This window comes from Balaenoptera physalus (assembly GCF_965194825.1).
Source record: "Balaenoptera physalus genome assembly, chromosome: 21".
Classification (NCBI taxonomy): Eukaryota; Metazoa; Chordata; class Mammalia; order Artiodactyla; family Balaenopteridae; genus Balaenoptera; species Balaenoptera physalus.
Genome location: NC_138902.1, coordinates 12,432,045 through 12,553,940, shown reverse-complemented (window position 1 = coordinate 12,553,940; position 121,896 = coordinate 12,432,045). Strand labels below are relative to the sequence as shown.

Genomic DNA, 121,896 nt, shown 5'->3' with positions numbered 1-121,896 from the left:
ACTGGACCCCCAGGGAAGTGCCCCCTGTTCACCTTCTTGAGAGTCGGGTTTCACAGGATAAGAGGGGGTGGTCAAATTGGCTGGAGGGAACGAACAACGGGGGAGGGTGGAGATAGAAACCTGTCTCTCCTCCAAGGCTGGCTCCCCTTCCTCAGAGTGCCTTACTGTTCCGACACTGTCGCCACATGGACCCCAACCTGAAAGGGAAGCAAAGTGCCACACACACTCGAAGACAAGTTTTATTTGGGAAGAGTTTCTAATTGTTAAAGCTGCAAGCAAGTTCCCTTCACAAGTATAGTTCTACAGACCTAGTAGTTTCAGAGATGCCAGTGTTCAAAGGTACACCTCAAAATTAATAACAAAAACACACCCACGGCGAAAGGAAAGAGCTGTTAAACTGGTTTGGAATGTACAGCCATGGATTTCAGCTGTTCTCAGAAACAGGCCCACCACTTCCTTGGGAACCAGGCGGGATGGAAGCAATGCCCGCAGAAGGACATGTCTTTAAACATGTTAGCTACTTGGGCAAGGTTACCCACTCCTTAGAAAACACAGTAAGCAGCAAGTCTCAGCTGGTGGGGTACATGGCACAGGCCCAGTTCATGGGGCACTTATGGGATCCCAGGGTCGGCAGCTGTTGGGAATGGCACACGAAGTAAAAGCCATGATAGAAGGGGGAGTGCTGAAGGGCAGGGAGTCTCTCTCAGACCCACCCGGCCTCTAATTTGCTACAGCAGAGGCCGTGTTCTGCAGTATCTTCGGGAAAACATTTGCCACAGTTAAAAAACAAAAACAAAACCCGCTCATATTATTCCCCAGGAAGTCCGTGTCTGCAAAGAAAAGGGGACTTGGTCAGGGTTCCCACGGGGGACTCCGCCTCCCATCCACTTCTGTTTCCACGTGATACAAGACGTCAGCCAGAGTGTGTTCCACCACAGCGCCCCAGCCCATGTCACTCATCTGCGGGAGGAACAAGGAACAGAGAGGGGAGGTGAGACTGGAGGAAGTGCAGCAAGAAGACTGAGGATGCACGCAGACACGTTCAACGTTACTCACAGGGCGGTACATGAGGTCCTTTGGAGGATACTTGAAGCATGGTCCAAAGTTAATGGAGACCTGGGATAAATTCAATCCAAGCAGACATGAAGAAACAAAAGAAGAAAGTAGTGAACACCTTCACGTGACATGGGAAATTTCTCGCTTTAAATGTAGCTGTGATATTCACGGTATAACTGAAACAAATGATACACATTAATACTGCTAAAAGTGGTCAATACCCTATAATAGCCATCAAGAATTAGGTAAATAAAATAAACTTGTGCTGATTCCTGTTTATAACCTAAAGATTTCCTTATATTACTTCAATGGGGGCTACTGACAGAGTAAGAGGACATGGAAACTTCCAGGCATTGCCTTTTCAAATAGTTTGGTTTTTTTAGCTGGTAGGCTCTAATGATAGTCCCTTCATGCAGGATCATATTTTTTAAAAAATCACTATAAGCAACAGTTACTAATGATGGTAGGTTATCATGACACATAACACCGAATTGATTTATGCGTGTAAATACTTTAGATCCTTTACACTGAACAACAGTGGCCACACAGCACATCCAAAGGAAAGGTATGGGGCTTTACAATAACTGCATGATCTTTATCTGTCCAAGCAGATACTTCTTGGAGGACCCACATGTTTTTGGAACAAGCAGTAACAGGAGGAATACGCTCCCATCCCACTCCTAGGCCTTTCAGATTTCCTTCTAGAATCCCATCTATGGCTCTTTCACCACAGCCGTCCACCTATCTCCCTCAAGTTGTGTTCACAGGATGAACAGGCGATACGTACCGTGCAGCTCTTGTACAGCGAGATGGCCGGAAAGTAAACCCCCTCAAAAATATCTTTGTAAGCCACACCTTGATTGACACCATTTTTATAAAAAATTATCTGAAACAAAAACCACGGTTTTACTTCAGAATTTTAAAAAAGAACAAACTAAAAAAGAACTCCGTTGGAGAACCCTTTATTAGCAGTATGGTGGCAGCACTTGAAGAAATCCTAAGAATAGCATGTAGCTTGTGTAATAGCAATAGCTGACATTTATATAATACCTTAGATTTTTCAGAGCCTATCTACATGCACTATTCCAGCTGGTCCTCAGGGTTTTTTTTTTGTTTTTTTTTTGAGGTGCAATGGTGCTTTTTTTTTTTTTTTTTTTCTTGGTCCTCAGGTTTATTTGCTTTCTGAATTCCTATGCTACTTATATCAAACAGTTCCACCTTCTGTTTTTCATTACATTATATTTATAAAAGGTAACGATCCCCTGGAACCATACCCTTTTGAGCTCATTTATCTGTCCCCTTCCCTTGCCTCAGGTCCTCACTTCCGCATTTCTACTTTGAAAATCTCACAGGATCTTCTGTCAAAGTCTCCAAATCCTCATTTCTTTGTCCTTTCTCTCTCGAAACTATCCTGAATATTCTCTTAACCACTATGGATGGACTTCAGAAAAGGCTCCTTTTTCTGAAGTAACTTTCTCTACCTCTTCTTCCCAGCAAGAGCTATCTTCTGCCTGGCTGTATTTTCTGGCTGTATTATCTCCTTAGCTCAATTAACTGTTTCCCTTTACTACTTTTTCCCTAAAGACAATCGGAATCCTAGTTTATTTCTCCTACATTTGCTTCTATTACTGATGCAGGTGGCTTCACAGCATTTTTATGGAAAAACGTTTCCAGCTCAGAACTTTCTTCCATCCCTTCCCCTTCTATTTTGGGCCCTTGTGGTTGGTCCAGATGCACCAGCCCTTCTTTGATTGTGCTATGACCTTGGGCAAACATGTTCCCAACAACCCTGGAGAAGGGAGGCAGGGAAAGTTCTAGAAGGCACTGAACGAGCCATCACAGCTCCTGTTGCCCCCCGGGTCACGCAGCGAGGCCCTGAATCTCCTATTCCAGTTTCCTCCTTCCGCACTTGCTACCTCCTCTGACAAAGGATTAAGTATCTCTGACTTGCTTCCTCAATTGCCCTCAGACTTTATTTGGCCACTGTTTTATACCCCCTTTTCTCTAAGAATCCAGGTCATCCCTCTCACAGCAGCAGCAGGTAGCCCAAAAGAACAAAACACGGCAGGCAGGAGAGTGCGCTAGCCCTGCTGCTGCTCTGTTAGCAGAAATCCCTTCATCCACCCTGTGGGCCTCAATTCCCTCACTTTCATAATAAGGGGGTTGGACCCAATGTTCAAATTCTTCTAATTCTGACATTTTGATGACCATGACTCACCTCGCTATGGGGAGTCTGCTTTAGGCTCTTCTCTGCTTTATCCACAAAGTCTTTTTCTTCAAAATACAAATAACTCTTGAACTTTATCAAAGCCTTGAAAACCAAGAGAGAAGGAAAGAAAAAAAAAAAAAAAAAGGAAAAATGAAGCATCAGCTACATGATCATGGGGGGGAAAAAAAAAGCCAGATTCACACAAATAGCACTGAGTCCTTGTGTTCTAAACAGAAATTTAAAATCTTTGCAGAGTCAGCTTTGTTAGATTTTGAACAACTATGTGTGTCTTAAGAATTACCAGATGGCACATGCTTGTTAAATATTTTCACAAAAGGCCCTTACTAAGATTTGGGGGGGGCGGTCACTTCGTTCCCTCTTAGTTCCCTACCTGTTTCTCCCACAGGTGGTCTCTGGGTCACTCCTTTCTTACTGGTTCCCAAGACTCTGTTTAACTATTCACTCCCAGGTAAACATATGACATTAATTTTCTTTTTTTAGCTTTTTTTTGTGGCCGCACCACGTGGCTCGTGGGATCTTAGTTCCCTGATCAGGGATTGAACCTGCACCCTCAGTAGTGAAAGCGTGGAGTCCTAGCCACTGGACCGCCAGGGAATTCTCCGACATTCGTTTTCTTAAATTTGAATTTTTTCACACATACATACACTGAGCGTGGTGAAAAAAATTCAAGAGGTATACAAGAACACAAAATGAAGACTCTCTCTCCCACCATGTCCCTCCACACTCAGTTTTCTGTTGCCAAAAGCAATCACTGTTCCAGTGTCCAGGTATCCTTCTAGAAAGTCTTGGCATATATTAATATGTTCAAAATTAAAAGGCATACAAATGGCAGCATACTATCCATTCTGATTTGCATCCTGACTTTTTCATTCAACAATATACACCTGAGGTCATTTTATATCTGTATATATGTAGCTTCTGAACAGATCCACAGTATTCCATTTTATGGACATATTAGTAATTGCTTATTCAAATTAAAAACAAATTTTTATAATGGAAATGAAACAGTAAATAATTTTAAGGATTCCAACAGTATCCTCACGGTAACTGTAGACCTCTGTGCACTGTAGAACCAAGCACTTATGTGGTTGAAGGTTCTAGGTGGTGGCAGGAGTGACGAAAGTCAGCAGTGTGATGCCACCAATACAATGTGCTCTGACTGCTTATTATCAGAACAACCTTGGAGGAGACACCACCCGATTTAAGCACTTACTCTAAAGCTACCATAATCAGGACAGTGTGGCACTGGCAGAAATAAAGGTCAACAAATAGATGAGCGGAACAGAGAGCCCAGGAATAGATCCCCACAGTCATTGGACTGTCACAAAAGGAACCAAAGAAATGAGGAAAGGAGTTTTCAAAAAATGGGGCTAGAATAAGTGGGTATCAACACAGAAAAAAACCCTAAACTTGGGGGCTTCCCTGGTGGCGCAGTGGTTAAGAATCCACCTGCCAATGCAGGGGACACGGGTTCGAGCCCTGGTCCGGGAAGATCCCACATGCCGCGGAGCAACTAAGCCCGTGTGCCACAACTACTGAGCCTGCGGTCTAGAGCCTGCGTGCCACACCTACTGAAGCCCGCACACCTACGGCCCGTGCTCTGCAACAAGAGAAGCCACCACAATAAGAAGCCTGCACACCGCAACGAAGAGTAGCTCCCGCTCACCGCAACTAGAGAAAGCCCACGTGCAGCAACGAAGACCCAACACAGCCAAAAATAAATAAATAAATTTATATTAAAAAAAAAAAAACCTAACCTTGACCTCTACTCCATGTCATTCACAAAAATGAATTCAAGGTGGATCAGAAACCTAGATGTAAGAGCTAAAACCATGTTTTCAAAGAAAACATGGAAGAATACCTTCATGACTTCCCGAGAGCAGGCAAAGATTTATTCACTCATAGAAAGCAATATAATTCTAAAGAAAAATCTGAGATGGACTTCATAAAAATTAAGAACTTCAGTTCATCAGAAGACACCATTAAGAAAATGAATAGAAAAGTCAGAGTAGGAGAAAAATACTTTTTAAAAAGCCATTTCCAACAGAAGACTGTAATCCAGAATATACGAAGAACTCCTACAACTCATTAAGACGAACAACCCAATTTTTTTAAAAAGTCAAAGTATTTGAACAGAAACTTCACAAAAGCAGATGAATGGCCAGTAAGCACATGAAAAAATGTCCAATATCATTAGTCACCAAAGAAATACTAATTTAAACCAAACGAGATACTACTACACACCCACCAAAGTGGCTAGGATTGTTTGATAACAACAAATGCTAGCAAGGATGTAGTGCAACTAAAATACTCATACACTGTTAGTGGGAATGGAGAGTCTGACAATCTCTTATAAAACTAAATGTATAATGATCCAGTAATTCTATTTCTACGCAATGACTAAAAAGAAATAAAAACATGTTGACAAAAAAGGTCTGTACAAGAATATGCATAGCAACTTTATGTATAATAAACCTGAACTTGAAATGGCCCCAGTGTCCGTTAATAGGAATATAGGCAAGCACTGTGGTATTGCACAATGGAAACTACCCTGCAGTAAAAAGGAACAAACCACAGATTCCTGTAACAGCATGGAAGAATCTCAAAAGCATTATGACAAACAATAAAAGCCAGACACAAAAGATCACACACTGCATGGTTCCATTTACATGAGTTCAAGAACAAGCAAAACTAATGGAACAGAATTGTGATGTGGGGAAAAATTCACAACAGTGGTCGCCTCACTGGGGGTAGGAGCTGGCACTGACTAGGATGGAGTCTGAGGGAACTTCCTGAGGTGTAAGATTCAGCGTCTCCACAGGGGTTTGGCTCAACCTCAAAACTCAGTGAACATACACTTAAAATTTGTACATTTCATTTTATATTGTAAATTTTATATCAAAAGAAAAAACTAAACAGAAGTTAATCTCTAGCTAATGATATGCGCCCTTAAGTACTTGGCGGGGGGTTAAAAAAACATGGATGAATGGGTGGGTGGGTGGGTGTGTGGGTTGAGGAATGAATGGATAACATGTTAATGGCAGAATCTAGGTGATGGGTATCTGGACACTGACTTTTAAATTCTTTCAATTTTGTTATGTCTTAAAATTTTCAAAATGAGATGTTGGGAAAGATGTAAATGGATAAGCATCACTAAGAGAACACACAGTTGAAGGCATCAGCTGCCACGGGTCTTCAAACCCAGGAATCTCTCAGGAGGACAGACTCACCTTATCTTTATAGGTATCGGGCAGTGACTTGGCTGTCTCCGTGTCTTCAGGAAGACTGATATAAAACCCCAGGACATCTCCCTGTCCATAGCCAGAAGAGTAGTGCTTGCCAATGGACTGGTGGAATTTGGTCCCCTTTTTGCTCCGCCAAGAATAGCTAAATTTATCATAACCTAAGGGAGCTTGAAGGTTACCTGTCCCAATAAAAAGATACACAGGAAGTCAGAACTGCAAGTCAACTCTGGTTTGCTAAAGGAAAATATTCTACTCCTTTTTTATTTTTACTTTTTTGCCAGTTTTGTAAAATGGCTAACAAACTATTTCTCACAAGCCATGAATTATAAAAATATTCCTAGGAACTGCAAACCACCTAAACCCTCAGGAACTGAATTTTATGACCACAATCCAATAAGCCTACAAGTCGTGAAGCTCAGCCAGATGGTCTATACCTCTCCACCTGTTGCCACGTCCGTATCATAGCCCCAGCTTACCTAACGGCTGGGACCAGCCCAGCCTGGCAGCGGTGTCTGGCGGCATCTCATCCACCGTGATTTCAAAGTACCAGGCACCTTTCCGAACCCCATGAGAAGCCCGAACCATAGAGTAGCCCTTCTCTCCGACCACAGTCAGCCGGTCATCGGAGATCTTTAACTGGGGAGCTGCAGTGATGGAGATTAAAACAAAGGCCTGCAACTTATCTGAAATACTTGGAGACAACTGCCACAAACTCTTACCCTCCAGTAAAACGAAATAAAAAATCAGAAATATCAAGTCAGGAATTTGAAATATTAGTTCAGGAGTTTAAAAGTCTCCAGATATAGATGAAGGAGGAGAAAGAAAGAAAAAGGAAGAAAGCTGTCAAGTAAGCAGTTTGTATTAAATGGATTATTTAAGATGGCAGGTTAAAACTAATTATACTTGTCTAGTCCCTAAAATATAACAAACCAGTTGTAATGTGTTTGGATCCTGATGTGAATAAACCACCCTTTAGAAGACTTCTTATTTGAAACGATTTCAAACTTTCAAAAATAGTGGAGTCCTCACATGTCCTTCACTCGGCTTGCCAAGTGTTAACACCATCTGTGACCATCACACAAGGATCAAAACCAGAAAATTGACATTGACACAATACTGTTACATTCATCTATAGGTCACCTTCGAGTTAAACCAATTATCCAAATTAACATCCTTTTTTTGTTCCAGGATCTAATCCAAGATCCCCCATTTCATCTAGTTGTCGTGCCTCCTCAGGTCTTTCATGACCCTGACGTTCTGAAGGGTACTGGTCACTCGGTTTGTAGAACTGTCCCTCACACAGGTCTGTCCGATGCTCCCTCCTGTCTGGGTCCGGGTCATGCCTCTGCCGGGACACCACTGCAGTACTGCCAGGCCTCTCAGTACGTCAGGTCAGGAAGCACACGCTGTCCAAATGGTGATGTTCAACTCTGATCACTTGGTTAAGGTGGTGCCTTCCAGGTTTCTCCACTATAAAATTACTATTTCCCCTTTGTAATTAATAAGTATTTTGTGGGAAGATAAAAAGATATTTGAGACAATCAAGGAAATCTGATTTGGACTGAATTCAGATGATAGCAAGGAATTATATGTTTTGCTAAGTGTGATAAGAGCTTGTGGCTATAAAAGCAAACTCCATACTTTTTAGAGATACATATTTTTAAGAGTACATAGGGTGAGACTTCTTAAAAATTAAAAAAAAAAGAGACAGTGAAACAAAGGAGCAGATAAAACAAATACGGCAAAACCTTGATAACTGTTAAATCTGGATGAAAACTATATGGAGCTTCACTGTATTCACCTCTCGACCTTTGCGTATAGTTTGAATCTTACTTTACTAAGAAACCATTATGTAACATAAGGGGACAATCTAAACCAACTGGAAGGGACACTGTGACTTGGATGTAGTATGTGAGATTATTTCTGTGATATTCCTGTTGAAGATGCAGAACTTGGATCATGAGGAACGAGAGGAAACCAAACTGAGGGATATTCTGTAAAATAACCGCCTTCTAACTTTCAAAAGCGTCAAGGTCAAAGTCTAGGAAAGATGGAGAAGCTGTTCCAGACTGAAGACTTAAGAGTCACGACAACTAAATGCAGCAAATGATTCTCAACTGGACCCTTCTGCTATAATGGACATTCTGGATCAATTGGGGAAACCTGGATAGAACATGAGCATTGGATGGTAGTAATCAGATGCTAATTTCCTGATTTTGATTGTTGTGTCAGTTCTGTAAGATGTGAAAGTTTAAAAAAATATCCACTAGTTCTTTCATATTCTTCCCTTCAAGAGGTGGAGCCTAATTTCCCTCCACTTGAGTGTGGGCTGAATTTAGTGACTAATTTCTTGTAACAAATATAATGAAGTTGAAGTGACTGTCCCACTTCAAGATAGGTCCAACTCTTTACAGCTCTCTTGGAGAACTTGCTCTAGGAGAAGTTAGCTTCCATGGATGAGGACAAATTAGCAGTCTATGGAGAGGCCTACATAGTGAGGACCTGAGGGTGTTCCGTCAAAGCCACGTGACTGAGCCATCTTGGAAACAGACCGCCATCCCCAGCTAAGAGCTTGACTGCAACTTCCTGAGTTTTCCTGAGCCAGACCACACAGCTAAGTTGCTCCCAGATTCCCAACGCTCAGAAACTATGGGATGATAAACACTGGTAGTTTTAGAATGCTAAGCTTTATGGTAATTCATTATGCAGCACTAGGTAACACAAAGAGAATGTCCTTGTTTGTAAGAAATACACAACAAAGTTCTCAAAGGTGAGACAGCATCATGGCAACTGACTCTCAAGTAGTTCAGGAAAAAAAAAAAGTTTAGTACTGTTCTTACAACTTTTTTTTTTTAAATAAATCTGAGACTATTTCAAAATAAAAAGTTTAAAAGATACAATATAGATTTATTGTTAACTTTTAAAAGGCTCAGCATAAACAGCAGGCAGCCACTGCTATCCTACGTATTAAGTTCTAACATGTTACTGCTAAATAAGGGCCAGTGTTCTCCCATTTTTTCCCCTCCAGAATTATAGTTATTATGTAGAGCGAAACACGACAAGGCTCACTTCTTAAACCCTGAAGTCACTTATTTGGCCCTTCCCTACTATCAAAGTATGCCTGTCACTCACAGGAGTCAAACCGATCCACGTACCATGGTCATGAAACTGAGGGATTACGTCCAAGTGACTTCACTCGACTCCTTCACTTCTGAATGACTAGCATCAGTACAAGTGTTACAGCTTTTAGCATCAATTCAAGAAATAATGAATGGGCTTCCCAATGGAATAACTATATGGACATGTTTAGATTCAACTCAAAGAAACAACTGAAAGAGGCATATTTTTAACAACTGTGGAAATGTGAATATGGACTGAGTATGGAATAATTAAGAAATTATTATTCACCTCTATCGGGTAAGATAACGGCTCAGTGGTTATGTTTCTTAAAATCCTCGTTGGAGATAAATACTGAGATATCTATGGGTGAAATAATAGGCTATCTGGATTTGCATTAATACTTCAGAAAAACAGCAAAGAAATCCATGAGGTACACTTGTCTAAAAGTAGTTTATTTAAATTCACTTTCACATTCTAATGGATAATGAATGCTATTCTCTGAATAACTGAATAAATTATGCCATTAAAAGAACTATTATACATTAAAAAGAGTTTTGCATGACAAAAAAGTCATAAACAAAGTTAAAAGACAACTGAAAAACTGGGAGAAAATGTTTACAACATATTCCACAAACAAAGGGCTAACTAACATCCCTAGCACATAAAGGGACAAAAGACCAAAATACCAACAGAAAAATGGGAACTAAAAAAACACAAACATAATTCACAAGGTAATGACTTTTAAACATGAAAGAAAATGTTCAAACTCAAAGAAACACAAATTAAAACACTGAGATTCCATTTCTCACCTCCCAGGCTGGCCAAAATTAAAATCTAGGACAACACCTTCTGTTTGTGAGGTTATGGGGAAACAAACATTCTCTACATTGCTGATGGGAATGCAAACCGGCACAGCCATGTGAAGGGGAATTTGGCAATATTTAACAAAACTAGGTATATACTTACTTACCGTTTGGTCCAGCAATTCCGCTTCTAGAATTCAACCATGAACGTATACCACCAAAAATATAAAAACACACAAGCCCATGGTTATTCACTGCCTCTTGATGAATCCAAAATCCTGGAAACAATCTAAGTGCCCATATTCAGAGTGGTTGAATAAACCATGTACATCCACATAATGCCATATCATAAAGTTAAAAAAAGAAAAAAATGAGGACGAGCTCTTTGAACTGGCATGGAGTAACGGCATGAAGCAAAATGCAAGACTATCTACAGTATGCTGCCCTTCATGTATGAAAAAAGGAGATAAAAGGAAATACACACGTGTGTGCTCACCTGTGCAGAAGAAATAAAGGATGAACTAGAAACTAGAGAGACTGGTCATGTAGAGGGTGGGTGGGAAAGTGGGAGAAAAAGAGGAAATGAGAGTGGGGCAGCAGGGGTGAGGAGGGATGACTCTGGGCAAACCTTTGTGAACAACGGTAGCTCTAGAACTACAGTAATGTTGCACATACCCTTCACACTCCCCTGACACAGACGCACATGCCCCCAAGATGTGGGAGAACCCCAAATGGCATACCAACACTAACAACTGAGCCTACCGTACCACAAATGAAAACCATAAGCACACTGAAGGAGGTGGGGAAGGAAAGAACTAATCTAAGTTAGCAGTATCCTGATGGGATATGCAAGGCTAAGACAGAAAGAGCTGTACGTAAATGCTGTAATCTAGTTAGGGAATGTTTCCTACAGTGGTTTGCAATTCTCAAACCACCTTATGTGCATATTAGACATGAACGAGTAAGAAAATGTATTGGAGGCAATTAGAGTCAGGTCTCCTACTGTTCAAGAAAGAAGTTACAAATATGGAAAGGTGGAAGGCTGGAACAACCTTGTGGTGTTTGATTAAAATCCAAGGTAGCACAGTAAACTCAGTATAGGCATGTATATATGTGTCGGTCAGGATACGGACATACATTTCCCACCTCGGTCCACTGCGGAAGCCTAGAAGCAACACCCTGTAACAGTAAGCACACCAAACGCTCACATCTTCATTTCTAAACACCATTCTCCAATCAAAGGAACCCGGGTTCCTTGGAGAAGGAGCCGATACTTGGCCTGGAGCACGGAAAATATGAGATGAACCAAAAACATCTTGTGACGCCAGCAAGTAAGGAAAAAAAAATGATGGCGCTTATCGAAAGGACACAAGATTCCATTCGCAACAATGTAGGTGGACCTGGAGGGTATTATGCTCAGCGAACTAAATCAGACAGAGAAGGACAAATACTCTGTTATCATTTATATGTGGAATCTAAAAAACCAAATGAATGTACATGACAAAACAGAAAGAGACTGACGTATATAGAGAACAGACTAGTGGTTACCAGGAGGAGAGGGAAGGGAGGAGGGGCGAGATAGGGTTAGGGGATCAAGAGGTACAAACCACTATGCATAAAACAAATACCCTATAAAAAATAAATAAAGCAACTATACCCCAATTAAAAAAAAATGATGCTTTAAGGATATATTGTACAGCATCAGGAAATATAGCCATTATTTTATAATAACTTTAAATGGAGTATAATCTACAAAAATATTGAATCACTATGTTGTACACCTGAAAGTAATACAATATTGTAAGTCAATTATACTTCAATTAAAAAAAAAAAAAAAAAGGAAAACACAGGAACCAACCTAAAGAAGCTCCTAATGGCCAAAGCTGGAGTAATTTGAGCAACAAAATAAAATAAATATCTGTTAAATGCACACTGATAAAAATAATCAATTAAATAATAAAGAAAGGAAGGAATAAATAGCAAATGATCAGGCAAATACCACATTAACAACTGTTGCCAACAAGATCCACTGATGGATGTTAAAATTAGTGGGCAAAACTTTACAGAGAAACGGGATACTTGCATAGCCTCGCAGTATCTTTCCCTAAGATATTTATGAACTATAAAGGGAAAGACAGTAGAGACAGACAGCAGAAACCACCTTAACGCAACCAATAATAAGACAACACAACCAATAATAAGACACATCGACATCACCAGCTCATGAGGTGATGCAGTGGGAAGGATTCATGTCTGCGGTGTTCTTCCAAAAGTGCAACACCTCAGTCTCATCATGAAAAAAAGTCAGACAGACCCTCACTGAGGAACAGTCAACAAAGTAACTGATTAATACTGCAACAGACTAAGGAGAAATAACTAAATGCAATGTGAGATCCTAGAAAAGAGGCACTAGAGGAAAAATTGGTGAAATTTAAATAAAGTCTTTAGTTTCATTCATAGCATTTACCGATGTTAATCTCCTGGTTTTGATAACTGTACTATGGTTATGTAAGATCTTATTATTAGGGGAGGCTTGATGAGGGATATATAGAAATTCTATTATTTTTGCAACTGTACTGTAAGTTTAAAATTAGTTCAAAATAGAAAGTTAAAAAAAACCCCACACACCATATATAATTGGCTAGAGCTTATAAGAAGAGAAAAGGAAGAAATTATTTCTTGCACATCCTGGCTGGGTCTAGCCAGAGATGGGGGTGAGGGAGCGGTAGCAGACTGACGTGTCCGTCGAATTCTAGACGGGACACAGCTGACGACAGAAGTTCAAAGTAACACTGGGTCCAACACGATCATTAATAGCTTACCTACCTCGATCATGTAGGGCTAACAAAACCCGTTCATACAAGCAGGCTCTGTAGAGGTCTCCAGGAATCGGTTTTCCTGCCCAGCAGTCGAGTTCAAGCTTCTCAGGGTCAGGGGCGTGGGGATCGGGCTCAGCTAGAATATACCGATAGCCATCTTTGTTAAATGGGTGTTCCAAGGGGTAGCCGTGAGGGGGAAGGCGCTGAGCAGAAAACAAAGGGTCACTGCAGAAAGGAAAAAATAAAATCAAGAAACTAAAACCCCCTCTAGCTCCAGTGCCTTCACTTCCGTAAAAAAGGCCTCTGATTTATTAGAGTTCAGCTGGAACACATGCAACTTCAAATGCTTTTCATTATTCAAATAGACCATCCTGCCCTCTGCTGGCAAAACGGGGAAATGAAAATTACTTTAATCTGTATGGGTATCTATGAAACTGAGCCAGTAGATCACAGGGGAGAAAGGGTACAGAGGAACAAGGGCAGTTGCCTTTAGTATATTTATTACTATAACTAATGAACAGAAACTCAAGAGATATGAGCACTTACTACCTGTTTCCAGGCTGAATAAGAACTGACCCGGATTTCGCCACCTCAGTATTGAACAAAGTGAAGGGAACAGCCATGAGAGGGGAGAGGCAGAAAGTTTACGTAAAAGGGCTAACATTCAATATCGGTTTCACTCTCTCTGGTTCATCTACTCTTCCTCAAGAAGCCTTAATGGAACTTTGCTCCCAGGTAAATCACCACAGGCGTGCTGCCCCAGGGCTGTTGCCCCAGGGCTGTTTCACTTAGTAACAAGTTCCTAAAACAGGTCACCTAGTCTGGGGCTCATTTACCCCTCCAAGTGCTAAGGATCTGAGAAAAAGGGACAGGCTTGCGTCCTCAGACACCTGAGCTCTTCCCTGCTGACGGACTCTGCCAGCCGCAGAGGGCGCTCTAACAGAGGTGAGTGGGGCGGGTGTTCTGCCCACCTCCGGGCCTTCTTGGTGGTCCCTGTGGCCCCGCCATCCTGCTGTTTGCGCTTAGCTCCTCTTCCTTTTCCACTGCTTCCCGCTGCAATTCCCCCTTTAAAGAAAAGGCAGATCACTTTCAATGAGCTGTGACAGACGCCCCGTGGGGATGCTGACACTCCACGGGGACTGACACTCCCAGCGTGCATTTGTGTAACACCACAGGAGGATTTCCTGCCTGAAAGCAGACTGCGCTTCCCCCTGGTTCAGAACGAGTCTGCTGAGCGGCTCCCACCCCAGGACTCTGGGTTCTGGCAGTAAGCCCAGTGAACCTAGCACTAACGCCACCTGTGTTATAGTTTCGACCTTTGCTTCTTAAATGAACTGCAACTACTAGTACACTTTCCGAGGATGTGACACAAATGCATTTCCACTCGTTCAGATTCCAAACACCCACAGCTAGAAACAAGTGCATGGATAAAACCCTTCTCCACCCAAGTGAATACAAACACCCATAAGGAGAGAACGTCCTCACTATAAGGGGGGTGCGCGCGTGCTTGAACGCCACATGGCGCACACTCCATAAGCATAAGAGAGGCACAGCATCTGCTAAAGCGCTGGACTTGAACTTCCAACAAGACAAAAGTACACCAAACGTGGGAAACAAAAACAGAGGTACTAAAAAGGTGTTTCTGTCCAGTGCTGCTAGGCATCCAATATGGTTGTCTGTGACACAAGCAGGAAAGGCGGCTTTAAATTTAGCAGGCCATCTTTACAATTATTAAAATTGTGCCAATGCCCCAAATTTAGGTTAGACTAACCTGGCTTGTGGAATTAAGAGAAAATACCCATAGAGAATTTATAAATTTTCTTTTTTAAAAAAATGAGCTACATACAAGGGCCACAAGGAATACTACCTTGTATATTTCTAAAATAGGTACTCTGAAGTATTTGTCCAGTTCTGTCATCCCTCTCAGTTTGTTTTTCCAACTTCCAGAAAACATCCCTGGACTGTAGGAAAACACCTTTATGTAAACAACTGCATGAAGTACTGTATCTTAATTTGGGGCAAGCTTGGAAATTATCAGCAGTTCTGCTGCAATAAAAAGAGGATCAAGACACAGAAGGCAGGTCATATTCTGCATAGACAGGACCAGATTCATACTGAACTTCCTTTTACGAACATACCAGCTTGTCATTCCTAGTCCTCATAAAAGGCTTAATGTTAAACGGCTGCAACATTAACATCTCTAGTTCGAGTTACCTTCATCAAAAAACTATTAAGTTTTTATTGGCATCTGCATTTCACTTATTTTGAGAGAAGTTTTAGATCCATCTTGAACAAAACAAGCAACACAAAGGGGACTGCTGGCCATGTTAGGCAGAATATGACAACGTACAAGCTTCCAATTACTAACATTAAACCGGAACTACTGTTTCATATCGAGTGCTACTGCCACCATCTCCACAACGCTTTAAAAATTTAACTTAGGTTTAGCTTCTACCACAACTCAGCGAAAAGCATTTTCCAAAACACAAAATACTTAAGTCTGAGAGGCTGAAAGAAGACAGAGGAGGAATTCACCTCCAAAAGAGGCTCCACCTGTAAGAACAGAAGTGGCACCATGTATTTGTCAAATTTTAACAATTAAAAGGAGATTAAAATTACAATTATGTAATTTAACAATTACATAATTTTAACAAATAATGTAAAAAGATGAACAATACACTTAGCTATTTCCCACCCATCTTAGAATATTAGTAACAGTGGAAATGATTACATATTTAAGATGCTACCACTCCAAAAGACAAGGTAATGACACCATGTGTCAGATGAATAGCTAGCTACCTCCCCATTATACCCACTCTCATTAGATTACCATTAGCAGCAAAGGGCTTTCCTGCTCTTAGATGGGTTAGAGAGAAAAATATGCTACAGTGGGTGATCAACACAGAAATGCTGTCATGTGAATAAGCTGAAGATTAAGGGCAAGAAAAATGAGAAGATGGGCAGGAAGTGTATTATATAACAGCTGAATTAAGGAAAAAGAGTGCAGAGCAAGTGAATCTAAATTAAGTGTTAGTTATGAAGATACAGATGGAGAGTCTAATATAAACACAGCGAATCTGACCTTAAAATTGTACCTTGTTTTATGCTAAATCTGTTTCACTTCAGACCAAACTGTAGTGTAAAGTGACAAAAAGTTCTCCCCTACTACCATCTGTCAAACCCTTGGCTAGCTCCTAAAAATTGAGATTTGGACTTTAAAGCATCTTAGTAAATATCCAGTTAAGAGTCAACCCAAAGACTGCCCAATTCTAGGCACATCTGGATTCAACAGCTTACAGGTATTTCATCGATGAGACACTGAAACACTTACCATTTAGATTCCCACTGGTAGACACAGCACTGCTTTGTTTTTGGTTGTCATAAGCAGGACCAATGTTACTAAGATCCTAGAGGGAAAAATATTCAATTATAAAGGGAGGCTATCTAATCAAACCAACATGGCAATGCTCAAAAGAACAGGAGCAATTCTAATTGAATGACAACCTAGATCTGAAACCTGCAGAGGTCCCAAACTTAGATGCTTCAGGGATCAGCCAGTAACACGTGTGAGGCAGCCAAGTGTAAGGATCCAAGTGGTTTAAGAATGAGGATGAGTGGCAACCAACCCGTGCTGGGGGGTACGGCCAGGCCAAGGGCGCACCTCCCTGTGGGAACCAGACCCAGTGTAGTCAGAGCTTCGAATTTTTTTCTCTTAGACCTTCGCATTTTACAAGAAAAGGCAGAAATCTGAATTTCTATATGAAATCTTAAATTTTCAATATGGTCAAATCAAACATTTTAAGGCACAGCTGAAAGATCTGATCTCCTGAGGTGCTGGATGTGACCCCTGCCATTTAAACAAAGAGGGGAAGTTTTCTTTTTCCTCATATTATGCTAGATACACAAGTTCTTCTTCACAGCACATTTTTCTTCACACTAACAAATGTTTTTAGAGCAAAATTTGAGATGGAAAGAAAAGGAGGAATAACTTGGAATGGCATATTTGTGTTACAAGTGAGGAAATGGAAGTTAAAAAAGATAAAAGTGACACGCATCGAGTCATAACATTTTAGGGAAGAGCCAGAACTGAAACACCAGTCTCCTGGTTTAAGGTGAGTGTTCTTTATTTCCATGGGTAGTAAGAACCATTTATTTGGAACCCACCGTGCTATGGGCATTTGTAAGTGGCAAATATACAGGTGTAAACAAAGGCTGATTCTCTCTGTCCCCATGGCTTAAAAATCAAACGGGAATTATGAAGCATATTAATGTACCTGATCCAGAAGGCCAAATTTGGGGTAATCTTCTTCTGGGTCCTTACTCCCAGGATCCGGGTGTTCCTTTACTAAGAATACATCTCTTTCTTTACTCTAAAAGGAAACAGTATTTTAGTATTACTGGGAATTCTATACTTAAAATGAATGGATGAATGAACTGCTAACTCCAATCCCTAGGTGTAATCTCCAAATCCCAAAGCCCGCCCCTCACCAGGAAAAACCCAACACACAACAGTACTGTTTTTCCCTGATTAGAAAATTAATGCATGACCATCAAAAAATTCAAACAATAGAGAAACTTAAAAAAATGAGAGCCACTGTCCTTGATAACCCTCACCCATCCCTGCATCTCACAGAGATACATACTGTTAACAGCTTGCGCTGACTTCTCCCCAGGTGCTCTCTCTAATTCTAAGGACAGTAATGTTCAGAGTTTTGTTTTTTTTTTTTAATCAATGAAAACAATTGTCTCCAATTTCAATATAAAAAATTATACTTGCCAAAGTGCACTGGACAAAGGTTTCAGCGTCATACATAAAACTACCATGTCTTCATTTAAGACACAATGTGCAATTTACTGATTTTGTGTGAAAACTATTAAAATTTACAATTGCGCTCCAAGATTTAATACTAAGTTGTTCTCATTTTCTCAGTCATCGTCACATTATTTCAGTGAGACCAAAAAAAAATATATATACACATATATATACATAAATTCTTACAAGGAACACTGGTTTTCTAAATGTTGAGTCTAATCAATTTTAGCCTACTTACCATCGTTTTAACAATGTTATTTGGCCAGGTCATTTTCCCAGGTCTCTGTCTGGTCGTCATGCACTCCCAATATTTATCAATAAATGGTATGATATCCTAATTTTTAAAACAAAATATACTAAAGCTTTTATAGTTGCTTTCAAAATTATACTCACAAAAAAAAAAGCATTTTCAAAGACCTTGTCAGAATCAAAAGACAAATTCATGTCTTGCCTTTTAATAACTGAACAGATACATAATTGCATGCGAACAACATATAGGTTGTGGGGAATTTCAAACAAGTATACATATACAAGGACTTCCCTGGTGGTCCAGTGGTTAAGACTCCGTGCTTCCACTGCAGGGGGCACGGCTTCGATCCCTGGTCGGGGAACTAAGAGCCGGCATGCAGCAAGGCGCAGCCAAAAAAAAAAAAAAAAAAAGATTCTGATTCAAACAAGTATATACAACTCTTAGTCACATAGGGCTTATAATCCAGTTAAAGGGAAAAGATCTGCCCTAACTCTGTAAGATGACTCCCAAGTACTCTCTCTCCTGAGCTCCTGTTCCTCCCCACCAGACACATCTCCACCTGGAAACCCTGCAGGCACCTCAGACTTCTCGTGACCAAGACTGAGCTCTGTACCTCACCTCATAAATCTGCTCTTAACACTCAGAATCGCCCGTCACCCAGAGTCACAGGCTTGACACACAGAGTCACTCTTGTTCTTCTCGTACAACCTGCGCATCTAAACGGTCACCAAGTGAATTTTTTAAAAAATATTTATTTATTTATTTGGCTGTGTTGGGTCTTAGTTGTGGCGTGCGGGCTTCTCTCTAGTTTTGGCGCGGGCTCTAGAGTGTGAGGACTCAGTGGTCTAGCGGCATGTGGGATCTTAGTTCCCCAACCAGGGATCAAACCGTGTTCCCTGAACTGGAACAGCAGATTCTTAACCACTGGACCACCAGGGAAGTCCCACTAAATGAATTTTTAAATTTCAGAAACTTTTCACCAATCAGGGCTCCTTTCCACCCCCACTGCTTTGACTGTGGTCCTCGCCAGTTCCTGCTTGCATGACTGAAATAATCTCTGAGCTTGATCCTCTGGCACCAACTTCCCCCCATCCTAGGCCACCTCCCCCAGCCAGAGTTTGTCCGCCGCTAACACCTTCCACCAGAATCAGTTCCAAATCTTTTCTAAAAGGAACCAGGTTGAATCAGGCAAAGCACAAGGGAAGACTGGGATGTTTTGTTGTTCCAGAAAGTAAGGAAGAGTTCAAAGACTGAAGAGGGACATATCAAAAAGTGTCAGGAGTCAGCCGGGATGGGTCTACACTGGTCAAATCTGAGCATCAGAAATCCAGAAATCCCATAATGGACTATAAAAATCAGTGATTCTTAAAATTAAAAGCAACAACAACAACGGTGGGGGGGAGGACTCTTCTTCACAGAATTGTAAACCAGTAAATGTATTCTGTTTACAACGACCACTCTATTAACTGCTTCAGGCTAGGACAGTCAATGGCTGCTACAACCACTGCTTGAAAGGGTTCACGCAAACTCCACGTATTACCCCATAAATTACTTAATAATTACAATGGAAACATCAAGTAGTTAAATTCAGGACGACTAATAAATAACCTCTTTACCCCAGTAGTCAAATTTAGGATCACTAATAATAAAACAAAGCAATATCTTATGCCTCCTGATGTGATACGCAGAAAAACACACACTATCTACATAATATTCTTGCCAAAAATGTTTAACCCGAACCTAATCATAAGGAAATAATCAGATAAATGCAAATTGAGGAGCATCATGGCAAACAACGGTCTAGGCTCTTCAAAATTTCAAATGTTATAGCAGACTAAAAAAACAAAGTAAAATAAAGGAACTATTCTAGAGATAAAAGAGACATTACAACTAAATTTAATGTGTGATCCTTGATCAGGTGCTGGATAGAAGAAAAAGCTATGACAGATACTATTTAGACAGTAAAAATACTGAGAAAAATACACTCAATACACAAAAATATAAATTGTATATATAAGATAGTTGTATTGCATCGACATTAAGTTTTTTCAGTATGATCACTGTACTGTGGTTATGAGAGAATATTGGGTAAAGTGTAATAACTACAATTTAGTCTCACATAAGCTTAGGGGTAATATACAGACATGGGGAGATAAAGCAAACACAGCAAAATGGTAACAGCTGGCAAATCTAGATAAATAATAAACATGTTCATTGTACTATTTGAATTTTTCTATATATTTGAAAAATTCAGAATAACAATTTAGAGAAAAAAAAAACTAAGAGGCAAACCTAATCACAGCACACCTCTATTTAAATGCATTCTTTTTAATGCAGGAAAAAAGGTTGGGGGGTTGAGGCAGGGGGAGGGGGACCCTCTGCTGACTCCTCCGGCTTAGGATTAAGTCCTAACCTCTCTGTTTAGTAGAAAAGGCCCTGGTCAGTCTGATCCTGAATATATTTGTCTCACTAAATACCCTACACCAACCAGTGTCTTTCTTTCTTTTTTTTTTGGCCTGGCCGCACGGCTTGCAGGATCTTAATTCCTCAACCAGGGATCGAACCCGTGCTCCCTGCAGTGGAAGCGTGGCCCCTGCAATGGAAGCTCCAAGTCCTAACCACTGGACCGCCCGGGAATTCCCCAACCAGTGTCTTTCAAACTGTAGGCTGCAATCAATTAGTAGGGTATAAAATCAATTTTGTAGGTCAATACTAGCATTGACTAGAATAGAAAATATCAGCATGCAGAGGGAAAAGATCAGAGGGTGCCTCAGTTTTAAATGAGAGTGGGTACATATGCATGTATACCAGGTCACAGTGTAAACTCCAAAGTTGTAAAATTTACTTAACTCATATTTTTTTTACCGTCACAGTAGGAAAGACTCACGGATGGGCTGATCATCTAATTCTGAGTCCTGACTTTAGTCATGTGGTTTTCCAGTTTAACAATAAAGGATGAATCTTTTTAATAAACTGGCCTTTTCCCCTGACAAAAATCTGTGATTGGCATCCATAAAAACAGCTCAAACTAAGCTGAGAAGGTTCACCTCAAGGTCTGATTATTAACTGTGGGACAGACAGTTGTTTGTTTCTATAAAGCCAATCAAAACTATTTAAGGATTTATCTTTCTTTCTTTTTTAAATACACTCTTTTTTAAAATAAGGATTCATCCTTCTAATAGCCAAGCCAATGACACAATGAGCACACACTAGGAAGTTAGTAAATCACATGAAATGAGAACAAAGTAACCACTGAATTAGTCATATATTCATAAAACTTGGGGGGAAAGAACTTATTGTTAGACTGTACAGTTGACCCCTGAACAACTCTGGGGTTAGGGGCACCGACTGTCTACACAGTCAAAAATCCTCATGTAGGTTTACAGTCAGCCCTCTGTATTCGTGGTTCTACATCCAAGGATTCAACCAACCTTGAAATGTGTAGTACCGTAGGATGTACTTAGTGAAAAAAACCTGCATATAAATGGACCAGTGAAGTTCAAACCCATGCTGTTTAAGGGTCCACTGTATTTAGAAGTTCCTCCTGATTCTTTGGCATAATTGCAATTACAATAATTCTATCTCTACCTTATCTTTGGAGAACATGGTTTTCGGATGTTCATCCTGTGTTCGGGACTGCCAGGTTAGGTTGGCCAAAGCACTAAGGCACATTTCTTTCAAGTCTATAAAAACAAAAAGGAAGAAAAAGTTACCTGTAGTAATATATCCCTGTTACCAAAAGAATATTCAACTAGGTGGTCCACAGATTAACAACTACAGCAGCAAAGAATAGAGTCATCATTTGATCTGAAATGGACAACAGCAATTATTCAGCTAAGCCCCAAGGTAACTTCTACCAGTTACCAAGCAAAGGTTCCCTGATTCGGCTGAGCCCAAATCCCTTTCCTCTGCCAGCTAACCAGAGGACAGTCACTTTGCAGTACTCTGGAGTTTGTCCTTACTTGCTTGCTTCCGGAGGAAGTAGGTATTCCCACTATGATGGCATACATTGCAGTGGAAACTGTAGTTGGTCATGAAAGGTAGACAGGATCTGGAGAACAGCCAAATTGTGCAAATTAGTGAAGTTCTGAACACACACTTATGAGAAGTAAATCAACAGGGATCCTTTCCCTCAGTGAAAGTTATATAATAACGCTAATGTATTAATATACTCTTAAAACTTAAAAAGGTCACCAAGGGAATTCCCTGGCGGTCCAGTGGTTAGGGTTCCACGCTCCCATTGCAGGGGGCATGGGTTCAGTCCCTGGTCAGGGAACTAAAATCCCACATGCTGCGCAGCAGGGTCAAAAAAAACGAAAGGTCACCAAAACAGGGCTCATATTTTTACAAATACCTGGATTTTTCTGTCACAAAAATTTAGTAAGACATCATCCACTATAGTTGATAATTCGGCATCTGCAAGGTTCTGACCTGAGCCCTATCGAAGCCAGTTTACTATAGTTTTTAAGCACCTAAAAGAGTATACCAGGCGACTTGTGGAAGAAGACAAAGTAGTCTCTTTAAATATCTTTACATTTAAATATCTGTATTTATATTATATTCAAGTATCTTTGTAAAGTGCCAATACCATTGTTGGAAAGGGCAGACAGGTATAAAAAGATTAATTTTAAAATGTAAATAATTATTCAAGAACAACACAGAAGTCACAAAACATTACTTGCCTCATTACCAAATGAATCCTACAGATGATAGTCTTATTTAAGAGTTCAAAGGACCCAAGTAGTAACTTCAGATTTAAGAGTTAGGGAAGATTTTTTGAGGACACAAATTAGGATTTGGAAAGATGAGTTGGTCTTCTTTTCTACAGGCAAACTATTTTGTGTAGAGATGAGAAAGTGCAAACTAGGAGGCAAAGGGGCAAACTGGTGTACACAAGTTTGGCCAGGGGAGGGGAGTTGTTGGGGGTATGGTAAAAGATAAGGCTTGAAAGGTAAGAAGTACAAGAGGCCTTACATGCCCGTGGAAGTGGATCTTCTCTGTGGGTAACAGGAACATCTTGAAGGGGAAGCCACCTTGTGAAAGCAGTAAGTTTGGTGACAGGATGGGTCTGAAGGGAGGAAGAGATTAGAAACGGGAATACGGAAGAAGCTTTCTGTAGCAGTTCCAGCAGAAGGTTAAAAAAAAAAAAAAGCCCTCACCTCGAGTGAAACAATAAAAATGGAAAGGACAGGGCTTCCCTGGTGGCGCAGTGGTTGAGAATCTGCCTGCTAATGCAGGGGACACGGGTTCGGGCCCTGGTCTGGGAGGATCCCACGTGCTGCGGAGCGACTAAGCCCGTGAGCCACGACTGCTGAGCCTGCGCGTCTGGAGCCTGTGCTCCGCAACAAGGGAGGCCGCGATGGTGGGAGGCCCGCGCATCGCGATGAAGAGTGGCTCCCGCTTGCCACAATTAGAGAAAGCCCTCGCACAGAAACGAAGACCCAACACAGCCATAAAAATAAAGAAATAAATAAATATTTAAAAAAAAAAAAAAGAAATAACAGTGCAGATTTAAAAAAAAAAAAAAATGGAAAGGACAAGCAAGTGTACAAGAAGAAAAAAAATTGGTCAAGCTTGGTAGCTGATTTGATGGGGGCGGGCATGAAATAAAAGGAGTCCTAACCACTAACACTGCTTGTACCATAGAGGAAATCTCCTAAGAGGTGAGCTGGGGGCAAGAGAAGGCCTGTTTGAAGGCAGAGGGGAAGAAACTGGTGGAGGGAGAGACTGAGGGCTAACAGGAACCATGCATTAGAGAAGTGTGGTGGCTCTACTGGGTGACTGGAAAAGTATAGGGAGAGCCTGGTCCTGAAAAGGAGAAAGTAAAAGAAAAACAAAAGACTGGTTTAAGTTGGAAGAGAAGAAATCAAAATAAAGGCAGGCTTATCTTGGACTTTGCTGAAACTGGTTTAAGGTATCCTTAAAGAGATGTTCCCAAGTGTGTGTCTACTGCCACCACTCAAGGAATTAAGAAATATCCTTATGACTGTTAAGATCGAGTTCCCTTACCTTTGCCTCTCTCTAGAGCCCCTTCCATTAAACAGTCCATTGTGATAAGCTCATTTACAGAAGAGATAGGCAGGTATATAGTTACCTAATTCAACTACAATCAGGTGTTTAGAGCAGCCTTTTTCATACCCTGCTAGCTCACTCACTTCCTCCATCTCAGCCATAAACGATAATCTGTCCCACCTGCTGGGTTTTAGGTATAACTTCTCAAAATCAGGTACAAACTGGTCTCTATCAAACCTCTGAACTGTGGTTTGATTCACTGCTGGATTGTTCCACATTATCACTCTGATAAATCTCCTTTCCTAGGCCCTGTTTATCCAAACAAATTCTCCTTGGCCAAAGTGGCCCAATTTTAGGTCTTTTCTAACTGACCAGCTTATATATTTTCCCTATAGGTCTTTCTACCAAGATCACTTATTCCTGATCCTTCAATAATTTTCTTTCTTTTTTAAACATTCTATCCTTGCTCACCAGTCACATATTAATCAGAACATTAGTATTTCTTTAACTTTTTAACTAGAAAGCAGTCATCAAATTATAAAGGAAGGTTGTTTCTTCACAAACCCATCCAAGGGGGATTAATTTCAGAATCAACAACGCAGCCCTATTCTGAGACAGTCTTATCTAAATTTATTTGTATAATACGGACCATAAAGAACACCCCAGAGAGGCAGCAGTATAGTTATTTCCATAGACAGTGAGTCAGTAATGCTGCCTTGCTAGCTGTTGACCAAATCCCCAGAATAAGTAAAGGAGCCTTTCATTCTCAATCGTTCATAAAATGATTTTAATTCACTAGAAGAGGTGTAAAGACTGGAAATTGGTTTTGCTGAGGAGAGAATTCAGGACACCTAAAGGGAGTGGATTAGAAATCAAAAGGAAAAAGAGGATGGCTCAAGCATGAAGAGGACTGGCCATCTCAAATTTTTGACATCAGGCTTTTTCCACCATATACACCAACCCTTTCCCCCAAATCCACAATACCCAATACAAGGTTTAAATGATATTGTCTCAAATTTGTTTATTTAATGCTTTGTAATTACATGGTTTGTCTCCTATCCAGGTCCTAAGTGCAAAAACAGCGATAATAACTATCATTATACCTGTTAAGGGCTTGCCCTTAGTAGACAGAAGACATGCTCAGGCTATTAAGACAATTCCTGATTCAAATCCTACTACTCACTGAACAGGGATCAGGAGACACAGGAAATACTACGCATTTACATTTGCCTACACGCTGACTATTCAACTGTTGGACGTGTTGAGATCTAGTATTTACAAAGTGATTCTTAGAAAGTCTATGAAAAATACTCACGAGGTATCTATGCCAAAGGTGTCTGCTGTGAACCATTTGGTACATATTCCACACTGCAGCTCCACCTCTCCCAACTGGCGACCATTCTCTTCATCCACGGAGCCCGCCTGAGTATCCATCACCTCTGAAGTATCCCCAGCACCTTCCTGTGTCCACAGAGCCATGAGAGAATCAAGTTAGTTGACCTGATTTTATTTTTGATTCGCTTAAAAACTTTAAAAACCAACCTATTTTGCTTTGCAAACATCCAAAAGAAATACTTACTAGTGTATCCTTTCCATTAGAGGATTCTGTCTCCAAGCCACCACTTACATCAACTGAGTTTGCATCCCTGTAAAATAAGGAAAGCACTCAGAAAGAAGAATTTTCAAGAGAAACACACCTGAAAATGCCTATTCCCAAAGATGATGATCAAAGTACAGCTGAACGTCACACTCCTACTTTTTTCAGCAAAGACTGTTCTCAGACTGGATGCCCAGCATTAGGAAGAATGCGGCCAAGATAAACGCAAGCCCATGGGGCATCAAGGAAACCTAATCGGCCCTTACAGACAAGTCTACAGGGGATGGAACTGGTCCTGGGGGAGGTTCGCAGAGATGCAGCTTTTCCTTTCTGTTTTCAGAGGGACCATTACTTCCGCCAGTCTGGGAGCGCAAAGTGGTTTCCTCTCTGGAATTTTTGAAGGGTTCCTGCTAGAAAGTGACCTATCAGCACCCTGCTGGGGTGCAAGGGCCGGGAGGTAGGAGGAGAAACTTGGCCTAAAAGGTGCGAAAGAGGCGTAGCCCGAGATACAGTTCAGAGGGGACAGGCCGAGCGGTGGGCGGGACTAAGGTCCGGGAGGGAGCAGGGCAAGCCGTTGGCCACAGGACCTGGGTTCGGAAGGGGCGGGCAGGAGGGCTCCCGGGAGCCGCGGGATTCTGAGAGGGGCGGGCCTCCCTCCCCCCCCTCCCCCCTCCCTCCCTCCCTCTGTCCTCCTCGGGCTGCAGGACGTCTCACCCGCTTTCGGCCTCTCCAGAGCCAGGCTCCGCGGCTGGAGCAGCAGACGTCCCCTCCCCGGCCGGAGCGGCTGCTACCGCTACTACCGGTTTCGTTTCCCCTTCTTCTGCCGGTGTTGCATTTGCAGCCACTGCCGGGCCGGGTCCTGCATTCACTCCCGGGCCAGGTACGGTTCCCGCCGCCGCCATCACTGCCGCCTCCTAGACTTCTCGCGAGAATACTATCTGCGTCTCGCGCGAGTTGCTCACTGGCCCTCTAACCTTCAAATAGTAAAGACTCTCATTGAGTACACCGCCTGCCAAGGGAAGGCGCTCTCTAAGCCCGCTTTAAGGTCGGGAGGGCAGACAGAGGTGGGCGGGGCCTCGGGGCTGGGTAGCTACAGACCAAGCCACGTGAAGGCGGGGGAGGTGTGATTACTGGTTGGATTTCCTCTAGGACTCACTTCATTTCAGGGTGGACGCTGCGCATTTTCGTGACCGGGACGAAATCACCGCGCAGATGAGGCGCCTTGAGAGCGCTGGCAGCCTAGTCTTTGAACGCTGTGATGTGCATTGCAGGCGTTCCTCACCGTTAGACGTGGGAAACGTCTTCCCGCCCCAGAAGTAGTTTGTTGTACTGCCCTCGTGATCTGCCACTTTGATCAGGTTTCCTAGTGGCGTCTAGAGATGGGCGGCTTAGTTTTGTGACTTTAAAGTTAATTGAAAATTTAAATCAAAAAAGTAATTGGGGAATTCCGTGGTGGTCTAGTGGTTAGGATTCAGCGCTTTCACTGTGGAGGCCCAGGTTCAGTCCCTGGTCAGGGAACTGAGATCCCCGCAAGCCGCAAAACACGGCCAAAACAAAACAACAACAACAAAAGTAATTGGTAATAGATCGCCATGTGATTTGGCATAGAACTTTGAAGTCGTTGAAAGAATTGAGTTGAACTGATTTCTAAATGGGAATCTGCTTGTTTATGTAAACAAAGATTGTCAGCTCTTACATCTATAAGCACGGAAAATAGGAATAGAATTGATGCTGAACCTGTCTCATTCTAGAAATAGTGATATTCATGGATATATGGATTAATTGAAAATCTAATCCTCAGTCTCATTAAGAATTGCATCTCTAATACAATTTTAATTTTTATGTTTAGTAATCAAAATGTATACTATGTTTATTCGATCAGTTGTATACTGATAATTGACTGAAGAAATTTTTTTTTTATATAAGCAGATATTCATTTTAAATTATTATTTATTTATTTATTTTTGACTATGTTGGGTCTTCGTTTCTGTGCGAGGGCTTTCTCCAGTTGCGGCAAGTGGGGCCACTCTTCATCACGGTGTGCGGGCCTCTCACTATTGTGGCCTCTCTTGTTGCGGAGCACAGGCTCCAGACGCGCAGGCTCAGTAGTTGTGGCTCACGGGCCCAGTTGCTCCGTGGCATGTGGGATCTTCCCAGACCAGGGCTCGAAACTGTGTCCCCTGCATTGGCAGGCAGATTCTCAACCACTGCGCCACCAGGGAAGCCCTGAAGAAATATTTTAACACTAGAGATTTATGGTCACAGAAAGTATACAAAAATTTAATTTCAACTTTTATACATATTTTTATTGCAGAGAAGTATTTAGACTTTCTAGTTAAAAAATAGATATATATACATATGTATTACCTGTATATTTTTATATGTGGGTGCATATATATATGTTACATTTTATCTTATGAAGGAAGAAGAATGGAAATAAGATGATGTAAAATTTCCAGCTATTAAAGAAATCTTGTTCATGTATTTTTTGTTTTTTGTTTTTTTTAAGTGTACTCTTCAGTGGTTTTTATTTATTTATTTTGTTTTTTAAGATTTTATTTTTTATGTGGACCATTTTTTTTTAAGTCTTTATTGAATTTGTTACGCTATTGCTTCCGTTTATGTTTTGGTTTTTTGGCCGCAAGGCATGTGGGATCTTAGGTCCCAGACCAGGGATTGAACCCACACCCTCTGCATTGGAAGGCAAAGTCTTAACCACTGGACCTCTAAGGAAGTCCCTGTTTTGGGGGGATTTTTTGGCGGTACCACATGGTTTGTGGGATCTTAGTTCCCCGACCAGGGATTGAACTCAGGCCCTGGCAATGGAAGTGCCAAGTCTTAACCACTGGACTGCCAGGGAGTTCCCTATATCTTTTTTTTTTTTTTCTAATGCCAGTAGTGACACGCTAAATCGATTTGATGACCCAAATTTGAAAAACACTGGTATAGCATTGTTTTCAAAGGGCAGTGGTCTGGGGATTGAACCCTGGACAGCACCTGCATTTTAAATGAAAGTCATGAATGATCTGAAACCAAGTCCCCCTAAAACCGAGTTCCCTTACTGAATTTATGATTAATCTCTCTATCCAAAACTTCATTCCCTTTCTTGTCCCCTCTGACCTCAATTCCTTGTTTACTGAACAGTAATCAACCAGAGTCAGATGATTAAAATTGCTGTGGTCAATAACATCGTTAATGTACTAAAATTGCTATTATAGACATCACCATTAACGTACAAACTCAGATTGTTTCTCCAGGGCAAGATGAGCTAATAGACCCTGGCCACAGGATGTAAACCAGAGACATTCTGACTCTCGAAACTATGATTAAAAACCAGTGTTCTTAATCACAATGCGAAATGTCACAAGACAGTGTTTAATCCCAGCCTCTTTGGTCTTCCCCTTTAAAACACCCCAGACTCAAAGACCAAGTTGGAGAGTGGATCTGCAGCTTGTCTCCCACTCCCTCATTTGGTGCCCTGCAATAAACACTGTACTTTCCTTCACCACATCCTGGTGTTGGTAGATTGAATTTGCTGCACGTTTGGCCAGCAGACCTAAGTTCAGTTTGGTAACATTCATTTTAAAAGTCCTAAATGATTTCAATGGAGTAGTAGAGTGGTGGGGGCAGAATTCACATTGCAATGGATTGAGAAGTGAATAGAGGGCTGGAAGTAGAAACAGCTGTGTAGACAAATCTTCCCACCTTTTTCCTGAGGCATTTTACCTCTATAAAGAGAAAACCTGAGTCAATAGGGCAAAATGTCAGCATCTGCTAAATTTGCTAGTCTGTTGCATGATGTCTTGATGTCTCATCGCAGAAAGAATTCAGTGAGAAACAAAGTGATAGGTAAGAAGTGGATTTATTTAGAGAGAAACACACTCCACAGACAGAATGTGGGCCATCTAGAAGGTGAGAGCGGCCCCAGGGTATGAGGTTGTCAGTTTTTATAGGGGTGGGTAATTTCATAGGCTAATGAGGGGGAGGACTATTCCAAGTATTTTGGGGAAGGGGTGGGGATTTCCAGGAATTGGGCCACCGCCCACTTTTTGACCTTTATGGTCGGCCTTGGAACTGTCATGGCACCTGTGGGTGTGTTACAATGAGTCTATTCAGAAGCTCAAGGTCTAGTGGAAGTCAACTTGTCCACCATCTTAGACCTGTTTGGTTCTAATTAGTTTATGTCGTGTCCCTGGGCTATGTCATTCTTTTAAAGATTGTGCCCTGCCCCCTTCCCTCCTGTTTCAGTTCTGGCAAGGAACCAGAACCTGTGCCATCAACATCAGGTGTGAGTGAAATTGCAGCTTGCCCTCTGTCTCCTATTGCTGATGATTCTTCAGCTCTACCATCTCTCACCTCCACTCCCTCCTCCAGTCAGTAACTCTTCTTTTTTTTAAAAATAAATTTATTTATTTTATTTATTTATTTTTGGCTGTGTTGGGTCTTCGTTGCTGCACGCAGGCTTTCTCTAGTTGCGTTGAGCAGGCGCTGCTCTTTGTTCCGGTGTGCGGGCTTCTCACTGCAGCGGCTTCTCTTGTTGCCGAGCGTGGGCTCTAGGCCCGCGGGCTTCAGTAGTTGTGGCTCACGGGCTTAGCTGCTCCGTGGCATGTGAGATCTTCCTGGACCAGGGCTTGAACCCATGTCCCCTGCATTGGCAGGCGGATTCTTAACCACTGTGCCACCAGGGAAGCCCCTCAGTAACTCTTCTTGTCTGTTCATTCAATGCCAGCTCCTGTGTGCCAGCTGTTGTACTGTACTACTGTACTTTTCAAGGTACTGTACTGTAAGATTAAAAATGTTTTATTTTTTGTTTGTTTTTTATGTATTATTTGTGTGAAAAGTATTATAAACCTATTACAGTACAGCACTATATAGACGATTGTGTTAGTTGGGTACCTAGGCTAACTTTGTTGGACTTACGAACAAATTGGACTTACGAATGCACTCTCGAATGGAACTTGTTCATATGTAGGGGACTTACTGTAATAATGATCTTAAGGGAACAAAAGGACAAACTTATCAGGCAAGAGAATTAACAATGGCAAAGGTAACAAATCAGTTGTAAAGACTCCCAGTTCTACTTCAATGGTAAAGACTAGCGTAAAGCACTGTCTTGAGCTGTTTTGCAGTATTTAAATCCCTCCTCAAGTGCTCAATCAGCAGATCAACTGGAACCTAAGGGGTGATGATGTTGACCTTTTCTGACCCTCCTGACTTCAATCAACTAAAGCTTGGACTGTCCACTGCTCAAGCCCCTTCATGAACATGCACGTACCCTTAGGTTAAAACTTTCCCAATTTTGCTGTTTGGAAACACTACTTTGAGAAAAATCCCTGGTGTTCTCTTTACTTGCTACAAGTAACAAATCCTTCCTTCTCCTTATCTTTGGCTTGGTTGTATCTTACGGCTCGACATCCACCAAGAAGAGACCCAGTTTTCGGGTAACACCAGGAGAGGTTTTTTTGTTTTGTTTTATTTTTGTTTTTGTTTTGGCCGTGTGGCTTGTGGGATCTCAGTTCCGCAACCAGGGATTGAACCCAGGCCCCAGCAGTGAAAGCCTGGAATCCTAACCACTAGGCCACCAGGGAACTCCCAGGATAGGTATTAAAGTGAACTAACCTACTGAAACCTAGTCCCCCAAAACCGAGTTCCCCTGCTGAGTTTACGGTTAACCTCTGTATCCAAAACTTTACTCCCTCCCTTTCTTGTCCTGTACCTGTTCCCCTAAAGACTGAGGAGCATCAGAGAAAAGGGGGATTGAAACTGCCAGGGTACAAAAGCCTTTCCCTTCCCCCACCCCCGCTTCTTTTTTTTTTTTTTTTTGGCTGTGCTGCGTGGCTTAGCAAGATTTTAGTTCCCCGACCAGGGATCAAACCCGTGCCCCCTGGGCTTCCCTGGTGGCGCAGTGGTTGAGAATCTGCCTGCCGATGCAGGGGACACGGGTTCAAGCCCTGGTCTGGGAAGATCCCACATGCCGCGGAGCAACTAGGCCCGTGAGCCACAATTACTGAGCCTGCGCGTCTGGAGCTTGTGCTCCGCAACAAGAGAGGCCGCGAGAGTGAGAGGCCCGCGCACCGCGATGAGGAGTGGCCCCCACTTGCCGTAACTAGAGAAAGCCCTCGCACAGAAACAAAGACCCAACACAGCCATAAATAAAATAAATAATAAATGGATTGTTACGTTAAAAAAAAAAACAAAAAAACCCCGTGCCCCGTGCAGGGGAAGCGCAAGGTCCTAACCACTGGACTACCAGGGAATTCCCCCCCCACACTTCTTTTTTCAGGAAAAGGCTTTAGTCTCCTCGACCTTCCCTGAGTTCCAAAGACCAGTTTCAAGCAGTTATTAATTAGAGAAGTGAAGGAATGCCGAAGCAAAGAAGCAAAGGAAAAGCGGTCAAAAACAACAGTTCAGCCATGAAACACAGTCCTAGTTCCTCCTCAAGGGATATACATAACAATTTGACACAGATCTTTGGGTTGTTTTATAGGAACTAAGACCTCCCCCCACCCCACCACCCAGGTGGAGGATGGTGACTACTTGCTGAGACCCCAGACTGGGTGGAACCAGAAAGTTGATGATTGACATTCCTGGAACACCATTGTTACCTCACCCCTGCCCAATCAGGAGAAAGTGACACACCCCGCAGCCATCACCCCAGATGTTGCCTTTAAAAACTCTTCCCTGAACACCATCTGGGAGTTTGGGTCTTTTGAACACAAGCTGCCCATTCTCCTTGCTGGGCCCTGCAATAAACCTTTCTCTGCTCCAAACGCTGATATTTTGGTTTGTATGGCCTCACTGTGTGTTGGGTACGTGAACTTGGGTTCAACAACATTACTTCTGTCACCTTTTGAGCAGAGAAAAAATGGTCCAGACCCTTAAGGAACTGAGGATTTTCTTCTCATTTAAAAAGAAAACAGAGATACATGTGAACTGAACTGGATTCTAATTCTGCAGAAACTGACCCAAATCTGTGTCCATTTTACATCTCTCTGTCAGCACCCCCACTCACCTCTTGCATGAATACTTTCTTGCTGTTCCCTCAGAAATGAATGAAGCTTTCCAGAAATTCCTACCACTTAACAACCCACTATTAGACCTTCTTCCTCCTCCCAGGAGCCTGCCCTTAGCAAAATAGAGTCGTCCCTTGGAATCAGGGGGATTGGCTCCAGGGCCCCTGAGAAAACCAAAATCTTCAGATGCTTAAGTCCCTTATTAAAATGCATACAACCTACACAAATCCTCCTGTACACTTTAAATCATCTCTATGTTACCCATAATACCTAATACAATGTAAGAGCTATGTAAATAGTTGCTGCTGTATGAGATATTCAAGTTTTGCTCTTTAGAATTATCTGGAATTTTAAAAAAGTACATGTTTTTGATTTGCGATTGGTTGAATCCACAGATGCAGACCCTGTTGATATGGAGGGCCAGCTGGAGTGGCTCAAGCAGTACTTCACAGAAGCCAGACATCTGGGGGTGGGACCTGAGATTTCTGCATTTCTAACAAGCTCCCAGGTGATGGCAAGAATGCTAGTCTGAGGATCACGCTTGGAGTGGCAGGGAGCAGAGTGTTTCTAGCTCTACTTCACCTCCCCACAAGCTTCTCTAATGTGCTCCTTTTCAACAGTGTTACTGAGCCAAACTTGGGTCCGAAGTAAAGCCAATCTACTGACACGATGTTGTGGTGAAGGGAAGAGTAGCATTTATTGCAGGGCACCAAGAACGGAGTCCAAGGCAGCTAGTGCTCAAAAGAGCGAACTCCCAGATGGGTTTAAGGAAAGCATTTTTATTTTTTAAAAAATACTTATTTATTTGGTTGTACCAGGTCTTAGTTGCAGCATATGGGATCTAGTTCCCTGACCAGGGATCAAACCCAGGCCCCCTGCATGGGGAGCACAGAGTCTTAGTCACTGGACCACCAGAGAAGCCCCAGGAAAGCATTTTTAAAGGCAAGATGAGGAAGGGGAAGTCCCAGGATACTCATGCACAATTCTCTGATTGGTCAGAGCGGTGTCACAGGGGTTAACAATCCTTAGGCTCCAGTAGGTCTGGGGGCTATGTGCTCATGGTCATCAAGTAGTTAATTTCTTCCATTTGGTGGTGGTTTTCGACTCTGGAAAACATCTCAGGAAATGTACGTCAGATACTATTATCTAGGTGCTTCAGAGAGGAGCTAAAGCAGAGGATATGGGGGAGGGGTTCTGTCCTGGGAAGGCCCCATAACATCCTGCTTGGTTACAACAGGGCTTTGTTTAAAATTCACAGTAACTAACCCTGCTTAGCTATTACTTGATGTAGGAGAAGAGTTCTGAAATCGTAAATTTCCCCTCTTTTCCCTCTTTAGTCTTATTGCCACACTCCTTCCCTCTCTCCCTTTCCACAGAGTGCTTAACCCTGGCTTTGCATTAGAATCACCTGGGGTGCTTAAAAAAAGACAATACCCTTTGGACAGTATAACTGAACCCTGTAAAAGAGGGATCCAGAAACTGAGAGCGTTAAAAAAGCTTCCCAACGTGGTTCTAATGTGCCTCCGGGAGAGAGCGCAGCATGAAAAAGAAATAGCCTTTACAGGGACTTACGTGGTGGCCAAGTGGTTAGGACTCTGCACTTCCATTGCAGGTGGCGCCGGTTCGATCCCTGGTTGGGGAACTAAGATCTCGCAAGCCGTGCGGCCAAAAAAAAAAAAAGCTATAGGGCTTCCCTGGTGGCGCAGTGGTTGGGAGTCCGCCTGCCAGTGCAGGGGACACGGGTTCGAGTCCTGGTCTGGGAAGATCCCACATGCCGCAGAGCAACTAGGCCCGTGCGCCACAACTACTGAGCCTGCGTGTCTGGAGCCTGTGCTCCGCAACGGGAGAGGACGTGACAGTGAGAGGCCCGCGCACCGCGATGAAGAGTGGCCCCCGCTCGCCAGAGCTGGAGAAAGCCCTCACACAGAAACGAAGACCCAACACAGCCAAAAATTAAATAAATAAAAATTTAAAAAGCCTATAATACACAATCTTAGAAGAACAGAAAGGACGCTGCACATAACTAAGATGTTTGGGGTAAATGCTTTTCCTCCCACACGAAGAGGTTACCCAGGAGATGAGAAAGGGACGGGCCATGACCATGTAGTAAGTCCAGATAGACTGGGACTCAGCCTTGCGGAGATGTGGGTACCCTGGTGGGGCCCAGATGAGGCAGGAAGACTCCCATGTCCTCTAACCTGGTCCATACGTAGCGGAGGAAGCAGCAGGAGCTGAAGGGCCAAGGCTTCAATGACACACGTGGGCCCATAACTGGATACCAGGTGGGACGAGGGAAGGCTCGGTGGATGCTTAAGTGGATAGGTAGCATCAAGCACCAGCTGCCCCCACCCTGACACCTGAACCCCTGTCCCCAGGAAGAGAGAGGAGCCTCAAATGAAGCCTGGATGTGCCGCCCCCAGTGGAACACAGTTCACGAGAAGTTCTGTGTTGGATTATACAAAGAAATGTAAAGAGAATGCAAAGAGAAATTAGGTCGGATTATGTGGATGAAAAATGTCACTTGCCACATTAGTAAACAAAGGAAGTTGCAGCCATCAAGCCATCAGTTCCTACAGCCACCCCAGCTGTGCACCCTGAGGGGATTTAGGATGGAGAAAGCAGGATGCTGGCCCTAGATAGCTAAGCTAAGGTGCATATCAAAGGAATGATTTCAGTGGGCCCAGACTCTTGCATCATCCATGCACAGAAAAGCACACTAAATTCATTAACTTGAGATGTCTGGTTTTCTTTAATTAACAAGAATCTTTCATTGTTTCATTTTTGGCTGCGTTGGGTCTTCGTTGCTGCGCACAGGCTTTTTTCTCTAGTTGTGGTGAGTGGGGGCTACTCTTCGTTGCGGTGCGCGGGCTTCTCATTGCGGTGGCTTCTCTTGTTGCAGAGCACAGGCTCTAGGCACTCGGGCTTCAGTAGTTGTGGCATGTGGGCTCAGCAGTTGTGGCTCAGGGGCTCTAGAGCGCAGGCTCAGTAGTTGTGGCGTATGGGCTTACTTGCTCCGCGGCATGTGGGATCTTCCCGGACCAGGGCTCGAACCAGTGTCCCCTGCATTGGCAGGCGGATTCTTAACCACTGTGCCACCAGGGAAGTCCCAACAGTAATCTTTTGATGTTCCAACTACCGGGTCTTTGTTGCAAAACTCCTACATACCCTGGCTCTTCCCTTACCTCTTCAGAGCAGTCCCTCAGAACTATCTGAGAGGCTGGCTTCTGAGCTTAAGTCCTCAGTTTCGTCTGCAAAATAAAACATAATTCTCAGCTTTTAGGTTGTGCATTTTTTTTAGTCAACAGTTATAAAAAGATAGTTATATTCCTCGCCATCTTGAGCTGGGGACCAAGAATTACATCCATAAAAAAAAAAAAGAATTACATCCATGACACTGGCAAAGATGAAAGTGTTTGCCCTCCAGAAGAGTTGTATTTGTACTTTATAGAGAGGATTCTGGACTCCCAAAGGCTTCAGTGTCTGAGGGAGAGAACTTGTACAGAAACAAGCATGCCCCATCCCTGTACCAGCCTTTGCCAAAAGTCTCTGGATACTTTCCTAAAGTGCAGTTGGTTAGATGCCCAGAACCCTAGATTCCTAGGGTTCCCCCTGCTCTCCCCACCTCACCCCATGCCCCAGTGGTTTTTTTAATCCTCTATAAAGCAAAACAAAGCACTTTGTGTTCTTTGTAATTGTCCAAAAGATGAAGATAATTATTGTGGTGTTTCATCTCACTGGAGCATTCCTTTAGTCTCTGCTGGAGCTCTTGGTCCTTAATCTCTAGTGTTTATAAACTGAGTTGACTAAAGACTCCTGATTACTTCCAGTAACCAGGTATCTGGGTCCTACTCAACACATTTAAAAAGAGTTCTATTCTTCCTTTTATTAGAAAGAGGTAAATCTCCAAGTGGGTAGGGATTTTTGTCTATTTTGTTCACTGATGTATCCCAGACACCTAGCCCAGTGGCTGGCACATAGAAAGCACTCAGAAATGTTTGTTGATGAATGGTACTGCATTTCTCTCCTATGAATGAGGCTTGTCTCACTGTGAGGCCAAAGTTGCCACCAATCCCTGGGGAAAGCAGCCCAGAGGGTTCAGTAACAGGCTCCTCTGGCATCTGAGAAGTTTGGAAACAAGCTGTCTTTGTCTATCCAAGGACACAGGGGCACCGACTGGCTGGTTCTCCACTCTGGCCCTTGTCGTGGATGTAGGTTTGCTGTGATAGGCTTGGATGAGCAGAGCTGATGTCGTCAAATTATGTAGCTCAGCAGTTCTTAAAGTGCATTCCCAGGACTGGCAGCATCAGGCTCATCTGGGGACTTATTAGAAATGAAAATTCTGGGGCTTCCCTGGTGGCGCAGTGGTTGAGAATCTGCCTGCCAACGCAGGGGACACGGGTTCGAGCCCTGGTCTGGGAAGATCCCACATGCCGTGGAGCAGCTAGGCCCGTGAGCCACAATTACTGAGCCTGCGCGTCTGGAGCCTGTGCTCTGCAACAAGAGAGGCCACGATTGTGAGAGGCCCGCGCACCGTGATGAAGAGTGGCCCCCACTTGCCGCAACAAGAGAAAGCCCTCGCACAGAAACGAAGACCCAATGCAGCCATAAATAAATAAATAAATAAAAATTAAAAAAAAAAGAAAGAAAAATATCCCCCAGGAATCTGAAAACAAAGACTAGATTCCAAAATAATTACTGTGAATGTACAGGGAGCATATCTCTTAAAAAAAAAAAAAAAAAAGAAGGAGGTAGGGTGTTAGGTTAGAAAGAGGGATAAAGGGTCTAGGCAAACAGCAAAAAGCGCTGAAAAGAAAATGATCAGCACTTGTACAACAGTCCTGATGCAGGAAGGAAAATGCAGGAATAGTGAAGGAATACCAACAGCCACTTTTTATTTCTGCAATGCCTTTGCAATTCCCAAAGTGCTTCATTTATAACTGTGATTCTCAAATCTAGCTGTACATTAGAATCATCTGGAGAGATTTTAAAAACTACCAATGGCCAGGCCTCACCCCAAGCCAATTAAATCAGAATATACAGTTCACTAGGGCAGGAATTTTGTCTGTTTTGTCCACTGTCCATATGAGAAGTACCTGGCACAGACATGGTGCTCAGAAAATATTTACTGAATGAATAAATGAATGAAGGAATGTACCACTATCACCTGAGATCCAAGGAAGAATTCTTTTCAAAACTTAGGGAGTAGCCAGGCAACGTCAGTTACCATGGCAGCCCTGGGAAAAACATTACCAAGTGACACTAACACTCCCAGGAGCCTACATTTGTTTCCACAATAAGTAAACCTTTCTCATTTCTAAAGTACTATACTGTGAAATACGCATCTCAGTAATAATTAGAGGTTACTCAATGTCTGCTGTGAGCAGGAGGAAAAGAGAAGGGCCTTGCACAGTATCTAAAGCAATGACAAGAAGAAACTAGGGGCCATGGGCAGAGACAGACAGGCTCAGACAGGCTCCAATCCCTATGATATTCTGAGGTGATCACATTGTAAGGGCTCGAGCATGAGAAAGCAGCCACTAACCAGCTACCCTGTCTCAAATATTTGGAGAAAGTCAATGCAAATACATACCTATGTATTATTCTTTTCTGATAATTCTTTCAATGTATCCCTTCTGGCTTTGTGCAAAGCGATTCTTTGTTTTGTACCTGAAAAATGAGTGGCACATGTAAATGTATGAAACATGTCAGAGCAGACATCCAAGGAGCTCTTCAGCTAACGAACGAGGAGCTCCGAGTTCTGGGAAAGAATCGTAAAAGTAGTGTAGAATCACAATATCTTAGAGCAGCCTTTACATCAACTACCCTCTATCATATCACCAATCAGTGGTCATCAGCCTATACATGAACTTCGCAGTGACAGAAAACCCAGCACTCTCTAGACAGATCTAGGCATTTCTAGTTGCTACAGCAGTCTATATCAAATTCAGAATCTGACTCCCTGTCACGCATCAGTCCCAGTCTGCCTTCTGGAATGGTACACTCCATGGCACACCTTATCTCTTTTCCATCTGGCACATTTCCCAAACACATGAGGACAGTTTTGTTCTTCCTAAAGTTCTCTTCATCCACGTCATCCTCCTAAATCACTCCTTCCTGTGTTTATGACTTTCAGGAGCCCCCGAGGTTTTCTCATCCCAAGGACATGACAAGCAATGGCATCAGTGTGGCTGCTACAGATTCTGGGAAAGGGGCAGGGCCACACAAGAGTCTGGCAAATGTGACTGACTACCTGAAGTGAGAGTACATGTGACAACCTCAGCCCCTCTTCAGTCCTCAGCCTCTATCCAAGGTTTCTCCATAGCACACTATTTTTTTTTTTTCAGCAGGTGAAACAATTTTATTTCACAGTTGTCTTTAAAACCGCAAAGACACTATGTTCTTCATATAAAAACGTTAGTTCAGATAACTATACTTTCTAGAAAATGATTATAGAGACGCTCTTAAAGAAAATGCACCCCATTATATGGTTTTGGTGAAGTTGCTAGGAAAAAACTCACATCTGGACTGATTCCTAAAACACACCATTCCACCATTCTGCATCTTTTGGTTCAAAGTATAGGTTATTGTCATCAGTACGTGTTCCTGCATTCTTACATGTATGATAATACATATATAGACTGGTTTATCATTTAATGTTCCATTGGTTCATCAGCCTTTTCTGCAGGTTCATCAGCAGGTTGAGTAGGCTGTGTCTTTCTCTGTGGTCTTTCTTCAAGACCTTCCAGGAAAGGAGACACATCATCATCATCATAAATCGTAAACTCCAAGTCTTTACCAACAATTCCAATGGAAACATTCTTTGTAGTTAGGTCCTGTTCTGCAGGAAGTGTCTCCCGTAAGGCACGCAGACCATGCTTAACCAGTTCATTCAAATTGCACTCCATAAACTCTGACACATGTCTCTCCAAGTAAGTACGAGCTGACTGAGAACGGGCTCCAATGGACATAGCTCTGCAGTCAAAATAGTTAGCAGACGGACAAGTTTGGAAAATGTGAGGGCCCATATCATCATAACCAGCAATAAGCAGCCCAACACCATATGGTCTCCGGCCATATCGTTGCGTTGGTATCTGAGTTTTGCTTCCAATTAGAGATACAAGACGAGACACAGGAAGAGGTCTGTCAAATACAAATCTGGAATCCAAACACTGCTGGCGCATAAAATTACATAACAATCTAGCATCAGCAGTAAGTCCCGCAACTGAGATACCAATATGGTTATCAACACGGAGAATTTTTTTCTGATGAGCTGCAAGTTCTGACTGTGCTCTCTTCAACGCAACCAACACTGCATGGGTTTTCGATTTCAGACCAACTGTGGCTGAACCTTGTTTGACAGCTTCCATTGCATATTCAATTTGATGAATCCTGCCCTGAGGGCTCCAAACAGTGACATCATTGTCATACTGGTTGCGAAACATGGTTCCGGCGAGAGGCTGGCTTCGGCCTCCTGAAAACCCGCGGACCGAGCAGCGCTGCCCCATAGCACACTATTGACATTATGGGCCAGATAATTCTTTTGGGGTGGTGGGGAGGGCTGTCCTGTGCCTTGTATGATATGTAGTAGCATCCTGGCCTCTACCCCCTAGATGCCTGCAGCATCCCCCCCCCCCATGTGACAAAGAAAAATGTCTCCAGCCATTGTCAAACGTCCTGGGGGAAGGGTGAGGGCAAAATCACCCTCACTCAAGAGCCACTGCTCTATCTAATGACTCTGTTCACCCATGAGTACTCAAAACTCTCTCCTCTGCTGGCTTAACAAGTAACTCTCCAGAAAGTCTATCCTGTATCAAAATGCTATTTGAAATTTAATAGTATTTATCTTTATAACGGTATCTGATGAAAGTAAAACTCTTTCTCCAGATGTTAAGAACCTCCTAGGTGGTTAATCCACGTTTACCTTATCTCCTACCCCAGGCACTGGAAATTACAGAAATGATCTGACACCCATTTTCGGAATCCGTTCAAGAAGTACCAGCAGTGTAAGGCTTTTTGGCAACCTGAACAACTGAATTCAAGTAAAATATCCTGCCTGACCATGGCTTTGTGAGACAAGCCACAAACCTGTAGCAGGACCCTCCTCGCTGCTGTTTACGGAATTGAGGTATCTGACTGGAAAGCCGGTGGAGGTGAACTAGCCAAGAAAGCAGTGGGTTCAGGATGAGAAGTTGGAAAGGGTGACAAGGGAGGGGAGAATGAACCTCAGCTGAAAAGAAAGGGGAAAAGTACCAAGAGATGAGTTCTCTTGACTTAAGAGAAGATACGCTGAAGGCCATCAGCTTGCCCTCAGGGCCCTCAGCTCTCTGGGGAGCTCTAAGGGAAGGGTGAGCCTGGATCTACGACTCCGGACTCCTGGTCTCGGCCCCCAGGCCTGACCATTCACTCAGACTCTCAATAAATACTTGTATTAAAAGACCTTACACGGGGACCACATCTGGGAAAACATCGCCGCACCCTCATAAGTTACAGGGGGAGACCCAACCTGGCCAAGCCATGACAGCAGCTGTGAGGGCGACAAAAGAGCATTGCAGGGATCGGACATCGGATCGCCAGAAGCCCTCCGCCCTCCTGTTTCATAATGCCAGGGCCCCATCGCCGCGTATCGCCGGTCCCCAGTCCTGCCTCCACCGCGCACCCTTCCCCAAGGTTGGCGGGGGCCTGGAGTCACCATCCCCTGTTTGGACCTACAGACCTCGCCGCTGCTGAGCTCTACAGATCCCGCTCCTTCCACACAGTTCGCCAATTCCGCGGGCCTTACTGAGCCGCGCCAGCCACCGTCCGCGAGGCCTTGGCGCGCCCGTGATGTCACTGTCGTGCGCCTCTCCCACAGCAAGGGGAATATGGCTCTAGCACGGCGGCTGCGGCTGTTGTTGCTCGCGGCTCGGTTGCTTCTGGCGCCTCGCCGGGACCTGACGGTCCGCGGTCCCAACGAGCCCCTGCCAGTGGTGCGCATCCCGCGGGCTCTACAGCGGCGGCAGGAAGAGCGGCAGAGCGGGCAGCGGAGCCCCCCGCGGCCGGTGCTGGTGCGACCTGGGCCGCTGCTGATCTCAGCGCGGCGACCGGAGTTGAACCAGCCGGCACGCCTCACGCTGGGCCCTTGGGAGCCCGCGCCACTCGCTTCGCGCGGCTGGAGGAATCGGCGCGCCCACGGGGACCATTTCTCCATCGAGCGCGCGCAACATGAGGCTCCGGCGCTGCGGAACCTCTCGCCCAAGGGCAGCTTCACCAATCTGGGTCTGGAGCTCCGCGTTCTGAGCGCACTACAAGAGGCTGCTCCCGAAGTTGTTCGGCCCACAACCGTGCAGTCGAGTACCATTCCCCCACTCCTTCGCGGCCGCCACATCCTCTGCGCCGCAGAAACCGGCAGTAGCAAAACTCTCGGCTACATGCTACCTCTCCTTCAACGGCTCTTGGGCCAGCCAAGCCTGGACCGCTGTCGTATCCCTGCTCCTCGAGGCCTGGTTCTTGTGCCTTCTCGAGAATTAGCCGAACAGGTGCGGGCCGTGGCCCAGCCCTTGGGCAGCTCCTTGGGCCTCCAGGTGCAGGAGTTAGGGGGAGGCCATGGCATAAGTAGGATTAGGCTGCAACTGTCCAAACAACCTCCAGCAGATGTACTAGTGGCCACTCCGGGGGCTCTGTGGAAGGCCCTGAAAACTCAACTCATCAGCCTGGAGCAGCTGTCCTTCTTGGTGTTGGATGAGGCAGACACGCTGTTGGATGAAAGCTTCCTGGAACTGGTGGATTACATCTTGGAGGGGAGCCATATAGCAGAAGGCCCAGCTGACTTAAAAGACCCCTTCAATCCCAAAGCTCAGTTAGTGCTGGTGGGGGCCACATTTCCCGAAGGTGTAGGCCAGCTGCTGAGTAAAGTTGCCAGCTTAGACTCTCTAACTACCGTTACCAGTGACAAGTTCCACTGCATCATGCCTCATGTCAGACAGACATTCATGAGGCTGAAGGGAACAGAGAAGGTGACTGGGTTGGTGCAGATCCTCAAGCAGCATGACAGAGCATATAGGACTGGCCCCGCAGGAACTGTTCTGGTGTTCTGTAATTGCTCCAGCACTGTGAACTGGCTGGGGTATATTCTGGATGACCACAAAATCCAACACTTAAGACTGCAGGGACAGATGCCAGCCTCAATGAGAGCAGGCATCTTCCAGTCCTTCCAGAAGGGCTCCCGAGACATACTTCTCTGCACAGACATCGCCTCTCGGGGCCTGGACAGCACCCAGGTGGAGCTAGTCATCAATTATGATTTCCCTCTCACCCTGCAAGACTACATCCACAGAGCAGGGAGGGTGGGCCGGGTGTGGAGCGAGGTGCCAGGCACCGTCGTCAGCTTTGTGACCCATCCCTGGGACGTGAGCCTGGTTCAGAAGATTGAGCTGGCAGCTCGCCGGAGGAGAAACCTTCCAGGACTAGGGTCCTCCTCAGTGAGAGAGCCTTTGCACCAGCAAACCTTATTGCAGCGGGCTTATATATGATGCCACAACAGGGACCTTTCCCTCTGTGCCGGATGGGTGACCACACTTGTCAGTAGGGTGCTGTGGGCTGCCTAGTCACCTTCTGAAGGCCCGGGCTGCTGTCTGGCTTCAAAAGGTAAGCTGCTGGCCAACACTGGAGGGTAAACTACTGAGCATGGCTCTTTGTAGTCTTTCACATGAAGAATAAAGTCGATCTTGGCTCTGTATTATGTCATGGTTTCTACCAATAAGCGATGTTTCTATGGGTGTCCCTTAATAACAGTTTGCACTGGGGCAGAATTCACTACACTGAGAAGATTCACACTCCAAACTACCACACCTAGGACGAAGGCTCTTTCATTTCATGTTTTAGTTTAAATTTTATTTCCTGCCCCCAAACATCCATTAAGCACCCAGGAGAAGGAAAAGGGGATGTGACTAGCAATAGAGAGAAATGTTCTTCACAACAATGGCCATGGCAAGCTTAGGCACTTTTGGTGAAATCTCTCTGGGAAGTACTGGCAGAGGAATAAAAGGCAAACTGACACAGAAGTATTGCTTGGTGTGCATTTCCAGGCTCTGCCTTCTTTCTCATCTCTTGGTGGCAGGCGGAGGAAGAGGAGAAAAGGTTAAATTTTTGATAAACCGGCAGAATAAGCTTATCACATCCTCTCACTATCTCTGCATAGGTTCTAGTCTCTGCAGCATTATATAAGCTTTGCCCAAAGTAATGAAGAGTTGAAAGTCAAATGTAACACTTCACCAAACAACTTAAAAATGCTTGCGCACCGGAAAGGATTAAGTTGCAGAGAACACAAATGGACCCAGAGCAACCTTTGCCAAAAGAGAATATTGTGCTAAATGTACAGCCATAGCTCTTTTCCATATGAAGAAACAGTCAGAAGGATAAAAGAACTTGGTCAAAATCACACAAGTAAGTAGGACAGAGTCTGGTCTGTCTGTCCCAAGGGTTGTGTTCTTTAACCACCAGGCTAGCTTTCCTCAAATCTGATTCATGCATAGAACAACTCTACCCCTCTGTTTGCCTTGACTATTCCCTGTTTATACGTATGCCTGCTGCAGTTTTGCACATTGCCCACTTTGACTCCCAAAAGCAACCGAGAATACACAATAATTTGGTCACTCTCTCCATGGACCACTGTGGTGGGACTGCCCAGGAAGCTTATTAAAAGTGCAGCTTCCAGAGCCCTACTCCAGATCTAGATAAGTTTTCTGAGGGTTGGCTCAAGAATCCAGGTACAAGTCTTTTGAAGTGGTTTTGTGCAACCCCCCAGGTGAGTCTCTCGCTCTCTTAAGTTAATAAACCATTGATTCTGCCTCCCGCAGATGCCCAGCCAGGTCCTGTTAAGGTAGGAGTCCCCGCACCACATCAGAGGGATGCTCCCAGCCAAGTCATCTCTGGAGCCTTGGAGAATCTGGATGGTCTCGTGCTGGCCCACCTGCCATGACAAACCTCCTCCAGAGCATTCCCCTTCCCATTTTACCTTCTACCACTCCCAAAGGCAGTCGGCTCCAATGAGGCCTGACTTCGTCTGTCCTAACGTGCACCCGCTCATTCAAGCAGTTTAGGAATACAAGGTGCTGTGGTTCTCAAACAGGGTGGCCCAACCTCTAAAATAGTAGTCCAAGCAGTCTCTACCTCCTGGGCACATCCCCTCTGCAACAGCCCCAGTAAACGAATGTCCCATCCTTGCTTTTTCAAGGTCGGCAACAGGGAGTCACCTCCTCAAGAAGGTTCTCTCGCATTGCCACACTCTCAAAGGCTGCCCCCAGTGTGCTTCCTTCCTGTGGGCCTGATCAGGCTAAGGGCAGAGTTGTCTCTTTCCTTCTCTGAGTCGGACCAAATCGCCTTAGTAACACCTCTTCACAGTGGTGACCGTGTGGTTCACGGGGGCTGCTGCTGAGCCTTTATCTCATCCTTTCATGGTGGAGAGAGAGAGGATTATAATGATTTTTACTTCTAGGGGAGAGGGTGGTGCCATATTGATGGGAAGACCGGAAGAACCAAGAGGGGTGTTGAAGTGCTAATGAGACTGGAGGGCTGAGGAGATGGTGTCCCAGGAGGCTGGGTTGATGTGAGCCTAGACTTGGTACCCAGAACGCGGTTCTCAGTCTCCTGATCACTCTGCCTCAGTATTTGGCCTTGTTCTAATCTACATAAAAGTATCAGAGGGCTAGAGTTCAGTGTGGTTGAAACAGGCAGTATAAATGGGGCCCAAGAGGGGTTGCCAAGGTGGGAGGGGTCCTTAACCAATTTTTATTAGATTAGTTTTTTCCAAAACTTGAAAGACATTTCCATGAAAGCCTCAGAAGTGACAGACTGCAAGAAATGTTTTCTCTGTTGTGGAAGGGAGAGATGGAGAGGCTCATGATTGCAGTGACTTTCGGGTTCTACTGTTTTCCCTGGAAAGGGTGAAGAGACTTCCTCATGTGCTGCAGCCGTAGGCTCTAGGAATTACTTTTGCAGCCAGTGTCCCTTCTCTAGGGACTCATAGAGGTGATGGGCGAAGGCTGTGTTCTGGATGTCAAGTAGATTAAAGGTCTTCAGCCAGAAACTGGGAGAGACATGAGAGAGGGAAATTCTGGCAGGAGGCTGTGTACAGCAGAAGTGACTGATCAGTTCTGATTTTCTTTGCAGCAGCAGTGGCTCCCGTTTCTCCCCCTACCCCTGGTCACTACCATGTCGTGTACCGAGGGTGTGGAGAAACGCAGTTGGGCTGGCATGGGGAGACATACTGCCTGGTTGGTGGCTACCGGGCCTACGGGGATGTTCCTTTGGCCACGCCAGCAAAGGTGGAAGCAGAGAAGCCAGTCCCCAGACGTGCTCCCAAGAGAAAGCACTCTCCGGAAAAGTCGCACAAAGATCTGGGTTGCCCCAGACCCAAAATCCGGCGATTGGAGCATTCAAGCCATTTCGGACTAGAAGGTGCTTTGATTCTCAAGCAGGGTAGCCCAACCTCTGGGCACATCCCCTCTGTAACAGCCCCAGTAAACGAATGTCCCATCCTTGCTTTTTCAAGGTCGGCAACAGGGAGTCCCCTCCTAAAGAAGGTTCTCTCGCATTGCCACACTCTCAAAGGCTGCCCCCAGTGTGCTTCTTTCCTGTGGGCCTGATCAGGCTAAGGGCAGAGTTGTCTCTTTCCTTCTCTGAGTCGGACCAAATCGCCTTAGTAACACCTCTTCACAGTGTTGACCATGTGTTTCACGGGGGCTGCTGCTGAGCCTTTATCTCATCCTTTCATGGTGGAGAGAGAGAGGATTATAATGATTTTTACTTCTAGGGGAGAGGGTGGTGCCATATTGATGGGAAGACCGGAAGAACCAAGAGGGGTGTTGAAGTGCTAATGAGACTGGGGGGCTGAGGAGATGGTGTCCCAGGAGGCTGGGTTGATGTGAGCCTAGACTTGGTACCCAGAACGCGGTTCTCAGTCTCCTGATCACTCTGCCTCAGTATTTGGCCTTGTTCTAATCTACATAAAAGTATCAGAGGGCTAGAGTTCAGTGTGGTTGAAACAGGCAGTATAAATGGGGCCCAAGAGGGGTTGCCAAGGTGGGAGGGGTCCTTAACCAATTTTTATTAGATTAGTTTTTTCCAAAACTTGAAAGACATTTCCATGAAAGCCTCAGAAGTGACAGACTGCAAGAAATGTTTTCTCTGTTGTGGAAGGGAGAGATGGAGAGGCTCATGATTGCAGTGACTTTCGGGTTCTACTGTCTTCCCTGGAAACGGTGAAGAGACTTCCTCATGTGCTGCAGCCCTAGGCTCTAGGAATTACTTTTGCAGCCAGTGTCCCTTCTCTAGGGACTCATAGAGGTGATGGGCCAAGGCTGTGTTCTGGATGTCAAGTAGATTAAAGGTCTTCAGCCAGAAACTGGGAGAGACGTGAGAGAGGGAAATTCTGGCAGGAGGCTGTGTACAGCAGAAGTGACTGATCAGTTCTGATTTTCTTTGCAGCAGCAGTGGCTCCCGTTTCTCCCCCTACCCCTGGTCACTACCATGTCCTCTACCGAGGGTGTGGAGAAACGCAGTTGGGCTGGCATGGGGAGACATACTGCCTGGTTACCGGGCCTACGGGGATGTTCCTTTGGCCACGCCAGCAAAGGTGGAAGCAGAGAAGCCAGTCCCCAGACGTGCTCCCAAGAGAAAGCACTCTCCGGAAAAGTCGCACAAAGATCTGGGCTGCCCCAGACCCAAAATCCGGCGATTGCAGCATGATGCCAGGAGGTAGACCCCACAGAATCCTGCTGGCTGAGCCATTCTGAAGAGAGAGCAATGGTTTAACTGCCTAAGGCAGCGAATGCCTCTTCCTGCTGTGACCCACCCCGTCCCCCCACTGCCCACTGCCACAGATTAGAACCTGCGTCGTTCTGTTTTTCTTTTTTTAAACATTTTTCTTTTTTTTTTAAATAAAAATATGGAATGCTTCACGAATTTGCGTGTCATCCTTGCGCAGGGGCCATGCTAATGTTCTCTGTATCGTTCCAATTTTAGTATCTGTGCTGCCGAAGCGAGCACCGTCGTTCTGTTTGAGCCTTCCTCAGCCAGGAGCCTCCTTCCACAGTAAATGGCCATAAGCAAGGAGCCTCAGAAACTGACGTTTGAAATGAGAGTCTGCCCTGAACATCCCAGGGTTGAAGCTGGCCTGGAGGAAAACGTGACGTTCCTCTGCTCAATCCTCAGGGGCCCCTTTGTCAGCTGAAGACAGAAAAGTCTGCACTCTGCGAGCCGAGGAGGATGCAGGAGCAGACACAGGGTGCAGAGAAGCCTTAGCAGTCTACCACATGGGCTCCTGCCCTGAGCCATTGTCAGCGGCCACCACCACAAACCAGGGGGGAGCTGGGTTTTTGGAACCTGAAAGCAGCAATCTGTGGCTTCCCAAAGAGCCTCCTGCCTGGGGTCTCAGGAGGCAGGATAGAGAGACCCAGGAAGACCTGCTCCCTGAAGCAAGAACAGGATGGAGAGTCAAGCAGCACGCACCCTGCCCCGAGGTTCACATGCTCCTTTATTCCCAGCCCTTTCTGTCCCCAGGGGGGTCCCTTACTGCTCAATGTTTTTCTGTAACAGATTTCTAGGGTCGCCAGTGCTCACACTTAGGTCACTACCCCTGTGCTAGGCACTCCTGCTACCCAGGAAAGGTTCCAAAAGTGGAACAGCTCCAGGGGGTGCCAGGGATCAGAGCAAAAACTTGAGAGGCTGGGGATGAAGGAGTTTGGGCACAGTCCCTAAAGCATCTCAGTGGTTGAGCTTCTGTGAGAAGGCACATCCCCTCTAGGTGTGTGTGTGTGTGTGTGTGTGTGTGTATGTGTGTTGGGGGGAGGGGGTCCCCAGAGGAGGCAGCTAGGGGGAGGGTCTGAGGCTGGCAATGGGGAATGGCGTGCGGCCTCTGAGCAAGCACAGGCACTTAGCCCTTGAGGTTTCTGGGAAAGCTAGAGCCACAAGGGCCACGAGATAAGGCAAGTGTAGCAGCAGAACCCAGGTGCCAGGTCTTTCCTCAGAACCTATACTTGTCCACGAGGCCAGGCCTTCCACGCTGAGCTAGGAGGGATCCTGGCCAGAAGCTCGGCCAGCAGCCCTGGGAGGAAGGTTGCTGCGATGGGGGCTCTGCTGCCATGGAAATGACTTCATTTCCTTCCACTCAAATAGCCTACTGACTGGGTTCCTGCTCTGTTGAGGAAGAGGGTCGTGGACTCTCCCCAGAAGGTGTTCAGTTCACATCCCAAAAGTCCCTCTCTTCAGGCCCTGGGGAGGTGTAGCAGCTCCTGAGGGCGCTCTTCCCTGAGGCTGGCTGACAGAAGTGGGGGGGGTTCCCGAGAGTTCCCGGGTGCTGGTTGAAGTCCCCAGAGAATGGTCATGCAGGCTGGGGAGTCAAGTAGGTGGAGAGAGAAGGTCGGGGGCAGAGGGCCCCTTCCTGAATCCAGAGCTCACAAGGTTACCCCCCCATTTCCAGAAACTCTCTCTTCCCCCACACCAGCCCACAGGGCCCCGTACCGGGACACCGGGAGCCCAGAGCACCTGTGGCCGCAGAGACGCTCGCACGCAGCCCTCGGAGTGTGCGGGGCCGGCTGCAGGCAGATGGGGACGAGGTGCGCTCCCGGGAGGCCTCGGGCTGAAGGTGGCCCTCTGAGAGAAGCGGCCCAGCTTGGCCAGGAAGGTGAGAGGCGGGGGAGAGCAACCTAGGGCGCCCCCTCGGAGCAGCGGGAGTGGGAAGAGGCGCAGGGGCGGAGGGAACCCGCGACGGGAGGCGAGTGGGCTCTCGGCAGAGGCCAGCTTAGCCCGCGGGAGCTGCCTCTGCGCAGGGGGCGGGAGGGCAGTGCCGCCCCGGGGCTGCCGGGCTTCGCGGATCGCGGCTCTCCGCACACGGCTCGCAGGGCCCTGTGACTCTGTATCCCCTCCCTCACCCCGCCCCCCTCGCGAGGCCGCGCCGCTGGGTGGCCTGTGTGGACGGGCAGAACCCCATCCGCCGCCCCTCTCAGACCCGCCTCTGCCCACCTGCCTGACCCTGCGCAGCTTGCGGCCGGGCGCCTCGAAGGTCCCCGCGCACTCAGCCAGCGGCCTCTGCTGTGTCTGCTGCTGCGGCCGGGAACCCGCGTCCAGACCACGCCGGGCACCTCCAGCACCCCGAGTCCGCGGGAGCGCACGCGGGCCCTGAGGCGGGACTTCCCGCTTGCGGACGGGGGGCTGCAGTGTGTGCGGGCTGGTGGGGGCCGGCGGGGGCCTAGCCTGGCCCCGGGCAGGGGAGGAGGTCCGGAGCATGCAGAGCTAGCGGGGAGACCCCCTCACACCACCCCTGGATGGCCTCTCCATCACCTATGGACGCCCCTCCCCTTCTCTGTCACCCCTCCCTGGTGGGAAGCCCTCAGCCCAGGCCTCAGCTGCTCCTAGTATAGTCTGTGTGACAGTGGGAGGTGGGGGACCCCCCGGCTGGCCCAGGCCAGGCAATGTGTCCTGCCTGATCCCAAGACCTAGGGAGCCCACCCATTTGCCTTGACCTCCCTCCAGCCACAACGACATGCCCCTGGTCCTGAGGCAGTTTTACCACAATGGCCTCCAGGATGTTAATCTGTGCAATTTCAGCCACGGCCAGGCCAGCTTGGACAGGCTGAAAGACGGTCTCGTGGGTGCCCAGGTACCAAAGGGACACACAAGGTGCCACCATGGCTGCTGGGGAATGTGGGGCAGTTTGGGGGCCTCAGAGACCACAGCTTAGTCACATTGGAACTAAGTTACCATAGTGACCTAGAAAGTGCCATGCCATGGATGCTGGGGGCTACAGGGGTCACAGTAAGCCAACCTGACGGGCATCCAAGTACCACAGGAAAAGCAACGCATTCCATGTGACTTCTAGGCACAGTGAGTGCTGTGCCAGCTGAGGAGGCTATGAGAAGCCCAAGGAGTTCCAAAGCCCAAACCAAGCCCTGGCCTTCCCTCAGTTCTGGTCAGCCTACGTCCCATGCCAGACCCACGAACGGGATGCTGTGCACCTCACCCTGGAGCAAATTGACCTCATCTGCCTTATGTGTGCCTCCTATTCTGAGCTGGAGCTTGTGACCTCAGTTAAAGGTAGACGGGGGACTTCCCTGGTAGTCCAGAGGTTAAGACTCCATGCTTCCACTGCAGGGGGCTCGGGTTTGAGCCCAGGTTGGGGAACTAAGAGCCCTCATGCTGCGCGGCACGGCCAAAAAAAAAAAGAAAAGGTAAACAGACTGGTGGTGGTAGGTGCTAGGGACTTCAGTAAGCTACCCCTGCCTCTGAAAATGATCATCTGACCTACCTGCCCCCAGCTCTCAACAATACCCGGAAGTTGGCTTGCCTCATTGGTGTGGAGGGCGGCCACTCACTGGACAGTAGCCTCTCCATCTTGCGTACCTTCTGTGCGCTGGGTGTGCGCTACGTGACACTCACCCACACCTGGAACACGCCCTGGTGAGCGCAGTGCAGATGGTAAGGGCCCAGTGAGGCAGGGATCTGCCCAAGATCACGCTGGGGCCCAAAGCAAGTTTACCCCTGGGATCCAGCCCTGAACCTGGGGTGGGGAGGGGAATGGAGGTTTGCAGAACAAGACTGAATTCCCAGAAGGGCCCTCCTACTGCCAGGCACAGCCCAGTTTGGGTCCCTCCTCTTGCACCAGGGAGTTGCAGGTGTAGACGGTTCGACAGAACCTCTTTCTAGGCTCTTGTAGCCAAGTCATGGCCACCAGTCAGACGGCCTCCTGGCCATCCTGCAGGGCACAGAGCTCAGCAAAGGGTATCCACCCCTTCTACAGCAATGTCAGTCGGCTGACCGGCTTGGGCGAGGTAAGGACCCGGGTTCCATACCCTGCCCCACATGAATGTCCAGCCCCGCCTGTTCCCTACAGATAAATGCACACAAGGTAAATGCAGCCCTGATGACCTCTCCCCATCCTGTCCCTGCAGAAGGTGGTGGCAGAAATGAACCGCCTGGGCATGATGGTGGACTTGTCCCATGTCTCGATGCTGTGGCACGATGAGCCCTAGAAGTGTCACAGGCACCTGTCATCTTCTCCCACTCAGCTGCCCGGAGTGTGTGCAAGAACACTCGGAATGTTCCTGATGATATCCTGCAGCTTCTGGTGAGAGACTGCCCTGGCCCTCAAACCTAAAGCAAGAGGTTCAAACCGGGAGCCCTTGAACCTGAGCCTCTTCTCCCTCAATTTCCTCAAACCCCAGGTTAAATATCTTCTGCCCCCAAAACCCACGGTCCACAGCCCCTGAACTCTTGAGCCCTAGGTGGGGGTCTAGGTGGTAAGATACTCCTCCAAACCTGGAAACCCAGGGCCAAGACACCACCCAGACCAGGGCTGTGGCTCCTCCATTCACACAAACCCAGAGAGGAGACGACTCTGACCTCAACACCTTCCTCACAGGGGCCGAGAGCGTGAACAGGCAGGTGGCTGTGCTGGGGGCCAAGCTGACTGTCCACCGGTCCGCCCCTGCAGAAGAAGAACGGTGGCATCGTGATGGTGCCCTTGTCCGTGCGGGTGCTGCAGTGCAACCCGTTAGCCAACGTGCCTACTGTGGCAGGTGAGACTCACCCTGGGCTCTCTGAAAACTCTGATTTGGAGCTGAAGCTGGGTCCAAACTTGGGGAGGACTTCAGAAGAGCCCCAGTGGTTTGACCCACCTGTTGGCGATAAGTACGGCTCCCAAAAACCCAATAATGGATGGTACACAGCACCTTGGTGCCATGTGGAACTGGAGCCACGGAATCAAAACTGCGACACTGATGGGTATCAGGGAGGCTGTCAGACACAGAGCCCGGGTGCTGCCCAACTGTGCCTCTGCAGGGGCTCCTAAAGCGCACTGCCCCTACCTCTGGCCAAGGGACTGGACAGCTCCTTAGGTCTCTGGGGTCTTCATCAGTTGTACTCTTGTTCCTCTCTCATCCTCCACACCCGGGGAAAGGAGCCCCCACAGGTTCTCAAGGAGACTGGGAGGCAGGGTGAATCGTGGGTGGGAAATGGCCCAAACAGGGGGCTCTGGGGTCCACTCCAAATCTGAAGTCCAGTCTAGAGCCAGCTGGGATCACTTCAGATCAAACCTCAGGGCCCTCTAGTTGGTACTCTCGGTGCCAGTCCACGAAGGAACTGGCCTGTTTGGCCTACAGGCTGCAAAAAGGGGAATCAACAGAGGCCAGTCATCACCCCCACCGCTGCCCTGGAAGCCCCACACTGCTGACTTCCCATTCTTCAGATCACTTCGACCACATCAGGGCAGTCACTGGATGCAAGTTCATCGGGATTGGCGGAGATTATGACGGGGCTGACCGGTGAGTGCTTCCCCGTGGCTTGTCTCGGGCTGGCTGGGCAGCAGTGGGGCTTTCACAGCCACCGTGCCCACCACACTGTGGTCCTCATGGCCTTGACCATAGCCTCAGGTGTGCTGGCCCAACTGGTATCTCCCCTCTCCCAGGGTCTGCTTCCTGGGCTCTCCTGTTTGGCCCTACTCTAGATCATCATGTTTGTCTAAAACACCACGCAGAGCTCATCTGCCCAGCATCTGCACCCATCCAGTGCCAGCAGACCCACGGCCTCTGAGCAGACTCTTAGCAAGGTCTGGGCTGGGCTGACCATCCTCTCTGCCTGCAGCTGGGTCTGTGCATGCAGGGGGGGGGGGTCAACCCAGTTCTTAAAAAGCTTTTCTTCTCTTTATAAATGGAGGCAAAAATTGCATTCAGTGAAACGCATAGATCTTAACAGTAAAATTCAATGACTTTTGACGAATAGTCGAGGCGCTTTTGGGGCCTTCCTCTGAAGGATGAAGAGCAGGAGTGAATCATTTACTCTCTCCAAGTCTCCATTTTCTGTATCTGACCAGGGCTGGGGTTCAGTGGACCCTGGACACATAGGGCTTTGGTTCTGACTCAGGACCAGGGAACAGGTCTGAGGCCCAATAGCTGGCTGGCTGGTGGCCACACAGGTTCCCGCAGGGGCTGGAGGACGTGTCCATATACCCGGTACTGATAGAGGAGTTGCTGAGGCGTGGCTGGAGTGAGAAAGAGCTCTGGGGTGTGCTTCGAGGAAACGTGCGGCGGGTCTTCAGACAGGTGCAACAGGTATGCTGGGCTGGGCAAAAGAGGAGCTCTGAGCAGGTGGTCTCAGCAGGTGTACGTGGGGTGCTGTGAGAGGTGCTGCCCGCTGACTGCCGCCTCCAGGTACGGGAGGAGAACGAGGGACAGAGTCCCTTGGAGGATGAGTTCCCAGATGAGCAGCTGGGCAGCTCTTGCCGCTCCGTCCTCCCACGTCTGCATCAGAGAGAGGATCCGGCTCCAGACCAGAAACTAACCAGAGCTGCGGTGCCTGGGAATCCCATTTTGTCACCTAAGTGGTCATTCTCAAAATCTTGCCCCCACATGGGCCCAGGCCTCACAGTTATTGCTGCCTTCCCAGTCCTCATTGTTTGGCTCTGGTGATCCAGTTAATCCTGCCAGATGTCACTTTGGCAGCCACAGATACCCCACAAAGTTTCCTTGCATGCGAGCACAAACATTTCCTATGTATTATTCTTTTCTGATAATTCTTTCAATGTATCCCTTCTGGCTTTGTGCAAAGCGATTCTTTGTTTTGTACACGGGGACCACATCTGGGAAAACATCACCGCACCCTCATAAGTTACAGGGGGAGACCCGAACTGGCCAAGCCAGGAGCTCGCCGCTGCTGAGCTCTACAGATCCCGCTCCTTCCACACAGTTCGCCAGTTCCGCGGCGAGCTCATCTTTCTTAATGTTCTTCCCTTAGGAGACGTGTACAACGCAGCAGGATTCTCAACCCGTTCCCCGTGGTCACTTGTGCTACACGGAGCTTTGCAGTGTTCTGTGCCAGCCGTGGGCCGCTGCTGGAACACTGTGTGACAACTGCCTGCACAGGACTTCGGGGATAATGAAATGTCTGTCTTCCCAGCCTGACGCTGCTGAAAACCACGCTTCCCAGAGAAGGAGAGAGATCCAGCTGGTCCACACCTGCATACACATTTGTTGACATGTGCAGATGACAGCAGTCTCTAGCAGGACCCACATCAGCCTGAATTCAAGAACTCGGGTGCCAGCCCTTGACAGCAGCTGAAGGGGGGGTTACAAGAGATGCAACCTCGAACCATACCCTAGGCTGAACCAGAGATGCTGTTGGAAGAAATAGGCCGTTGTGCCACTTTCACGAAGAGTTTGGCCACGAGAAAAGTCCCCCAGAGCCCAGCACTGTGGGAGAGGCCTCACCCACAGAGCAGGGCAAGTGTCCCAGGCAGGGTGCCCCGTGCCCGGCACCCCGCCAACCCAGCAGGAAGGCGCCCCCCCTACGCCCCAGACAACGGGAGCTCTCCCTTCCTGAATAATTGAGCTTCTCATCCAAAAGAGGTTCTCTTCCCACCCAAACATTAGAGCTTCTAAATATTTCAGAATCCTTGGGTTGTAGAGGGTCACTCGCCGTGCCCTTTGGATAAATGAAGCCAACGTCAGCTGCTTCTGGGCTGGCCTTGAACAAAACCATCAAGATGGAAAATCTCTGCTCCTGCCCTCCCTCCCGTCACCCCCCGTCAAGCCTTTCCTGCTGCATGCAATGACCCAGCTCTTTTGCGAGCAGGTGAAGAACGCCCACTGTGCGTGCAGTTCTGTGGTCCCTGCAGAGATGAGGTGGGTGCAGGGGACCCTCAACCGTGCTGGCCTCTGCTGCCATCCCCAGGGCCCTTGATATGGGCTTCAGCACAGCACAGCCAGCCTCAGGAGGCCTGTGGGACCACTGGGGCCCCGGCGGCGATCCCCTGGATGTTCCTGGGAACGCTCCCACGACTCCAAGGCGACCCGTGCCAGCACCCAACTCCAGCAAGCTGGCACTCCTTACCTTTCCCGATTCCGTTCGCAGCCCCCTCCTCATATGCATTCTCAAAGCTTCCAAGGGGGGTGACCCCACTTCTCTGCTACAACTCCACCCTGAACGCAGCCCCCGCCTGACAGCACCGCCCGCCCCCCCGGCAGGGCAGCCCTGAGTAGCTGCTCCTCCACGTGGACTGTCCGTACCCAGGTCCCACGTCAGCCCGCCGAGGGGTGGAGACTCCAGGAGAGCCACTGTCCGCTCGCACTGCCCCAGCATCACCACCACCACTTGCATCCACTCTACACTTTCCCCCTGTGTGCTTCCCCACCCCGGTCCCCTGCGTGGGTCCCCCGCTGTGCGTACACAAGCCTGTGCAGAGACAGAGCACAGCCACCAAGTCTGAGCCTCGCCGCTGACGTCTGTGCTTGGAGAGGCTGGAGGAAGCTGCTCCCCAGTCGGCTTCACCGCAGGGTCCTGGTACCCAGTCTGCCTCCATCAGGGAGGTGATGGGACTCCACGGAAGGACGCCCAGAAGCTCTCCCGGCCTGCGAGGTCTGGGGCTGTTAAGCTCTCTAATGCTGGGTCCTTCGGAGAGAAAGTCTTCAGTCACCTGCCTGGGCACCCCATCCCCTCTGAAGATACAAACTAAATCTCCTCCAGGGTCTTGGCCTGGAGGGAGGAGCCGCCCAGGGTCAAAGCCCATCCCTCTCTCTTCCCACCTCTAGACCTGTGGGAAGGGCTCAGGCTAAACTCCCGGTGCCTCTTCTCTCAAACCCTCAAGTGATAAGAGAAGAGGTATGTCTGTCCACCTTGCAGGGTCCTTACTCCGCCTGCCAGTAGGTGACATGGTCCTGGAGGTTCTTCTTAAACTGCCAGTCTCACTATCTTAGCCTCAGAGTTACACACACCCAGGAAGGACCCCGGGTACACGGCGTCCTGTTCCTCCCAACTCTACTCCTGAGCGTCAGGGTTAGCTGCCAGCAGGGGACAACCCATTTCAGGGATTTCTCATTTCCAAGGGCTCTTGAATGCAGAAAGAGCCCTAAGAGTCAAAGGAATTTAGCTCCAGTGGTGAAGTTACAAGTCACCTGGCAAACACTTACAGCTGGAGGGCCAACTAAGCACCCCCTTAAATCTCACCACACGGACTCTGCTGATCCGGGCTGGCCGGTGTGGTTCTCCTAAGGTTGCCTGTGATATTGATCATCTTGCTGTACCTCCCAGTTAAAGACACAGCCTTAGGAAGATGGCTGGACCCAGACCATCAGGCAATCGTATTTACCCACTGACCTACCCTCTTCCTCCCTCCTTCCTCCCTCACTTTGGAAGCTTTAGCGAAACATATTTCACTTCCCACTTTAAAATGAAATCATTAGCCTCTAAATAATGAACCTTGCATGGATAGGAGGGCAGGCAGTCTGCACACACACCTGTGCTGGTCGATCTGCCCAGTGAAAGGGAGGAGCAGAGTATTCCCCAAGGGGCTTTCTCGGAGCTTCGGAGGCTGAAATTTCAGGGTTGACGGGGTGTACACGTTAGGAAGTGAAAGAGAGAGACTCCAGCTGCGGGAGAGGAGGGGAGAGACTCTCAGTGGTCTTCCTAGGTAGTGAGCTGTCGGAGCGAGTGGCATTCCTCCCCATCTCGCCCATGAAACAGTAAACACAGCGCATGTCTCTGTGCCCTTTTCCTAACAATGAATTATTTTTTAAAATATTTTAACTTTGTGTGTTGTTGTACAGGAGGGTCACTGAGGGGTATATTTGAGACTAGGACCCCTAGCTCCATGAATAGCAAAGTTAATATCTGATGCAGCCAGGACGTTGCAAAGCCTCTTGGGACCCCAGGCACCCAGGATCGCTGTGCACGCAAGAGCCAGCTGCCCACTCGCTGCTCATCCCCCTGCAGGCTCCCCTGTCAATTGCTTACGTAGCCTCCTGTCTGTATGTTCCCTGTTGCAGCTCACGGTGCTTGACTAACTGAGCTGGAAGCATTCAGAGCCTCTTCTGCTCGGTGCTCAGAGCACTGATCCCAAGAGCTGCACCACCAAAACAGGATTCTAAGGGTCGACAAAATGGGAAATCTTGCAGTTTATCCTCTTTCTAAGGAGCCACCGTACTTTTTGTTAGTAAAGCCTCTTAGATAACCTTTAAGGAAAACACCTGGGTTTTTTTTCCAAACTCACTAAACTTTTCCCATAACTTTTATTAATATCCTGCAGACTTGTGCTTCACAAAAACACTCAGGAAGTCTTTTCCAGAATCGTATAGGTCGTGTCTGCAACAGTAGTCCTCGTGCAAATGCAGCAGTGAACTTTGCATGACTATTTCAAGGATGTTTAATGAAAGCCAAGGGCATGATTCCTAAAATGCAGTTCAGTGAATATAATTATACAAGGAAATAAACTAATATGTTTCAAGTAATTGGCCTTCTGGTAGGCCAGTGAGAGGCATCTGCCTCAGAGTGCCTACAGGGGTGGATGGGGCGGGGGACCTTGGATGGTCACTCCTAAAGGGCACTCCTCTCCCAGACTTTGTAAGTACTAAACAGCCAACAATTCGAGGTTAGACTCTCAGAGGGAAATCAAAAGCACTGCTATCTTGCTTTAATAATTGAGGGTAGGATCTATATGCTTTGGTGACGAGAAAAGCAAATGGCAGAGATGCCATCCAAGTAGGAAACTTGATGAGCTAATCAGTATTCTCCCCTGAATGGAAGTCTCTATCCTCCTCCAGGACTGAGGCAGGGACGGACTTGCCTGAGGTCATATAGTGAGTTGGTAAGAGGAGAAAGTCACATCCAGTTCCCTGACTCTGTTCAGTGATTACTCACCCTACCAACAACCCAAAGACCTCAGCTCTTCTTGAATATTTTGAACTGAGTTGTGGGCTTGTAAGGTGCCCAGAAGTTTTGTATGGTTTTGTTTTATTTCTAGTAAGTAGCTGGAAGTCTGAGACCACGGTTGATGCACAACCAGAAGAAAGGGAAGGAAAAGAGGAAAAAGTAGATGAAGTGCGTCCTCCTGAACTCTTGCTATTTTGTTTTCAAACTTCACTTTTCCGTACTCTGACCATGAAAATACCGATGGTCATGGTGATGGCAGTGGCTGTGATTTACCGAGCACCCACTCTGTACTATGTCCCGTCTTAAGCAGGCTCTCTTGACTCTCATGCTGGTTCTGTCTCATTTTTCTGACTTTTAAACCTTGGAATGTCCCACCCACTCCTCTTCTCCATCCTCACTCACTCCCTTGATGATCTCATGCAGCCCCAAGATTGTTAATGAACTACACACTGATGATCGTATCCCAGCCCCGGCCTCTCCTGGGGCCCCAGATGCTCACACGCCTCTGTCTACCCATCACCTCCACTTGGGTATCCAAGTGACTACTGCTGTTTAATGCGCCTGAAGCCAAATTCTTGGTTCCTGCACCCCACAACCAAGGGGTTCTCCTTTCACCCAGTTCTCCGTTTCAATACGTGACAACTCCAGTTTACCCATCGTTCAGGACAAAATCTTTTTTTTTTATTGCAAAAGTGTTGTTTCTTTTTTCTTAAATTTTTATTGGAGTAGAGTTGATTTACAATGTTGTGTTAGTTTCAGGCGTACAGCAAAGTGAATCAGTTATACATATACATATATCTGCTCTCTTTTAGATTCTTTTCCCGTACAGGCCATTACAGAGTATTGAGTAGAGTTCCCTGTGCTATACAGTAGGTCCTTATTAGTTACCTAGTTTATACACAGTAGTGTGTATGTGTCAATCCCAATCTCAGGACAAAATCTCGAGGTCTCTCTTTGTGTCTCACTATTCGCCCAACCCACCCCTCATACTAGCTCATCATACAGGTTCTACCTACAGAATATTTCCAGATTCTGACGGTCACTTATCACCATGACCACTGCTGAAATTGAAGCTCTCTTCCTCTCTCACCTGGAGATGCAATCACTTCCGACCTGGTCTTTTGGCTTCTCCACTTACAGTGTTGTTTTTTTTTATTGGAGTATAATTGCTTTACAATGTTGTGTTAGTTTCTGCTGTACAATGAAGTGAATCAGCTATAGGTATACATATATCCCCTCCCTCTTGGACCTCCCTCCTCCCCCCCATCCCACCCATCTAGGTCGTCACAGAGCACCGAGTTTACAGTCTTAAAATCTACTTTCCACTGAACAACCAGAGTGGTCCTTGTGAAATGTACATCAGGTCATTTCTCTGCTCCAGGCCACCAGTTGTTTCCCATCTCACTTAGAGTAACCCTGCCAGGCTGTATGATCCAACCAGCCCCTGCGTGCGTGCACACACACACACACACACACCCTCTCTGCCCTCTTCTCCTTGACCCCCACTTTCCCACCCCTCCAGCCACACAGAGCTTCTTCATGCTCCTTGAACTTGCCAAGCACTCTCCCACTCCAGCACCTTTGAACTAGCTCTTTGCCGTACCTGGACATCTATATGGCACCTCATGTTCTTCCAGGTTCTGTTTAAGTATCATCTTACCAAAGATGCCTTCCTTGACTGTCCTTTAAGAAAAGTCATCCCCACATGCATACACTGTCTCCCCTACCCCTCACCCCGGCTTTATTTTTCTTCTAAGTATCATAACCACCTGACACAGATGTCATTGCTGAGTTTTCCATCTTCCCATGTTAGACTATTAACATCCGAAGAGGAGAGACTGTTCTGTTTACTGCTTGATTTCCAGCACCTAGAATACGCCAGAGTATGGATTTATATGTTTATATTATTTGTTAAATCAATGAGTGCAGGTACCGTGATCCAATTTCACAGATGAAGAAACAGAGACTCTTAGAAGCTGATAACCTGCCAAAGACCAGTAAGCGGTAAGTTCAACCAGTAAGTTCATCAGACACTGGAGTCTTTGCCTTGGTGTCCAGTCCCCTGTGGTGCCACCACGTCCATCACATTCACAACAATAAGGCATCTCCTTCTCCCGACCTCTCTTCTGCTGCTTCCGGGAAACAAACTGCTCTCGGGAGGTGTGGTGGGGAAATGCACAAACCAGCAACAGGCAGAGGGAACTACAGGGTGTGTGCGGTTTTATTGGTGCCACACACCTGGCCTCTTCTGTCTCTTGTAATCGAGTTGCTGAAATGTGTACGGCTGGCCCAGATTCCAGGGCACCTACTCCAGAGGAAAAGCGGGGCTTCCAAAGGAGCCTGGAGATGCCCACAGCCACTTTGCTGAGCCTCATCACACGCACTGCTCAGGCTTCTGGATTAATCCTGAGATGTGGAAAAGAGCAGGAAATCTACCTCCGTAACTGAGCTCAGCTGGGTTCCTTAGGACATTTCCCAGCAGGCAGAGTGATCCCCGCTTTGCCAGTACTGCAGGCCCATCATTAAGCCCAAGATCCGCCATCCCCTCCTGGGAACAGAGTGCCTGACTCGCCCTCCCACCAAGACCTGCCGGGGGAGCCAGTGGACGCCCCTGACCCAGAGCTGCCAACAGATGCCGCCGCCCACCTGGCTGCCACAGGATGGGGCCGGGAGGGACAGGGCAGCTGGCCCCAGTCCGGCTTCCCGCTCCCCCTCCCCCTCCCCCCCCCCCCCCCCCAGCGCTGACTCCCCCCAGCTCTCCCCCGGGAGCCGCAGCCCACATGCTCCTGAATCTCAAGCTGTTCCCCTTGTACTCCGCCTCCCAGGCTTTTCCCTCAGGCCAAGGGAAGAAACCTCATCAGAAGAATATCAGTCTATTGATATGGGTCCCGACAGCCTTTCTGAACAGAATACCAACGCCTCAAGCCTGCTCTCTGTCTCCGCCACCTCACACCCTAACTGCAACCTCGGGCTCTCTTCCCGGTTCTGTGGGCCCTGGGCTGGGCTCTGAGGCTTCAGGGTCTTTCCTCAGCCTGAGCTGAGAGGTGCAGGGGGTGGTGCGCAGTGGGGAGGGTGGGAGACAGGCAGAAATAAAGACTGAGAACTGGAGCCATGCGGGGATGAAGCCAGCAGCCTTGCTGCTGTTGCTACTTCAGAAACCTCACTTCTCCTCCCGCCTGTGACCCTTCCACACCCCAAGGACATGTGGCCTGGGAGTCTTGCTTCTTTCCATTTCACGGATTGATCTGGGAGCCCGAAGACAGGTTGACAGGCTGGGTTCGGCCACCTCGCTGCCGCTTCTGCTGCTGCTGCTGATGGTGACGATGGTGGTGCTGTTACAGCATCTCTTCTGGTACCTCCCCTTTCCTCCATCAGCCACTTTCTACTTGTTGCCCTACTCACGAGCCCATGAGTTCCACATGAGTCCCTGGGATATTAGAAGTCATCACGTGTGTGGAGAGGAGCAATGAAGGGGCCATGGGGAGTGCAATCACAAAGTAGGGAAAGCCGAGTTCAGGAAAGATAAACACATTTCTTTACTGTGGGACTTCTCAGAGCCTTTAATTTATGTGTTTAGATTGGGAATCCCCAGGAGGAAAATCAAGTAACAGTATTCTCTAACTTATTTTTTAAGAGAATGCAATTTTCAGGGCACTCAGCTTCAGACAAGGGCTTCAGAGACCTATTTTGTGAAACATCCCTATTGGCATGAAACTTGGGCTGAGGCGTGGGGAGGAACTGGGAAGAGCAGACGCTGAGGTGGGACAGAGAGTCTCCCTTTCAGAGATGCAAGACGCCCCTGTCTGCACCGCTCAGCCCTGGGAGGGCTTGCCACGTGTTTGGAAAGGAAGGACGGGGGTGTGTGTATGAGGTGGGCACCCAGAGAGGACGGGGCGGGGAGACGAGAGAAGGGGGGCTGGAGCCCTGGCGGAGACGGTCAGCTGCCTCCCGAGATGTGCCTGAGACCCCTGTGCTCTCCCTTCAGGCCTCAGCCTGTCAAGGAGAGGGGAGGGAGGAAATCCGAGGCTGGTTGAGGCTTTGCTCCCAAAGTTTAGGTTTTGTTTTTAATTCTGTAAAGTGAGTCAATGGAACTGAAGCATTTCCATGCATTTTGGTTTATTTTAACCAGTATTTATTGAATGCCTAGGATGGGGCTGGCTAAGTCAGGGGCTGTGAGGAATGACATTGTGAAGCCCAGCTGCCACTTTCAAAGAGTTGGTAGCATTACTGGAGTGACAAGACCACACCAGCGAACGATTAGGGAACAAGAGAAGACAATGAAGACCAAAGGGAGAAGCGCCAGCATGGCCAGGAGGGTAGAGCTGTGCACAGGGAGACAGATGGCAGGGAGCCTGGGAGGGTTTCCATCTACAAAGACACATGGACGGGGGGGGAGACTCCTGCATGAGGACACTCAGGGAGGCACCCTCAGCAGCCCCCTCCATCCAAAGCAAGATGGCCGAGAGCTTGAGGCTCCTGTGGACATGAAAAGGCTGGAGGGATGCTGATGGCTAAGGCCACATCCCCTATTGGGTACCCTTAGGCCTTGTGGAAAGGCAGAGGGGTAGGGACAGTGAGGGCTACTGGTGGCGTATAGGGATGGTTAGAAGGTCACGCATGTGATCTTCATCACCTTCCCAACTGCCAAGTGGGGATGTTATGGGCTGAATTGTGTCCTCCCCGCAAAAATTCATATGTTGAAGATCTAACCCCCAGAAGCTCAGAATGTAACTATTTTTGGAGAGAGGTCCTATAAAGAGGTAATTAAGTTAAAATAAGGTAATGAGGGACCCTAATCCAATCTGACTGGTGTCCTTATAAGAAGAGGAAATTTGGACACAGACAGGCACAGAAGGAAGACCACGTGAAGACACAGGGAGAGGACGGCCGTCTCTAAGCCAAGGAGAGAGGCCTCAGAAGAAATCAGCCCTGTCAACGCTTTGACCTAGGACCTTCAGCCTCCAGTACTGGGAGAAAATATATCTCTGTTAAGCCACTCAGTCTATGGTACTCTGTTATGGCAGCCCCAGCAAACTCATACAGGGACTAATGCTGTCTTCCCGGCGTTCCTGGATGGAGCAGAGCCTGTCTTCCGATTTCGTCCATCACTTAGTCTTCCCTTTTCTCCACAGTTTAATTGTCAAGATCAAATACCATAATACTGTATGGGAAGAAACTTTGAATGAACTTTCTATAAACATCTGTTAACAGTAATATGGCACCAGGCTGGGCAGTGGAGATTCAAGAATGGGCAATGCAGTGGCCCCACTTTCCAGGAGCTCCCAATGGCGTGTGGATGACAGTCACACACATGAGTGGCTGCAGTTCTTAACAGGTGGTAACACAGTGGAACCAGTGAAGCACAAAGGAAGATTGTCCAAAGAGGGGGCATTTGAGCTGGGCTTTGAGGGATGAATAGGAGTCTGTCTGGGAGAGAGGGCAGAGTATTCTCTATAGAAAAAGGAGCATGTGCAAAATCCAGAGGCAGAGTGCATGATGCGTTCATAGAACAGTGAGGAGTTGGGGTGTCTGCATGGACCACGTGGGAAGGGGTGAGAAGGGGCTGGGAAGTCTGATGGGGGTTGTAGTCCAAGGACCCCTGGGAAGGAAGCTGGCCTTTGTCACCAAATAGTGAAGAGCCGTGGAGGGTGCTAAGAGGGACTCCAGTGCAGTGTGGACAGAGCCTGGTAGAGTGAGTAGATTAGAAGCCTGCTTTTGGACCCTTTGGGAGCCTGTGGCGCATGCATCTGCCAGGCAGTGACCACATGGGTGGAAAGCTTAGGAGAGGGATTGGAGATGCAGTGGAGGAGGTGGGACGGTGGTGTGCACAGCAAAATGAGAAGGCAGTGGGGGCTGGGAACCCACCTGGGCCAAACCTTTAACCCTTCTGGCCTCAGTTTACTCATGTGTAAAATGTGGAGAAAAGAGTTCTCACCCCACATGACCATCATAAGGATGAAATAAAGCGAATAAAATAATGTAGAAACTCTCAGCACGGCCTGGCAGGTACACTCAGCGACGTGGGCACTTGCTGCTGTCCCTGGTCCTGGAGGCACAGGGTGGGGAGCTGGTCACACAAAGTGGAGTCTCAGCAAAACAAGGAAAGACATCAAAGCTCGTCAACAGCCTGTTTGCCTGGGTGTCACATTTCTCCAACTGTGGATTTGCACTGAGCCATTCATCCCTGACTCAGGATGAAACTGGTTCTGAAGCCGGAGGAGAGTGTGAAGCAGTGTGGGGCGCCAGGTAGGCTATGAGGATGGCAGGCTGCCGAGGCATGCGTAGAGAAAGGGTGGAGGCTTGGGGAGCAGAACCCTCGGGCATGGGGAAGAAAGGAGAAGACAAGGATGTCAAAGGAGTTGTCAGGAAAGGAGGGAAACTGAAAAACTCACTTTCATGGAAACCAAGAGAGGAGACAGTTTCAGTAAGGAACAGGATCTTCAAATCCTCCAGCGACAACAAAGTGATGGAGAAGCAAACCAAGAAAAGCTAAGGATGCTGCAAGGGGAGCCCCTCGGTGCCTGAGGAGGCGGATTCTGTGGGGTTGGGAGAGAAGCAGCAGCCTCACGGGCTTGGGCAGCCCCTGGCGTTGGAGAAGTGGAGGCTGGGGGCACAGATCACGATTTGAGGGAAGGTGTGTCAGGCTGGAAGCATTTGGGGCCGGCCGAACCAAAGAAGGAGTTACTTCAGGGGAGACTTGAGCTTTTATTTATGTTGGTGGGAGGGAGAAGAGCCAGTGGCTTGTGAGGAAGAGAAGCAAGATGGAAGGCAGGCAGGGTCCCCAGGGAGAAAGGGAGGCATGGAATCTAAGACCGCCTCGGGGAGGAGCCCTTCTGTCTCTGCACACGGGGAAAGGGGTTGAGAGCAGTGGGCAAGGAAGGAAACCTGCGGGAGAAGGAAGGAAACAGAAGCAGCCTCCATCGCCCGGGTTCCATCAGGCAGGCTGGTCATTGCCTCAGGAGGGCTGGGGTGAGCGCAGGTGGCTGAGACCTGAGGAGAAGGAGAAAGGTTGACAGGGCTGCTGCAGGAAAGGCAAAGTGGACATGAGGAATGAAGTTCAAGTCTGACTTAATAAGGTTTCCCCAACGGCAGATCCTGGGATACTGATGTGGGGGCTAGTCTTGTATTTAGGAGATGACCCCAGGAAGTGTGGCAGGGAGTTGAGAATTGAGACAATAGAAGGCACATTCGTGGGTGAGTAGCTGCTCTAGGAACATGGGCTGCAATCTCTCAGGGTTGCCTTTTGAGACTGGGGAACTCACACCTCAGAACTGTCTCACCAAGGGACCTGGAAGCCGGGGTATTTATCCACCAGGCTTTCCTTCATTGGTTGAGATTATCCCTTGCACTTAGTGTATCTCCAATGTTCCTGTGGCCAGAGAAATCCCTCAAGCAGAGAGACCCAGAGCTTGAGGTGAGAAATGGTGGTAGTCAGAATTCTAAGGTGGCCCCTAAGAATCCCTCTTCCTGGAGACACATCCTGTCTAATCTCATCTCCTTGCATGTGGTCTGGGCTGCGAATATGATGGGATATCACTCCTGTGATTTATGTTACATTATGTGGCAAAAGCGGTACTGCATATGTATTGAAGGTCCCTAATCCTTTGACTCTAAGCACCATCATTAAGTGATACTGAACTAATCAGGTGAGCCCTTGAAAAAGACAAGAAGCAGTAGTGCATGCTCTCCCCTCCCATTGGCTTGAAAAAGCAAACTACCATGTTGAGGTCCGGAGGGTAGTCTCCAGGAGCTGAGAGTGACCCCAGCCAACAGTCAGCAAAAAAAAAATGGGGACCTCAGCCCTATAACCACAACCACGAGGAACTGGATACTGCCAACAAGCGGTAAGTTTAGGAGAGGACCCCAGCTTCAGATGAGATCACAATCCCAGCTGACACCTGGATAGCAGCCTGGAAGATGCCGAGCAGAGGACCCAGCTGAGCTGAGCTGAGCCAACTCCGGACCCACGGGGACTGTGAGAGAAGAGACGTGTGTTGTCTTAAGCTGCTACCTCTGTGATGGTTCTCTGTGCAGCAATGGGAGGCTGAGGCAGAGGCCATCAGCACATTCAAGCCGTGTCTACCAAGCTGCAGGTGACCTTCAGGGTGGGATGAGGGGAGATGGACCAAGCATCTTCAACCTCCTCCCTCATCCTGAGGCTCAAATCCAATGTCAAGCCCAGGAAGAGGTGGGGTGAGTCTCTCCCCTCCAGGCGCTGCAAGGATCAGCTGATCTGCTTGCAAATACTAACACGGGGTGCTGGGCTCCTGGGCTGTGTGGTCTGGAGGCTGGAGCAGGCACAGACTCAGAGCTGGTGGCCCCACCAGGCTTGTTGAAGGAGGTGTTCTGGGGCTGCCGAGGTTGCCGGGCACAGGCAGGTGATTTGCTTCTCTCTCTGTCCTTGAGTTTGCCCATCACTCTTTGGGCCTCGGGCACCGTGATAAGAAGCCCTGGGTTCCTTTACCTCTTTCCACTGGAGGCGCTGCGTTTCCCTCTGTTTGATGTCAGATGCTCCCTTTGTAACTTTGCATACTCATCCCTCTCCTTCCCTGCGACTCAGCTGAGTGGAAATTAAAGCCAACAGAGGCAATTTTTACAAGGCAGACCAAGAAAAGGTACTTGAAATTACACACAACTCCACATTGAAAAGTCTGGGATCCCCTCCATGGCTAGACTCTGCGCTTAATCATTTTGAAGTGTGGCACTGAACGTATTACCGCAGAATTTCCTTGTCTAATTGACACTCTTGCATCTAATGCAAAAGTTTTATGAAAGATTTGACACTCAGAAGGTTAACTGGGAACATGATTCTGTATTAGGCTGTGCTTTCTGTGTGTTTTTCTGTGGTAGGATTACCAATGGTCATGGTGTGTCTGGGTCTCAATTTTACAGATTAATAAATTAGATTTTATTGGATCATCTAAGGATGAGCACGTATTTGGGAATGAATGCATAATCATCAAATTCACAAAGGGCTGATGGGTAATCCTCGTAATGGGAGCAGAAAGTCCTGTAGAATCACCCGTTCAGGTCATGGCCCGGGTTTAAGTTTCGGTGGGTAGGATCACCCCCAAAATAAAATTTAAAATCTTACTCAACAAGTATCTTCTGAGTCCTTCTTATGTGCCAGGCACCAAGCCAGACACGTGGTGGGTGCAGCAGTAAACTGTACTTCGGTCGTGCTCTCGAGAAGCTTCCTTACACATAAATGTGATACTGATGAGAAGGTGATATTATTTTTTAAAAAAGAAAATCTGCTAAGAGAATGCGGGTGGGGGAGAACTCTTCCAACAGGGGATGGAGGGAGTGGGGAGGAAATCAGAACCAAGGGAGACAGCGTTCGGGCTGCGTCTTGAAGGAAGTGTGAAGGTTTGTACCCAAGGGGTTGGGGATGGTTATTCCAGGGAGAACAGTCGGTGAGCAAAGACACAGAGGATGGGAAATGAGTAATGTGTCTGATGTGGTAGAGGGGAGGGTGCTAAAAAGACAAGGAGGTACCAGATTATGCCTCGTAGTCTCAGAATTCATGGGATGTGTCAATCAAGCAAGGAAAGCTTGATGAAGTCACCTTTTCCGGGGTATGGAGCCTTCTGTTTACATAATCAGCATCGGCTGCTTGAAACTGCCTCTTCCCCCAATTGGGGGAGACCCCCTGATATGCTTCAGTTGGCTCTGCTTAGGCCCCTAATTCTTCCTCAGTCATTAAGGTCTTCTGCCATCGTGACATGACTCCCGACGGCATCTCACAGCTCACAAGACTGTAGCTTATCGTGCATTAGTTACTCTGTGCGCTCATGTCTTCCTGCCAGCCTTCTAGAACGCGCCTGCGCTCTGCGGTGAGAGCTACGAGCCTCTGCTCTCACCAGCCACGCGGAGACCCACTGCTCCTGGGGGCGCTTCCTTTCTCCATCTTTGGCAGAACTTAATTTGCTCCCGTGACAGAGGGAGACACTGCCTGACTTTGTCTCCATCTTCAGGGTCCACAAGCCTCCCTGACTGCCACAGGACTGGAGATGGAAATGACCTTGGGTGGGTTGAACATGGCAATCTGGCCCCGGAGTGGCAGTTCGACGAAGTCTTGTGAGTTTCTGCTGCAGAGAACCAGACATAAGAATTGGCGGGGGATATGTCCACGTTACCTGACTGTCCAGAGCTCCAAAAAAGGCCTAGACCTTGCATTTGGTGAGATGTATTATGGCTGGGAAGGCAAGTTCTTGTCAAACAGAACCAGCTCTGCTACTTACCAACTGTATCACCTCGGGCACGTTATTTAATCCAAGCCTCGGTTTCTGTGTGTAAAGTGGGGGTCAAGATGACGCTTACCTCCTAGGGTGGCTGTGAGACTGACCGAGATGAGGTCTACATTGCAGCCAGCACAGTGCTTGACCCGTAATGGAGCTGGGTAGGTGGTAGCTGTCATCAACACAGACTCAGAGGGCTGGCAGGGGTATCAGAAACCTTTCAGCCAGTGGGAGGCACTGCCAACTACACCCCTGGTAGGCAGGGAGAGCTGGACCAGTTGCCAGCCAGCCCATCCCTCAGTCTCTGGGGCAACTGCAGGGGTTCCTACCAGCCCCTCCCTCCTTCCTGCATCTGACTCTTATGCCATCAGCAGTCAGTGAGCCCAGAGGGACTCTCCAAAGCTCCCCTGAGTTTCTAGTTTCTAATTTCAACCATGATGACCTACCGTGGGTCCAGAGAAAGGCAAACTCTTGGCCACCTTAGGGACAGGGAGGCAAGATACCCAGTCTCGCTGTGGCTGATGGTAGAAAGCATGATGGCAACTCAGGTTTCTAAGTTTCCAAAGACAGTGGGACCAGGCATGTGCCTACCAGCTTGGGTGAGTCTATTGCTACATCTTGGGGAACTGTGTTAGCCTCCTGGCATCCTGTTGGTGACATGACCTGGGTCACAGTGAGAGTGTTAACACACAGAAATCAGCAGACGTTGCCAGTCAAGGTGCCTCCCCTACCCCTACTCCCAAGAGCTGGTGAACGTTTATCAGCCCACCACCCAGCAAGACTGTTCTTGCTCCCCACCCCTGCCTTGGTTGCTTGTAACTATTCCCCTCACACTACACACCCATCTCAAGTGTTCCTGAAATAAACCACCAGAGACAGGTGATGAGAAGCCACTAGGGATGCGGGCAGGGGGGCTGACCCCCTGAGCCAGCATTAAGGCTCCGCCTCCCTCCTTTTACTGTCTGTGCTCCTTCTCGGAAGAAAGTTCACCAGCAGGTATTTGGATGCAGAGACTCATCACCAAGATCTTTGCACCAGTGCTCCGAGGTGCATGTGGAGCAAAGAGGAAATCAGAAAAATGACTCAGAGCCCGGGAACTCTGACCTCTAGGGGACCACCTAGGGTCACAGAGACTTGCGGACTCCACCCAGACCCCATGGAGAGCCTTGTGAGGAAGAGCTTGTGGGGCTGGTGGAAAAGGAGGGCTATCCAATGTCAGCCAGCATCAGCGAGCTAAGCAGAGACCTCAGCTTCTCTGGGGTCACATCTGCATCGCCCCCTGAGGAAGCTGAAAGGAATCCAGAGCAGCAGCCTTGAGGCTGAGGGAGACGGAGCATCTCTGCCCCCACGCCCTTCACCAAATGGACACTGGCCGTTCTGTTCCATCAGGAGCACCGCTGAGCAGCAGCAGCTTCTCCAAGGACCCGGGGGCCCCGGATACTGGGAGTGGCACCGCGGAACCCCCGATGGGCATCCCCCTCCCTCCCCCTCTCTCGCCCACGGAACCCTTTCCCTCCGCAGCAGTAGGTTTCTCCCTGAACTTTACCCTTAAGGGAATCTGGTGCATTCTCTCCTACAATATTTATGACCCACATCAATTTTTCATTCATCCCATCACTCAGCTTCTCAGGCCAGTTTGGAAACTTTCCCTCTGAGTTCTCCTTCTGCTGAGGGTGAGATGGGGACCGGAGTAAAGCCCCAGGGACCTGCTGCACCATCCGCCCCGCCATCCTCCTGCCCAGAGAGCCAGTGTCTGCCACGTTAAATGCCAGCCCCTCCGCCCCTCTTTCTAAGCCGCTCACAATCTGATTACACCTCAACGTCCAACCTTACACCCCACCTCTGCTGCCCCTGTCCCCCCCTTCTCACTGTGATCTGCAAACACAAAGCTTCCCCTCCCTCTCTGGATGGGGGAAAGGGGTTCCTATTGCTTCTGACCCTGTCCTTCCTTTGGTGCATCTGGCCCTGCCTCATCCTCCAAGCCCAGACCAATTCCACATCTTCCCCCAAGCCACGTTTCCCCTCATCTAACCCCCATACCATCTCCTTGCTCATCCCTGTTTCACTTCAGCCAGTAATTAATGACTCAATATTTAGCTGTTCTTTAACTATTCTCTCTGGCTGAAATGTAAGCTCCCTAAAGACAGAGTCTGCACTTTCACACTTCTGTGGTCTGGTTCCCATGGGGCTTACAGTATATAGCACCAGCTACGTAGTAGGTGCTTCATAAATAACTAGATACATAAATAAATAGCGAAGAATAAAATAACATAATAAAATGATAAATAATAAAATAATTATAAACAAACAATTAAATACATAACGTGGTGGAAATCATTTGGACTTTTCTTTATAATAGTTGGGTCTTGTTCTTATCTGGTCTAATCTCAGATGTAATGATGATAATACAGAGATGTTCTTATCTCTGAGAAATATGATAGTATGTTAATTATATTAATAATAATAACGATTGCTCCAATTTATTGAGCCCTTACTCTGTGCTGGAAGCAGCAAAGTGTTTTACAGGCACTATCTAGCTGACCTTTCAGGTAAGTGTTGTTATAACACCCATTTCACAGGTGAAACACAGAGAGGATGTGACTTGTCCAAGGACACACAGCTAATATGAGTTAGAGTAAATGCTCAACAGCTGTAGCTCAGACCAGGGCTCATGCTTAAACGTCGCCTCGTTCCTGCCACAGCTAGTATCCCTGCATTCCTACATCCCTGCGCACAGTCTCCAGGAGGGCAGCCTGAGGTGTGGACAATGCAGTAGCCACCAACGGCCGGTGCAACCAGCCCAGCAAAAGAGGAGAACCTTCAGGTAAATATGGGGAATGAGCGTAAACACTTATATCTGCTCCCGCCTGAAATACCAGAAATGTTACGTAAAGGAATAACAAAAGGGTCGCTCCGCAAAGACAGGGAGAGGAGGGGAAGCCACAGCATCAACACGATTCTGGAAGTCAGAGGGTGGGGAGAGGGTGGACCGTTAGCGCACGGGGCCGATGAAGGACCCGCCGTCCCGGGGTGGAGGCGCTGCATTCTGGGGAAGATAGGCAAGGACAGAGGCTGAAAACAGAACTGTCTGGACACTTTCTACAGAATAATCAAGCCCCCAGGTCCCCTTCTCGTACCCTGCACAGGCAAAGAACAACTCCTTTTCCTAGTCAGCTCAGGCTGCTATCACAAAATACCCTAGACTGGACGCTTCAATGGCAAACATTTATCTCTCAGTTCTGGAGGCTGGGAAGCCCAAGATCAAGGTGTGGCCACTTCATGGTCCTGTTGCAGATGGCTACCTTCTTGCTCTATCCTCAGATGCCAGGAGGGAGGGCGGCTCTTTGATCTTATAAAATCACTAATCCCATCATGGGGGTCCACCCTCATCGCCTCATCTAATACTAATCAACTCCCAAAGGCCCCACCTCCAAATATCATCACACTGGCATCGGGCTTCAGCCTATGAGTCTGGTGGGGACACAAACGTTCAGTCTGTAGCACCCCTCCCACCCTGAAGGATGGACTTCAGAAAAAGGCACTTGAGGCACATTGGCAGGCGTGGCTGAGCTATGAGGCTAAGGAAAGAAAATGAATGATGTCTGTCTACAGAGCAAAGAAACTTCACCCCTCCTCACTCCCCATCACCCCCTTCCAGTCGCAGGCTCCAAATGCCAACAACCAGATAGATACATATCCCAAGGCAGGAGGTCAGACAATATTCTCTCAAGAAACAGAATTCTCTGTTAACAAGCAGATAGCCCAGAGTAAATGGAGAGTCTCCCCATGAAAAAGCCCATGACCACCCCCATCCCCTAATAGCACAGCCTGGGAGGCATTGCCCCATCACAGTCAGAGAGCTTCACATCAGCTCAAGTCCTCTATTCTGAAACATTGACAGACAGCAAAGTATCAATAGGTTTTTAAAGAAAGCATTCAACATAAAGATCAAAAGAAAACAAAAAAAGATTTTTTTAAAATCAGGAAATAGAGAAAATATGGAGAACAGAAGAAAATTTCCAAAGACCATCAGTATCTTTAGAGACATAGAACGACACTATTCTCATGAAACAAGAACAGAATGCTCTAATACCAAGATGGGGCAATTAGAGAATAAGAAAGCTCTTTAAGAAACAAAATTAAAATAATGAATGTTAAAATGTTAAAAAATTAGTGGAAGATTCAATTAAATCAAGTAAATATCCCAGAAAGTACTTTTAAAAAGCAACAGGAAGAGAAGAAACAAACAAATGAGCTATAGATAAGCTGATAGGAGAATTCAACGAGCAGTTCAGGGCGTCCAGTGCTTAACTAGTAGAAGAAGTTCCATAAAACGAAAACAGGGAGGAAATGGATGGGAAGATAATAACAAAGACATAAAGGAAATAGTATAGGAAAATTTCAATCTGGACAGATTAACAGGGCCCATTTAATAACCAATGCAATGTACAAAAAAAAGGCCCAGAGCAGGAAACCCTAATTATGAAATTTCACAATCAGGATAAAAATGATAGTTGAAAGAAAGGGAGAGAGATAGAGAAAGGAAAAGAATGAGGAGGAAGCAGAGGAGGAGGGAGAGGGAGGGAGAAAGGAAGGTTATATATGATGAAATGAGGATCCGAATGTCATTGGATTTCTCAAGAACAATACCAGATGTTCGAAGGCCTTGGAAGTTCTGGGGGAAAATATGATTTTCAATTGTCAATCAAAATTAAACACGTAACCATCAACCAAGTTTGAGACATTTTCAGGCATGAGAGTAAGTGTTCTATCTCCCATGCATTATTTCCTAGGAGGTACCAGAAGAGGAGTTTCAGGAATAAAGTATATGTGCACACATACACACATATAAATACACACACATGCATATATGCATACAAACACACACATGCATACATGCACACACATGCACACACACACAAACACACACATGCATACGTGCACACACACACGCACACACAATATGTGCATACACACATACACACATGCATACATGCATACACACAATACGTGCACACACGTGCATATGTGCATGCACACATGCATACGTGCATACACGTGTGCATACATGCATACACACATACATGCATACACACACACAGAGACACATACATATATACATAAAACAAACTCAGGGGAAGAGGCAGGCAGGGAGTAAGCCAAGAAAGAAGACCAGATCCAGGAAACCAGTGAGACATCAGAGCAACTGAAAAAAAGCCCCAAGACAACAGTCAAGTGCCATGCGCAAAGAAGGGAGCAGAAAACAGAAAGCTTCTGGAGAAAGAGATCCAGGAGTAAAAGTAGAACAACAACAACAAAAAAACTGTTACAGTTCAGGGAGTCCCCTGGTGGCTTAGTGGTTAGTATTCTGGGCCTTCACTGCCGTGGTGAAAAAAACAAAAAACAAAACCATTGGTTTGCTTTTCTGAGCAAATCCTGATCAATACTAAATAAAGTAAATGAAAAGAATTTCTAACTCTAGGAAAAACAAAACAAAAGGATGTATAAGTGCAAAAATATAACCATAATACAGCATGTGGCTTAGCAGTGAACAGTATTTGCATGATCTTAGTAAGGTAATGACCAACTACTAGTTTATCTAGAATGTGTGACGTAACACATTCTAGACAATTTAATATTGAGAAGACTGAAGGGGACGTGTACATGTGCAGGTGGGAGGGGGAGGAGAGCTAAATCCTCATCCAAGTTTATTCCTGCCTCGGGGCTCTTGCACTGGCAGTTCCCTCTGCCTAGGACACTGTTCCCCAAACAAGGCATGGCAGCCCACTCCCGTATTTTACTCAAGTCTCTGCTTAAATCTCACTTCTTTTGCCCAAGATATCTAAAATAATGCTCCCCCGACCTACAGCACCCTTATCATCTTACTCTGCTTTATTTGCCTTTATAACATTTCCTAATCACATATAATATAAACCTTACAGAATAGTGCGTGCCACACAGTAGATACCTAATTGATTGAATAAAACAATGAATGAATTACCATGATGTGAAATCCATAGTCCATGTCTGGCTCAGCTTGAGTTTCTCCAGAAGCAGACCCTCACAAAAGAGTTAGTCCAAAAGCTTACTTGAAGTGGTTACCGGGGGTTTAGGGGGGATGGGGGTAATAAGGAGTTAGTGTTTAATGGACACAGAATTTCAGTTTAGGATGATGAAAAATTCTGGAGATGGATAGTGGTGATGATTACACAGCAACATGAATGTACTGAATGCTGCTGACTTGCACACTTAAAACTGGTTAAAGTGATGTTTTATGTTATGTATACTTTACCACAATAAAAATGGTATATATGTGTTTTTCTTTTTTTAAGGAAAAAAAACCTTACTTGGGAGAAACAAAAAACACCATAGAGAAATAAGTAGAACAATGAGGCCACTGATAAAGGTGTATGATCAGGGCTTCCCTGGTGGTCCAGTGGTTAACACTTCGTGCTTCCACTGCAGGGGGCACAGGTTCCATCCCTGGTCGGGGTGTGGCCAGAAAAAAAAGAAAAAAGAAGAAAAAAAACGGTGTGTGATCAACCAGAGTCCACCAGAGCAAATACATTTTTTAAATTTTTTAAAATTAATTAATTTATTTATTTATTTATTTATTTATTTTTGGCTGCATTGGGTCATTGCTGCTGTGCATGGGCTTTCTCTAGTTGTGGCGAGCGGGGGCTACTCTTCCTTGCGGTGCGCGGGCTTCTCATTGCAGTGGCTTCTCTTGTTGCAGAGCACAGGGTCTAGGTGTACAGGCTTTAGTAGTTGTGGCTCGCGGGCTCTAGAGCACAGGCTCAGTAGTTGTGGCGCACGTGCTTCGTTGCTCCGTGGCATGTGGGATCTTCCCGGACCAGGACTCGAACCCATGTTCACTGCATTGGCAGGCGGATTCTTAACCACTGCACCATCAGGGAAGTCCCAGAGCAACTAGATCTTAATCCCACAGAGAAGCTCTGGGGGTGGCTAGTGCACGCCCCAGAGTGAGGTCCACCAGCAGCGAGGGAGTGAGGGCCTTTATACACCAAGTCCCATCAGGTTGGGGGCTACTTCTGGGGGATTCCTCAGCACTTCTGGCCTGCCCTGTGCACAGGCAGGGTGGTCTTTGAAGCAAGTCTCCAGGCAAAGAGATGACACATCAGCAACTAGAAGCAGACCAGCTGCCCTGAAGGACTAAGGCCAAGGGACATGGGTGAGGCACTGACAGGTCTGTGACAATGCCTAAAATTGATAATACACGCGGGTACTTAGAATCATGGAGTTGAACACCTCAAGCCACAGCCAGAAGACTTAAGAGGGGTTGCATCTGGGGAGCAGGACTGAGAAATGGGAAGGAGATTGCTCTTTTTGTCATAAATTCTGATTTTTAAAAGTATTATTTCACTTTTAAACTATGTCCATGTATTATTTTGAAAAGGAAACAAAAAGATGAATTTTAAATGAGTATGAATATCACCAGGAAGTCATCCCACACTGATTTGGTTCTAATACTGTTTCTAGTATTTTGCCATGACAAATACCTGTAATAAATAACTTTCTGCATATAGTGTTTTAAATTTGTGAGGATATGTTTTCAGGGGAAATTTCTAGAAATGGGATTGCCGGTCAAAGGTTAAATGCATATGATGCTTGGTTTGCTATTTCCCACCCACAGGGGCCGCCCCATTTTGCACACCTGCCATCACCGGATGGGAGTGCCCATTCCCCACACTGGGGCCAGCAGCATGCTGTTAAGCCTTTGAACTTTTGCCATACTCATAGGTGAGAAATGATATCTCAATGTGGTTTTAATTTGCATTCTTCTTTTTACAGTAAATTTGAACATCTTTTTTTAAAAAATAAATTTGTTTACTTGGTTATTTATTTTTGGCTGCGTTGGGTCTTCGTTGCTGCGCGCGGTCTTTCTCTAGTTGCGGCGAGTGGGGGCTACTCTTCATTGCGGTGCGTGGCCTTCTCATTGCGGTGGCTTCTTCTGTTGCGGAGCATGGGTTCCAGGTACGTGGGCTTCAGTAGCTGTGGCTGGCAGGCTCAGTAGTTGTGGCGCACGGGCTTAGTTGCTCCGTGGCATGTGGGATCTTCCTGGACCAGGGATCGAACCCGTGTCCCCTGCATTGGCAGGCGGAGTCTTAACCACTGCACCACCAGGGAAGTCCGAAGTTGAACATCTTTATAAGAGTCATTTACATCTATTTTTCTGTGAACTGCCTGTCCATTACCTGCTCAATTTTTTCTATCAGGTTTCCAATCTTGTGTCCCTCTCAATTTCTAAGAGTTCTAGAGTGATCACTCCAGCATCTAGGAAATATATTGTAAATATATTCTCCCAATTTGTCACGTGTTATGGCATTTTTCTACATTTAAAAAATTTTTTAAATTTTGTGTTGTCCAACTTGTCAGGCTAATCCTTTCAATACAGCATCGCATGGCAGTGGACATGTAGGACATCTCTCCTTGTTCCTGACATGATGGAAAAGCCTCTATTGTTCTACCAGTGACGTGGCTTTAGGCCCAAGGTGTAATGATACACCTGGTAATGTAATGGTACACACACACACACACACACACACACGTTAAAGAAGTGTCCATCCATTACTATTTTACTGTGTGGTCTTTTTTTTTTACGTTTTATTTTATTTATTGATTTATTTTAATAGATCTTTATTGGAGTATAATTGCTTCACAATACTCTGTTAGTTTCTGTTGCACAACAAAGCACATCAGCCATGTGCATATACACGTCCCCATATCCCCTCCCTCTTGACCCTCCCTCCCATCCTCCCTATCCCACCCCTCTAGGTCATCGCAAAGCACCGAGCTGATCTCCCTGTGCTGTGCTGCTGCTTCCCACCAGTGAACTATTTTATTATAAGGAATAGTTCTTGGTTTGTGTTGAAGGCCTATATCCATCCACAGACTTGCAAGATTTTCCTATATTATTTAATATGGTGAACTATATTAATCAATTTTCTAATATTAAACCATTTTTGCGTTCTTAAAATAAATTTCACTTGGTCATAATGTGTTATTTTCTTAACATGATATTAAATTCTTTCTGCTACTATTTGCGATTTTGCCTAGATATTCATAAGTGAGAATAGTCTGCAGTTTCCTCTTTTTATGATCTCTTTAGCACATTTATTGTATAGCAATACTGTATTGTTTCATAAAAATAATTTGAAAGTCATTCTTTTTAAGCTCTGAAAAAATTGGTATAATATTGGTCTTTCAAGTCTTGATAGAAATCACCTTTGAAATCATCTGGGTTTGGTGAGTTTTTTTTCAATGGTGTGGTTCTTGGATGACCTTCTGTATTTCTTTGATGGAAATTAGTCTGTTTAAGAGTTTCTCTATTGAAATCAGTTTTGGTAAATTGCATTTTCCCAGGGAATTCTCCATTTCATCTAGGTTTTAAAATTTATTTGCATAGTGCCTTTGTGATACTATGATATAATAAGAAATATACATTTGGTCTCTGTAGGGGTGGAAAATTTTTTCCTTCTTTTCTAGGTTTTTTTGCTGATATAATAATCAAATTGACCCAAGACAGATTAACAGGAGAAAAACAAATTTAATTTTGTACATACAGGAGTCTCATAAAAATACGAGACCCAAAGGCAGTCGGCAATTGAGGTTGACGCGTCAAAAAGGAATGAGATGGGGGCTACGATCAAAGGGGTCATTCAGGGCAATTCAGGGCAATTCACAGGAAGCTAAGCGCAGATGTTTGGTAATTAGATGTTTACCCTGTCATGCAGGAAAGTTTTCCAGATTAAAAACATCATCTCTGGTAATAGTTCTTATTCTGGACCAAGTCCTCTGTCTAAAATATTTTAGTCAGTTAAGGGAGAGGTCAAAGTTCTTCCTGAGTCTACTGGGTCTGGATCACCTTCAGCCATCACGCCAAAGGGACGCGTTTTGGGGTGGCCTCTTCTGGCACAGAGCTTCCAAAACCCTTTCAATTTCCTGATTGACAGGAGTGATAGGAGCATCTTTTGTTATAATATTTCCTCTTAGTCTCCAGTTCCTGATACAAGAGCTTCTAAGACACTGGGAATCTCCTGAGTGATAGGAGAGAAGTTTGCAAGCTAATGAGATGGCTGGCGGCTGGAGAGGCCCTGGTCAGCATGCGGATGGGGGCAGCTTGTCAGAAAGACCTAGCCATGAGTGGAGGTGGCGCTGCAGTCTAACATTTCCCCGCCCAGGTGTGTCTCTCACCCTCTAAGCGCGATTTTATCTGAGTCCTTGCACCGCTGGGACCCAGAGGCACCTCCTCTGTTCTGCACAGTCTCCATCCCTCCCCGCGGTGCTGAGGGCTCCAGCACCGCCCCCCTGGGCTTCAGATGTCTGTTCCTTACTTACTGAGGGTTGCCGTGTTCCCTGTCTTTCAGGTGTGCTGTAGACATGCGTTACAGGTCCCATCATGCGCCCTCCTTCTCGCTCTGTGCGGTTTCTGCAGAACCTGTGGAGAGATTCCAAGTTTGGCAATTACCACCATCCTAAGAGCTCTTGGTAGTTCCTCGACTGACTTTGGAAGACTGCTTTTTCCTTCAAAACTTTTTCTGAAATTTCTTAACTTGGCTTCACTTATTTAAAAAGTGTTGAGTGGTAAATGAGGAAGCTACATAAGCGGTCGGACTCAGCCATCCCCTAGCCTGGGGCATAGGTAAGAGACATTTTCTGTGTCCGGAATGTTTGGAAGGTTCAAAGACCCCAAAGGAATCCTATATCCTCAAATCCTCTTTCTCCTCTGCCTCTTCCTACCACCTGGTCCTCCCAGCCTACCTACCTTTACCTCATCTTGTAAGTAGGAGCACAGGTTCTACTCACAGTGGAAGTCAAATAAGCAAACGACCCATATACAGTCTAGGGCGCCAAGACTGTGGTCAGAAGATTAGACCCAGGTTCACTTCTCGCCGCCCAGTTCCAAGTTCTGGGGACAGTCATGTAGCTCTCTGAACTCAGTATCTGTGTATATAAAGCTAGATAGCTATCTCACCTCAGGAGATTTTGTGACTCTCTTATGAAACATGAAGATGCTTTAAAAAGCAGAAAATGCCATAAAAATGTATAACGTTGATACAAGCCAGAGACAAACATATAGATGTCACATCACACATTTCAGTAAGATTAGTGACCAGCCTGGGTGTAGAGTCATTCTAGGCATCGGCGACAGAACACAAGGGTCAAAGGAATAATCACCTTCGCCGTGGAATTGAACATCTGCTGGGAATACTCTCTAAGTACCATAGGGATGGAGGTACATGGTGTGAATTGCAAAACCCTTAATTAGGTTCATAATAGTTTCCTTGGGCAATGGGCAGTTTTGTACCAGGCCATTTGGGGACCAAACTAAGAACAAAGGCGACAGCCCCTGGCATCTTGAGAAAGATTTTTACTGTTTCTTCTCCTTCCCATCTTTATTTATTCTAAGAGCAAAAAACAGGAATTGGAGAAGCCTACAGCGTCTTCTCTGGTTCTTGGCTTGCTAACCCTCTTCTGGGGTCTTAAACAAGTGAAGAGTGAGAGTAGCTTTGTATAGAATTTTGAGAAAGAAGCAGCACTGGAGGTGGCTCAGTCTCAGGGCAGCTGCATGAGGATTATATCCACTTAGTTGGTTATAATCTGATTTGTCTCCAGCCCTGCCCTTCCTATAGGTCTTTGGGGGCCACCAGGGAAGACACCATCTTCTCTGTACTCTAGAACTCCCTGATTTGGTAGATAGTTATTATTTAGTGTCTTTGATACCTTTCCTCTGGAAAATATCTCAGCACCTAATTTATGTTTGCTACTTTTAACTAATCCTCTTCTCTGCCATCATCTTAGAAAGCTAACAACAAATGAGAAGTTACAGCACCTGTAATACATATATTTAGTAGACTCCGTTCGTTACCCAAGCTGTGTCTGTTTCTCCTTCTTCCTTGCTAATCTTATTTTGTATAAGTATCTACCCTGTGTCATTCAGGGGAAGGAGATCCCATTCCCGGGGGTAGATCCCACTTCGTCTGAGCCAATTCTGGTAATCCCATCCCCCTGCCAATGATTGGCTTAATAGCAGACACAATTCTGGCCAGTGATACATGACGGGACATATACCAAGGCGCTTTTGAGAAGGAATCTGTCACTCCCAAGAATGAGATGAAGGAGGACACCTCCCTTTTGTCACATCTGGACACAAAGCCTGGAGCAGCCCCAGGTACCATGCTCCAGCCTTAGAACGAAGCCAGACCTCTGGTTATGTGGAATAATGAATTGTCTTTTGTTTAAACTACTTATGTCAGGGTTTCTTTGTTCCAGCAACTAAAACCATCTAATATAATAATGAGAGCAACATAAAGAGGTTCTGTTCAAAAATTCCCATCCAGAATCATCCATACCCAAGAAGTATACTTCCACCTCATTATAAAACCTTGACGGTGAAAATGTTTATGTGGCAGAAGTGAGTGACTTGGATGTACGAAGATTTCCCTCACAATCCCTTTAAACCACAAAGTGTGCAAATTTTATACAAAGATACCTGAGTTATACACCTAGGAACTTCTCAAGAGAAACCTTGTTTTAAAAGGGTGTACTTCAGGTGTATAATATCTCACTTCCGAGAAAGTAGAAGCTATGCCTTTGACTTCTTAACAAAGAAGAAGACAGGTCACTCACAGGAGCCACCAGCCCTTGCCTACTTATGAAGGGGAAACCGGATGGAGTCCCCATCACTGCCCATCTTGTGTGCTTCTCAGATAGTTACTTCTGGAGCCCCCAGAGCCTATTATTCTAACCAGCCAACCCAAGGCTGTCATCTCATTGAAGATGTAAAGAATGTAAAACTTGAGGGTTTAATGCCCCCAAATATCACCAGAAATCCTGATTTTAAAACAAAGTAAAACTACTTTAAGTCTCTGCCATAAGGAAGAACATCACCTTGGCTGCGTCTTAGCCGTGTCTTGGAAGGGGAGAGTTAGAAGTGGGCTATTTCTAGGGCTTTGGTGTCTCGGCTCAAGAGACACCACTTGGGTTGAGTCTTTCAAGACAGGGAACTGACGGGGGAGATTTTGTGATAAAATAGTTTAGGAGCGATGGACACAGCAAAGCAAGACTCCTGAGACAAGTCTTAATATGTAAACTCTTAGCTGAGAGTAAGAGCTTGGCCAGGTGAACAGACAGTTGTCACCAATAAGAGAATAGTGAAGTTGTTTACAGGTTTGTAGTATTATATTTCCCAGCAAAGTTTCCCTGTAGCAAACAACTTGGTCATGTTGACACAGCTGGTCTCAGTGTTGTCACAAAAGATCATATATCTCAGGGAGCAAGAGAGAAAGGTTTGAATTCAGAGGCAAAGGGAGAAACCGCACGTCTCCTGTTATGTTGCCCAATATTCCCCACTACATCCTGTCCAAAAAGTGGCCTTGTTTGGTTTGGTTTTTAAGGACAGTGACTTCTTAATGAGCTCTAACAATACGCATGAGTTCATGCCAGGTGTTCTGTACCAAATCATGGCCATGCCTATGTGACCTTAGGCAAGTCGCAAATTCTCTGAGCCTTCATTTCCACAACTAGAAGAAATAAATAATACATTCCAGAGTTGGTATGTGGATCAAACCACCTGACGCATGCAAAGTGAACTTAGCATGGTACCTGGAATTGCTCAATACGTATATTGATTTCCTTTCTCTTTCTTCAAAGAACTTACAAAACTTTTGGAGGGGCAAGAATAACATAGTTGACAGGTTAATAGCAAAGTTTGAGACTGCATGAGACAACAAATGCCAAGTGGGTCAAGTAAGTGCTAGAGACAACAAGCTTTGGAGGCTGGGGTGTGTGGGTGTGGGGTGTCAGGACAGGGTCCACGGGGAGGCAAGCTTGAGGGTTCTTGGTATTCTTCTCTGATTCCTCCTGGGAAGAGTCCAAGAGAGCATTTGCTTCAGTCCCAAGACTCCAGAGTTGCAAGTAGTACCCGTGTATGGTTGTGGGATACTCCACTTCCCCTCAGGAGTTCACGTAGCCCAGACCTCCACATCTGAGCGCACCCTGATGCACTGTAGGTAATTCAGCTGTAAGTGGAGGGGTGAGAAAGTAAGATGCCCACTCTTTAACCCTCAACACAAGCTCTATCCTGAGCCAGCACTGCCTGACCTCTCTGCTGGAAGGACTACATCACATAAACAAGGACTCACGGAGATGCCCTTTGACTGTTCCTTTTGAAGCCATTGAACCCCGAGAAGGCACTCGACAGCCAGTCCCCCCATTCTGTCTCCTAATCTGGCTCCTCTAATTCCCCAGAACCAAAGATGCTCTCAGGCAGTAGGTATCCCTCGGCTAAAGGAGGGCGACAGAGAGAGGGGAACTGAGACCCAGAGGCCAAAGGTTTCCAGCTTCAGACCTTTCTCCTCCCAAAAGGTCCATCCCCCACCTGAGGACCCAGCTTGTTATACCTGCACCAGGAAGCAAAGAGGTCGTTTGCTCTCTATGCCCAGGAGACATAGTGGCTCCACTTTCCTTTTATCTTTCTTTGACTGTAAGGACACCTCCTTACAAACCTCCCTAGATGAAAACTCTAATTCAAAAAGATATGTGCACCCCAATGTTCATAGCAGCATTATTTATAATAGCGAAGACATGGAAACAACCTAAGTGGCTATCAACAGATGAATGGATAAAGAAGACGTGGCATATATATATATATATATATATATATATATATATATATATATATATATATATATATATATATAATGGAATACTACTCAGCCATAAAAAAGAATGAAATTTTGCCATTTGCAGCAACATGGATGGACCTAGAGATTATCACACTAAGTGAAGTAAGTCAGATGGAGAAAGACAAATACCATATGATATCACTTATATGTGGAATGTAAAAAAAAAAAAGATATGAATGAACTTATTTACAAACAGAAATAGACTCACAGACATAGAAAACAAACTTATGGTTACCAAAGGGGAAAGGGGGGGAGGGATAAATTAGGAGTTTCAGATGAACAGATACACACTACTGTCTATAAAATAGATAACCAGCAAGGACCTACTGTATAGCACAGAGAACTATATTCAATATCTTGTGATAATCTATAATGGAAAATAATCTGAAAAAGAGTATATACATTTACATTTATGTGTGCATGTGTGTGTGTGTGTGTGTATAACTGAATCACTTTGCTGTGTACACTTGAAACTAACACAATATTGTAAATCAACTGTACTTCAATTAAAAAGTAAAATAAAATAAAACTCCCTAAACTGTTGTGAGTCTGGGCTCCAGCTCAGGATCACTCCTACGGGACCTGGGCCTGAGTGATATGATGCCCCAAACTGCGACTCCATCAGGGCCACTCTGACGTTTTGGCCAGCGTGGCACCCACGTCAGTCTAAAACTCCAGGAGAAACAGGCATTGCTGACCTCCCTCGTAGTTATAAACTGGACCGGAGGTAAGAGGCCTGCAATGGACTAGGAAGACCCAGACCCAGACCCACCAGAGTGATGGTCCAACTCTTAGCCTCTTACTCAGTTCAGTACAAATGCCTTTTCATTAAACTTCATAGAGACATCTGCTAATTCAAAGGTGACTAGAGATCAGCCTTTTCCAGATACTTCTCATGGGGTGGAGGTAGCAGAGAGTAGAGCTCCGCGTTGGTAGAGAAGAAAGTAGGACACATGGTAGACTTGGAGGATGCCGAGTGCTGTCCCTAGAACCTTCCGTTTACACTGCAGAGTAACTTGGGAGGGTAAATGTTATTAGCCCCACTGGAAGAGGCCATGGAGTAACTTGCCTAAGATCACGCAGTTAATAAAGCACCGAGCCAAGATACAAGGATTCACATCATTCCCAAAGTACTTTCTCCCATGCCTTATATCTCAAACTTTAGTGATTTGAGCACCACTTCCCTGGTCTCACCATATACATGTACATGTGTGCTATCACTTACTGGATATCTTTCTTCATATGGATCTCTTTTTAAACTTATATACGTTCTATATTTATGTATTCAATTGTGTTTATGTTTAATATACGCAAAGACATTCTATTTAAGAGACATCGTAAAACCATTTATGGATCAATGATCAAAATAGAAGACAACTCTGAAGATAAAAATAATGAAAATGAGTGTCCCTCCCTCCCTCCCCACGGGTCTCCAGGAGAACATCACAAGTACCTGAATAAGGAAAGGACATCAGCACAGGTTTGGATGGAAGAGACCGGTCGTGGGAAACTGACTCCATTGCAGATTGACCTGTGGACCAGCTACTGTCAGCTGCCTGTTTTCATATATCCCATGAGCTAAGAGTGAGTTTTACAGTCTTCATAATTAAAAAACTGTAAATGATTCCAAAAAAGAAGAGTGTTTTATAACATGTGAAAATTAAATGAAATCCACATGTCTGTGTCCATAAATAAAGGACACAGCCATGCCCATCTATTTACACACCGTCCACGGCTGCTTTCACTCTGCCGCAGAATTATGTAACTGCCACACAGAGACCATCCAACCTGCAAAACAGAAAGTATTTACCATCTGCCCTTTTGTAGGAAGTTTGCTGACCTCTGGCCTTGGTGATGGAGGACAGTGCTTTACAAGTGAGTCTGGTCTTTTGTCTTTTGAGCTTCAGGGCTCTTTTATTAGCTGTTATCCAAACCACTCACTGTCACTTCAGGGGACCCCTCATGTAGAACATTCAGGCTCCGGGTGCCCCAATTTATCCCGTGCCAGGAGACAGCCATGAATATGGCCCACGTGTCCCCCCTTGAGTATGGATGATGATGATGGTGGTGATGGTGGTGATGATGCTGGGGAAGAAGAAGGAAATGGAAAAGAAAATGACAAGATAGCACATAGGATTTGTGGATGTTGTGCTTGGTCTAGTAATCCACCTAGACCATCCCATCCCATCCCTATGAGAGAGATACTATTATTGGTCCCATTTCACAGATGAGAAAAACCAAGCCTGGAGCGGTGCAGTGTAGTAAATTGCACACGGCCACACAGGGGATGGTGGCTCAGTTATCAGTCAGCGTTCCAGCTCCTGAACCTGGATCGTACCTCTCTGTCAGATGGCTGCCTGCAGCACCTTCTGAGTCCCAGGAAGCCTTAAGATTCTTTGTTGCCGTCATGATTGATTTCGTTTTACCCAACAGCTTACTGACACCTGGGCAGGTCCACAGCTGAAAAAGGTGATTCTCAGAAACATTATTAAAGTTAAGAAAAAGAAAAAGTCACAGAAAGTATCAGTCATTCACAAAGTATATTCCCAGAGTGATCCAATTTCCAAACCCAAAATCAAACACAGTAATAAATTCCCCACCTGTTGAACTCAGATGCCTGGGCAGATCTCAGAAATCTTCACGAGAGATCGAAGAATCTATCTATGCATCAGGGCTTAACTTTAGATAAATGAATAGTGTTCTGTACTTATCAGTGAGTTTTAAAGCTCATTAAATGCTATTGTGGTTTAGAAAAGAAATTCATTTAAACAGATTATTGAATTTATATTATCTTTTTGTCATGAGGCTTCCTTTTCCCATCAATAGTTACTAGATTGGAATAACGGCCATCCCCGATATCCTCACATTGAAAAGTGATTGGGGACCTTGACTGCAACATTTAGCCTGACAATAGAACAAAATGTTTACAGCTGATTCTTGCCAAGCAGACTCGGGTATACGAGCACCGAATTCAGAGCCCTTCCACTTCCATGAGTCTTTCAAATCGAATTACCCAGCTCTGTCTGTGTATATCCATGGGAAATGAATATGGACAAAATTTATTTGGAGTCCCATCCAGAAGCTTTTTCCAGAAACAGATTATATTTTTAGCCAACTATAAAGTGGGCACTGGCTAACATCAGCTCTGATTTCTAATAATGAGTAGCTGCCTCAAGCCACAGTGAGCGATGTGTCACCATGAGTGTATGAAAAAGCTGGATGCAGCCATTCACCAGGGTCTCCGCGGATGAGATTTCTACCTTGGGCAGGAGATGCTGATAACCTCAGAGGACCGTTCTGATTCAAAATCTATTATTCTAAGATAAGGCCCAGGAGCATTTTTCTGAGACGATCCCAAAGAAAATGCAATAACTCCAGGCACACAGTGGCTCTTGTTCATCACTTACCTGTTTCTTCTGCCTGCCCGCCCCCTGCCCCCAACTTTCCATTAAGTTCGTAAAGAGTAGAAGATTTGGCTTGTGGGCTGCAATTTAATATGTGTGTAAAAGTGATATGAGGATCCTGCCCATCAAGAGGGCTGTAGCCCAAGGAACAGGGCAGGTTTTATTAGTTCCTCATCAATTAAACAGGGAAAACCTTCAGGCTCCAAAATGAACTCTATCTCAGGGGGCAACGGAGAGAGATCGTATTGTCTAAGACAGCAGAAATCCACTGCGGACAATGGAAGCTCTGTTTCACATGGGGAAAGGGTGGGAGTCTCTTATCTGCCGTCAACAGCTTTTTTCAGTGAGGGAGAAAATCCCCTTGTAAAGGAGGGGGTGACAAACAAGGGACCCTGGGGGCTATCTCAACCTCCACGTCCTTCCACACCAAGATTCTGGCATGTCCCACTCTGTAGGAAGGCTTTTCCCGTGAGACTCTTTTTGTGCAACAATGTTATGGGCAGCACACCTTCTAGATCCTGACACTTTGGTGCAGAAAGAGTGGAGAATGACAAGCCATGACAGGTGTGTGTGGCCGGGGATGGGAGAGTCTGATGGATATTTGGTAATATTGTGATAGACAATGAAAGGCAGGGACTGTAAAGAGATAATGTTAGAAAATGAGGCTGATGGATGCCTGGTCGTGGAGGGTCTTGTGTGCCAGGTGAGATGCTCCTGCAGGTCACAGAGCCAATAAGGGTTCTGAGAAGGGGAGTGATGGAGACGTAGATCTGTCAATCACCGCCTGGGGGGATGCACTTGGATGGCCCACAGGCTTCAAAAGCCAAGGGAAGAAGCTTTGACTGGAGATATTAATGTGGGTATCATCAGGGTGTAAGTGATTGATAAGGACATGGGAGGTATGAGATCACCCAAAGGAATGGAATGTATAAGGGGCGTGGACAAAACGTGGAACCTACGAACGAGATAAGAAAGCAACAACAACCACATGGCGCAGGAGCAACCAGGGAAGTCAGGAGAGCAGAGGGGCTCAGGAGCCAAGACAGACGCCATCCCAGCACCACGGAGCGCCACCCTCCCCCCATCCAAGCACCACAGAGCGCCACCCTCCTCCCATCCAAGCACCACAGAGCGCCACCCTCCTCCCATCCAAGCGCCACCCTCCTCCCATCCAAGCACCACAGAGCGCCACCCTCCTTCCATCCAAGCACCGCAGAGCGCCCCCCTCCTCCCATCCAAGCACCGCAGAGCGCCCCCCTCCTCCCAGCCAAGCACCGCAGAGCGCCACCCTCCCCCCATCCAAGCACCACAGAGCGCCACCCTCCTCCCATCCAAGCACCACAGAGCGCCCCCCTCCTCCCATCCAAGCACCACAGAGCGCCACCCTCCTCCCATCCAAGCACCACAGAGCGCCCCCCTCCTCCCAGCCAAGCACCGCAGAGCGCCCCCCTCCTCCCATCCCAGCACCACGGAGCGCCACCCTCCTCCCAGCCAAGCACCACGGAGCGCCACCCTCCTCCCATCCAAGCACCACGGAGCGCCACCCTCCTCCCAGCCAAGCACCACAGAGCGCCACCCTCCTCCCAGCCCAGCACCACGGAGCGCCACCCTCCCCCCATCCAAGCACCACAGAGCGCCACCCTCCCCCCATCCAAGCACCACGGAGCGCCACCCTCCTCCCATCCCAGCACCACGGAGCGCCCCCCTCCTCCCAGCCAAGCACCACGGAGCGCCACCCTCCTCCCATCCAAGCACCACGGAGCGCCACCCTCCTCCCAGCCAAGCACCACGGAGCGCCACCCTCCTCCCAGCCAAGCACCACGGAGCGCCCCCCTCCTCCCATCCAAGCACCACGGAGCGCCACCCTCCCCCCATCCAAGCACCACGGAGCGCCACCCTCCTCCCATCCAAGCACCACAGAGCGCCACCCTCCTCCCAGCCAAGCACCACAGAGCGCCCCCCTCCTCCCAGCCAAGCACCACAGAGCGCCACCCTCCCCCCATCCAAGCACCGCAGAGCGCCCCCCTCCTCCCATCCAAGCACCACAGAGCGCCCCCCTCCCCCCATCCAAGCACCGCAGAGCGCCCCCCCTCCTCCCAGCCAAGCACCACAGAGCGCCCCCCTCCTCCCAGCCAAGCACCGCCTCCTCTTTGGGGACAAGGGTGAGAGGGTGCAGGGATCCAGTAAACTGGAGTTGAGGGTAACCACTCCTCGGAGATCAAGTGCATTCTTGGTACTAAAGGGGAGAGCAATGACGTAGAGACTTGCATTGTCAAGAGGACGTGGCCCTGGTCTAGGCAGGAATGTTGAGCCTGACCTGACCCTGACCGTGGGACTTGCAGAAGGTCACTTTTCTCCTCCTGGGCTCCATTGCCTCAACTGGAAATTCAGGGGCTCTACTGATCGATCTGCTTTCTGCTCTCAACTCAAACAAACTCCATTTCTACAAGGAGATGCAGTTGTCAGTCGTCTCCCCAGCCCAGCTGGACCAATCATCATCATCCTCCCCAGTTGCCAGAAATATCAAAATTGAATGAAGGGGGCTTCCCTGGTGGCACAGTGGTTAGGAATCCGCCTGCCAATGCAGGGGACATGGGTTTGAGCTCTGGTCCAGGAAGATCCCACAGGCCGTGGAGCAACTAAGCCCGTGCGCTGCAACTACTGAGCCCGCATGCCATAACGACTGCAGCCCGTGTGCTACCACTACTGAAGCCCGTGCGCCTAGAGCCCGTGCTCTGCAACAAGAGAAGCCACCTCAATGAGAAGCTTGCACACCGCAACGAAGAGTAACCCCCACTTGCCGCAACTAGAGAAAGCCCGCGCGCAGAAACGAAGACCTAATGTAGCCAAATAAATAAAATAAATAAATTTATTTAAAAAAAATTGAATGAAGGGGCCCAGCTATTTCAAAAATAGAGCATTTCCTTTTCTACCTTCAAGCTGCCATAATGTACACGCCCCGCGTCATACCTGGCTCCCAGTGTTACAATGAAAGTACTCTGTTCTTCCTGATCAATAGCAGGAACTCTTCTCCTGGGCTCTGAAGGTCAGTTTAGAACATTCTTAAAAGTCTTGAATGAATCATGAGAGCGTTTCCAAACTCATTTTGGGGAAATGCAGTAGCTTAGGGCACAGGAGGAGCATTTTACAGGTGTCTTGGCGACACGGGGATTTGTTGACATCCCAGGGGGTGGGGTGGGACACGTTTGTTTCTCCCCTGCCAGGAGGGTCAGCTCTGTTGCACCAAGAGAGCCCTTTGCACAAGATACCCCCATGCAAAGCCCTCACCCCCTCTCACGAGATAGTTCAGCCCAGAGCCCCTGACACACACTTAAGTTAGCTGGTAAAATGCATTTGTATCAAATTGCACATCACTATATATTTCTGACCTTGTTTTTTCAAAATGATCTTAATTTTAATTCTTCCATAAAATTGTCTGCAATCACCTCAAAGTTGCAGTTTATGATTAATGATATGAAAATGTTGATACATTCAATTGCCTCTTCTCTGTAAACCACAATATTTTTATTTAAGAAAAACTATCTCCAACAACAAATTCTACTAAATGAAGGGTAGTCTTGATTCTAATTTTTCTCACATTGAAATGTATAAATATTTCAACCCAAATATTTTCACACTTTTTTTGCTCCCATTCAGAGCAGCTTTCTTTGACACATACTCCAGTAAGACAAAACAGCAAATAAATTGCCTCATCTTTTTGAACTTTTGACTATATTTAAATGCTGCCAAGTTGTAGGTCTCGTCAATGTTGTTCTATTCTGGTACCGAATACATACCTTTCCATTAAAAATAGAAGCTCAACAAATTGAGCAATTTCACAGTGAAATCAGAGAATATCAGCATTCACTCTTATTCACCATTTGCAGTCACCTTGTTTGATTTATTCATTTCTCCTTGCTTTATGGAGATAAACTTCAGTGTTTTCCAGTTTGCAAACTTTGTCTTCAAAATCGCAACATTACAATTTGCTAAAAGTTTCAAAGCTTAATTAAAGTTTTTCGGTGTTCTGTTTATTGCATATTTTCATTAAAGATTTTCAACACCTTTTGAACAAAATGTGACTACAGTTTAGAGGACTTATTTCCAAAAATGTCCAAATCATCATATAGCTTAATTCACAAAGGTTCAGGTATTTCTAAAGTCCAATTGGTGGCAAATAATGAAAAAAAGAAAGCACGTACTACCAATGTCAAACTATTTTGGAAGGAATTCAACATTAACTTCATCAAAACAATTTTGTATTTCAGTTATTCTGTGTATATCTGAAAATAGTCATAAACAGCAACACCTCTGGCCTCTACTGTGATTGGTAGAATATCAAGAGCTTTTTGGACACAATTATGAATTTTTAGTGCACCGCAACCAATTCCAAGTATATTTCTGCTCCATAATTTTAATTAAAAACACTGGTTTTACCACAAAACTGTGTTCTCGCAGACCTTGTTTATATTATCTCTGTCAAAACAATAATTTTGTCTTCAATATTGAACTTTATAATGACATTTATAATAGCGTTCACAACAATGGCTGATTTTGCCTTTAAGAAAACGAACTTCTAAAAGCTTTCTCTGTTGTCATGAATTGGACAAAGAATCAAGCTATTATGGGGATTAATTGATTTTCCTACTTGGAGTATCTGATGACATTTTATAAAACTGGCATCACTTAGCTGTGGGAGGAGTTCTCTTAATGGAACCCACATGTCAACAGCTATGGCTTCATGTTTTGTATGCACCAGGATAACTTGGGATTCAGGATGAGTGATTCTAGAGACCTAGAGTCAGCAATACTGCATCACACACTCCAACATTTGTTAAGAGGGTAGATCTCAGGTTAAGTGTTCTTACCACACACACACACACACACACACACACAAAAGGAAACTTTTGGAAGTAACGATATACGCCTTTTATCTTGATTGTGGTGATGGTTTCATGGGTGTATGCATGAGTCCAAACTCATCAAGTTGTATATATTAAATATGTGCAGTTTATTGTATATCAATTATACCTCACTAAAGCTGTTTACATTTTTTTAAATTTTAATGAGTGGAATTAACTTAGAAGCTATAAATGATATAAATAAAGTCATTGTTATAAACAAAAAGTAATACTCTTCAGAGTAAGTTTAAAACATGCTTTCTAAAGCTGCATGTAGCCTTCTTAAAATAACTCCTGGAGTAACTTCTCAGGTAGATGTTGACCTTTCCTTACCAGATTTGAGTTCTCTGGGTTTTGGGGGCCGGGGGGGCCTGGTCACTGACACTGCCGAGCCCCCCAGGGTGGGCAGCGAAGGCCAGCAAATATTTTGTGCACATTACATGTTGTTGCTGTTGATGATGATCAGCTTTCTGAAGAAACAGAAATTTAGTACATACTTCATTTTCTATTAAATACACAATTTTTTTAACAACCATTGTGATCTTTATAAGGATTGCATTAATTGGGAAAGAACTGATATCTTGATAAAACTTAAGTTTTCTAATATAGGAATTAATATATTCCTTCATCTATTTATATTGCCTTTAATTCATCCCACTATTACTGTAGAGTGTGATGTATAGAAATTTGACACATTTTTGTGAGATATATTCCTAAGTACTTGATTTGTTTCATGCTATTTTAAATGGTATCTTTTTTTCAGATTTCATTTTCCACCTGTTTGTTACTGGGATATAGAAGTGAAATTAATTTTCCTACCTTGACTTTGCATCTGTTAACCTTGGTAAACGTATTTATCTTAACTTTCTGTGAAGATTATTATTCTGAATTTTCTATTACATAAACATGTCATCTAGGAATAATTTCTTCTTCCTTATTTCCAGTTCTTATACATTTTATTTTGTTTTCTTGCTTTATTGTACTGGCTAGTATGTCCAGTACAGTGTTGAACAGAATTGTTGTTGGTGAACTATACTTAATTTTTCAGCTCATTTTTGCAAATGGTAAACACAATTGCAAAATAAAATCACTCCAAAATAAACTAAATAAATAGTTACATGACTCCATAAGATTAATGACAAAATCAGTGTAGCTGGATTATAGATGACATGCTGTCTATGCTTCAGTCTCTATTTCCCACACATATTTCACCTACACCCAGCCCATAATTTCTGGTGTTTTCCCACAAGCCAATGGTGGCCTAGAGGCTTCCTGCATCTGGGCCACAGCACAGGTGTGAGTGCAAGTGGCTGATGCACCAAGTGGACCCACAGGTACAGGAGTGACAAATACCTGTCCCAGCACCACCTGTGATTGGAGGATTTGCTGTCCTTAGCAGCTCGTGTCTGAGAGGACTTCATCTATCAGTTCCTCCAAGAAAGGTGTTGGTGTCTTTCAACTGGAAGAGCTGGGAAGAGAGAGCTGAGTGGTTGCTGGTCATCTCCCAGATAAAACCACCACACATGCATCACATACGCTAACCAGTAAGGTCACGGCAAAGTGGGAACCACCAAAGGGAGTTCTACCAAAGCCACCCAGGCTTATTTCAACAGAACTATTGATAATAATATTTCATTTAAAAATGAAGAATCCCACAAACACTAAACCAAACTGGGTGCTGAGCCAATAGGCACAAACTACCTCAGCCCTGGGCAGACTAAGACATGTGTGCCTCTTTATTCTTCCCTGGCACCAGACTTATATTCATTTTCTCTTATTGTATATGACTCAAATATGCAAAAAATTTGGAAGGTGTCTGCAACAGTCAGTATTTATTCTCCGTCAACAGCTCGAATATTTTCCATTTCAGAGACTTAATTTTGGTGTAAGAAAAGGAGATGGTGAATGAAGGCCAGGAAATAGAGAAGCCATCAACATCCAAACAATGGAAACATTTTTAGAATTTTTCATTACTCTGTGGGCCTTTAGAACAAGAACAAAAGTGAAAAGAAGCCAATCTCCCAGGCACTGTTGAAAAATATTTTGGGGGGGGTCCGTCCTTCCCATCTGACTAATGGACGTCAGTGAGACAGGAGAAAGCAGGAGAGTGTGTGCTTTGGGGCAGGAGAAGGTAGTGTTAAGAGAGGAATTTGTCATCCCCTAAGTATTATTCCCCCAAAGCTATGATGTTCCTTCAAAACAACTGATGTTTTCCAGTCCACCGTAAAACACAAAATTAAAAAAAAAAAAACAACCAACCTTCTTTCCAAATGTTAAACTATCCATTAGATTGATGCTTGGAGCTCAGCAAGCTGCAGAACCGAGACTAGTATCCCAGAAGGCTTTGCTCCAACTTTCAAGCTTCCCACGGAAAGGCTGGAGGTTTACAGCTGGTTTGAGGGGCAAGGAGAGAGGGTGAGGAATAACCCTGGCCTTGGGTGTGCTCCAAAGTGATTTCGGGCAGCAGAAATTTTAGAAAAAAAATCACTGTCCCCACACCTGCACAAACATCTTCTTCCCCCTTGCATTTCCCCTGAAACAACGCTTTAGTAGAGTCTTAACACAAAACTAACATGAGTCTTGTAATCCACTCACAGCGCCCAGAGCTTCCTCAAGGTCAGCCAGCTGCCTCTGCAGCCCAGAGGGAGATGCTTCAGTTCAAGTCAAGAACTGTGGATGCAAAAAAAAAAAAAAAGAACTGTGGATGCTGTTAGCAGGATGAACCCGGGTTTCAAACTAACTAGAGTCCAAAGTCATCAGTGCAAACTTGGTTGATCCCAAACCCACAATAGGTCCTTCATCCTGCATGACGTCAACTTTGGCTGTTGTTACTAAACAGGGAACAAAGGGGAAAGAATGCTGAGCTGCTGAACAATGGGTGTGACTGTTTTCTGGTCATTAAAGTCTTTTTTCAGGTTCTCAGAGGCAAGGCCGCCTCCTCATTTCCACCCTCTTCTCTGACAACTGTGTTCAACACAAGCGTATCTGAAAATCAAAACAGGGGATTTGACCTCAGTAGTTTCCTATTACAGGTATTCAGTCAATACAGACCAATCTAGCCCCTCTAGCCCTTGAGTGAGGATGGCTTGTAGAGTGTGAAGAGTTTCTCAACTGATCTTTCCTTACCCAACAGGAGCAATACTCTCAGCCCTGGAATCTACTATCAGTGATCCAACGATGTGCTGAGTGACCACGGACAGCAGAGGTGTCTCCCCGAGCCTATGTTTCCTGCAAGCAGAAGACAAGGGTTACTGGCTTGGAAGGGCTGCGATTTCATGCAGGTGGAGGTAAGGATGCTGCTAAGACAATATTAGGGTTACTGCAGCGCCCTCTGCCGGACGGTCAGTTCCTGGAGGGCGGTGGCCAAGGGCCTCATTCTCGTGTTCAGCGCATCGTCCGGCATGATTAGAGCCTGGCACACTCTGGAGACCCAGGAAGCATGTCTTCAATTGTGTTCACAGCTGCTTTCCGCAGGGCCGGTGTCACAGCAATGACTCTGCACAGTCTGAATAGATTTGCATGTGATTTTTGCCTCCTGACTTCAGTAAACCTCCTCGCTCCTAAGAAGGGCAAATTAGATTAAACAGCACAAGCGATTTCAAACACAGTAGTTTGAACAGGATGCACACAAAATGCAGAACAGATTTCCCAATCAATTCCTCTCATCATCTTTGAGATGGGGAATGTCAGCCCGATAAGGAAGCACTTGTATAAACAGGGGGAGGAAGGAAGGGAAGGGTGGGCAGAAGGTAAACAAGCTGAGGGTGGGAATAGAAAAGGAGCAAACAGACATCATTTTCATAATTCCCCCAATTTTTCTTTGAAACCTGCCTAATTAGTCCTTCAGCTCTTCCTTAACTTTGGTTCCATGTTGGCTTTTCACTTGGGGATAGACTGAAAGGAGGTAGAGGGAGCGAAGGGGAGGGATGGAGTTTTTCTTCTCTTTGTACCCTCACTACCTGGCCTGGAGCCTGGTCCGCGGGGCAAGAGTTTACTTTTATTTTTTAATTAAAAAACACAATTGTTAGTGAGCTTTCACATACAATATCTCAGATTATGGGAAATGCAGTTATTGCCCATACTGCCCTAGAACTCTTGCTGAATTTAGCGTGGTGGTGCTGCCAGCTTAACCCCAGTGAGAAAGCTGGGCTCCTTAAAGACAAGCTGGCGAGCGGCAGCTGGGATGCAAATCTGAGGCAGTCTGAGCGATGCTCCTACCAGCCATGCTGTGCTGCTTCCATTGCCAGTGCCTGGAGGTCACAGCTCCCAGCCCCTTGGGAGAGAGCAAAGGAAATGAAAGATGAAATTGACAGACTCAAGAGCCGAACTCTGAGCAATTGCCTCCCCAGAGACTCACAATTCTCTGTAATTAACATAGCTAGCTGCAAGGAAAGGGATGTGCATTGCTTTTGAAACTCATCTGGTAAACTTGAATTAAACCAGGGAGAGGGCACTGGCTGGTATCCCTGGGGAAATGGGTTTCCAGACAACTAGACGCTGGGGGTGAGCTAAGGTTGAGAGACACCTGGGCCCTGACCCTGCTTTATCTGTCCACACCCATGAGAGTTTGGCCCTGCTGATGAGTTTGATGCAAGAACCAGGGGAGCCCCATGTTTGCAAATGGTCCTCTAAAGCCGTGGTTCTCTCCTGAATACCTGGAGGGGCTTTAGAAACTATTCATGCCTTGACTTCACTCCCAGAGATACCGATTACACTAATCTGGGATACAGACTGGGTATCTGTGTTGTTTTCTTCTGTCTTCATTTTTTTGTTAATCTTATTTATTTTTGAAGAGAGATTACATGTGTAAGGCACAGATTTTAAAATGTACACAAGGACAGTACAGTAAGTCTCCATCCAAGCCCTGTCCTCAGCCACTCACTTCTCTCAGAGGCAACTTCCGGAGATCATTTTAAAACCGACAAGAAATCATATATATTTAGACATAAAATGAAAGTGTAGCATGCACTGTTCCCCACTTTGCTTTTGCTCTGTTATCTATATGCCTTGACCCTCCTTGCTTTTTAAAAAGTTTCCCCTATTGGTAACATCTTGCACTAGTGTGGTACATGTGTTACAATTGATGTGCCAATATTGACATGTTACTATTAGCTGAAGTCCATAGTTTACATTAGGGTTCACTCCTGGTGTTGTACATTTCATGGATTTTAACAAGTGTATTAATGACATGTATCCACCATTCCAGTGTCACACAGAATAGTTCCACTGCTCCAAACACCCCCTGTGCTTCACCTATTCATCATTCCCTGTCCCCTCACCCCTAGCAACCATAGATCTTTTTATCGTCTTCATAATTTCCACGTTTATGAAAATTATACTTGGAATCATACAGTCTGTAGCCTTTTCAGATTGTCTTCTTACACTTCGCAATATACATTTAAGATTCTTCCACACCTTTTCATGGCTTGATAGCTCATTTCTTTGTCTAGTTGAATAATATCCTGTTGTATGGATGTAGAGCAGTTTGTTTGCCCATTCACCTATTGAAGGACATCGTGGTTGCTTCCAAGTTTTGGCAACTATGAAGAAAGCTGTTATAAACATCTGTGTACAGGTTTTTGTGTGGACATAAGTTTTGAACGCATTTGGGTGAATTGCAAGGAGTATGACTGCTGGATTGTGTGCTAAGAGTATGTCTCATTTTGTACGAAACTGCCAAACTGTTTTCCAAAGTGGCTGCACCATGTTGCATTCCCACCAGCAATGAATGAGAGCTCCTGTTGCTCCACATCCTTGCCAGAATTTGATGTTGTCAGGGTTTTGGATTTTGGCCATTCCAGTAGGTATATATGCATCTCATTGTTGTTTTAATTTGCAGCTTCCTCGTGACATAGGATGTTGAGCATCTTTTCATGTTCTTATTTCCCATAAGTACGTAAGTCTTCTTTGGTGAAGTGTGTGTTCAGGTCATTTGCCCATTTTTAAATTGGGTTGCTTTTTCTTATTGCTGAGTTTTGAAAGTTCTTTGTGTATTTTGGATACTAGCCCATTATCAGATACATGTTTTGCAAGTATTTTCTCCCAGTCTGTGGCTTGTTGTTTCATTCTCTGAGCAGTATCTTTTGCAGAACAGAAGTTTTTCATTTTAATGAAGTCCAACTTATTTTTTCCTTTCATGGATTTTGCTTTGGTATTGTATCTAAAAGTCATCACTGAACCTAAGATCACCTAGATTTTCCTCCTGCGTTGCCTTCTAGGACGTTTACAGTGTTGCATTCTACATTTGGGACGATGGTCCATTTTCAGGTAAGTTTTGTGACGGGTACAAGGTCTGTGTCTAGATTCTTTTTTTTAATTTTTTTTTTTTTTTGCCTGTGTATATCCAGGTGTCCCAACACCATTTATTGAAAAGACTATCCTTCCTCAGCTGAATTACATTTGCTTCTTTGTCAAAGACCTGTTGACTCTATATACCCAGAAACCTGGGTATTTGGGGGTATTTACCTCCCACCCCCAGGTGATCCTAATATGTAACCAGTGTGTGCATTGTTAATATAAGTTCCTCTGGGAAGGTAATGTAAGCCCTGGATATAAAAGGGCAGCGGCTTAAGAAGAATCCACCTGCTTTCTTAGTTCTGGAGGGGAAAGTGTCACCAGCACCTGCATGTCCTGTTAAAACCCCAGCTCCAAGGAAAAGCCACCCCAAGGTGTGTTGCCTCTGCTCCTACATAAACTGCCTTCCTTGCTTTAAGAGGAAGATTCCTAATTAAATAGGTTGGGAACGTATAGTGTGTGTGTGTGTGTGTGTGTGTGTGTGTGTGTGTGTCTGTAGCCTCCTCCTTGCAATCCTTAAACACCTGAGATCTGCACAGGGGTTGAGTATGGCCAGGTGCTCTGCAGAGCCTGTGGAAAGCTTAGGCTGGGAGCCAGAAGAGAAGGAGAGGAGGACAAAACGTGGATGGAGAAGGGAGAGGATGCAAACTCTCCCAGACTAGAGAAAGTCCCCAGGGCTGTTTCCAGCTAAGGGCTTCATCAGTTCCTGTCAAATCACCCCCTTGGCAGGGATAACATGCAGAAGCAAGGCCCTGGTGGGGAGAATGAAGTCAGGGCTTCGATCCTGGGAGGTTAGGAAGACAGAGCAGGAAGAACAGGGCTGGGGAAGCAGGGCAGCCTTGGTGCTGGTGGCAGAGCTGAGGGTTTGTAGCCGGAGGCCTGGTCCAGCCCTTGGGCCACCCAGGCAGGGAGGAGATTACACAGCGGAGAGGGAGCCAATGCCAGGGACTGGGGGAAACTGGGACCAAGGCAGGAGCCAGGTGGGAACCAAAAAAAAAAGTTTGGTCCCTGGCGCCTGGCACACAGCTTTCAGTAAGTGTCTGTGGACATAATGAGTGAATAAGTGAATGACTTTGAAAATTTAATCACTTTAAATCACCCTTCCTGTGATCATCATCATATAACATCTCTCCTTTATGGGGTTCACATCCGTGCTAGATGGTTGCCTATAGGGTAAATATTATTCCCGTATATTATGGGCTGAATCGTGTCCCCTCAAAAAGAGATGTTGATGTTCTAACCCCCAGGACCTCAGAATGTGAGCTGATTTGGAAACAGGGTCTTTGCAGAGGTCATCAAGTTAAAATGAGGTCATTAAGATGGGCCTTAATCCAATATGATTGGTGTCCTTGTAAAAAGAAGTTTGGTCACAGAAACTGATACACACAGAGGGAAGATGATGTGAAGACACACAGGCCATGTGACTGGAGTGAAGCAGCTACAAGACAAGGAACCCCAAGGACAGCTAGCGACCTCCAGAAGCTGGGAGAGGCGAGGAAGGATTTTCCCTAGAGCCTTCGGAGGGAGCATCGCCCTGACACACCTTGATTTCAGACTTCCAGCCTCCAGAACTGTGAGGCAATAAATTCTGTTGTCTTAAACCGCCTACTTTTGCGTACTTTGCTACAGCAGCCCGCAGAAACTAATACACCATGTTAAGGTGAAAAAAATTGAGGCGGAGTGACATTCTGTAAATTGTCCAGGTTCACCCAGGCAGGAAGGGCCACTATTGCTATTTGAAATACAGTCTTATTTCTCCAAATCTTTCTTCCACTCTACTATGAAAGTGTGTTGTGGATCTCAAGAAAAAGATGTTTCCCAGCCATGTTTAACCAGGCCCGTGTAGACCCACTTCATCATTCCCATCATGATTCTGCAGCCTAGCATAAAGAGGCCCTTCTCAGAGGTCAGTACCTCCATAGAGCATATTCCCATCTGATGAGCTACTCCTTCCTGCTCATATAAAAGGAGATCTTCAGTACGACACTTGACCCAGTTTCATTTGGGAATGAAGTACAGAATCAGGACATTTACTGTGACAGTCATTCCAAGGGAATATTCTCTTAAAGACAAGGTCAAAATGGGGTTAAACTCAGAACTTAAAAACCAAGTCAACAATGTTCCCTGCAAATCACTAGCCTCCAGGGCCTCCCCTAGGGGGACCAGCATGGAATTTGGTCCTAAAGAAGGGATTGACAAATACACACTACTATATGTAAAATAGATAACTAATAAGGACCTACTGTATAGCACAGGGAGCTCTACTCAATACTCTGTAATGACCTATATGGGAAAATAACCTTAAAAAAGTGGATATTTGAAAAAAAAAAAAAGGTGGATATTTGTATAGGTACAACTGACTCACTTTGCTGTACAGCAGAAAGTAACACAACATTGTAACTCAACTATACTCCAATAAAAATTTTAAAAATAAATAAATAAATGATAAAATACTCTTAAAGAAAAGAAGTAGGGCTGTGTACAGGAGCTCCCCTGAAGTGATGAGGAAGGGGCATGTCTAAAGAGTGAGCTCATGGAAAAGTGTTTTTTTTTCCAAATACAGAAACCAAGAGTGGGGTGAAATGAGGATGGAGTCAGGTGGAGTGGGGATTGGACTGGGACCCCACAAAGGCAAGGGCAGGAGGGTCCTCAGCCGTCCCTGCCAGCTGCTGGGAGCCTGCGCTGGCTTTAACAGCCATGACCATGCTGGGTGGCTGCCCTGGGGGACAATCCCGGCGGCCACTTCCTCACCATCCAAGAGGACTTCCCTCTGGCAAGAGCTGTAAACACCTCCTCCCCATCTGTCCTCACCTGCCCTGACTTCCCTGCGGAGGGGAACAGCACTGAGCAGGCAGGCACAGAGCAGGCATCCACTGAATGGATGATGGCGTGCAATTTGCAAACCATCTAGAATGCGAAAACCACAAAAGCACCAAAATGGCACATCCATCAACGGAGTCTTCCCAGGCTATGTTCCTTTTCACTTGTAGTTGTGTGCAGACAACCACTGTATCCAAAGGGAAAATGAATGAAAAGTGAGCATCACGTAGAGTCTATTGATCAAATAAAACATAACCAAGAAAATGGCATGTTGCCGCCTCTATATAAGTGTTATTATATTGCAGGGTGAATGAGCTGCAATGGTCAGTCATGCTCATAGATGACTTCTATTGGTAATGGTCTTACCCAGAACACCAAGTTTCAGAGTTCTGTTTGCTTGCTGTTCTGCATTACTTAAAATTGACATCAATGATGACTCGTTTCTCTGTATTTCCCAGCTCTCATTTAATCAAATATCCATAGCATCTTGAAGTAGAACTGGAAAATTAGAAGTGTTCTATTTGAGCGTCTACTTAACACAGAAAATTAAACCCCACAATACACACACACACACACACACACACACACACACACACACACACACTGTCATCAAGCAGCTGCCACCAGCTCACTTCCCCCAGGTTAGATGCCCTAGGAGAGAGCCCAGATGTCAGAAACTCCAGGTCTCTGGCTGTGGGTACCTGCTCCCAAGGTCATGCTCACCTACAGGGAGAGGAAATGAAGGGGAGGGGAAATGTTACAGGGAGAAACCTTTGGGGGAGAGTCTTGGATTTGAGAAATAAGATGAGATGTTTAGAACTGGGGGCAGGGGAGAGGAAGAAGAAAAGAGATGTCTTGATACCCTACTCTTCCTTCTAACCCACCTCTGGCCCCAAACGAACTAAAGCAGATATACATTCCCAGGCAGCCTTGGCAACAGTTAGCTCAGTGGCCAGGAGAATTCTCTCTCCACCTGTCTGAAAATATTATCTTGCTGTTGCCAGATGTTACTCTAACCAGAGACAGAGCAGTCCCAGACCCCAGTTACAGATAAAAGGCTCTTATGAGCAAATACCTGGGAGGCAGAATTTCCTGATGTGAATGAGTTTCTGTCAAAGTGCAAAAAAGATTAGATATCTTTTTGGATAGAGCCAGCCAGATGGCAAAGAATTCAAGCAAGAACAAAACAAAGAAGAATAAAAGGTCAGGGAGGAATAACTACAGACATTGGATTTTCTGATTCAGCATTTGACTAACAATTGATTCTATTTCCAAAGGCAATTTGAATGTTTTTGTTCTGTGAGTTTTCATGTATTTCTAGCCTCACCACCTTTGTGTCAAAATACCCCCAACCTGATGGATTCCTTTTCCTTTCTAAGCCATGAGACCCTGTGGATCTATCTGACAGTGTTCCTTGCTGTGTACCTTGTACTTTACTTTGGGCATATTAACCTCCTCTCTTACTAAACCATGAACTCCTTGCAGGCAGGCAGCATCTGTGCCTAGCTTCTGTCTTTTAGATAATTTTGGGTACAGCAGAATGGGCAGGAGGGATCTGTTCTCAGGGATCCCCAGGACCCAGGACCACTCTCAGGTTCTGTGTTTCTCTAGAAGGACTCACAGAACTCAGAAAAGCGATGATATTCACAGTTGTGGTTCATGATAGCAAAAGGATACAGGTTACAATCAGACAGGTAAAAGACACATAAGGCAGAGCCCAGAAAAGAGACCACACATGACCTTGTAGTTGTCCTCTCCCCATGCATTTACACAGTGTGGAATTCTCCCAGCAAACAATGTGTGACAACACCATGGAGCATTGCCATCTGGGAAGCTCACCTGAGCCTTGGTGTCCAGCATTTTTATTGGGGGTCAGTCATGTAGGCATGGAGTGTCCACAGAGTTGAATTTGGTTTCTTAGTCTCTGGTCACTCCAGAGGTCAGACTGATAAGGTCCCCACCATAAATCACATTGTTAGCATAAAGAATCTGGCCATGGATCAGGGCCCCAGGTAAACAGAGATACCTGAGATCAGGCAAGATATTTCAAGGGTTTAGAGTATATCTCTCAGCAGCTGTCAAGGGGCAGAACTTCTCTGGAATGTGTAGGGTTTGGACAATCTGGACCTGCTGAGTCAACCTTTTATTGTACAGGATCAAAGGAAGATAAACTCTTCACCACAGGTTCATGTTCTGACCAATCACAGGGGGTTTCTAAGCAGGCCCACCTAGGCTTACAAATGAGAACCAATTCTGGCTGAGGCTGAAGTCTACCTAAATGAGAACAGAGAGCTTCCTCATGTTGAACTTTCTAAAAGATTCTGTTTAAGAAATGAGCATGTTTGCAAAACAACATCTCTCACCTTTGTTGAAGTTTTTACCTATGAATTTCATGATTCTTGGGCAAACAGTAAAAAGGACTTATGTGAGCCCTATGTTTCTATACGCCAGGCATACTTGCTTTCTCTAAATGCAGTGGGATTCCACGTAATAAGGGTTGAAAACATAAAATGGAATAACCTAGATCAAAAAGAGAATTCAAAATACCTCTGAAAGAAAGTGAATGGGAGTTAGTGGATGGATAAAGTAAGCCAAGAAAGAGATGGCCTGGATGAGCAGTTCTCAAAGTGTGGGCTGTCGGTAATGTCATTATTATATTTTCATGATAATACTAAGACCCTATTGGCCATTTTCATTTGTTGACATTTGCATTGATGGTCCAAAAGCAATGGTGGGTAAAACTGCAGAGGTCTCATCATGAATCCAGGCAGAGGTACCATACTGTCCCAGAAGTCATTGTATTATTCACTCCCATGCACCTGCAGGAAAAAAGTCAATTTCACCTAAGGATGTTACAACAATTGTTACAGGTTGAAACAGTAAAGTTACTAATTGTATTAATTTTGACCTTTAAGTTTTGGTGTAGAATAGAATATGTATACAGAATTATCTAGAAAGGCTACTAAAATACTCCTCCCTTTTCCAGCTACATATCTGTGTGAAGTCACATTTTCTCTAATACTTCAACCAAGATTGAATGCAGAAGTAGAAATGAAAACCCAGGGGCCTTTTATTAACCCAGACATTAAAGAGATTTGCAGAAAAATGAAACAAAGCCACCCTTCTCACTAAACTGTTTTGATTCGGAAAATGTAGTTATTGTTCATGAAAAAAATATGCTTTTTTTCTATTAACATGTAATGATTTTATTATTGTTATTTTTAAATCAGTGAATACATAATTATTTTTTAAATTTCTTGGTTTTAATTTCTGATTCAGTAAACATTGACAGATACAATCCAGATAAGTAAAAGCTCATTGGCATCCTCAATAATATTTAAGAATGTAGAGTCCAGAGACCAACATGTTTGAGAACGTCTAGCCTAGATCATGCCTCTGTCGGTCTGTCTGTCAGTCTACCTGGAGATCTTGAGGGCTGAGTCACCTCGAGGGGTAAGACTGAGAAATGAAGCTGAAAGCTGAGGATTAAAGACAGGTCTATATGGGGGATGGTTGTATCCCACCCACTCCTTCCCCATGGAGCACAGACAGATCTTTCTAGAACCACTGCCTCACTCTGCCCAGGACTATCCTGGATTTTTACTGAAAGTCCCACCATCTGGGAAATCCCTCCCAGATGTGGAAAGTCCTGGTTTTCCATTGCGAGTGCAGGAGATTGGGGGGAAAGTATAAAACCCATACAGTGACCCCCAAAATAGGGACTGAAGCAGCACTACCTTTAATGTCAAGTGGACGTGGCAGAGATTATTTGCCTTCATAGATGTTGTCATTGTCATTCACCTCTCCTGACCGCTGATGTTGGTGACCACCATTTGTGGTTCACTCGTTAGATCCTCTGTGGTTTCATCCCCCGAGCGATGAGATTCCAGTGTGCAATTCAAATGCACTGGAACTTTGACTTTGCCCGTGAAGTAATGGCTGTGCTTTGTATTGGGATAGTGCTTGTTTAACATTTCACACTGTGAATACTGTGATCGTGTTTTCTAAGAGTTCATGTCATCAAAATGAGAACAATGAACTCACACCCGCATGACCCAGACATCACTGAACGAGACTAAACAGCTGTGTTATTTTAATGACAGACAGAAGGACGCATACAACTGGATGAGGGAAATAAATAACCAAAGCAGGGCACACTGCATGACATGCCAGAAAGAGTTTGGTCATTGTGGAGAAGAGGGCATGAAAGTACTCCTAGAGACTGGACCTCAAACATCTGGGATGAGACAGGCAAGTACTTCTAAATCCATCCAGTTTTTTGTTTCCCCAAAGACACCAATGCTCAGTCAAAAATAGTGACTGCTGAATTATCTTGAGTACACCATGCAAAAAAGCTCATAGTATTGTATTCTTCTTTTGATTGCTCTATGAAATTGAGTAAAGTAGTAAAATTACATTTTCTGATTAAGAAGATGCAACTGAAAAGACCTGTGGGCAAACAAAAGGGAACATTTTGATAAATTTTGTGTTGGCCCCTAATGCTGTAACACTCCACTCATTCTGTAAAATCTTACCAGGGATTATGCTTTTTACTGTGTATCAAATGAAGCATCAAATTGTAGCAACTAAAAAAATTCTCCCCCTAGTTCTTAGGCACTTTGATTTCAAAAATGGAATTTCAAACCATTTTAATCAACAATCCTGTCCAAAAAACACTCAGCTTCCCTCCTCTAGCTGCATATTTGGCAGACAACACAAATGTAAATTTTGGCAAATTCCATTTCCTGCGTCAAGTTCTTACCGAAGAAAACGAAAGATCTCAGCTGTCAAATGTCCTTCACACCTCGTACAGAACACTGCTTAAAAAAAAAAGATGTGATTTGCTTACCTGTGTGATACTGAGGCTTTCGTAATGAAAAGTTTTTGATCACTCTCCAGGTTCTTCAGAACATGCGGAAGCACTTAGATTTCTGGTATTTTGTAAGGAGTTCTCTTCTTGCTACAAGACGGCTGTTTTTGTTGCCAGCCACAGAAATTAAGTTAAAAGATTGTCCTCCCATATAATCATGTTCTCTAAATGTGGGACAAGAGGAATGTGGAAACACAGAGTGCTTGGAAACACACTGGGGATGAGAATGGAGAAGAGGATTACAGTAAAACAGAAATTCATGTGCTGTTTCTGCAAAACAGTTTGATGATCTGTGAAGAGCCTGTAAGCGTCCTAGAAAAGGTGAGACTCACCGCATCTGAGTTGTTTGATGTGAAATGTAGGTTGCAGTAAAAAGTCACACAGAAAAAAAGAAATGACTCATTTTTGGGAAATAAGACTACTTCCAAACTCAAAAATCTGTTACTGGAAAGGAGCAGCCAAGTTAAATAGGAGTTTCTTATTTTGTTTGCTAAAACCATAACTTATTTGAAATCCAGCTTTGATTTCACAAGTTCAAATTACTTCTGTGCTTTTAAAGTATTTTTCCCCCACAGAGAGAGATTTAATTTATGATGACATCCGACGTGCTTCAGAGTGTTTTAAAATGATGGACATTTTGGAGATGGCCAGCCTATATGATGAAATTATAAATGCAAAGGACCTGATTAGCAGAGAGCTGGTCCAACAGGAAAAGTCCATAGATACAAAGTGAATGAACATTTTGGGAGAGCTGCAAACAAATTCCTACAAGTCTACAAACCTGCTAGTGCTGGTAAGTAAAAATCCTAACTATCCTATGGCCAAATGCCTTTGTTGAGGGGTTATTTAGCTTGAGGCCATCACATTGGCCTGACTCCAGAAATCAGTATAATGTGGGCTTAATAAGAGCACTGCGAGGCAGTGAATTTTGACAGTATTCAGTTTTACTACTACATAAAAGAAAAGAAGGCTTTTTATTTAAAGCTGTAAGCAATTCAAGGAATTCCCAGGTGGTCCAGTGGTTAGGACTCCGCACTCTCACTACCGAGAGCCCAGGTTCAATCCCTGGTTGGGGAACTAAGATTCCACAAGCCACGTGGCATGGCCAAAAAAAAAAAAAAAAAGAGAAAAAGCTGTAAGCAATTCAAAGAAGCATTATTGGAAAAGGAAACAGAAAGAGTAAAAATATCCAACTGTATCAAGGGACAGAAAACATATGTCATTGTCATTTTTATTAAATATAGGTAATAACTATTTAATTATTCCTATTGTGTTTCCTTTTTTTAAAAAAACCCTCACATTTATGCATCTTAGGAATACACAATAATATAGCCTAAAAAATGAAAATATACAATAAATAGTTTCCAAAAAAGGGTAAGATAAATTGTTGTATCAAAAAAGAGAAACATTATAAAAATATAATTACATTTTCTTACACAGTATTTGTTTAATTACTATCAATTAATTTTAATTTTTTACTTATTATTAATTCTTTTACTATTAAATACTACTGATTGCCACTGTTTTCTAGTCCTACTGTTATTTTAAGTAATAGCATGTATGTAACAGGAAAGTAAATATTACAGAATGACCTAGAGTTGCAAATAAGCACCTGTTTTTCATATTTTTGTGTTAAATTATAACACACTTAGGTATAATTATTTTATATTATACTATTATGGGTTTTGGGGGCCTGTTTTTTGGTTTTCTTTTGTTTTTAGTCTGGTACAACTGTGTCCCAAATTGAGGCTCTAAAAAAATTGATTACCCTACCATTATCACCAATACAGCACTACCCAAATCTTCTCTATATAAATCAGAGAAATCTGGGGGGAAGTTAGGTTTCTAGTGGGAATACTGATGACCCAGAATAAGGGCTTTTTTCAGGGCTAGAGATGAAGGAGGCCCCCAATCTCCCAGCTGACTCCTCTCTCAGGTGATGTAAAATCTGCCAGTTCACAAGCCCTGCTTTGCCTCATGCAACAGGCCTGGTAAGAATCCCTCCTGGGGGAGAGGTATCCCCAGGAACCAGGCTGCTTACACAGCACCAGAGGAAGCCTCCCAGGCTGCACAGTCCTTTTACATTAAATGTGAACAGGAAACCAGAGATCGTCAGGTGTACAAAGAGAATCAAGTATCTTCATTCTGAACAAGAGGCTCAGAATGGCCATCATTAAACACTCTACAAGTAACAAACGCTGAGAGGGTGTGGAGAAAAGGGAGCCCTCCTGCACTGTTGGTGGGAATGTAAATTGGTGCAGCCACTATGGAGAACAGTATGGAGGTTCCTCAAAAAACTAAAAATAGAATTACCATATGATCCAACAATCCCACTCCTGGACATACATCCAGACAAAACTCTAATTCAAAAAGATACATGCACCCCAGTGTTCATAGCAGCCCTAGTTACAATAACCAAGACATGGAAACAAACTAAATGTCCATTGACAGAGGAATGGCTAAAGAAGATATCGTACATGTATACAATGGAATACTATTCAGCCATAAAAAAGAATGAAATAGTGCCATTTACAGCAACATGGATGGCCCTAGAGATTATCATACTAAGTGAAATAAGTCAGACAGAGGAAGACAAATACCATATGATATCACTTATATGTAAAATCTAAAATATGACAAATATGTACCTATCTATGAAACAGAAACAGACTCACAGACAGAGAACAGACTGGTGGTGGCCACGGGGGAGACCTCTGGGGGAGGGATGGAGTGGGAGGTTGGGGTTAGCAGATGTAAGCTATCATATATGAAATGGGATAAACAGCAAGGGCCTACTGTATGGCACAGGGAACTATATTCAGTATGCTATGATAAACCATAATGGGAAAGAATATTAAAAAAAGAATGTATATATATGTATAATGGAATCACTTTGCTGTACTGCAGAAAGTAACACAACATTGTAAATCAACTATACGTCAATAAAACTTTTTTTAAATAAAAATTTTAAAAAAAGATTTTAAAAGAGATTTTTTAAAAAGAAGAAGAACCAGAAGAAACAGAAAAAACTCAGGGAGCAAGGAAGCACTTTTAAAGCATCCTATTCAAAAAGATATTTTCCATCCCCAAACAATGAAAACATGCCATTAAAAAATACAAAATCAGAAAGTCAGAGACTTTAAGTATGGCTGATGAGGGCTGAGAAAGTTCAGTAAAAGTACCAGAGAACAAAATAGAAGAAATCTCTCAAAACGCAGAGGAAAAAAATAGAAATACGAATAAAGAGACATGGGGACTAATTCAGGAAGTTCGTCTAATAAATGTCCTAGAAAGAGAGCAAGAGTTTAAGAAACAATCAAAGAAGGAATAAAAAATAAAATTTTCTCCAGATGAAGGTTACAGGGGCCTACTGAGGGTACAACTCAACAAATGAAAAAGACCTAGACCTATTCTTGTGAAATTATAGAGTATGAAGGATAAAGAGAACACCCTGAGAACTTCCACTGAAGAAAAATAAACTACCTGCAAAGAAACAAAAATCAGATACTCTTCAGCATCACTGGTGACTAGAAGATAACAGAGCGATGCCTTTCGATTTCTAATGGAAGTAACTTTAATCCTAAATTGTATCTACCAGGAAATAAGTGACCAACTGTGAAGAGAGAATAAAAGTAATTTGAGATGTTCAAGGGCTCAGAAGGTTTATATCCCATGCATTGTTTCTTTGGAAGTTCTGGGAGTTCTCCAGGAAATAAAGAGAAAGGGAGAAGATGGAGATTCAATAAAATAAAAAATATTATGGAGAACTTAGAAAAGGGTTAGGAGATAACAGTGGAAGGAAGGAATGGAGGGAGGGAGGAAGGGAGGGAGGGAGGAAAGGGGAAAGAAAAAGAGAAAGAAAGAAAAATAGTTAGAAACTTTAGGGAAAAAATCTAAATGCAAACATGGTCCAAATAAGAGGTGAGATGAATTATAGCATAATTTGAAGCAATGATCAAATATATAAAAAAAAAACTGTATCTTGCTTTAACAACATTCTCCTTTGAGTGACAAAGGGATCTGCAGGTAGGGATGTATTTTCTCCCTAGAGACCCCATCACCATTCCAAAGAGACTCACATCACTTAGCCAGAATTTAGTAGCATTTACTTAGAACTGTTTGATGGTTTTGAACTTTTAGAATCAACTTTTATTGTGGTTACAGGAAAGAAAGAAATGTGAGCAACCTGAAGATGGTAAACTTCAGTGTAAGTGACAGAAGGTGGGGAGTGGAAATGGGGAAAGGATGGGGGTAGGAATCCTGATATCTTAATCATAAAAATGGAGTTGAAAGTTGCTGAAACAAGAATTAATGATTAAATGCATTATTCAAAGTTGTAAGGCTAACCAGTAAAAGAATCAAAAACAATCGCACAAATATTAAACAATAGAAGATGTCAGGAGAGAGAAGGTGGAGAACTCATTAGCTAAAACCTCCTAGTGTGCATTGGGTGACAGCATTAACAGTCCACCAAAGTGGTATGAAAATTACTCTCAACTGAAAACATCTCAACCATCAGCAGCCACAGAAAGAAACATTATCTGAACTTCAGCAGAGCCACACAAAAAATACAGGTGCCGTTGACTCCCCTCCAAGACTCTCCTGTTTGGGAGAGGACTGACCCTTAGCACTGGGAAGTGAAAGCTCAGCTTCCCAATAGCACCAAAAAGTTCAATTAAATCTTCTATACTTTGACACTGAAGCTCTAAACCACACCCCTCTTTTGTTAAGTTGGTTATAAAGGTTTACCTCTGTCTATTCAGTGAGTTACTCACTACTGAGTACACCCACATGCATAGTAAACTTTTCTCCTGTTGATCTGTCTATTGCCAGTTAATTTGCAGCCCCTCATGGAATAGACCTAAATGGATAGAGGAAAAGTTTTCTCCCCAGTAGTTTTGGTAATAAGGATGGGGATGGTTGGGACACCTCCAGCCTACAGCTCAGCTATTAGGGGCTCTGACAAGCCAGTACAGGTAAGAGTAAGCTTTCTTACCAATCAGACTCCCAGATCCCTGCTCAAGGTCTGGTCAAGGGAGGGCAAGAAGAGCCTCTGTTTCTCTCTCTATTTTTAAAGGGGGATTTTCTAAAATTTAGATTTACAGGATAAAATTTTTGCTTAAAACTAGTTCTTTGGATATTTGATTCTTAGAGTTGGACCAACCCCTCCCACATATAGCCATTCTCTCTGCCTTGCGTGTTACCACTTTGTATTGTCCCGACTAAAAGTGTTTTGTGTCCTGCGAGCTTGGCTTTGGAAGCCAGAGTGTTCTTTCTGGCTTTTCCCTGCTAAGGGGCACAAACTGTTGGGTCTATGTCTAGAGGTAGCCAATTGCCAGTCTGAGGGCCCGAGCTTTCTTACTGACTGTCCAGCTCCCCTGTGATTGTCTAAATTCAAATTCTTTTCTATCAGATTGCCTTTGTGGTGCTGAGAATTGCCATCTCAGTATCACCCATCTGGTATCATGGATTGGTGGGTCCATGACTGAAGGCAATTGATAGGGTCAGCAATTCTCAGTTACACCCCCAGAACCTACCACTGAAATTAAAATAGAGGATCAGGAGCTGGATTTTTTTCAGTTGATACTGGGGCAACTTTCTTTACCATCTGCTCTAAAAAAGCTTGCAATCACAATCCCTTCCTCTTTGCCCATGAGATGTAATCTCCTACCACCCGGAACTATCTTCTCAGGGTCTCCTCTGAGTAAGTGCCGATTACTGCCCTCCCCGCTTCTTGAGCTCCTGCTGACTATATGCTCAGCCACTCCAGCACCAGCTGTTTCCTTTCTTATTGACGTGACTTACTGAGGCTAATTTAGAATTTCAATGGCTTCTTTGAGAAAACTTAATATCTCTCAAACTGGATCCTCTAACACCTTTCTCTTCTCATTCTGCCCTTAAAATCCCTACAGTCACTTAAGCTTTAGGCTCCCTGCTCCATCAAGGGCGCTCAAGGGACTCAGGGACCCCCAAAAGCAGCCACCCCAAACTAAAGAGGCTAATGGCAAATAGACTGAGTATTTCATCCACTCAGATGAGCTTGGGAGACACCTACACAGCTGTGTGACGCCTCCTCAGCCCCTTCTCCAGAATTTAGTCCACAGCCTCCTTAAGATTACGTATCAGGGCAAATGAAAATCTCAAAAATCTCCGCTACAAATGTTCGTTAAAAAGCTTTAGCCCTCATATTGAGCAGATAACCTTAACTTCTTGCATCTGCCAGAAGCACAACTTGGATAAAAATATAAAGAGATGCAAAGATGAGAATGAATTCTGATATAAACCAGTGAGTTTTGTGTTACTGTTTATGCCTAACTCGGCTAAACTTTTAGAATGAAAGCCAAAGATCTCTGCTTGCATCTGTTTGTATGTTTATGTAATTATGTTTATGAGGTATTTTCCTACCTCCAGATGGTATGCCAAATTAATTTATAAAATCTTTTAAAGGAGCTGTATTCTAATTGGCTTAGAGAAAAATAAGCACTTATATAAATAAAATATTCCTAAAATTCTCAGAAATATAGAAACTAGTCCAAATGCTTTTCAAGTTCATATGATTTGGGCAAATAATGCTAGTTCGATATAATTGATTTAATAAAAACAGGTATTTCTTCAGAGTTGTCAGCATTAAATACAGTCCAAGCAAACATCTTTATTCTACCTGGGTTAATTAGTCAAATAAGCTTATAGTATATCTACTGTATGTTTAAGATTATAAAATTTATAGATTTGAATTTAATCAAATTGAGTCATTGTTCCAACACATTTTATTTGAAAAATAATTATGTTTTTACATATCTGCCTAAAAATAGTTTCCAAAACCTTTTTGGTGACTTGCAAACTTAGAGTTATACTTCATGAAGTAACAGATATTCATTAAAGATATAAATCATTTCTAAATAAGAAACTACTAAAACATTTATTCTGAGTATAAGTTTCTGTACTTTTAAAAGAAACTAGAGATATTTGGATTAGTTATTTGTTAAAAGAAACTAGAGATATTTGGATTTGTTAATAAACATGTTCTTTTCCCACACTGAAATTGTTGTTTTTTTTACTTTAAAGAAGCATATATCTATAGAAATTGTGAAATGGTATATATATTCATAAAATTTGCTAATCGCTATAAAATGCTGATACATGACAGACAATTCACAATGGTCTACTTCCTAGTTTTCTCTGCATAATAAAGGTTACTCATAGTAAAAACTTATAATTAATATATATAAATGAAACTACTAGAAATAATAAGAGTGGAGGGAAACAATTTTGTATGCAAGGAATGTAAGATGTATCTTTGTTAAGGGAAAAAGAAAGTAATTTTGTCCTAAAGTAATTGTTTAGAGGTTGTTTAAAGGTTGTTTCACAATGAGAAAGACAAAAAAATAGAACAAAAACCTGAATGGACATAGAAAGCTATAAAAAGTATGTGGGGAAAAAAAGTGCTCAAGCTGGCTTAGATCAAATAGATTTATCTGTGAGGGTTTAAAATGAGCTTTAATATCGTAGGTTAGGGACTTCCCTAGTGTCACAGTGGTAAAGAATCCACCTGCCAGTGCAGGGGACACGGGTTTGAGCCCTGGTCCGGGAAGATGCCACATGCAGCGGAGTAACTAAGCCTGAGTGGCACAACTACTGAGCCTGTGCTCTGGAGGCCGCGAGCCACAACTACTGAGCCCATGCACCGCAACTACTGAAGCCCACGCACCTAGAGCTCATGCTCCGCAACAAGAGAAGCCACCGCAATGAAAAGCCCGTGCACCGCTACGAAGAGTAGCCCCCGCTCGCCGCAACTAGAGAAAGCCCACGTGCAGCAACGAAGACCCAACACAGCCAAAAATAAATAAATAAATAAAATTTATGAAAAAATATCAGTAGGTTACTGATGTAAAACTAGACTTTTCTGTCTCTTAAAATGACTAAAATTCTTGGGTTATTAATCTGCTCTTCATGAAAGATTGTAAAAGGTTTTTCTTTAGCTCTTAAAATAATCCATCTAGGAAACAGATTCTGTGACTAATCAGAATAATCTCCTATGTTGTCTTTATCATGGTCTCAATAATTTAAGAGAAACAAATTTTCTTATTAGTTAAAGAGCTAAGGTTTTTTCTTGATCAAAACTGTTACCTCCTATATTTACCTTTAAAATCTTTTATCATCACTTTGGTTAAATAAATAACAAAGTATTTTTTCACAGTGACCTATGATCTTATTTAATCAAGTGTTCAAACTTTTTGACATTTTTGACAACTTTTGGTATTTTGCCTTCCCCCAAAGCAAATTCTAAATGAAATCTTTATCTCAAGCTGACTTAGAGATTTCCCAGAGGGAATCTGGAAAATCTCAAGGAATTTGTTTCACTTTCTAAAGAAAAGAAATGTTAGAACATAATTAGGTTTACTTGATAACTTTACTTGTATAAAAAGCATTGTCTAATAAGAAGAGATACTGAACCTTCCCTAGGTTATTTTTATATGGGTAAATGTTGTTAATGTAAATATTTCAGGAATTATATGCAATTCCTAGAAATTTGTCAATGACCTTGCTGTTCATGACAGGTCCTTATGTTGTTTTGCCTGATAGTAGAAAACAATGGTATAATGCTATCAGTCATAATTCCAGAAACTATTGAAAATGTTGTATGTCACAGAAACAACCAAATTTCTTAGTCAGTTGCATTATGTTTATAATGAGCTCTCATTAGATCATAAACCACGCCCTTTCTAAGTTTTTCGTCATTCACAGATAGTTATGGGTTTACTCTTGTTCATCTGTGAAAGCACTTGCAATCAGCTACAGACCAAAGTGAAACTTCAGCAAAAATGAACTGTCTCAGAAACCCAGGAAGAAGACAATGCCCTGTCTGGGGTACAGGTTTTTGATAGCATTATTTAATTCACTTTGAGATCATACCACTGGACCAAGTCAGGTTTTACAAGAACTCTAGTGGAAAAGCCAATGAGTTCATGAAATTGCTAACCCAAGAACAAGCAGGACAAGAACTAATTACATGGGAGTGAATGAAGTGATGGAGAATAATTATGATTTTTTATGGATTTCATTTGGAACATTGCATGTTCTTCAATGTTCTATTTTCTAGATGTAAGGAACTCCTTTCTCTTTTCTCTTAAGCTATCCATAAGTCATAACAATTTAGTAGATTACACTTTTGTAAACAGAAATAAAACATGATTTTTTCTTTCTGCCTGATTCCTCCAGAATTCAGAAACTCTTAGTGAGTATTCTTATTTTCATGTCAATATCATTATTTACAGTTTCAGTAAGAATCTATCCTCCTGGTATTAAGACATGACTAGAAACATTAGTTACATAATTGAGGCTTTGACTGGAAAGTCATATTTGAGAATGATGTGCGTATAATTAGGCATGACCACTCAGTTCTATGGAAGTAAGGTTGCGTTTATGGAGCCAATGCTTACAAAGTCCTCTTGGAAATACCAGCCTGGTACCTGACTTTCAGGGTTCCCAACCTTACAGGTAATTAAGGAAGGTAACTTCCTGGCAAGCCCAAGAACTATAAGATACTCAGCAGACTGCAAGAAGAGGATTCACACAAATCTATAGGTTCTGCATGTGAAGTCTAATGACAAGTTCTTGGTTTGGCTTCCTGGTCTCAAGAGGCTTTAGAAGTGCAATCTGAGACTCCTTAGCTTCCAGCAAAGCAAACTTTAAAAGGCCTGTGTGGTCAGTTACTCCTCTTGCTGCCCTTATGAATAATCAGGCCAAATTTAATGAGATAAGACTTATTTTTGTAAGCAAGAATAATCTTACTTTGTTTATCTATGACTAAAGAAGGAGGTAAATGTAGAGAGATGTTTCAATAGAAAACTATAACACACCCTTGTGGGTTATCAGATTCTAGTCCTGTTTGTTTTCTTTGAGGTTTTATTATCTACCTGTAAACTGGACTAGATTATACCATCTTACACATTTTGTTGGTCTTTCCCAAATTCTCTACTCTTCTAGCTTACTTTGATATTGAGTTATGACCCTCAAAATGAACATTTTCAATTTCTCTCCCACCCTACTGACTTGGTGTCACTGAAATCAGACCCGACTGCCCAGATCTTCCTGGAAGTCTCTAGATTGTCTTGTAACTGCTCTTTTCCCCAAGGATCTGAAAAAGTCCTTCAACCTGAAGCTGGTTGACTTGATAAAAACTTCCAAGGACTGATCGACCCATCAGGTCACGTGTGTTAAAGACATTCAAACTGAAAACCAGAAAATCCATTGGATTGCCACTGGCATCCTCACCCCACCATCTGAACATGCTTTGAACCCAATATTTAACCCTCTAGATTCAGAAACTGGGCTTAGAGTCTGCTCCAACCATTCATCTTTGCTTTTCTTCATTCTAATCTGTTCTTCTTTCCTTTTGAAGATTGCTCATGTCCCAATTTCTAAACTGAGTCTTCTCTTCATAGCAATCAACACAGCTTTTTGTCTGTGAAACTTCTTGAGAAATTTCAAAAGGGGGAAACGAAGGAGTTAACAGCTTACCAAAGCGGCATGAAAACTTTTTTCAGTTACTTTAAACTGGGGGCGATCAGCCCCCACAGAAAGAAACAGCATCTAAACTCAAGCTGAGCCTCCCCAAAATACACCTGCCATTGACCCCTCCTCCCCTGCTCCCTGTTTGGGAGAAGACTGGCCCTTAGCTTTGGGAAGTGAGAATTCAGTGACCCTTTAGCATCAAAACAACCAACAGACCCTTTCGTACTTTCCCATTAAAGTCCTAGCCTCCCCCTTTTTTGTTAAGTTGGTATATAAACCTTTACCTCCGGCTACTCAGCAGGTTACCTGCTACTAAATATTCCCGTGGCATAATAAGCTTTTCTCCTGTTAATCTGTCCATTGCCAGTTAATTCACAGGCACCAATTATACAGACATGAAGTGGGTAGAGCAGGGGTCTCCAACCCCCCAGGCTGCAGACTGGTAGCGGTCTGCGGCCTGTTAGGAACCAGGCCACACAGCAGGAGGTGAGCACAGGCGAGCGAGCGAAGCTTCATCTGCCGCTTCCCATCACTGCCCATCACTCCCCATCGCTTGCACTACCTACTGCCTGAACCATCCCCCCCAACCTCCCATCTGTGCAAAAATTGTCTTCCACGAAATGAGTCCTTGGTGCCAAAAGTTTGAGGACTGCTGGGGTAGAGAAAGTTCTCCTCCTATCAAAGATGTCAAAAATTATTGTCTAAAATTGACAAGTCAAAGAAACAGGGAAGTGCATTATAAGTGTATTGTCTGTAACTACAAAGGTAACCAGTAGAAGACCTCAGAAAATAGGTGCAAGAGATTGTCTTGGGGGAACTGGAAATGGGGTTTGGAAGGGAGAGGACGAGCAAGTCATTTGTTTTTTGTTATGAACTTTTCCATTGATACCTGATTTCTTGGTGCGCACATAATAATACTTTGATAAAAAGAAAATGAAAGTAGTGAAAGCAGAGGAAAGTGATGCCTGAGGACAGGCGTGGACACTTTCACACGCTCCACGGAGTCAAGCTTCTCTCCTCACCATCCCCCAGGCCTTCCACGGATGTAGCCCAAAACTGTGAGCCTGAAACATATACATCCCAGGGGACTCACACCTGGGCAAGAGTCCCAGTAGAGCCTGGAGGGGATGTGGAAACTGACTGAGACTTCAAACTCCAGATCCTGGTGAAGTACATTCAACTGCAAACGTTTTTGCTGTGCACTCCGCCAGGCCCACAGTGGGAGGTATTCATGTGCTAATCAGAACTCACAAAACAATGTTATCCATCAGCAGCTAAAATCAGTACAAATTGTTAGTGCGGAGAAACTTTCAAGAAGCCAAAAGGGAACAGACTTCAAAGGGACCACATCTAGTTTATTATGGAAAATCTGATTTCCCCACCTGTATCAACTGTGTTGCCTTTCTTTGGACTATCAAAGGATGTGTACACCAGATAAATCTAAGTTTGCAAAGCTTCACCTCCACAGGCAATTTTCTCAGGCTTTCATCAACCTCCAGAGGCTGGTTGAACTGTAGGCCCTGCCCTATTTCATGCACATGTGCTTTTTTTCAAAGAAAACCCTGAAACTGAGGGATACACCCAAGAGATTCCCAAATTTTCTGGGTTCCTGGTGTTCTCAGTGTCTCAGTAATTTGTTTTAGCATTCCAGGCCAAAAGAAGTTTATTATTAAGTAGTTGGGTCCCAAATAACTTAATACATATTTATATTCTTACTAACTCAATAACCAGTTGAAAAAATAAACACATAAATTGAAAAAAAAAATTATTCTTAACCACAACTACTTACTACTGGGATGTGTGCCCTGGGTGCACCTGTTTCGGGGTACCACCACCCTCATTTCCTGTTCGCCATTGATTTTTTTCACATGATACTTTATTTGTATCACAGTGGAGAGTGGGGAAAATAATTTTGCCTCTACCCTTCTGAATTCTTAGCTGGGACCCCTGTAATAAATGACAGATTAACAAGAGAAAAACAAACATAAGTTTATTAACATGTATACCCCATGGATACATGGGAGATACCCAGAGAAAATGAGTAACTCTCTGAGGTGGTTTAAAATTCAGGCTTAAATGCCATCTTCATAGGGAAAGGAAAGGCAGGATGGAGACCTCTTCAGGGAGACTAAGTGATTTTTAGGAAAGATGAATGGGCCCTTCGAAGAATGGAGGAGAGATATAATAGTTTGTGACAAAGTTTGGGTATGGTGTTGATTTCTAGTCTTTTCTCCAGTGACAAGAGTCCATCTTCCCTGGTGGATGAAACACTCAGCGAGGTGATTTAGGACAACTGAGTTCCTTTTGGAGGATCTATCTTTAGGCAGATAAGGAGGGTCCAAGGAAAGCCTTTCCCCTGCATTTGCAGTTTTTCAAGCTCCTGCAGCTCGATAACCGATATGCTAAAGTGGCATATTTTGTCCTGAACTCCCTACAGGCATATTTTGGGATGACACATTGTTACCATTCAGCAGCTGCCTCATAAAACACAGGTTCAAAAAGATATGGTATCATCAAAAGGAATTAATGCAACCCGTGTTGCAACTGTGGACTGTCTCCAGCTAGTAATTCACAAGGGGAGTAAATCATGAGGTGTCTGACAGATGTCAAGTTCCCCCCAAATTTCACAGTACCCCACAGTCTCTTATGAATTCATTGTGGTGCTGGGTGCCTTGGCATACAGTGTGTGAATCACAGACCCATCCCAGACAAATTTGAGGCCACACATAGGTTTCTGAAAAGTTAGGGAGGTGGTATTAAGTGGCAGCTGATGGGAAATTGGGGGCTTCACCTGAATACCAAGTAATCAGGAAATTTCCAAAAATCTATACATTTGAACTTTAATGCTATCAGCAGAAGACTATTACCGCAAAAAAGTGCCAGAACATTCAGAATACTTCTTGTTCTACAAAGTGAGACATGTAAACCTCAAAGACTGTTTAAACTAGGAGGCATGACGGAGATAAGGCAGCCCAACCCCTCCACTGTAAAGTAGAGAATTTAATAACTAACATCATTGAGCTCTTACACACATCAGTCACTATTCCAAGTGCTTTACTTCATTAGCACATGTATCCATACCACAATCCCATGAGTTGCTATTATTATCTTCATTTTACAGACAAGTAAACCGAGGCAGACGAGGTCCAGTAATTTGCCCAGCATGGGGAGAAAATGGCATCAGACTCCAGACCTCCTGGCCCCAAAGTCCAAGTTCTTCCTCACGTGGAAAAGAGACGTGAAGAAGATCCTTCACTAGATTTGGTTCAGTACTTGACAATTTACAATGTGCTTGCAAAAATCAATTGTCTCCACCAAGAGTGATAAAACTGCAAGGTGGGTGGGACAAATGTTGTACCCAAATTCCTAGTGGGGAAACTGAGACCGAGCGGGATCCAGGCCAAGGTCAAGTTGCTAGTGAGTGATTATATGGGGCAAGGCTGGCTTTCTGGTGAAATTACAGTTCAGTGATTTTTTGTTTTCTCATAAATTTTCCAAGATAATACAAGTTACATCTTGGTAGAAAATTAAAAGACTATTACTGTTCACTAATAGATAAACTACTGTTTATCTTCAGATAAAATAATAACAGCTTCAAATCACTGCACCACGTGCCAAGCATTGAGCCAAGCCCTGTACCTCACTAAGTCTTCTCCACAACCTTACAAGGTAGATGCTGCCCCCATTTCACAGATGAGGAAGCTGAGGCTCAGAGGTCCTGCTTAGCCAGGGTCCTTCAGCGGTTTCTAGAGTTGACTCTAGTTTTTAGAGATGACTCTAAAAGCTAACATATGCTTAACCATTGTGCAGGTTTTACAAAACCTGATTTGGTGAAAATAATATGCTTCAGTTCCAGGAACTAAAGAGAGTGTTCCCTGGCAACCCTGTTTTCTGGGGGAAAAAATCTTATCTTACTTGCTACAAAATACAATTGTGACTTTGTAATCACTATTTTCTATTTTCAGAAATTGGTGGAAACAACAGGAGTGATAACATGGAGAAGTCAAGAGCCAAGGTTTTTATTTAATTTGGCTTCTTGTGTAAGTATAGAGCAGTGGAATTTAAGGAGATTAAAAACTAGAATTACAGAGAGAGTGGCTTAGGAAAACAAAGGAAATGAACAGTGGTTAAACCCTTATGGTACACCACAAGCCTGACCCTGTTTCCTCCTCAAATCCCCTAACCAGATGAGCATGTTACTGGTTTAATAGTGAGGAAACTGAGGCTGGTGGTTAAGAACTAGTAACCCACTCACAGTGACATGGGTTGGGGGTGGGACTTGAACTCCCAAACCTGAGCTCTTTCTCCTGACAAACTTCCAGACCAAGGAAACTTACAGTGCGAACGTTGGAAAGTGATTATTTGTGCAAAAGTACAAATCTACAAAGAACAATGTCCTGTAACAATTTCTAAATAATAAGTAAAGGATTAATAACAATTAATTTAAAGATCTCATTTCACCAAGAAAGAGAGGCAAACAACCCACCAAGGATATTGAGAGGCCACTCTACCAGGTCAGCGAGGGCTGTGATCCTTGCATCTCCCAAGAAGCCAATACTTTGTTTTTTATATCACCTTCATCAAAAAAGCAAAATGAGGCTTTTTTTTAATTGTCCATGAATGATTCCCAAATGCAGTGCTTAGATTAAAAGACAAAAACAAAAAACCACTCTTAATAGAGTTTAATAACATGGACATCTAGGTTTAAACAGAGGGTTTAAAATAGTTGCAAAGAATTATTACAAACGATTGCTTTGTAAAAGGGTAACTTCTAGAAGAGTATTACCTCCTTCAAAAAAAAAAAAAGAAAGAAAAAAGACAGATCACATTCCTACAACTTGTCAAAGGCATATGTAGTGCTGTCCTTGGTATTTACCTGTACAGCCTATTACCTTTGTTTTTTCCATCTGACGGATGTTGACGTGTGTATTCAAAGAAATTTAACTCAGATGCCACCAGACACACACAGGAAGAACACGCAAGTCTTCACTTATGTGGACTGACTCAGGACCTACAGAAGAGAAGCATGAAGTGAACTTTAAGCTTAACAACAGTGAAAAAAGGAAACAGTGTTTTTATTTGGTTTTTTTTTTCTGTTTTTCAAATTAGTATCCACTTCATATGATTGTTGTGAGGATAAGTGAGTTAATTTGTGTCAAGTGCTAAGAACAGTGTAAGCACGTACTAAGTGTAATAGGGAAGAACAAATCTGACTCCACATTGAATCTGTTTCTTTTACTTTAACCTGTGTGTTCTGTTGCTTTTGCTTCAAGTTAAGAAGGTTGCCTATAGCCTGAAATATACAGGAAGCCCATCCTCAAGGCACTGACCTTTAAGGGTGTAACACTTTTCCATTCATATAGAGATAAAAAGTTGCAGAACAGAGAATAACATTTGTCTTGTTGGAAGTTTACAGGAACATCTGACCTGACCTACATGGACAGCTGCGAGAACAAAGGATTCCAGCACCAAGAAGTTTGCAACAACTAACCACACTCTTCCCTCACCTGGCCT

General features: G+C 45.0%; 2 protein-coding genes, 2 long non-coding RNA genes and 2 pseudogenes across 18 annotated transcripts; 3 read left to right on the top strand and 3 right to left on the bottom strand.

Annotated features, from left to right (window-relative positions):
- Window positions 1–225: 225 nt before the first annotated feature.
- Window positions 226–41,781, bottom strand: ASH2L (ASH2 like, histone lysine methyltransferase complex subunit). Of its 9 annotated transcripts, none has more exons than XM_082444341.1 (20): window positions 41,672–41,781; window positions 38,549–38,625; window positions 36,141–36,206; window positions 26,660–26,919; window positions 25,928–25,994; window positions 25,664–25,815; window positions 22,299–22,387; window positions 21,925–22,019; window positions 18,325–18,420; window positions 17,548–17,643; window positions 16,605–16,680; window positions 15,809–15,826; window positions 14,245–14,338; window positions 13,281–13,498; window positions 7,008–7,175; window positions 6,517–6,710; window positions 3,275–3,367; window positions 1,844–1,942; window positions 1,057–1,116; window positions 226–960 (listed from the first exon to the last, which is right to left on the bottom strand). In XM_082444341.1, exons 4-20 carry the CDS (start codon window positions 26,845–26,847, stop codon window positions 853–855), a joined length of 1,911 nt encoding a protein of 636 aa, XP_082300467.1. In that variant the 5' UTR covers window positions 26,848–26,919; window positions 36,141–36,206; window positions 38,549–38,625; window positions 41,672–41,781; the 3' UTR covers window positions 226–852. The 9 variants fall into 9 exon arrangements, with proteins under 9 accessions (XP_082300467.1, XP_082300468.1, XP_082300466.1 ...); XM_082444342.1 differs by lacking the exon at window positions 36,141–36,206 and adding an exon at window positions 41,401–41,482 and having other exon boundaries at window positions 41,672–41,769; XM_082444340.1 differs by lacking the exon at window positions 36,141–36,206.
- Window positions 26,688–39,433, top strand: LOC309651537. 2 transcript variants are annotated; one of them, XR_014258215.1, is made up of 3 exons: window positions 26,688–26,825; window positions 33,354–33,466; window positions 39,092–39,433. It is a non-coding gene; the product is annotated as an uncharacterized lncRNA (long non-coding RNA). The 2 variants fall into 2 exon arrangements; XR_014258216.1 differs by lacking the exon at window positions 39,092–39,433 and adding an exon at window positions 30,194–30,318 and having other exon boundaries at window positions 26,760–26,825; window positions 33,354–35,147.
- LOC309651519 (proteasome subunit alpha type-1 pseudogene) lies at window positions 39,470–40,487 on the bottom strand (annotated as a pseudogene). The gene has a single exon. The product of its transcript is annotated as a proteasome subunit alpha type-1 pseudogene (transcript).
- On the top strand, window positions 41,688–46,181 carry LOC309651511 (putative ATP-dependent RNA helicase DDX28). Of its 4 annotated transcripts, none has more exons than XR_014258201.1 (2): window positions 41,688–43,581; window positions 46,105–46,181. XR_014258201.1 is itself a non-coding variant. In XM_082444350.1 (1 exon), the coding sequence occupies exon 1, from the start codon at window positions 41,820–41,822 to the stop codon at window positions 43,464–43,466; it is 1,647 nt and encodes a 548-aa protein (XP_082300476.1). In that variant the 5' UTR covers window positions 41,688–41,819; the 3' UTR covers window positions 43,467–43,672. The 4 variants fall into 4 exon arrangements, 1 of the variants encoding a protein (XP_082300476.1); XR_014258202.1 differs by having other exon boundaries at window positions 46,108–46,146; XR_014258203.1 differs by lacking the exon at window positions 46,105–46,181 and adding an exon at window positions 44,793–44,945.
- Window positions 46,182–49,971: 3,790 nt separating this feature from the next.
- LOC309651590 (dipeptidase 2-like) lies at window positions 49,972–54,608 on the top strand (annotated as a pseudogene). Its single transcript, XR_014268720.1, has 10 exons — window positions 49,972–50,312; window positions 50,467–50,593; window positions 50,898–51,027; window positions 51,249–51,390; window positions 51,692–51,761; window positions 51,882–52,057; window positions 52,424–52,508; window positions 53,177–53,252; window positions 53,903–54,038; window positions 54,138–54,608. The product of XR_014268720.1 is annotated as a dipeptidase 2-like (transcript).
- Window positions 54,609–75,518: 20,910 nt separating this feature from the next.
- On the bottom strand, window positions 75,519–88,100 carry LOC309651535. Its single transcript, XR_014258213.1, has 3 exons — window positions 85,917–88,100; window positions 79,230–79,329; window positions 75,519–78,928 (listed from the first exon to the last, which is right to left on the bottom strand). It is a non-coding gene; the product is annotated as an uncharacterized lncRNA (long non-coding RNA).
- Window positions 88,101–121,896: the final 33,796 nt, after the last annotated feature.

Coding starts and splice junctions, on each gene's coding strand:
- ASH2L (XM_082444341.1), bottom strand. CDS start 26,847: ATGGCGGCGGCGGGAACCGTACCTGGCCCGGGAGTGAATGCAGGACCC. Junction 25,995..26,659: donor TCTGGAGAGGCCGAAAGCGG/GTGAGACGTCCT, acceptor CTTATTTTACAG/GGATGCAAACTCAGTTGATG. Junction 17,644..18,324: donor ATAACATTGTTAAAACGATG/GTAAGTAGGCTA, acceptor GTTTCCTTTTAG/AGTAAAGAAAGAGATGTATT.
- LOC309651511 (XM_082444350.1), top strand. CDS start 41,820: ATGGCTCTAGCACGGCGGCTGCGGCTGTTGTTGCTCGCGGCTCGGTTG.